The following is a 144179-nucleotide window of genomic DNA, read 5'->3' on the forward strand; positions in this document are numbered from 1 at the left end:
CCAAGCCTCGTGGGCAGACGAGGACATGTTTTTGTACCTTGGAAGATGATGATAATAAACATAGTTTTAACTGGCCCCCAGTCTTTCCCTATGACAGCTCAGGTTTCACTGTATCACAGTAAGAAATCCTCACAGCAGCAATAAAATACTACTATTCTTAGGCTGTTAACAGTTTGTCAAACACACATTGAAATAAAACTCAGTCAAATACTTTAAGATAATAAAGAGATCTCTAGATGGAAAGAATATAAATAAAATAAACTTATTTTTTTTTTTTAAAAAAAAAAAAAAAAGAACTGTAGCTGCATTCCTTCACAGAATTACTCAGAGATGTGGAAGCATATTTCATGTTAGGGACTTTGTGAATCATTAAGTTATAGGTATTTACTATTTTGATTTACACGACCACAGATGGTCAGGTTTTAGGCTTTGAATGGGTTGCTCGGTAGAGCACCCCGACTGAAAGCTTTGGTTCTGAAGGACTATCATGACAATGTAGAGTGTAGAGACTGAAAATTAACCAAATAAGCTAACAAATAAAAGAAGATTTTTTTAATTATAAAAACATTCACAAGTTCAACGTAACCATAAATCTCATTGTACAAGAATGTGGACACAGCAGTTTTCAATATCCTCAAGTAAACATCTACCATATTGTACTTCACATTCTTATGTGAAATCTAGAGATTTCCTGTATGATGTAACCAACAGGAGAAGAAAATTGATTTTTGAATCATGAAGTCTGCCCGATACTCTCATTACACTGGAATGCTATCAAACATCACAAAAAACTGTACCCTTATTATAATCAATGTGTTTTTTTTTCTTTCAAAGCCACTCAGTTCATTAAGAAGAGGGTACACACAGTAGTTTTGTGCTCTATTTACACTACTCCTTCTGTTTTCAAGAGTTAAAAAGTTTTAAAAAAGAAACACACATATTCTTGTCTTCATCAATTCAGTATTCAGAAACACACGGTATATTACAGAATAGCATCTCCACAACACAACTGTCCTCTCATGGTTCAGTCAGTCCCATGACTTCACTTTTTTATCACTACTTCGTAACACTTTGGAAGCTTACAAAACTTATTTGTTAAAATATTCCCAAAGTCACCCTTCCCTTAATGTCATTCAATATGAATAACAGTCTTAATAACCAATTAAATCATCTCTTCACTAAAATATCAACAGGAGAATGTTCCAAACTCTGAAAATTCTACTTCACAGCTCTGGTCCAACATTTAAACCTGTGGGGAAAAATGAAAACACAATTATAAATGCTACCACTGACAACAACATAATACTAATAACAAGACTTACAGCAAAAATATTTATTTCAGAACTAGATACTTCTGGCAGGTTTAACTTCAAAAGAGAAAGTGAAAGTGAACTTATAAATTAAAGCATAGTATTCATTCAGAAAAGTCTAATGTCTTCCAACTGGTTAAGATCTCCTAACCTAAATATGCATCGTGACTGACCACAACAGCAGAACAACACATAACATGTCAACACACATCAATTTTATAATAAAATTATTAAGCCAATAGTCTCAAAAGTTTGAACTGGAAAATTCAACGAACTGGAAAATTCGACCCCCCTCCTCCCTCCAGAATCAGTTTGTTACCTCTTTCCAGACAAAGGATGCAATCAGTCTATCTTCCTCATCCACAATTTGAGGCTGTTTACTAGTATGAGTCATCTCTCTCCTCTCAACAGCTACAGCATTTTCCGACTAGAGATATGAGAGACCTGGTGCAGCAAAACCAGTACAGATTCGGATACTATCTCAAATCTGAAAGTGCCATAGAAGTTGTAGAAACATTCTTCCATGGATTTCTCATTTGATGCAGGTAAAAATGTTGACGGTAAGAGATGTCCTTAGCTCATCAGAAAGAGTTCCATGCTGCACACAATACCACCTTTCTCCAATTTCATAACTTGTACTCTTTAAACACACTCTTCCATTAACAAGATTTTTCTTCAACAGTACTTAATTGCAACATACATCAGTGCATACACTCCAAAAGCCACTGTACAGGCCACAGCAGAGAGTACTTCAGACCAAAATTAACAAATTTTTCCCCTATTCCATTTATTTCTCCCCTACTCCATTTGTGGATTGAGCAAGGGAAAAAACATCTCTCTGTATGCCTCTGTATATGCTGTAATATCTCTTATTGTATTCTCATTGTCCCTGTGCGAGATGTACGATGATGGTGGCGAAATTATCTCACAGTCCTCCTCAAACAACAGTGCACTAAATTTGCCCAGCAATGATTTACAATAACATGGCCATTCTTTCTAATCCAAATTAGTGCTAAAGTTTACTGTTGTTATGCATACATTCTACATGTCCCTTATGCTTTACTTGTATTTCATGCTGGCAATTGTAGTAGACACCTTTAAATTTACAGCACTGTTCACAGTTTTGTTCCCACTTCCCCTGCTATTTTATGTTTTAACTCTTTTTCTTATACTACTTTATCTTTCTCATTTCATCTGCAATAACCAAAGTCTATTTCTAGTTTTAGAAGCCAATCTTCTAACAGATTCAGGAAACCTCTGTTCCACAACTTTGCTATTGCAACTGCCTACTTTCCAAAGGTCTTACTTTTTTCCAACCCCCCACCCCCACCCCACCCCCAATTTTCATATTTTTGTAACACTTTTACCTGGCTGGCACCATTAAACTCTCCCAATGTGCCTCACTCCAGCTGCACTGCAACACTGGAGAAAGAAGTGGCAGTACGAGTATGGGCTGTATTTGTGTGCTCTGATGGAGAATGAACATTTGGTACCTGACTGCAGCCACAAAAGGGCTTGGATGCTGTTAAACAGATATTCTATATAATGAGTGAGAGTATTTCCACATGTCACTGCTTGTCATGTAGATAAACTGAAATGAAATTATACTGTACAATGATAAACTTAACATGTCCATAGTCTGTGGACATCATTTTACAATATAATCTGTGTGTTACCATCAGTGATACCATTTATAAAAGCACCTTAATGTGGCTGTTTTACACACACACACACACACACACACACACACACACACACACACACACACACACACACACACATCAGTTTAAGTTATTTTCTCATTTACAGGTTATTTCATAATGACAGTAGGGAGATCTTTTTTGACTGTTACTGCCTCTTAGCTCACAAAAAATTCTGGCACAAAATTACCAAACAAAAAAATTAAAGACAAAATGGAATAAATATGCTAGTAATTCAAAATAACAACACAGTCACAATCAGTAATTAAATGGCTATGACTAAAAATATAATAAAAATACAGAACTTTAAATTTATAAGAATCAGTAAGTGTAACTTTTTGTTACCTGAAATAAATAAATTAGCATCCTAAAGATTCAGTCCTTATAATTGCTCTCTGTAGAGTGGGTTGACACCTTTTATTGGCAATGGGTGAGCTTCTGTATTGTAGACCCACTCATTAAGTGAAATCAAACTGTCATCACTGAACAGCAAGTACAGGTACTGAAACAAAAACACATCACACTGACAACACCTATGGCAATCATCACCTGGTGTAGTATCTTTTGTTGCAATTGACAGCAGTACACATTTGGAAGAAAATAAGGAACAGCTATGAACAACAGGTATTTCCTAACCAGTCTCTCAATCTGTAAGGCAATGACAATTAATATAGAATGATCAGTGAAAAACAATGACAGTGAAATACACACAACAGGATACATAAGATTATAACAAAGGCAAATTTTTACTTAGCAAAGATAATGTTACCACCATTTTTACACACAAATAGTTGCATTTACAATGAAACTTCTGAATAGAAAAATACTTGGATTGGAGGATGATAGTACCGGTAGTGATGGCATCAAATTACTACAATGTCATTGTGCAATCTTCAATATTGGAAAATGTATCAACAATTTGCTATTCTCAGTAGTTAAATATTATACTCCTAAGCTCTTCAGAAATGGCTAGACAGACAATACATCATGGACTCCTATGATGCCTGCAAAGAATCTGTGATAGTCTACCTTAAGCTCCTTGCAATGACACACACTGTTTCCAAATACTGCATAGGGGAAGGGTAGGCTTCGGGTAAGTCCGAAAGCAGTTTTCCTTTGGGGAGAGAGCTGGTGATTTTGCGGCAACAGGGCGATATCTGTGACTCGCAGGCAAGTCTTCCATGTGGTGATTTAAAGGCTTTGAATTATTGCTGTTGTTGTAATAACATCCCTTCCTTTTGCTTATTAAATGGGCCCTTCAAATCTCTTCCCAAGGCACTTAATTTATGCAAAGGGCCAAACCGACATTATTTCATTAGACCTCAAACTTCTTTCTTCATGTAAACGTTTCTGCTGTTAGCTGGGAGTTCTACTTATAACTCAAAGTTCAATATTTTTATTTTCTTTACTGGTTAAAATTAGGGCCCACACTTCATGACACACTATTTTGGTCACAGCTGCTGGTGCTGCTGCTCATTACATGGTTTCAGTTGTCTGAGACTGCAGTTGTGTGTGTGTGTGTGTGTGTGTGTGTCTTAATGTCTGAAAGCTTGAACTGTGAGAGTCTTTTTGTTGTGCCTATCTGCAACTCAGCGTCTCCGCTGTATGGCAAGTAGCAACTTTCCTTTTCAAAATATTGTTAAATTCCATCCTGGATTTTCCATTGTTTAAATCAGTATTTTGTATTTTCACAGCCTTGGAGAAATTAAGCACAAAGTAGCTACAAACTGAGGAATTACTATGAGCAAAATTTATAATAAGATCTCAAATTATGTAGAATTTGTATAATTTTTAAGTACCTTCAATGTTTCTGCTAGGAAGAAGCTTTGCTGCACATCATCCTTTGGAGGATCATCAAGGTAAACATTTTTAAGGCCTGTATAGCCACCAGGAACTCTGCAGTGTTTCTCCAGTGCCTAAATAAAACAACAAAGACACAAAATTACAACAATAAACCACATAATGCATTTCTTTGATACAAAACAGCATTAACATCTGTACGTGTGGTCGTTATTCTGGTGTCTTCTATTCGCAATATTCACTAATTATGATGATAACAGAAATTCGATTTTGGGATAATTTATTTGGAATCCATACAGAGTCATCACCAGGCAAATCTGGTCAAAATGTTTAAAAACTAATTGCTGATAGAAAAAAAATCACTAAATTACAAACAGGATCATAATACACGCACAATAGAAAAATCACAGTAAGGTGCAATATGTAACATTTATGGCTGGATCATTAGTGAGCAATACATTAATGATCAAGCCTCTTTTCAGCACATTAGAAACTGCCTTACCATCAGTTGAAATGCAGGCAAACCAGGGTAACCCGACAGCTGCATTTTGTCAGAGAATGAAGAGCTCTGTTAGGCAATGGCGTACTGCATTTCACATTTCATTAGTGTCACTAGCTTAACATTTTCCTCACATGGGTAACTGTCCTATATGAAGAATGGTAATGTGACTTCTAGAGTTATCCAGAAAGTGAAGTTATAAATTACAGAAAATATTCTTGAAGCACTATACAGTGCATAGCTATTCATAATGAAGTATATTTTAGGATTTTATTTCTTACTAACAAAACACAGATATACTCCAACATTGTATGTTTGTAGTAAACCGGGGACCTAGAAATGATGGAGAGACTTCGTCCTGCCATAGCCCTCAGTGGTTCACAACCCCACAACAGGCCACAGCAGTCCACCCACCCCACTGCCGCCTCACACCGAACCCAGGGTTACCGTGCGGTTTGGCCCCCAGTGGATCTCATATCCCCCCCGTAATGTCTCATACCAGATGAGTGTAACCCCAAATGTTTGGTAGAATAATTATGGTGTACATGTACATGGAAACTGTGATTGCACAGCAATTGCTGCTACGGTCTTAACTGAGGCGGAATAAGGGGAACCAGCCCACATTTGCCAAGGCAGATTGAAAACCGCCTGAAAAACCATCCACAGTCTGGTCGGCACACCGGACCTCGACTCTAATCCGCCAGACTGATTTGTGTCAGGGACCGGCACACCTTCCCGTTCGGGAAGCAGCACCTTAGACCGCACAACTAGCTGGGCAGGCACCTACTCCAACATTAATGAACAAACAAAGTTTCAAAATTATACTTCATGTAGAATCTCCATAAAAGCTTCAGTGGTGATGTCACTTATCAGTATGAAAACAGCAACACCATTAAAAGAATGGTTAATTTCTGAATTGCAATTTGTAAATTTGAATTACTGATGTGCAACATGTATTCCACTGACAGTTCAACAGATTGAGCTGCATTTGAATCCCTGAGATACAAAAGGACACAATCCTCCTTAAAAAGCCCATCTAACATGTAACAGATGATTTTTAAACTCAAGTGAGCTGCAAAATAGTGCAATTTAGAAGATTTAGCTCTAGAGAGACAAAATTTTCACTACTTCTCTTCACAAAAAAAAGGTGACAGTATCCATGGTGCAGGACAGGAGATGATGTACTTATTTGATGCTTTCAAGAGCACTACATTTATCAGTGCAAATAGGGACATAACTGGGGTTTACAGGACATCTACCAACAAAATAAAGTACCTTCAACCAGTCATCAGTGACTACTTTGAGAAAAAATGGAAAGATAGTTGAGTACATAAGTAACATTGTGACTGCATCAACAACAGCCAGCAACACAATGACCAAAGAATTGTTCTTTAAAACCTGTAAATCTCCTGTGTATGGGTCACACATGCCTGTCACAGTAAAGTAAAACTGATAGCAACAAAAGCAAGAGAGGTAATAAAATGAACACACAGAATACCTACTGCACAGAAGAGGTAGTTTCAGGCTGCTCTATATGGACACCTTTTGCATGTTAGCAGTTACAGCAGGCCAATATTTAACACTGCTTTCCTGATAATTACTACTGCTGGTAATGAAAACCAAATCTTCATGCACATTTTACAGAAAAATAGTGACAAAAGCGACTTCTCTCGAAGCAATGTCAACAGGATTTTAGCTGTTTTGCATGTCTTGTCTTCAGTTATTCAAGATATTGTATCTCAAAAGGAAAAGCACACTTTAGCCGCAAGACACTCTCTCACCACCACCTACTCCAGTCCAGTCACATGCATCAGCTATCCCATCAAAGCCAGGGTTACCTTTGAAACCAGTCGTGTGATATACAAGCTATACTGTGCTGTGTTCTATCTACATGGGCATGACAACTAACAAGCTGTCTGTCAGCATGAATGGCCACTGCTCTCCATCAAATCTCCTGACTGCACCTGTCTGTCCTCCCCTCTCTCCACCCCCTCCTTGTCTACACCCACGAGCAGCACTGTACCGACCCCCACTCCTACCCAATCTCTCCCCGCCCCAAATTGCTCCTTACCCCACCACCCAGATTGCTTCTCCTGTCATGTGCAGCTGCTCACAGTCTGCCTTCAACAGTCAGAGACAGTGTTGTGTGTGTGTGTGTGTGTGTGTGTGTGTGTGTGTGTGTGTGTGTTGGGAGGGGGGGGGGCATTTCGTTTGACAGTCTTTCTGTTGTGCCTATCTGCAACTCACCATCTCTAATATGGTCAGTACTGTTCTATCCTTTTCACAGTATTGACATTATTCCACGCTGTATTTTCAATTGTTTAATATTTACATAGCATTACTAGAAGACTTACTTTATCACTCATCCCTCTCAAACAGAAGGTTCCATTATTGAAATATGTTAGTTTTAGTGACAAGAAAAATCCACGAACAGGAGGGATGTAATCTAAGAGGGACAAAATGTCAGCCACTTTCTTCATTAGTGAGCCTGGGTTGTCATTTTAATTGAAGAGTAAGTATTTTACAAAACTTACTTTGCGTCATATGCCATGACATAACGTGTTACTGATGAATAAAGAAGATGGGTATGGCAAGTTTGGCGACACTCAGTGTCATTCGGCCTATTTCTTCCAGTGTATGGGCTACACCACTGGTCATCATTAAGAAGCAGACAGGTAAGCTTCACCTCTGCAGCAATTTCAGTGACACGATTCATGCACAGTCCATGATCTGTTGCCCCCTCTTTACGAGTTGCTCCCAAAATTATCTGGCAGCCACTACTTTTCCACTTCTCCAAGACCAATTTGTTGGAAGTGTACCACTTCTCCAAGACCAATTTGTTGGAAGTGTACCCCCAGCTCCCTCTGGATGAGGGCACTAGGCACCTTCTCATTGTCAGTACACCTTTTAGCCTATACCAACATCAACACTTGCCTTTGGCATGGCTAGTGCTCCCACAAGTTTTCAGTGTAATTCCCATAACAATATTATTTTTTTGGATTCTTCCACCAAAGACCACCTTAGCAAACTCCAATTGCTATTTTCTGTTTTGGAGTCTGTGGGTTTCAAGTGCAGTCTTCCAAACCTCAATTTTTTTAGCTAGGTTTTGAAGTTTCCAGCACAGAGGTCAAGACGTGTCACCACGTTGATGCAACTGCGGCTTTGTCATGGCTTTACTGGACACATCCACTGTTGCTCAGCCCCTGCACACATTTTTTTTAAAAAATGTGCCTTTTTTTGGTCCCCAGCTTGTGACCGAGCATTCACTACAAATGCCTCTGAGCACAATCTTGGTGTGGTTTTGATGCACAAATGTGTGGACAATTCTAAATGACCCATTGCTTATGCTTCTAGGACTTTAACTCCTGCTCAGCAGTGGTACTCTCAGATTGAAAAGGAGGCTTTAGTAATTGTGTTTGCCCTTGAGAAATTTCACATCTTCTTGTATGGTTCCAAGTTCTATTTAATCATGGATCACATGCCATTTGTTGCTCTTTTTCTTCACCTTCCATGCCAGACAAGGCAGTGCATCATTTGCTGCAGTGGGCTCTCTTCCTCTCCTGTTATTATTATCAAATCCATTACCAGCCGATGGCACAACACATCAATGGCGATGCCATATCTCGCCTTCCTCTCTTTTGTGCGGCCCAAGTGTCCAGAAAAATCCTTAGGCCATGCCTTGGATCCCTAGTGTAATTAATTCTCCATCCAGCACCAACTTTGTGTGTTTGACAGGGTTCTGTTTTTACCTATGAAGGACACTGCTCCCTGGGTTGTGATTCCCACTTTCTTACATCATAATGTACTGCAACTTCTGCTTGTCAGTCACTGGGGGACCTCTCACACTGAAGTTTTGGTCTGTCAGCATGTGTATTGGCCAGGCTTAGATGGGGATGTTACATGGTTTATCACTCCTTGTATTCACCGTGTTCAGCAAATGGCATCCCCACGGGTACCTTTTTACCCTGTTGTCGATGCAGCAGCAGCTGTGAGATGTCTACAAGTCTATTTTGCTGGGCCCTTCCTAAATCAGTATTGGGTCTTGTAGTGGACACCTATTCTGAGTCTCCCTACATGGCACATTGCCCATCCACATCTGTGGCAGCCAGTACTTCAGCCCCCTCTAGGCTTTTAGCAATTGAGGGTCTTCTGTATACCACAGGTACTGACGATGGCCCCCTGTTTGTTTCTCGATAATTTGCATCTTTTTGTCGGGTTAGTGCACAGCTCCCCCCCGTTTCATCCTCAATCTAATGGTGAGGCCAAACTCGTGGTTCGGACATTTAAAACTCTGAAGCGGAAGCATGTATTTGGCAGGACCCCTGAAGCTGCTTTAGACCGATTTTTGAGTTCGTACAGTTTCACGCTGGTGGGGGATAAGAGCCCGGTGGAACTGCTACGTAAAAGCCAACCACAGACCATCCTCTACATTTTGCATCTGACACTGCATCCACTAACATTGCTGGCTCCACAACAGCTCCAACCAGGTGGCGTGTCTGGGCTCACGGTTTCAGCTGCAGGCCGAAATGGGTTTCAGCTGTTATCGAGCATCACTGGGGCTGGCACCCCTCCTGACGGGCAGACATCCCGTTACTTTGACGAGCTGCAGCCATGCACTGTGGGGGAGCCCACTGCCTCTGCCACTACCGATACCTGTTCCTTATCACAGTCAGTCTCATTCGTGCTGCAGCAGGGATCACTGCCCAGCAGATAGCTGTTTGGGATCCTTGCCCCTGCCCTCACTCAATTGCCATTGCTGGTGCAGCCATCGCTGCACCTAACACTGCAGCTGCCACCGCCACTGCCACCGCCTACACGTGCGGCGGTCATTTCCGACGCCTCTGCTGACACCTCCGGCACCAACCACTGACCTTGACAAGGATATCACTATGGAGATGCCGTCCCCAGTCCTGCTCTATGGCCTCTCATGGTAGGGGGGGGGAGGGGGGGGGGGCAGTGCACAATACTGCCCCCTCATCACTTCCACTCCTCCTCGGCGGTGCCCGCCCGCTACATGCTGCAGCAGCCACTGTCGTTGGGCAATGAAATTTTTATCTGCACCATCATTGGTGTTTTCTGTGACTAGTAATCACAGTGTCTTGTGAGACCAGTGCTTTGTTTTTCTTCACTGTACCGGTGTTTTTTTGATACCAGTCTGCTTTTTCAGTACCAGAACAGCTTTTGGTGTACCATATATTTTTCCGTGCTTAGTGTTTTTATATAAGTAAAAGGGAGGAGTAATGTACCTTCACCACGTGATTTGAGGGATCGTACATCCATACAGTTCACAAGCCCACTTATAAAGGCCATCTAAGTCTGTCCCCTGGTGTGCTCTGGTGAGCCGCCAAAGAAACAGTATTATTTGAGTGATCACAAATGAGTGTTCAGCAAGTTCTGTAATCTGTATTACTGTTGTCCATTCAATGTGTTCAGTGCTATGTGCAACCTGTACTTCATTGTATCTTACATTGGCTCTAGAAAGTACTCTGTTCTTTAAATCATGTTTGTTCTTGCTATAACACTATACAATAGTATAATATAATATAATGTGTATAATAAAGCCGAAGGTTAGAGATAACCTCAGAGGCAATGGAAGTGCTGAAAAACAATTACTATGAACTACAAAAACTCCAGACAAAATATGGTGACATTACCAAAGTAGAAAAAATTAAGTACTATGAAAAACAGTTTGGACAAAGAGCCATGAATAAGGAAACTTTAAACAGTCTACCAAACATAATTAATCTGCAACCAAGATCAGCTGCTGAAGAACATCTATGTATGCTGTTACGCAACAGTTCTATAACCAGTAGTTTTGTATGCAGTCAAAACTTTGTACCCTGGGCACATATGACCTCAGTCGTTTTTGCGCCCTAAAACAACAGAAATAAAACCTTGTTCCTAAGTGGTGGTGAACGATCTCTTGGAGAGTTGGAAAAAAAAAGTGGTGCTACATCATTAGAGGACTATTGGAATTATTCAGTTATAAGAATGTTGTTCATCAAAAGAAAGTCATAGACAGAAGTTTATAGAAAAGTAGAGAACCTCACAAGTACAATCCATAAAAGACTAGCACTATTTAATAGGACATTTGATTTTTTTGACACAAAAACCAAAACTGCAGGGCCCTGGTTCACAAGTACCATAGAAGATCTTCAAACATCTGCAGTTACGTCTGAAGACATTTCCGAGAGATATCTTCTCCACAAAAGTGTAGTGACAAGTAGAATAAATTAAGAACAATCAAAAGTAAGATCCAGTCCCCCTGGAAGGAGGAGAGCAAACAAAGCCCCAAGAAAGAATTAAGTAATCTGGGGAGCAGGAGTGAGCAAAGCCCACAGAGTCAGCTCCTGTGAATCACCAATAATAATAATAATAATACAAACATAGCAACAACAAATGTTCTTCAATAATTTTTCACTAATAAAAAACTAAATTATGAGTACTGTAAAAAGTGAAATCTATATACCTGTACAGCTTCCCAGCCCCATTCCCTGTACTTCTGATCCTTGGTCAGTCGCCACATGATGAAGTATGATTCAATGACTTCTGGCCTCAAGATGTAATACTTTTCATTACTCTTCAGTGCTTTTGCTTCAATAGCCTCAGTGAAGCGGAAAGCTTCCGGGCCGAGCTTCGCAGCAGTCCTGTCATAAGACTCGTGACAGGTTCTAGTAACACCCTCGGCAATTTCCATGTATCTTTCTGACATATCATTTTTAAGAGTGTGGGCAGCCAAACCAAACATACCACCTGTAACAGATAGTGGCACATTTAATTGCTTACATATGAGGGCAACAAAAATTAAAACAACTGCCAAGATCTGTCAAGAAAACATAAAAAGATGCACTACTTGGCAATACTGACCTGAGAAGCAACCAAGATGATCCATTTTGTGTTCCAAGCGATCAAATTTTAGGTCCGAGATATATGTAAGGCCACCAGGGGATACACGGACCATGTGCTGGATGATGGCATGCATAGCATCGTCATACATCTGGCGTGCCTCCTGGTCTTCGCGGCCCGACTGCAGCCAAGCCTTCAGCAGATACTCATAAAAGCTGTCACCCAAGCCACCAATGGACATGTGATCTGCAATGGATGTTGTTTTTCCTATTTAGACCTATACATTATTCACACATGAATCACAGTTAAAATTCTTTACATTTTCCTAAGCACATCATTAAACACTTTACTAACGAATTGATCACTGAATCAAATCTTTACTATCACATTAAATGCCTCATACACTGAAAGACTGTGACATAGGTGCAAGATTCTTCACACACCAATGAAACTAATCTAAGGTTGTAATGTATATGGTTGACCTACGAAGTTTTCTGGGGCATATCAATATAGTATCATCATCCTGGGTTTCTTGCCGTATAAGATTGAACTGTCTGTGTGACATTTTGGAAAGGCCACTTCTCTTTCCATTTTCTGACAAAGTGCCAGTCCACCTCATTATATAATATCTGCAGATGGCATTTAATTCTCACAAAGGCCACTCCACAACAGTTTAATAGCACCCTGGTCAACTGTTTACGTAGCTGGCAACTCACTTCCACCATCCACTTCTACTCTACTCATGTGGTCTGCTACAGGCAAATTTCTTACCTCAATTAACAAGATTCATCGGTACTCCTTGGTCAGTGCACTTTTATTTTCCTGCCCAACTCTTTTGTTGCCTTTATGTTCCGTGCAATGTTGGGGTACATACCATTGCGTTTGTCTGATGGATGATCTCCCACATTGGTACAAAATGTAATAGACCCTATGTGTACGAAATCTGTGATTATCTTCCACACTATCCCACAAGTTTCTTATTTTCATGGTGGTAGAAATATGGGGCTTAATATCTTTCTCAGAAAGAGCTTGACTGGTTCTCACAGAAGCTGCAAAAACATAAAGCACGAACACAATCTTCTCTTCTCTTTCATTGTTTCCTCTTTCTTTGTTCTTGTTGTTGCACCTGTGTGCCCTGGTGTCTTCGTAAGTACAGGTACTTCATTTCTGTAGCTGTTAGAAGCAGAAGTGCTTTCAAGTGATCTAGCTCCATTGGTAGGTTGCTCTCATTACATGGTCTTTGCTCTATGTACCTGAATTGTCAGAGAGGAGTATCCCAGTCCTTTATGATGCCAGTTAGTCACTGGAAGGTACAGGTGCATGTGCGTCAGTTTCCTCTATGTCCCAGAGCATGCAGGTTTCTCCTGCACGTGAACATCAAGAAATGGGAGACAGTTCTCCTCAAACTCTATGATAAATTTAATGTATTGATGAATCTTATTGAGGTGGTCAAGGAATTAATTTATGGAGTCCCTCCCATATTGCCAATTCATGAATGTGTTTTGGATGTATATGCAGCAATGCTTAGGTAGCCGAGGCACTGTCTGTGGGGCAATCTCTTCAAATTTTCGATCAGTTATCATGACCAACTTTTACTCAGAAGTAGTTTACTTGATGAGCTGCTGCCATTCACACCATAAGCAAGATATATAACAAATATATGAAAGTCGAACGGTGAAAAGTCCAGAGTTTATGGTGGATGCAGGAGCACCTCTCACCCAAATTTGCAGATTTTTCTTACGAACAGGAGCAGCAGCATGGGGGTGAGCATAGTAATGAAGCAGTTTGACACCGTTAATATTAATGCTGTGGTGTTTGTCATGAAAGGCACAACACAACTTAACTAAAGTTTTAATGTAGGCTGCAGCAGTGACAGTGATCCCATGTTCAGTAAGTCTGCCAACAACACACCATGAATATCCCAGAACACTGTCACAACCACTTTCCTAGCAGACAATCACTTTGAATCTCTTTCGTAGTGTGGAACCAGCATGTTTCCACTCCATAGAGGTCTGCTTGGCTTCAGGCATGCATTGGTAGCCCCCAACTCATCAGTAATGATGATTCCTTTCAGAAAGTGATGCTATTCTGTGGAATAATTCGTTAAGTGATCCAAGCTTGGCATCAGTTGCTCGTCATAGAAGTTTGTCTGTCAGGTTCTTCAGCACCCAGCAAGCACGAACTTTACAAAATTTCCCAGCAAGCACGAACTTTACAAAATTTCAACGTGTCATGAACAATATTGCACACTGCACCATAGGAAATGATGAACTGCTGTGATAAGTTTTGCAGTTGCACACACCAGTTGTTCAAAATTGCTACTTCAATGGCTCCGAGATTCTGCAGGGTTGCAGCTGTTACCAGTCACCTGGAGAGTGGCAAATCACTAAGGTTCACAGGGCCATCTTTGGGATATTCCTGTAGTCCATATACACATCCCCATACACACCACACATGCCCCTGTGAATTTCACTTTTTTATGCCCTTTGGCTCACAAACGTCAAAGTATGCTTTGCTCCTCTTCACAAATTGATGACAGTAACATGTATGTCAAGTTTGTTTCATAGTTCAGGCTTCCCTCATTATAGCTGCAAATGAAAACAAAATACCCTCTGTGGCACAAACTTAAAACTATATCATCATGAAATTTCAACATTTTAGCTGTAATACTGGGGGTGGCGTGCCTCAACGATACAGATACAGATACAGATACAGATAGCCGTACCATAGGTGCAACCACAACGGAGGGGTATCTGTTGAGAGGCCAGACAAACGTGTGGTTCCTGAAGAGGGGCAGCAGCCTTTTCAGTAGTTGCAGGGGCAACAGTCTGGATGATTGACTGATCTGGCCTTGTAACACTAACCAAAATGGCCTTGCTGTGCTGGTACTGCGAACGGCTGAAAGCAAGGGGAAACTACAGCCGTAATTTTTCCCGAGGGTATGCAGCTTTACTGTATGGTTAAATGATGATGGCGTCCTCTTGGGTAAAATATTCCGGAGGTAAAACAGTCTCCCATTCGGATCTCCGGGCGGGGACTACTCAGGACGACGACGTTATCAGGAGAAAGAAAACTGGCATTCTACGGATCGGAGCGTGGAATGTCAGATCCCTTAATCGGGCAGGTAGGTTAGAAAATTTAAAAAGGGAAATGGATAGGTTAAAGTTAGATATAGTGGGAATTAGTGAAGTTCGGTGGCAGGAGGAACAAGACTTTTGGTCAGGTGAATACAGGGTTATAAATACAAAATCAAATAGGGGTAATGCAGGAGTAGGTTTAATAAAGAATAAAAAAATAGGAGTGCGGTTAAGCTACTACCAACAGCATAGTGAACGCATTATTGTGGCCAAGATAGACACGAAACCCACGCCTACTACAGTAGTACAAGTTTATATGCCAACTAGCTCTGCAGATGAAGAAATTGATGAAATGTGTGATGAGATAAAAGAAATTATTCAGGTAGTGAAGGGACACGAAAACTTAATAGTCATGGGTGACTGGAATTCGAGAGTAGGAAAAGGGAGAGAAGGGGCTAAGAAATGAAAGAGGGAGCTGTCTGGTAGAATTTTGCACAGAGCATAACTTAATCATAGCTAACACTTGGTTCAAGAATCATAAAAGAAGGTTGTATACTTGGAAGAACCCTGGAGATACTAAAAGGTATCAGATAGATTATATAACGGTAAGACAGAGATTTAGGAACCAGGTTTTAAATTGTAGGACATTTCCAGGGGCAGATGTGGACTCTGACCACAATCTATTGGTTATGAACTGTAGCTTCAAACTGAAAAAATTGCAAAAATGTGGGAATTTAAGGAGATGGGACCTGGATAAACTGACTAAACCAGAGGTTGTACAGAGTTTCAGGGACAGTATAAGGGAACAATCGACAGGAATGGGGGAAAGAAATACAGTAGACGAAGAATGGGTAGCTCTGAGGGATGAAGTAGTGAAGGCAGCAGACGATCAAGTAGGTAAAAAGACGAGGGCTAGTAGAAATCCTTGGGTAAGAGAAGAAATATTGAATTTAATTGATGAAAGGAGAAAATATAAAAATGCAGTAAATGAAGCAGGCAAAAAGGAATACAAATGTCTCAAAAATGAGATTGACAGGAAGTGCAAAATGGCTAAGCAGGCATGGCTAGAGGACAAATGTAAGGATGTAGAGCCTTATCTCACTAGGGTAAGATAGATACAGCCTACAGGAAAATTAAAGAGATCTTTGGAGAAAAGAGAGCCACTTGTATGAATATCAAGAGCTCAGATGGAAACCCAGTTCTAAGCAAAGAGGGGAAAGCAGAAAGGTGGAAGGAGTATACAGAGGGTCTATACAAGGGCAATGTACTTGAGGACAATATTATGGAAATGGAAGAGGACGTAGATGAAGATGAAATGGGAGATAACATACTGCGTGAAGAGTTTGACAGAGCACTGAAAGACCTGAGTCGAAACAAGGCCCCGGGAGTAGACAACATTCCATTAGAACTACTGACGGCCTTGGGAGAGCCAGTCCTGACAAAACTCTACCATCTGGTCAGCAAGATGTACGAGACAGGTGAAATACCCTCAGACTTCAAGAAGAATATAATAATTCCAATCCCAAAGAAAGCAGGTGTTGACAGATGTGAAAATTACAGAACTATCAGTTTAAAGTCACAGCTGCAAAATACTAACGCGAATTATTTACGGACGAATGGAAAAACTGGTAGAAGCCGACCTCAGGGAAGATCAGTTTGGATTCCGTAGAAATGTTGGAACACGTGAGGCAATACTGACCTTACGACTTATCTTAGAAGAAAGATTAAGGAAAGGCAAACCTAAGTTTTTAGCATTTGTAGACTTAGAGAAAGCTTTTGACAATGTTGACTGGAATACTCTCTTTCAAATTCTAAAGGTGGCAGGGGTAAAATATAGGGAGCGAAAGGCTATTTACAATTTGTACAGAAATCAGATGGCAGTTATAAGAGTCGAGGGACATGAAAGGGAAGCAGTGATTGGGAAGGGAGTGAGACAGGGTTGTAGCCTCTCCCCGATATTATTCAATCTGTATATTGAGCAAGCAGTAAAGGAAACAAAAGAAAAATTCGGAGTAGGTATTAAAATCCAGGCAGAAGAAATAAAAGCTTTGAGGTTTGCTGATGACATTGTAATTCTGTCAGAGACAGCAAAGGACTTGGACGAGCAGTTGAACGGAATGGATAGTGTCTTGAAAGGAGGATATACGATGAACATCAACAAAAGCAAAACGAGGATAATGGAATGTAGTCAAATTAAATCGGGTGATGCTGAGGGAATTAGATGAGGAAATGAGACACTTAAAGTAGTAAAGGAGTTTTGCTATTTGGGGAGCAAAATAACTTATGATGGTCGAATTAGAGAGGATATAAAATGTAGACTGGCAATGGCAAGGAAAGCGTTTCTGAAGAAGAGAAATTTGTTAACATCGAGTATAGATTTAAGTGTCAGGAAGTCGTTTCTGAAAGTATTTGTATGGAGTGTAGCCATGTATGGAAGTGAAACATGGACGATAAATAGTTTGGACAAGAAGAGAATAGAAGCTTTTGAAATGTGGTGCTACAGAAGAATGTTGAAGATTAGGTGGGTAGATCACGTAACTAATGAGGAGGTATTGAATAGGATTGGGGAGAAGAGAAGTTTGTGGCACAACTTGACTAGAAGAAGGGATCGGTTGGCAGGACATGTCCTGAGGCATCAAGGGATCACAAATTTAGCATTGGAGGGCAGTGTGGAGGGTAAAAATCGTAGAGGGAGACCAAGAGATGAATACACTAAGCTGATTCAGAAGGATGTAGGTTGCAGTAGGTACTGGGAGATGAAGGAGCTTGCACAGGATAGATTAGCATGGAGAGCTGCATCAAACCAGTCTCAGGACTGAAGACCATAACAACATCAACAACAACAACAACAACTGGGGGTGAAAAAAATTATTGTGCATTTTGATCCTCCCTCGTATATAGGCAATTAATCTATCCCAGCAATCAAGAATCTCAAAAATTTTTGCCTGTTATCAACACTGACACTGGTAAGATGTCAGTCCCAGAAATTCCAAGACTTTTGAGTAAGTTTTAATTTTAAGTCTGAAGTAGGATAAGAAGCGGGGCAAAAGAGAAAAATAGAAATCAATACTTTTTTCGTTTGTATAATTACAAATTAATACTTTTAGGATTTTTTTCCCTTTACTTGTTCTGTTAAAACTTGTTTCCTAACAAAATTTCACAATTCCAGCTCAACAGGAAATACCCTACAGGGTTTGAGTAAGTTTGCAAGTATCAAAATTTGTGACATAAATGGCCATATCTGTTAATTGCACTAATTTAGAAGTTTAACTGCTTTACACCACTACGAGATCACAAACCTTAGTATGTGACATAAATTTAAAGTAGATGTGCCTACTTATTCCTGAGGAAAGGTATTTTTAACAGTCAACCAGACAACTGAGGTACAGAATCCTAAAAATTGTGAATGTGTTAAAAATACTGTATATGCACACTGCATTCTCATTCTCATTATGTTCCTTCATTCCTCGAATTATTTATCATATCAAAGAAAGAATTAAAACGCCAAGTAACAGCAAGAATTTTCAGATAGTTTATAATGTGCTACATATTCGTGTTCGTATGTGGGACAACAGTTGCTAGAAACAGCAATTGCTCAGATTAATCATAGTAGAGAAACAAACTAGCTGACTTTTAATTCATTCCAGAGATTACCTTTTGCAATAATTTACAAATTATTTTTCACTATTTGTCATGTGCCACCAGATAAAACAATCAACTATAATATCTGCTATTTTTCCTGCTGAATACATATGCGCATTATAATTGGGGGTGTCTGAAAAAGTGAAGTTTACTAAAAAGTGTATTATGCAAATGTCTATTTGCATGATACACTTTTGAATGTTGTTCACTTCTCCAGATTTTTTATGAAGTTCAAATGGCTGGATAGAATTCTAAAAAGATGAGTCTCACCTCTTCCCCCTTCCCTTCCCAGGTTATCAAATACACAATATATTTACATACTGTATTCTGCAAGGAAACTGATAAAATTAGATAAATTAGGGTGCATGCATGTGTGTATGAGTAACTGCTTTTTGTGCACTCCATGCTTCAGAGTAGTGAGAGGCAGGATAAGTGGGTCTGTATTAGTTCAAGTTACATTGTGCAACACACCTTACTGTAGCTTATGTAACAAATGTGGGATTAATGCCTATCTTCCTAATACCGATTTTTATTCAACAATATTATCAAAAGGGAAGTTGCTACTCATTATATAGCGGAGATGCTGGGTTGCAGATAAGCACAACAAAAAGACTGTCACAGTATAAGCAACAAGACTCTTGTTGAAAATAGATGAGTATCTGTTTATATGGGCCAAAGTGGGGAACAATAATTGTAAAATAAAGCCAAAGTGGGCTCTTGCAAGCCCCCCCCCCCCCCCCACACACACACACGCACAGACTGCACAGTCTCTGGCACCTGAAGCGAGAAGCGACACTTACTTGAGTGTGGCTTCAGCTGCCAGAGGTGAGTAACATCTTTCCTTTTTATAATATTTTTATATTCCATCCTGGATTTTCCACTATCACATTTTCATTCAGCAGTCTCTCATTTTTCCTGGATTATTATGAGCAAATTTTGGAATCTTTATTTCAATAATGCTGCAGCCTACTCCTTTCCAAGTGACTCTAGTTGAAGTATTGAGATCATTGCTTGCCACATATTTTGTTGTTTCTTTTCTCCTTGATTTCTCTCTCTCTTAGACAATGTGTGTGTGTGTGTGTGTGTGTGTGTGTGTGTGTGTGTCGCACTATCCACAAATAAAAATTTCACAACCATTATATTTGAAAAATCTGTATCACATAAAACAACAAATGCCTCTTAATTTATCTTACATATTCCTTACATTACAGTAAATTTACTTCTGATTTTTATTTTAACAGTATCATAACGCATCAGAGTATGTTAAGACTTTCCACTTCAAATCTTCTAAATGGATATAAATATTTTGCATAAACATTTTTCTATCAATAAAAATATTTTAGTTTTGCATTAAATCATTCCTCTTATATGTAACTGTGTTTTTGGCAGCTTGATAAACCTATTAAACTACCATATTATATGGCTTCAACATGTAATTTATTTTTTGTTTTATTATCTGTTGAAAGTAGTTGTATTCTGTCATGGTATTGTGATTATGTACAGCACTGCATTTATTTTCCTCAGTTTGCTGACACACAAAACCTGACTCAAAAAGATGCAAAGAATACATTGATAATTATTTTTGCTGCACAAATGCTTCATGACAAATTTCTCTATAGCCTACTCCATGTATTAGTTCCTTTTCTTCTTTTCTGTAACACCAATATTTTGTTTAAGTGTAAAGCTGCTACATAACCACACAATTCAGACCCATAGTTAGAAAAAGAATAAACTGTACCCCAACAAACAATTCTTAACTTTGCTTAGATACACACTTTAACAATCAGTTATTGAGAGAGACGCTACTATTTATTTTCACATATAAAAGTAATGTAGTTTACACAGTAACAGCATTCATTCACAGACAAACTATGAAATTTCCAGGCACCAATTTCTCTTACTATAATAGAACACGTATTGTTTATACTAGTGGAGTGGAACTAATTGTTTCACTTTTAATAACTAAGATTTAATGATATTCCCATTGACTACCTACCTGATCATTGAAATATTTAGTCATTTCAGTTACACATCAGTAGTAGAAGATTCCAGAGCTTTTCATATTCTGCAATATAATACAAGGGCCAATCACATACAAATGGGGTTTTATTTTTTATTTAAATTCATTTATTGAAAAACTCCAGGCAGTTATAATTTATTTTTCCACATAGTCTCCTGCTTTGGAAATGCATTTGTTCCAGCGAATGGGCAGTTTTTTGATGCCCTCATCATAAAAAGAACTGGGTTGCGCATGGAGTCTCCCACACTCTCATCATCTTCAACTCGTCGCTCTACTAGAGCTTCTTTAAGTGGTCCGAATAAATGTAAATCACAGGGCGATAAGTCCGGGCTGTAAGGAGGCTGATCAAGTGTAGTCCAGTACATTTCCTGTAGCTTGGAGACAGTATGGGGTTGCACACTGTCGTGGGGGTGGATGACCTGTTGAATCGAGTGGTCTCGTCTTTTGTAGTGATGTGCAACTCTCACCTTGTTCAACAGTTCACCGTAGTAAGCAGCACTGATTGTGCGCTGCTCATGCAAAAAATCAATCAGCAAAATGCCTCACTGATAAAAAAAAACAGTTGAAAGAACCTTGCCAGCTGACAGTTGAGTCTTGGCTTTCACTGGCGCTGCCTCCCCTTTTCTCCACCACTCCTTACTGACTTGTTTGGGTTCTGGAATGTAGTGGTGAACCCATGTTTCATCGCAGGTGACAATCCGACTCAAAAATCCATCACCTTCTTCTGCAAACCTTGCTGTAAGCCTCCGACAGATCTCCAAACGTCTCAGCTTCAGATTTTCGGGCAAAAGTTTAGGGACCCATCTGGAACTCACTTTACAGAATTGTAGGTCATTTGTGACGATTGCTTGACAGCTCCCATAACTGATTCCCACTTTTTGTGCAATTTCTGATACTCTCACCTGTCGATCATTGTCAATAATGTCTTTAACCGCATGAATGTTTTTGTCTGTAATGCCGGTCCGAGGATGACGATTGTGTTGCTGATTTTCCACTGTTCTTGTCCTTCCTTGAACTTTTTATGCCAGGCAAACACACACGTCCTTGATAATGTTTTATCACCAAACTGTGCAGCCAATCTTTGGCAAATTTCTGCCACTGTAACCCCTTCGCGAGCAAGAAATTTGATAATTATGAATTGTATAATGGAGGGGTGCACCTGTTGCTCAGACATCATGAGCGATACTGACAAAATGGCAGGAAGTATCTAACAACACGCTCTTCTCACTTCTAACTGTCCTGCCTAAGCATTGCAGAAGTGTGGGGTCAGTCCTACCAACTTTTGATGTTCAGGAACAAAAATTTCATTTATATTTGATCCCCCCTCGTAATAGTGAGTTGTCTTCTGTATAGCTTACTGTGCAGGAATTAAGGGGTTGTGACATGTTGTTAATATACACGAGAAAGAGGAAAATCAAAAGAATTGAGCCCAGATGTACAACCTGTTTAACTTTTTCACTGGTGGCTTGAAAATTTATTGCCTTGTCACCTGTGCTGTATGTCAGGTTTGTATTTTGCATATAATTCATCAGGCACGTAGCTAGAAGGTGGACAGGTGAATGATGTTTACAGAATGACTCCACAGAAATAATATACAACATTCACAACTTCACAGCCATTGTTATTGCAATCGTCATCAGAGATAAGTCTAACTCACTGTTGTGTAACTAGTACAAAGGCATCAGTAGAAGGGAAATGGTAGATTACAATAGTAGCACGAATCTAAAAATGAATGATATACTCACGTTGTCCCCATTTGCCAGTCTTGGGATTGAAGTAGTTTGGATAAAGCCCCTTCGGCTTTTCCATAGCCTGGATGACCCTGCGTATGTGGTCCACCTTCATGCGGAACACAGGATTGCCCGTCACATCTGACAGGTATGAGAACTCTAGGTGCAGGGTACCGAACTCTGACAGGATGCTGCAGCCACCACTGGCCCACCCATAGTTCTTGCTTGCCTGTAAGACAGGTTTTTTCCCATTTGATATATTTCTCTCTGTATGTAACAAATTCCTAGACAGGAAGTATGACACAGTGTGACTAAATAAGTTGTGGCAGAGCATGAGCAATAATAGTGTCTTAATATCCTACATTAATGCACTTACAGCCTTATATTGTGGATGCACCAGCTCAGTGAAAATGGGTTATGTATTATCAGAGGAATTTAAAATTAGTAATAGGTTTAACAGGTTTGTTCGTTGGCTGCTCTGTTGCTTAAAATTTATGTGGAAGAAGTATTCAAGGCATGGAGAACTAAATGTAGCAATATGGGAATGTCAGTGTGAGATGATAACTACACACTCTCCTAGAATTGTTGAAGAAGGTGGTGAAACTGTTCAAAGAATCTGAAAAGTGCAGTTTCAAAATAAATACAAAGAAAACAGAGTATGTTAATGAGTAGTGACTAGCAGCAGCATGCTGTGAATTTACTATTAAGTTTTATTCTTTTAAATATCTAGGTGCAACTATATCTTCAAATGGAAAGGGTCTAAAAGATATTAAAAATATCATTGGGCAAGGATGAGGTGTTATTTGATAATTAAACTCGATCCATTCGAGAAGTAAGCTCATACATTACACTAAAATTGTTTAAAGCATATGTTTATATGGGGTCATAAAGTCAGGGAAATAAGTAATAGACAAGATGACCAAATTCTATCCATAGAAATACCTTGCTGGAGGTGAAGTGCTCGAAATGTCAAGATTATACCATATCAGTAATGAATAAATCAGAATAATTATGGAAATGGAAATAATGAACACTATTGAAACAATGGAAAATCCAGGATTGAATGTAAAAGTGTTATGAAAAGGATAGTTGCTACTCACCATATAGCGGAGATGCTGAGTCACAGATAGACGCAACAAAAAGACTGTCAGAAAATGAGCTTTCAGCCAACAAGGCCCTTGTCAAAAACAGACAAAACACGCATGCATGCACGCACACACGTAACTCACACTCACACACAACCACTGTCTCTAGCTGCTGAAGCCAGACTACAAGCAGCAGTGCATGATGGGAGAGACAATTGGGTGGTTGTAAGGAGGAGGCTGGGGCAGGGAGGGGGAGGGATAGCAGGATAGAGGTGGGGAAGGGCAAAGTGTTGCTAGTCGGAGTGTGTAGGAATGACGTGGAGAGAGGGTAGAGCAGTCAAGAGGTTAGATAGAGGACGGTGGAGAGAGGAGAGGTAGCAGAAAAGGAACGAAGTAAGGAGACAGGATACACTGGTGGAACAGAGGACTGTGTGGTGCTGAAATGGGAACAGGTAAGGGGCTGGATTGTATAATAAAACTGGTTATGTAGAGATAAATGTCCTACTCATTCTTGGATCATATGAAATGACTGATTCCCAAGTTGAAGACTCAAAAACCAGAAATCTACCACCATATAGCAATACGAAAATGTATGAACATCAACATATAAACACATTCAATGTAGTTACAATGATGATTATGGGCTTCTTAAAAAGAAAAGCAATGATAAACAATTATTTGTGCTTTATTTTTGAAATTTATGTTTCAACGACAATTTGGCACAAATAGATCGATATATGATAGTATTTTCTGTGCTACTTGTTAGATGTAAATCTTTGTCTTTGGGCAGTTAGCAGTACGAGTTTGAAGTGGAGTACAAGTTGTGTATGTTGTGTTAGCATTGTGGTTGATGTTGATTTGTACTGTAAAGTGAAATGACTGAAAATATATGTGTTCAACACCAAGAAGTCCATCAGTGTTCATATTATTTAACAAAATTAAGTCAAGCATCCTCTAGACCAGTATAAAAATTAACATTTCAGAATGGACTATGATCATACAACTTACAACAAAGAAGAAGAATACAACATGAGCATTATGAAAACTGTTTATTCAAACTCTATCACTGCTACCTCTCTCTGCAGTGTGTCACTATCACAGCAAGCCTAGTGCTCTGAAAATGTGACCAACTGCACAAATTATTACCTTATTTCAAAATTAATAAATCATCTTTAGGCTAAAGAGGGTGGTGATGGTCAGAATATGATGGCATCGTCCAGGATTTTCTGAAAGTGAAATGTGAATACTGTGTTGGGCTATTTTTCTTGTTGCAGATTAAAAGTATATATACTGTGAAAATTTTGTGTGAATGATTGGATAATATGAACCACAACTATGAAACAAAAACAATAGCACCAAAAGTAGTTCACAAACAAGAAGAATAAAAAGCATGAAAAATAAAAAGTGAGTGGAACAATTAACAACATCGACATACAACAACAAAGTTAAGTAATGGGATTTTTTTCTTTATTTTTTCCTTTTTTCGGTGAAGTGTTTTGTTGACTAATCATTAACAATGACAGTCATTGTAAAAAATCTGAAACGGTGGGGAAAAATACAGAATGGGAGACAAGTAGTGCTGTGAAACAAGAACAGGAAAGTTTAATTGATGAAGGAATACAACATGAAAAACATACTGATGAATCATGTGAGTTATTAAAAGAGATGATGATAATTATGTAAGAACTATGTTGGCACTGTTAATGAAAGTGAGTAATGATAACAAGGGTCAATTAACAAAAAGGAGTGATGAGCAGTTTGCAAAAATTAATGGACAAAGTGAAAATCAGAAACTAGAAAGTAAGGATCACTTCACAAAACTTGGTCATTCAATAGCAGCATTATTTGATTGTATTGGTAAAAATACAGCTCAAATAAATGATTTCAGTCAAAAAATTGAGAGATTAGATGGTCGAGTAGAGTCTGTTGAATCCAAAATGAAAGAAATTGAACTTAAATTTAACACTGAAGTCAAAACTGAAGATGAGATCACTGAAGACGGGGAAAAAACAAAATTGCTTTCAATTAAGTGCCTGAGGAAGTAAGAACTATTGACAAAAAAATGCAAATAGCCAGTTTCGACTTTGGAGACTAATGTCTATACCAAACTGACACTTGAAAGCAGTTTTGTTGCACAGATGAAGAGTCTAGGTAATAAATTCATAGAAAATGTAAAATTAATTAACAACAAAACCAGCATCCTAGAAAGTAGTGTGTCTGTCCTGCGTAAAAAAGGTTGAAGAATTGTCCTGTGACGTAGTTAATAGAAATCTTATAAACAATGTTAGCACCGTGTTCTGCAACATTCCATTGAAAAACTTTTCAGGTGAAAGTAGTTTATATCCTGTAGATTTTCTGCAGCACTGCAGAGATAATTTTGTGTCTAATATGACTGATATTATGAAAATTAAGTTTGTCAAGAAGTTTCTTGAAAGTGAGGCATTAAGTTGGGCTAATCAGTATACTAATAATGACACAACCTATACAGATTTCGAGAAAGGAATTTTAGATAGATTTTCGTCAGAAACAGAACAAGCTATAATAAAAAGTGAATTTCTCAATGGACCAAATCACATGGAAGGGCATATTAGCATGAAGCAGTTTTGAAAAAATCAATTTGAAAAATTAGCTCATTTGAGCAAACTTTTTGATGAACTCAACTCATATTGATGCTTTAAAAGGTGGTTACCTGCTGGGGTGCAGAGGGACCTAGTCTATGGGCCAGGTGACACAACAGACCAGTTTTTGAAATATGTAGATAAATTAGATAGAGTTTTGGAAACGACAGGGAAATACAACCACAATAGGCACACACATTTTGAAAGATTGGCAAAGTAATAGCCACAACAGGAGGGAACACAGTAACCACAATGGTAACCATTATCATCAAAAGGAACGTAATAGAGCAAATGGTAACAATTTCATTCTGGAATGCAACATGGTAGCAGTTGCAACAACAACAACAACGACAAAAGAAAAAAAAAAAGAAAGAAAAAAGTTATATGTATCTATTCCATGAGAGAGAGAGAGAGAGAGAGAGAGAGAGAGAGAGAGAGAGAGAGAGAGAGAGAGAGAGAGAGGAAAAAAGAAGAAAAACAAAAAAAAGAATAAGGTTGTAGAGACCAAATGTTTTCTACCATATGTAAAGATCTGTGCAGTTACAGTTTTCATACGTTTTTGCCCAAATAATTTCAAATGTGGCAACTTATCATTTGATGAGATGGAGAGTGGGTAGGGCAAATAGGCATAGTTGAGGGATTAGAGAGAGGGTGGGGAGGAGGAGAGGTAGTGGAAAAGGAGAGAAGTAAAGAGACAGCAGGCGAGTTGTTGGAACAGAGAGCTGTGTAGTGCTGGAATGTGAACAGGTAACGGAACTGAGGGGTGATAGACAATGACTAATGAGGGTTGAGGCCGGAAGGGTTACAGGCGCGCGCGCGCGCGCGCGCGTATGCGTGTGTGTGTGTGTGTGTGTGTGTGTGTGTGTGTGTGTGTGTGTGTGTGTGTGTGTAGTCTAATTTGGAACAAGATGTCTTGGCCAAAAACTTACTTGTTTCATATTCTTTTTGTTATGCCTATCTGCGACCATCTCCACTGTGTGGTGAGTAGCAATCTAACCTTTTCATAATATTGTCATTACTCCATCCTGGAGTTTCCATTGTTTTATTTCACTATACATGTTTGTTATAACACAGACCTCTTTTCTATGCGTATGTGTCCCAACCAATCGGCAGATACCAAAAACATCGATCATGTGAAACACAACTCACATTTGTCTCACACGACATCCTGAAAGCCATTGATCAAAATGAACACTCACATAGATGAACATTTCTTGATTTTCAAAAAAACATATGACTCAGTAACACACATTTATTATCAGAAGTAAAAGCCTATCAAAAAAAGTTTTGACTAGACTGAGGATTTCCTGATAGAGAAAACACACTGTGTTATCTTTGATGGAAAGTCATTGACGGATGTAGAAATAACGTCACATGTGCCCTCCCCCCAAAGAAATGTGTTTGAACCCATGCTGCAGATGTTGCATATTAAGGAACGTGCAGGCAACATTAGCAGTAACTTCAGACTTTTCACAGATGATGCAGTTATCTACAATGAAGAACTGCACAAATATTTGATCAGATATTAATAAGATCACAAAAATTGTGCAAGAATTGGCAACTTGCTTTAAAGGTCCAAAATTTAAAATTTCACTCCACAAGATGAAAAAAAGTGTAGATCTCCATGGTCACAAAATCTGTCAGTCACTATTAAAACTGGTCTACCCACACAAATACCTGGGTGTTAAAATTTGTAGGATTATAAAATGTAATGATCACACAGGCTCAGTCATAGGTAAATCAGGTGGTAAATTTTTGTTCATTGGTACAAATGCAATTGTAGGAGATTGTTTCATAACACTCGTGTGGCCCATTCTAGAATATTGTTGAAGTGTATGGGACTCATATCACACAGGATAACAGGGAATACTGAACATATACTTAGAAGGGCTGCAAGAAAGGTCACATGTTTGTTTGACCCATGAGACACAGCATCACAGAGGTGCTGAAAGAACTAAATTGGCACACTCTTCAAGATAGACACAAACTATCCTAAAAAGCCTACTTACGAAGTATCAATAATCACCTTTATGTGCTGAATCTACGAATCTACACTAATACCCTGCATTTCACACCTGCAGGGATGATGAAGACAAGATGAGAATAATTGCAGCACACACAGGAATGTAAGTAACCATTCTTCCCACACACTGTCTGTGAATGGAATGGGAAGAAGCCCTAATAACTAGTATAATGAGGATACTCTCACGTGCTTCACAGTGGATTGCAGAGTATGGATGCAGACGTAAATTTAGTGTTTCCTACCAGCATATTTACTTCATTGCACTATTTTGAATTGTGGTATTGTGACTTATCACTCACTTATATGTTTCACGTTCTTTTTGTGTGCTTATTAGCTCTTATGTAGGTACTAGGCAACTACAATTAATTGCGAGGAGCAGTTAATTGGAAACTTATATTGTGCTTATCTACTGTCTATTGAAGATCTGATGGGGACACGAAATGGATTAGGAAACATGATAGTAGCTGAGGATCTTAAAATTTTTCCAGCTTACTGAATACTCATTGTTTTGGGAGTGCAGTCTATCATTGTTTACTACCACCCAAGATATTTAATGTTACTAGCTGCAGCTTTAGTGTATGATTAAATGATGATGGCGACCTCTTGGGTAAAATATTCCGGAGGTAAAATAGTCCCCCATTCGGATCTCCGGGTGGGGACTACTCAAGAGGACGTCGTTATAAGAAGAAAGAAAACAGGCGTTCTACGGATCGGAGCGTGGAATTTCAGATCCCTTAATCGGGCAGGTAGGTTAGAAAATTTAAAAAGGGAAATGGAAAGGTTAAAGTTAGATATAGTGGGAATTAGTGAAGTTCAGTGGCAGGAGGAACAAGACTTTTGGTCAGGTGATTACAGGGTTATAAATACAAAATCAAATAGGGGTAATGCAGGAGTAGGTTTAATAATGAATAAAAAAATAGGAGTGCGGGTTAGCTACTACAAACAGCATAGTGAACGCATTATTGTGGCGAAGATAGACACAAAGCCCATGCCTACTACAGTGGTACAAGTTTATATGCCAACTACCTCTGCAGATGATGAAGAAATAGATGAAATGTATGACGAGATAAAAGAAATTATTCAGGTAGTGAAGGGAGAGGAAAATTTAATAGTCATGGGTGACTGGAATTCGTCAGTAGGAAAAGGGAGAGAAAGAAACATAGTAGGTGAATATGGATTGGGGCTAAGAAATGAAAGAGGAAGCCGCCTTGTAGAATTTTGCACAGAGCATAACTTAATCATAGCTGACACTTGGTTCAAGAATCATAAAAGAAGGTTGTATACCTGAAAAAATCCTGGAGATACTAAAAGGTATCAGATAGATTATATAATGGTAAGACAGAGATTTAGGAACCAGGTTTTAAATTTTAAGACATTTCCAGGGGCAGATGTGGATTCTGACAACAATCTATTGGTTATGAACTGCAGATTGAAACTGAAGAAACTGCAAAAAAGTGGGAATTTAAGGAGATGGGACCTGGATAAACTGAAAGAACCAGAGGTTGCAGAGAGTTTCAGGGAGAGCATAAGGGAACAATTGACAGGAATGGGGGAAGGAAATACAGTAGAAGAAGAATGGGTAGCTCTGAGGGATGAAGTAGAGAAGGCAGCAGACGATCAAGTAGGTAAAAAGACGAGGGCTAATAGAAATCCTTGGGTAACAGAAGAAATATTTAATTTAATTCATGAAAGGAGAAAATATAAAAATGCAGTAAATGAAGCAGGCAAAAAGGAATACAAACGTCTCAAAAATGAGATCGACAGGAAGTGCAAAATGGCTAAGCAGGGATGGCTAGAGGACAAATGTGTAGAGGCTTATCTCACTATGGGCGAGATAGATACTGCCTACAGGAAAATTAAAGAGACCTTTGGAGAGAAGAGAACCACTTGTATGAATATCAAGAGCTCAGATGGCAACCCAGTTCTAAGCAAAGAAGGGAAGGCAGAAAGGTGGAAGGAGTATATAGAGGGTTTATACAAGGGCGATGTACTTGAGGACAATATTATGGAAATGGAAGAGGATGTAGATGAAGACGAAATGGGAGATAAGATACTGCGTGAAGAGTTTGACAGAGCACTGAAAGACCTGAGTCGAAACAAGGCCCCAGGAGTAGACAACATTCCATTAGAACTACTGATGGCCTTGGGAGAGCCAGTCATGACAAAACTCTACCATTTGGTGAGCAAGATGTATGAGACAGGCGAAATACCCTCAGACTTCAAGAAGAGTATAATAATTCCAATCCCAAAGAAAGTACGTGTTGACAGATGTGAAAATTACCGAACTATCAGTTTAATAAGTCACAGCTGCAAAATACTAACGCGAATTCTTTACAGACAAATGGAAAAACTGGTAGAAGCGGACCTTGGGGAAGACCAGTTTGGATTCCGTAGAAATGTTGGAACACCTGAGGCAATAGTAACCTTACGACTTATCTTAGAAGAACGATTAAGAAAAGGCAAACCTACGTTTCTAGCATTTGTAGACTTAGAGAAAGCTTTTGACAATGTTAACTGGAATACTCTCTTTCAAATTCTGAAGATGGCAGGGGTAAAATACAGGGAGCGAAAGGCTTTTTACAATTTGTACAGAAACCAGATGGCAGTTATAAAAGTTGAGGGGCATGAAAGGGAAGCAATGGTTGGGAAAGGAGTGAGACAGGGTTGTAGCCTCTCCCCGATGTTATTCAATCTGTATATTGAGCAAGCAGTAAAGGAAACAAAAGAAAAATTCGGAGTAGGTATTAAAATTCACGGAGAAGAAGTAAAAACTTTGAGGTTTGCCGATGACATTGTAATTCTGTCAGAGACAGCAAAGGACTTGGAAGAGCAGTTGAACGGAATGGACAGTGTCTTGAAAGGAGGATATAAGATGAACATCAACAAAAGCAAAACGAGGATAATGGAATGTAGTCAAATTAAATCGGGTGATCCTGAGGGAATTAGATTAGGAAATGAGACACTTAAAGTAGTAAAGGAGTTTTGTTATTTAGGGAGTAAAATAACTGATGATGGTCGAAGTAGGGAGGATATAAAATGTAGACTGGCAATAGCAAGGAAATAGTTTCTGAAGAAGAGAAATTTGTTAACATCGAGTATAGATTTCAGTGTCAGGAAGTCGTTTCTGAGAGTATTTGTATGGAGTGTATCCATGTATGGAAGTGAAACATGGACGATAAATAGTTTGGACAAGAAGAGAATAGAAGCTTTCGAAATGTGGTGCTACAGAAGAATGCTGAAGATAAGGTGGGTAGATCATGTAACTAATGAGGAGGTATTGAATAGGATTGGGGAGAAGAGAAGTTTGTGGCACAACTTGACTAGAAGAAGGGATCGGTTGGTAGGACATGTTTTGAGGCATCAAGGGATCACAAATTTAGCATTGGAGGGCAGCGTGGAGGGTAAAAATCGTAGAGGGAGACCAAGAGGTGAATACACTAAGCAGATTCAGAAGGATGTAGGTTTCAGTAGGTACTGGGAGATGAAGAAGCTTGCACAGGATAGAGTAGCATGGAGAGCTGCATCAAACCAGTCTCAGGACTGAAGACCACAACAACAACAACAACAAGCTGCCAGAAATTTTCATGTGACCCATCAAAGACTGACACTGATATCCACACCAAGCAGTTGTATTAATGATAACTGCAATAGTCAGTTTTACTACTGATGATGTGCAAGATGCATTAGAGTGATTTAATAAATTGTGCAAATTGGGCCAGTCTTTCATGGCTCACCTGAAGCTGTCTAGCATGTGACAGGACAAAGTACACGGTGTATGAAAAAGAATCATCCAATTTGGCATGTCAATATTCTGAAACTAATAAACATATACAATGAATGTTATTTTTTGATGAACAGGAAACTCAAGAAGTTTTTTTTCATATGTTTTCATAGGTATTCAAAATGCTCCACTTGAGATGCTTGGCGTATGTCACTGCAGTATTGAAATCGTTCCCACACTGTAGTGAACATGCCTTGAGTTACAGCTTGCACAGCTGCTTTTATGTGATGTCTCAGTTCATTCACTGTTGTTGGTAACAGAGGCACATAAACAGAGTCTTTTATAAACAACAAAGAAATAATTACATACAGTCAGGTCGAATGATCTTGGGAGCCAGTAATGTAAGGCTGAATCATTTGGTCCAGTGTAACAGATCCATCATTCAGTAATCCTTTGATTTAAAAATTTCCATACTTCCAGATGCCAGTGAGGCAGTGCCCCATCCTATTGGTAAATCAGATTGTTTGAATCGGTCTACAACTGTGGGAAAAGGAAGTTCTCAAGCATATCGAGATATGTGCTTCCCGTAACAGTGTTCTCGGCAAAGAAAAATGTACCCTACACCTTTCACTGCGAAACTGCACAAAAAACATCAAAGTATGGAGAGTCACTCTCATGTGGTTGTTCCATACTCCATGTTCTCACGTTATGGTGGTTCACTTTTTCATTTAAATGGAATGTTGTCTCATCACTGAACACTAAGCATGGAAGAAAACAGTCATCCTCCATCTGGCCCATAACGAAATTACAGGCCTCCACACATGTTGTTTGTCACCGTCATGAAGAACTTACGGTAGCCAAATTTTGTATGGTTTCATGTGTAAACTTCAATGCAACACATGCCAGATGGACATCGGGGGCATATTGAGCTTTTGAGCTGCATGGCAAACTGATTTCTGCGGACTCCTTGTGAAACTATGGCAGATGTGTTCTATGTCTGTGTCAGACACTTGGGGATGGTCCATAATTTACCTTTACATAAACAACATGTTTCTGGAAATTGTTCATGCCATCGTCTATTGTGTCTGTAATGTAGAATGATTCACACCATCCCTAGTGCGAAAGTCACACTGAACAACCATTACTGATCTGCACTGTGCAAAACATAGGACATAAAATGCTTTCTCTTGTTGTGACACCATTTTTACTAGAACTGAAGTGTGTGCACACTGCTGCCAACTAGCAGGAAACATGTAAAACTTGAGAGTTTGCTCTTTCCAACAATACATTGTTCATGCAAATATATCAAATAACATAATAGTTAAGATTTTTTAAAATCAGATGATTCTTTTTGATACACCCTTTACTGTGAGTGGAAGTAAACAATGACTTGTTACACTCATCAAACACCGAGTGCAAAAGTAAGTGATAAATCACAATAGTAGAAGTTTAAGTAGTAAGGTATCCTAAATTTGCTGCCAGTGAACACTGCACGTCTCATAGAAAACGTTTGATATGATTCTTATAGACCACTGATGGACCCTAATACAAAGTATGTGAAACATATGATTAAAAACGGGTGAATGAACAAAAATTTAAAGTTAAGTAGTATGAAATGGGAGAGAGAGGGGGAGGGGGAAACCTGTGAGACAATGTTACCAACACAATGGCCATTTTGGATGCTGCTGTCTTGGACTGAAGTCATAATTTTCAATTGAAAGGGGTCACATAACGTATCAGACACACAGAAAATTACACAAGAAAAACACTGGTGCCTTTCACTTGAGCATATCTTTAATGATTCTTGAGTTATAACAAGGCGTTGTTTTTTCCTGAGGTGTAAGGTGAATGCTGATTGTCTTAATAGGTGATGGTGGTTAATGGTGAGGTCATCCTGATATAAGGAGAAAAGAGCACTTGTTCTTGTAGAGGATTTCATCAGAATGAAGAAAGATCAACCATTGTCCCCAGTGCATTGGTGAAACTTCTTGTAAAATTTTGTGAAACTAGCTCTGTTGCATACCAAGTGAAAGATGGGCAAATGAAAAAGATTACTGGTGAAGGAAATTACTCAACTGATGTTCTGGGATCATCAGAGTGCAGTACTCACTCCATCTCTCAAGAAACTGGTGTCAGCCTTATATGAATAAAGATAATTTTGGTCATTTGTAAATGGCAACTCTGCAGAATGAAAATTTTACACCATCTCATTAAGGACAATCTAGACTGTTGGGGTCAGTTTTCAGAATGGTTAACATGCAAGCTGGGTAAAAAACCACTTTTTCTCCTATTATATATGCTTACAAATGTAGCCATTTGCTGTGTGAACAGAGAGGCAAAGAAACAGAGTCACAGGTACTGGTCAGATGTCAACCCTCACTGGATGGATGCATTGAAGGTAGCTGGCTCATCAAAAGTGATGATTTGGTGTGGAATATAAGGTTCCTGTATTGTTGGGCACTAGCAATAGTCAAGTTATATACAGTTTTTCAATGAAGATGTGCCTGCTGCTGCTGTCCAGAGATGGATATTTCCAACTTTCTTTCAGCAGGATGGTGCCACACCTGTATTACTGGCTAACAGTCTTGATACACCTGGATATCCAGTCTCCCTCAATATGGATATCTCATGCAGGTCTGGGTGAGTGACAACCACATTCCCCAGATTTAAGTACATTAGACTTGTAGAGATCTGTGGGAACACGTGAAGGCAACTGTGTATGTATTGAAGACAAGAAACCTCACATACATCAGAGGGAGTATTCTTGAAGAACTGGACATAAGACGCCTAAAGGTCACGGGGACAATGAAGTCAGGTCCTCATAAGAGATCAATCCTAATCTGATAACTGGGCACCGTCCAAGGGGGAGTGCACAAAAAAACACAGTGAGCACAGTCCAGAGAGGAAAGATAGATACCTTGGCAGAAGGAAGCAAGTGGCATTCCAACTGGAAATCCCATCAGAGGGCGGGTATCTCAAGGATGACACCCATCATGTGCAAATAGAATGGGATATGTGGGATGTTCATGGAACTGTTGAATGGCGTTTACATACGAGACCAAGAGCTGGTACCACCAAATCTGAAGAGGGAAGATCCCTGCTTTGGTGAGGAGACTGTCTACGGCAGTAGTCCAAAAGACATCAGTGGCCAGATACATGCCACGATGGTGGGCTGTGTGTAACAGTTCCAAAGCTGATGGAGCCACTGTGCCCTAAACCTGACAACCACAGTCTGGTCAGGACAAAACCAGGGCCCAGTCAATGTGGATAGGAGTAGCGCAATCCACACCCCAAGATGCATTGGCAAGGAAGCAGAGAGTCTGATGTAGCTTGTCTTCAGGTCACAAATATGGAACAGCCAAGTAAGCTTCTTATCGAAAAGTAGGACCAGGAAATAGAACTGTGCTACAATGTCCAGGTTCTGGGTTCCTAAGTAGAGTTATGGGTAAGAATGGACAGTGGTGCAATGGCAAAAGTGGATGATCCACGTTTTTGTAGGAGACAACTGGAAACCATGGGAAAGAGCCCATGCAGAGGCCTGCCAGATGGCACTTTGGAACTGGCGTTCAGGAGATTCTACCAAGTGGGAGCTGCACCAAATGTAAAAATCGTCAACGTACAACGGAGTGGAACCAGCTGCCCATCAGAGATCACCAGCCCTAAGGTGGTGGGAAGGAAGTGAGTATCATTACACACAGAGCCCTGTGGGATTCCATTCTGTTGGACCCATGGGGAGCTGAGTAAGGCGCTGACTCTAATCTGCAACAACCGGTTGGATAAAAACTGGCAAGCAAAAATCAGTGGGAGGCTTCAAATGCCCCAGTCATGGAGTGTGAGTAAAATGTGATGACACCAAGCTTTGTCATACACCTTATACAGATAAAAAAGACTGTGATAAGGTGTTAGCGTTTAGAGAAAGCTTGTTGGATTTTTGCTTCCAATCTCAGCAGATGGTCGTTTGTTGATCATCCCTCCCAGAAACCACATTGATAGGTGGAGAAAAAGCATTGAGATTCGGGAACCCAGCATAATCTGTGGGCAACCATTGTTTCAAGCAGCTTACAGAGTATGTTGGTTAGGCTAATCAGCTGGTAACTGTCGAGAGACGCTGGGTTCTTCCCTGGACTAAGGATTGGGACAGCTATGCTATCTCGCCATTGTGTGTAGAAGGCAGCTTGAAGCTAAATATGATTGAAGTTCCTGATAAGAAGTTACCTGTGGGGAACTTTCAGGTGTTGGGTCATCTGAATATGAATGGAATCAGACTCTGGGGCTGTGTCATGGGACAAAGCGAGAGCCTGAAGTAGTTCCCAGTCAATGAAGGGCTCATTATAAGTTTCAGCTTATTAGGGAGTGAAACACTAGGAGATGTCCTCAACTTGCCACTCCTGCAGCAGAGGGGTAGCCAGATAAGAAAAGGATGCTGACGCTGTTCCATAATGGGCCGCAAGGTGTTCCACAAAAATCAGTGCATCAGTGCAAAGATCACCCTGTAGGGCAAGCCAAAAAACAGCTGTCGATCGCTGGCAGCCCATAAGACAACAGAGGTTGGCCTATGCCTGGGACGAAGAGGCATATCTCCCCAGAAAGGAAACATAGCATTCCCAGCATTCATTCTTACTGCATTTGATCAGGCAGCGAGCCTTCGCAAAAAGTCGCTTAAAAGTGATAAGTTTGGTCTGTGAAGGATGTAACCAAGACACCGGCCACAGGTGGGAGGGATCTGTAGAAAGGGGAATAGCCGCTCCAGCAGAGTGAATAACTGCGTCTGAGATGGCTTGCAGCACAGCCTTATCAATACAATCCAACAGATAGATAGGCGGCGAATGTAACAGCAGAGCCATACAAATGACTTGACTCTGAACTGCCCAACGTGGCAGTCAGTCAGACTGGCGGTGGTAAGGGAACGACACGACTGCTCGAAAGTGGTCGCTGTCACAAAGGTTGCCATGCAGTGTCCAATGTAGTACAATCAAAGATTAGCAGAAGAGATTGTTAGATCAATAGCTGAAAAGGTGCCGTGTGTTGCATTAAAGGGGACACAGATCATAGTCTGTGAGAAACTGGTCAATTAGGAGTCCCCTATCAGACGAAATGGCACACCCCCACAGGGAGTTGTGTGCACCGACGTTCCCAAGCAGGAGAAAAGGGGGAAAGTTTTTGGATTAATGTAGTGGCCTGCCTGAAGGCGGGTAAACATAGCAAATGGTAATTGCTGAGGTCGTCTGCACCCACGCCAGTACTCCTTCCCATGAAGCACAAAGGGGAATCCAAAACGAGTACAGTTGCCCTCTCAGGACCGGCACGGTTCTAGCAGAATACACTGGAGAATGGTCGTCAGTGAAGTGCATTGCTTGTGAGGAAGTAAGGTAATGGTGTTCCGGCAGCTGACAGTAGTAACCATTACAATTCTACTGAATGATCACGTGCCTTGTAGCCACGAGAATTGGCAGTGCTGCAGGATCGGTGCCTGTAACAAGTGGGGATGGAACCACATCCACGAACATCGGCTCAGAATCAGACTACGTGGAGGGATGTGGCGCCTCAGAGGCTACTGGAGAAGCCTTGTCCTAATTCTTACTCTTCTTCTTCCTTTGTAACCTTCGGTAGGCATGGTTCGTTCAAGGGGCTATTCACAAAAAGTGCGGGGACAGATGAAGAGCAGACAGCCCTGTGGCCCACAGGCCGTGGCTCCTTCTGCCACTGTTTGGTACCGAGCCTTCAGTGCGAGGGTTGCTGGGGAGAGGGATCCTGAGAGGAAGCCCTGTCACTGATAGATGATGAAGAAGGAGACTGTTTTCTTTTCCCACGGCATTGCCAAAGAAGGAAATGTCGTGGAGTCGTATACCTCTGCATTACAATAATATTTCACATCTCAAGAGCCTCTGGGACATAGTGACCAGCAGCAGAAGAAAGTTTAATTCACCTCGTGTGTAAATCTTGAACCATGGTACCATGCAGTCTACATGGGGACTCTCCCCACGGGCACCATCCAGCTGCAGCAATGGTGATGTGGCCAGTAAACTGTTGCCTGGAGTTCCTGTTCCCCAGCTGTGACAGGAACGTACCCCTTGTCTTGTGTAGGAAGTTTACAGCTGAGGCACCAACAGTACGGTATCTGCGTGGTCGGGGGCTTACCACCGTGCAGGTACTTGACGTACTCCCCCTCTCCCCTCTCCTCAGCAACAGAATGGCTACCATGCCGTCTTTTGGGCACAGAGCCTTTACAAGAAAGAAAGGGCGCAAGAAGACAAATGCACAGAAGGTTATATATATGCCACGCTGGGCGACCTTCCCTAGGCAAAAAAAATGGTTCAAATGGCTCTGAGCACTATGGAACTCAACTTCTGAGGTCATTAGTCCCCTAGAACTTAGAACTAGTTAAACCTAACTAACCTAAGGACATCACAAACATCCATGCCCGAGGCAGGATTCGAACCTGCGACCGTAGCGGTCTTGCGGTTCCAGACTGCAGCGCCTTTAACTGCACGGCCACTTTTCCTTTGGAAAAGGAGTAGCAAGTCGAAACCCAATAAAGGGGACAATATACTTAAGAATGAAAAGTTTTAGGATGCCAGAAGGGAAGAAAACGAGTGTCGAAAATAACAAACCACCTTCCAATGGAAAGGCAAAAGGGGAAAAAAGAACAGCAGAAGGATAGTGTTGCAGCACGGAACGTCAAGTAGCATTGTAGGGGCAGGGGCCTCGTGGTTGGCCAAGCACGTACTCACAAAAAGAGATGTGCCCTCTGGGGGGGGGGGGGAGGGGGGGGGGGTATGTCGGTGAAGTCAATTTCTTTGATGCAAATAACAAGGACCTTACAACGTTCCAGACAACACGTCCAACACACCTGCAGCCTTTGTGTATTACATCAGCAATTGCCATGTTGTATACAAAAAGTGACAGAACAGGAATAAGAATAAATCTATGCTCAAATAAAAGGGACCATTGTTTTTCTCGTGTAATCCTATCTGCCAGATATGAGCCGGCACAGTAACTTAGCATGTTCTGTCAGAGAGCCGGTTGATCTCTGTAATCAAAAAAACTGAATAAAAGGATCAACAACGAACTCCAACCGAGGTCATGTGACATCCGCTACGACCAAATACGACGAACAATAACGAACAAAATGCGAAAGATGTCAGATAATCTCCTCTGCATTCGAAAATAAAGAGTTCTGTCCAAGATGGCAGCTTCCAAAACGGCAGCCATATTCGTAACAATCTCACATGTTCCCCTCTTCCATCTCACATTACTTTACTTTAAATTTCTGTTTATCCAGCTGTTTTTCTTTCAGAATTGTGGTTCCTCACAAACCGGTATAATAAACGTTCAGCAGCAAATGACGGGTAAAATTTATTCTTAAGTACATAACGAAATCAACTGAAGTGAAAATAACTGAGGAATTGCTACAAATATTACCGGTAAAACCTCTGTGAGATTTCATCCAAATGTACAGTCAACAACTGTCAACCTCGACTTGGTCGCAAGAACGACGAATGCAGCTGGGAGCGTATACTCACCCCAGTCTTGAAGTTGACGAGCGAGTTGGGCACGCCCGTCTGCGTCTGGAAGGCGGGCAGGAGGCGCTCTGCGATCTGCGCCGCCTTGTCGCGGAACATGACGTCGCCCGTGAGCGCGAAGCACGTCAGCAGCCCGCCCACGAAGCGGATGTTCGTCTCGAACACCGACAGGTCGCTCGTCTGCAACAAACGTATCACTCTTGTCACACTACACACACTCAGTACCACACCTACGGTTATTGTCAAAAGTACGATCATATGGAGTATCGAGTGAAATTTGTCACTGGATTGAGGACTTTTGGTAGGAGGACGCAGCATGTTATCTCAATTGGAGAGTCATTGTCAGGTGTGCCACAGGGAAGTGTGTTGGGACCTTTGCCGTTCATGTTGTACATTAATGACTTTTCATACACCAAAAAAAGTTTTGTATCACACCGGTCACCAGAACTCCTAAAGAAAGACGTTGACAGTGGATATTATATCACAGACACAGTCCCTTTGACTGTTCAGAGATGTCACTAAACGCGCCCAAAGATGTAAACAACCATGCGTGAGCATTGCCTATTAAGGGTTCGACAGCCGATCATTTCCAGTCATGCCAAAAGGAAGGAGGTACAGGGCTCGTGTTGTCTGTAGTTCAACCATGCCTCGACGGTCAATACCGCGGCTCGATCGCGTCCGTATTGTTACTTTGTGCCAGGAAGGGTTCTCAACAAGGCAAGTGTCCAGGCGTCTCGGAGTGAACCAAAGCAATGTTGGTCGGACATGGAGGAGATACAGAGAGACAGGCACTGTCGATGACATACCTCGCTCAGGCCGCCCAAGGCTACTACGGCAGTGGATGACCGCTACCTGCGGATTATGGCTCGGAGGAACCCTGACAGCAACACCACCATGTAATAACGCTTTTCATGCAGTCACAGGAAGTCGTGTTACGACTCAAACTGTGCGCAGTACACTGCATTATGCACAACTTCACTCCCGACGTCCATGGCGAGGTCCATCTGTGCGACCACGACATCATGCAGCGCCATACAGATAGGCCCAACATGTCAAGTGGGTCGCTCAGGATTGCCATCACGTTCTCTTCACCGATGAGTGTCGCATATGCCTTCAACCAGACTATCATCGGAGATGTGTTTGGAGGCAACCCGGTCAGGCTGAACACCTTAGACACACTGTCCAGCGAGTGCAGCAAAGTGGAGGTTCCTTGCTGTTTTGGGGTGGCATTATTTGGGGCTAGGAATATACAACAACCCCCTACGTATCGCTCACATAGAGATCGAGAGGATAAGATCAGAATAATTACTGCACACACACACACAGAGGCATTCAAAACATTCATTCTTCCCACGTTCCATACGTGTATGGAACAGGATGAAACCATAATAATTGGTACAATGGGACGTACCCTCTGTCATGCACCTCACGGAGGTTTGCAGAGTGTAGATGTAGTGTAGATGTAGGCACAAGAGACAGAAATAAGTTCATTTCTTGTAGACTTGGAACGTTAAAAAAGATCTGGTAAAGAGGGTAGCGGACAGGCCTGTCCGCTGTTATGCGTGATTGCCTGCAACCTTTTTTATTAACAATAATAAATAAATAAATCACTACCAGAGTTTAAGTCACTGATGTACAGACCGCGGTGTGCGGGCCACAAGGGGGCCGGCCCTCACCGTTCGTTCTTGTATTACTATATTTATTTATTTATTTATTTATTACAAACTTTCATTGTCCCTCGAAATGGAGAGATCGGGCCGTTGGAGACCTTAGACCTTTTCAACCCAGTCCAAAGTACGGCCTTTACGCAGACACCGTGAGGGGTTTGCGGTCCCTGGTACTAACAAGCCTGTACATCCATGGTTTATGCGTTTACAAACATCAGTTATCAACTTTGTCAGTGGCTTTTGTAAAATGAAGTGCCATGAAATCTATAAGTCTCGAAAATGGCAAGGAATTCTAGACAGATATAATCTGTGTTTAACACTCGGCTACCAATATGGATGGGCTTCCAGTCCGAGCGACTGCTGAGAACAGAGAAAGGCGGCCAATCATGGCTGCTGCCATCAAGTCTGACAGGGATAGCGAGACCACAGCGAGCTGAGGAAAGCGAGGCAGAAACGAAAAGGCCCTGTACCAAAGGGAATAAAAAACGCTACAGGAAGCGAACTACTGAAAGAAGGAAGCAAAACCGACTGAAAGAAACAGCATTCGCCCCATTTACAGGCTCACGTATTCATATTCTGCAGACCTGTGTTCATAATCGTAGCGCTACATGAAATACTGTTTATAATCAATGTGTACCTCGATAATTATGACGTTATCAATGTTGCAGGGGATTTTTGTTTTTGCAGCTTTTAAACGAATTACAAGACGCGAACTTCTTAAATTTCCGGACGAAAGCTTTTAAAATGATACCTTTATCTGAAGTCTTGCAAGTTATGCTAAAGCAATGTGCCACGCACTGATGCAAACAAATGTTTTAATATAGTAAACATTTTATATTTTATTGTGTTACAACCCCACAACGATATTATTGCACTTGGCTTCCCATGGCCGTTACCGGAAACACGTGGTGACAGGAAAACGCATCGCACTTTGAATGATTTCAGGACAACTGTGCATATACTATCACGTGTTTCAGTGTGTCCTCGTGAAATATCATGACAAAAACTATCGATAAGCTAACCGAAACGCCCTCATTCACAGGTGCAATATTATAAACCTTAAAACTGTAAGCGAGAGGAGAGAGAGAAACACTGAGGTCCCCCTCCCGAACCCACCACAGAAGACGCTGTTGGTAGCGGGTGACATTATCGCGTGGCCGACACAACGCAGAAGTCTAACAGCGTACAAACAACGCATACAGTTGCCAGTAAAACTCGTTATCACAAAACAACAACAAGAGCGTAGTCGAACTTATCGAATTCTTGTCTGAAAAATAAATGAAAGGCTAGAGAGAGAGAGAGAGAGAGAGAGAGAGAGAGAGAGAGAGAGAGAGGTGGGTGGAGTGGGAGAGGGGGGAGAGCGAGTACAGAAACGGGTAGGAGTGGGAGAGGGGTGGGGAGAAAGGGGAAGCGAAAGGGGATGAAAGGGAGAGAGACTGAACACAGCTGAGAATAAATAACTGAAAAACTGTATCTTATAATCATTACCTTTACATTTGAAACTCCCTGGCATCTTCAAACTGTGTGCTGGGCGGGGACGCGAACATGGAACCTTTGCCTTTCGTGAGCTAGTCAACGACTGCCAAGTCCTAGGTTCGAGTTCCGGGTGGACTCACAGTTTTAATTTTCAAGGAAGTTTCAAATCACCGCACACTTCGCAGCAGAAAGAAAAGTGTTTTTGAAAGTCATCTAAATAGCCAACATGTTGCCATTTGTGTTACTGAGAAAGTATACTGTAACTGTAAATCTGACTCATTCCATATCATTGCGGGAGACTGCACTTATTGTCAACGGAACATGTAACTAAACTCAACAATGAAACGCGAAACTTCGTTTACTCTGTTTTCACTGTATTGCGTCCTAAGGTAAAAGTGTCCTTAGCATGAAGCTAGGGTCTGACTACAGCACGCATGGTCATATTGTAGGTAGTTTTCCTTTGCCTTCCTCTTACATTCGAACGGACTTCCTCAGCCAGTTAGAGGCTGACCTACAATTCAACGTCAATTATTTGTCAGGGAGGGAAGACGCGTTTCATTACCACACACACACACACACACACACACACACACAAAATTACATCCTACGGATGTCGTATTTTCACGAAAAAAATATTCTCCGTCCATAGAAGTCAGTCAGAACCATATGTGGTGTCAGTTCGTGAACTTTGTGCAGAGCGCCGTTCAGTACTCCCATAATTCTGAGTGTGCCATTGGAGTACGGTCTTGAAAGCTGTCCGAGAGCTTATAACACGGATGTCAGGCGCTTCTAGGCCGACCATTTTTAAATAAAAGCTAATGGTGGAAACAGGCATTTAGACTTATTCACAAAATCGACAACAGCTTATAACAACAACATACTCTCATAGTAACTAACCAAAATGACATTCGGCAGTTTCAATTCATCCATTACAACTGTGCAAAAAATATCACGCTTTCTGCCAAACATTCCTGTTGTCTCTTGTAGAATGAGACGAGCAACTATGACCCTACACATCAGTTCCTCTTCAGTTAATACTGGTGTCTTGTACAAAAACGACTTCATGTTAATTTCACAAGAAAATCCAGAACATTAAGGCACTCACACTGTATTCAAGGTAACACCGGCAATGTCGACGCAGAAACGTATACAATTTGCTTGCATGTTCCTCAAAATCCTCAATGGTACAAGAAGACGGTAAGTACAGTACTGCACTGTCCACAGGGATAATAGACTGACAGTAGAACTTGAACGGTTGGAGCGGACGTCATAAACGGACATTTTTGACGGCTTGAATTCTGCTGGAGATACTTTTAACGAGATGTCTGAATGCCCGCGAAGGAATGGCATCCCACTGTTCCTCAAGTGTCGAAACCTGAGAAGACAGCGATGTCGGACGCTGGGGTCTGCAGGAAAGTCGATGTTCCGATTCATTCCACAGGTTTTCCATCGCATTCACGTCGGGACTCTGGGCAGGCCAATCTATTTCAGGGATGTTACTGTTAACACACCACTGCCTCACAAATGCTGCTGGGAGACAGGCTGTATTGTCGTGCTGATACAATAGTCTCCAAACTGTTTCTCTACTGCACGCAGTACACAATGCTGTGAAATATGGCTTTAGCATTTCCTTTAACCGCAATAAGGAGACCGTACCCCAACCACGAAAATCACCCTCATACCATAAAACCAGCACCTCTGTGATTCACTGTTGACTGTTGGCACAGGTACCGTTCTACAGACTTTCGCCAAACCTAAGTCCTTCCATCCGATTGCTACATCACTCGTTTACAGAAATGCATGACACCACCTCAAGTGTCGCTCAACATTGACTACAGAAATGCGTGGCTTATGATGGGCTGCTAGACCGCTGTTCCCCGTCCTCTTTTACTCCTTACGCAGAGTCATTGTGCTAACTGGACTGCTGGTAGCGCTGTGGAACTCACGAGTGATTCCTTCTGCTGATTTCACGCGATTTGCTACAGCCGCTCTCTGCAGTGGTCGATGGTTCCTTTTCGTCAGTACGTGAGGTCTGTCTGGCCTTAGTTAAGCTGTGGTCGTTCCTTCGCGTTTCCACTTCACAACTTCACTAAACAGTCGACCTGGGCAGCTTTAAGGGTTGATACGTCCCTGACGGTTGTTGCTCAGGTGACATCCAATGACGAGTCCACGTTAGAAGAAACTGAGCTCTCTTGACAGACCTGTTCTGCTGGCGCGTCCGCCTCTTGCGACATCTGTTGGTCAGTTCCGCATGTGCGTGGATAGTTTTGATCAGACAGCGTATGTGCGCAGCCCTATCGCTACGGGCTGCTCCCATCTTGGACGCCAGGAGTGTCCAACGGCATACCCACCACGAAGATGTACAAGAAAGGGCTAACTTCGTCACCGATATTGTTAAAATAAACATCCCGGTTCATGAAATTACAATTAAATGAATACTCCTAGCTGCCTACAGGCGTTGATGTAAGTCAACGGGGATAGTTGTAAATGTGTGCCCCGACCGGGACTCGAACCCAGGATCTCCTGCTTACATGGTAAACGTTCTAACCATCTGAGCCACAGAGGACACAGAGGATAGTACGACTGCAGGGACTTATGTCTGGCACGCCTCCCGTGAGACCCACATTCCCAACTTATTGTCCCGCACTATATTCATAGTGCCCCTCCCCATCATACTCATTACTCGCGGCTTTTTGCCGATTCCCGTAAGAGTTCGGGCACTGTTTGTGCACCCGCACAGAAGATGGTCAAATGTCGGGTGAGCCTTATATATGAAGATGGTAATCTGTTCTTTCGGACATGTCTTGCTGTAACACTGCGAGAGGTACATGTCTGGGAACATGATTCCAGGACTGTACTTCGTCACTAAATTTACTTCCGATGTGCCCAGTACGGTTCACGCGTAGTAGGAGGTATGTAAGTAACACCTGTCCTGCCCACGTTTGGAAGATTCTTGTTATTGATGCCCAGGTACGTTTTTGTGGCGATAATTTTTTAACTACTGCAGTGCTTTACGTATCCAACATCTGTCTTTGGAATTCTGTGGGCCAGTCGAAATTATGTTCATAGCGATGGCCATACTCAACACTGTAAGATTCATTTGGTTTAGATATCGTGTCTTCATTCCACCTAGGTCTGTAGCTGGCTGAAAATTGATCGCCCACAGGATGATTGAGGAGGAAGGGAAGCATGTCTCTGGTGGTCTAGAGAGTCTAGAGAGTACAGGGGAGGGGAGTGTTTGGCTCTTAAACGGTTAGCAACGTTTATCTGCAACGGTGTCTGCGAGTTACGAGAGGTAGGCTGTGGCGAGATGTCTCCGGCCTGAATCATTGAGTGCCATTTACGCTAGCTACTAGGTCACTCGTGTCGGAGATGGTTACACATAAATATTATTTAAATAATGCAAATTTCTCTACCACGCCATGGGAGATGGTCTGGCGTAATATTGCATCTCTCCTGTCCACAACCCGCTGGCCACGACTCTACTAGGATCTCACTTCACTCGTTTAACACGCGATTGTGGGGAGAGAGTCTCGCAGTCTAGGTGTCTCTTTGTCGCCGTCTTTGACAGTTCTAGCGGTGTCTTGGGTCTGTTTGCCACTTGTACCAAGTGTGGGAAATCCTTCGGCTGTAACTGATACAACAGCAGTGTCTTTAGTGTCATCCAACGGACCGGAGAGTATCATACTGCAACTTTCTCGCTTATTCCTGGGTAGTGTATTCGCGATAATGCTCCAGGCACTGATGTTCGCGGTTACACACCCATACGTCGGAGCTCGTGGGGTGGTCTACCCTGTAGGCGACATGATTTCAACAGGGGTGGTTTCAGTTACTAGTCGACTCTTAACTCTAGGTGCGTATTTTGTAGCGCTGTGTTACACACGTACAGCATCTTTAGTTGGTAGCGTCAGAATTTTACTATGATATCACACAATCTAGTAATGTAGTGTTAGCTTGCCAGGAGGTTTATCTTTAGCGGTGTGGTATTTCTTTTGTATACAGTGTCTTCAGTTAGAAATCGTTAGTGTTTATAAAAAAAAATTTAAAAAATGTTCAAATGCGTGTGAAATCTTATGGGACTTAACTGCTAAGGTCATCAGTCCCTAAGCTTACACACTATTTAACCTACATTATCCTAATGGCAAACACACAAACCCATGGCCGAGGGAGGACTCGAACCTCCGCCGGGACCAGCCGCACAGTCCATGACTGCAGCGCCATAGACCGCTAGGCTAATCCAGCGGCGTTAGTGCTTATAGAATTTACTATGAAATCATTTATATTTTTATCACTCTTTCTTAGAGCCTGAGGGACGTAATTTGTTATTAACAAATAGACACTGTCTACAACCTACCCCTATGGTGCCCACTCAGATGTCCCAGTTATGAAAGATGGGTAGGGGAGGTATGTTCAATAGCAGCGGTAATTAATTTGGGCACACACCGCATTGTTACTGTCTGAGAGCATCATGACGTCAATTCAATGTCGGGAACAGTGACGAGCGGGTCTTGCGTAATTGGACAAAAACGTAAAATTGTGTAAAACCCAGTAACGATACAAAAATGGGTGGCGAACCTATAAAATTGGGGAAACACAAAAAAAATCGAAGAACGCGTAAAAATGAGAGTAATTACATATCTGCTTGGGTGTGGTTCCTGCTAGTACCTTGAATGACGTAATATTACATTGGAATTCACAAACAGCATTCAAGTGATGTCACTTAACGTAATTTGATATGTGTATGCGATGCAGCTATTCGTTTGCACATTTTTGACATCGTTTTGCCTTTTCGGAAATACGATTTTTTGACTCTGTTGTGACGATTTGAAAATTGGTTCCGGCCCGAAACTAGTCATCGAGTGAATAAAAAAAGTTAAATTTTCAGCTTTGGACTCGTTTTTCATTGTACAAATACACTCAATCTGATCCTCACCCTATGGTGTCCCGCTCAGGAGTAACCCCTCCCACTCAAGTGTCTCAGCAACCAAAAATGAAGGTGTAGAAGGGGTTCTTATCGTCACCGGTCCAGAGGGCATAGGGATAGTGGGAGGGGGGGGGGGGGGGCTGAGGTCCTCGTAGGTGACCTTGAATACAAGAATCACAGCCGTTGGAGAGGGAATGGGGGCACCAAGGAGCCCATGTGTTTAACCTGAAACCATAAGTCTTTCATATCTAGCGACAACAAACAGATTATAATCGGTAGTTGTGTAGTTCCTATGAGACCAAACTGCTGAGGTCATCGGTCCCTAATCGTACACACTACTTAAAGTAACTTACACTAAGGACAACACACACACTCATGGCCGAGGCAGGATTCGAACATCCGAAGGACAGCCGGCACGGTAGCTCAGCGTGTTCGGTCAGAGGGTTACGTGCCCTCCATAATAAAAAAACTGAGTCAATCGATCAACAACGAACATAAATGGATGTCTTACGGCGTCCGCCCCGAGCAGACACAACGAACAAAAGCGAACAAAATGAGATAAAAAAAGGGAGAGCCACGTGAACCGTGATAAGGCGCCCAAGGCCGCGCGGCTACCCCGCGCTACGGTAATAATCAGATTGCGGGTTACGCCCGCAGTGCTACAGTACTTTAGCCGTCCACTATCATGATCATCATCTCCAGTTTCGGCTCTTGCGGTATAATGGGCTGCTAGACACCTCACCGAAAGTGTCCTCAGCAGAGCTGCCGTCATAAAGGCGAATGGTGGACAAACCCCATATTAATATCCGCTAATAGGTATCGAGATGCTTTTGATCAGACATTACAGTTCAGAGATATTTTGTATTTTGGTGTAAGGGATCCGTGTTCTACTGTGGCTTGTTACACTAATCATTATTTACCTCTACTGCCTTTATTTCGATGGAAATATGTCTACCACAGGAACCACCGAAATGTAAAAAACAAAACAAAAGAGTGTAATCCAACAGCGTCGTTTGCAAAAGTATTGTAATGTATTTGTAGTCACTTTGGTAGGTGCACATCGGTCAATTCGTCATCAGCAAACCTATCCGTACTGCTATGTATCAGTGTTAATATACAGTCAACACTTATGTTAGAGAACGAACCCGAGACGCAAGTAGAATGGCACTGAATTCAAGCTTGGGGCTAAACAGTAAAGAAAGCTGTTAGTGTTATCAATCAACAGGAAGTACCGTTCGTGAACAGTGCAAGTTTGGAAACAGACACAGACACAGACACAGACACACACACACACACACACACACACACACACACACACACACACACACACAGTCTACAGTCGACATCTGTACTGTTGTGTAGGTTCGCACAATATAGATACAAAGGTGTCACATGGGTCACAGGTACCTTACTCTAAAACATTCTGAAAGTATCCCTGAATTACCTACAAAATTCCGACTGTGGAGTCTGGATTCACTCTGTATTACCCTTATTATTATTATTAGTATTAGTTTTCCTTCCTACTTTCAAAGTAGTAAATTCTCCCATTCTTTGTTGCAACACATCTGCACTGGAGGCAGCTAACACAGTTTCTTCAGCAAGATGAAGGTGGTACCAGTAAGACGTTCTCCTTCTACGTTCTGTCGTTTTAAAGATCTGAAAGACTTGGTCGAGGGTTGCTGAGAACAGAACCCATTGCTCTGTTCACGATTTTTAAATGGTCCAATACACTTTGCCTGATTAAAATCCAGTAGTCTTTATCAGCGCTTGGTATACACACTTCTACATCTACATCTACATCTATACTCCGCGAGCCACCTTACGGTGTGTGGCGGAGGGTACTTATTGTACCACTATCTGATCCCCCCTTCCCTGTTCCATTCACGAATTGTGCGTGGGAAGAACGACTGCTTGTAAGTCTCCGTATTTGCTCTAATTTCTCGGATCTTTTCGTTGTGATCATTACGCGAGATATATGTGGGCGGTAGTAATATGTTGCCCATCTCTTCCCGGAATGTGCTCTCTCGTAATTTCGATAATAAACCTCTCCGTATTGCGTAACGCCTTTCTTGAAGTGTCCGCCACTGGAGCTTGTTCAGCATCTCCGTAACGCTCTCGCGCTGACTAAATGTCCCCATGACGAATCGCGCTGCTTTTCGCTGGATCATGTCTATCTCTTCTATTAATCCAACCTGGTAAGGGTCCCATACTGATGAGCAATACTCAAGAATCGGACGAACAAGCGTTTTGTAAGCTACTTCTTTCGTCGATGAGTCACATTTTCTTACAATTCTTCCTATGAATCTCAACCTGGCGCCTGCTTTTCCCACTATTTGTTTTATGTGATCATTCCACTTCAGATCGCTCCGGATAGTAACTCCTAAGTATTTTACTGTCGTTACCGCTTCCAATGATTTACCACCTATGGCATAATCGTACTGGAATGGATTTCTGCCCCTATGTATGCGCATTATATTACATTTATCTACGTTTAGGGAAAGCTGCCAGCTGTCGCACCATGCATTAATCCTCTGCAGGTCCTCCTGGAGTACGTACGAGTCTTCTGATGTTGCTACTTTCTTGTAGACAACCGTGTCATCTGCAAATAGCCTCACGGAGCTACCGATGTTGTCAACTAAGTCATTTATGTATATTGTAAACAATAAAGGTCCTATCACGCTTCCCTGCGGTACTCCCGAAATTACCTCTACATCTGCAGATTTTGAACCGTTAAGAATGACATGTTGTGTTCTTTCTTCTAGGAAATCCTGAATCCAATCACAAACCTGGTCCGATATTCCGTAAGCTCGTATTTTTTTCACTAAACGTAAGTGCGGAACCGTATCAAATGCCTTCCTGAAGTCCAGGAATACGGCATCAATCTGCTCGCCAGTGTCTACGGCACTGTGAATTTCTTGGGCAAATAGGGCGAGCTGAGTTTCACATGATCTCTGTTTGCGGAATCCATGTTGGTTATGATGAAGGAGATTTGTATTATCTAAGAACGTCATAATACGAGAACACAAAACATGTTCCATTATTCTACAACAGATTGACGTAAGCGAAATAGGCCTATAATTATTCGCATCTGATTTATGACCCTTCTTGAAAATGGGAACGACCTGCGCTTTCTTCCAGTCGCTAGGTACTTTACGTTCTTCCAGCGATCTACGATAAATTGCTGATAGAAAGGGGGCAAGTTCTTTAGCATAATCACTGTAGAATCTTAAGGGTATCTCGTCTGGTCCGGATGCTTTTCCGCTACTAAGTGATAGCAGTTGTTTTTCAATTCCGATATCGTTTATTTCAATATTTTCCATTTTGGCGTCCGTGCGACGGCTGAAGTCAGGGACCGTGTTACGATTTTCCGCAGTGAAACAGTTTCGGAACACTGAATTCAGTATTTCTGCCTTTCTTCGGTCGTCCTCTGTTTCGGTGCCATCGTGGTCAACGAGTGACTGAATAGGGGATTTAGATCCGCTTACCGATTTTACATATGACCAAAACTTTTTAGGGTTCTTGTTTAGATTGTTTGCCAATGTTTTATGTTCGAATTCGTTGAATGCTTCTCTCATTGCTCTCTTTACGCTCTTTTTCGCTTCGTTCAGCTTTTCCTTATCAGCTATGATTCGACTACTCTTAAACCTATGATGAAGCTTTCTTTGTTTCCGTAGTACCTTTCGTACATGATTGTTATACCACGGTGGATCTTTCCCCTCGCTTTGGACCTTAGTCGGTACGAACTTATCTAAGGCGTACTGGACGATGTTTCTGAATTTTTTCCATTTTTGTTCCACATCCTCTTCCTCAGAAATGAACGTTTGATGGTGGTCACTCAGATATTCTGCGATTTGTGCCCTATCACTCTTGTTAAGCAAATATATTTTCCTTCCTTTCTTGGCATTTCTTATTACACTTGTAGTCATTGATGCAACCACTGACTTATGATCACTGATACCCTCTTCTACATTCACGGAGTCGAAAAGTTCCGGTCTATTTGTTGCTATGAGGTCTAAAACGTTAGCTTCACGAGTTGGTTCTCTAACTATCTGCTCGAAGTAATTCTCGGACAAGGCAGTCAGGATAATGTCACAAGAGTCTCTGTCCCTGGCTCCAGTTCTGATTGTGTGACTATCCCATTCTATACCTGGTAGATTGAAGTCTCCCCCTATTACAATAGTATGATCTCGAAACTTCTTCACGACGTTCTGCAGGTTCTCTCTGAGTTGACCGAAGTCATGGAATGCCTCCTAATATCGTGTGCCGGCTGCTGTGACCGAACGGCCCCCAGGCGCTTCAGTCCGGAACCGCACTGCTGCTACGGTCGCAGGTTTGAATCCTGGCTCGGGCATGGATGTGTGTGATGTCCTTAGGTTAGTTAGGTTTAAGTAGTTTTAAGTCTAAGGGACTGATGACCCCAGATGTTGAGTCCCATAGTCCTTAGAGCCATTTGAAACCTACTATCGTGTAGGTCTTCCTTTCGCCCGGCGTAGTGCAACAACTAGACGTGGCATGAACTCAACAAGTCTTTGGAAGTCCCCTGCAGAAATACCGAGCCATGCTGCCTCTATAGCCGTCCATAATTGCGAAAGTGTTGCGGTACAGGATGTTAGGCACGAACTGATCTCTCGATTATGTCCAGTAAGTCTTCAATGAGCTTCATGTCGGGCGATCTGGGTGGCCAAATCATTCACTTGTACTGTCCAGAATGTGCTTCAAACAAATCGCGAGCAATTGCGGCCTGGTAACGGGGCGCATTGTCATCACAGAAATGAAGTCCATGAATCGCTGCAAATGGTCTCCAAGCTGCCGAACATAACTATTTCCAGTCAATGATCGATTGAGTTGGACAGGACCCAGTCCATTCCATGTAACACAATCGACACGATTATGGAGCCACCACCAATTTGAACAGTACCTTGTTGCAACTTGGGTACATGACTTCAGGATGCCTGCGCCACGCTCGAACCCTACCGTCAGCTCTTACCAACTGAAATCGGGACCCGTATGACAGGTCACGGTTTTCCAGTCGTCAAGGGTCCAACCGATATGGTCACGAGAACCGGAGAGAAGCTGCAGGCGATGTAGTCTTTCGCCGCACTGTCCTAACGGATAAGTCCGTCGTACGTCCCACACTAATTTCTGCAGTTCTTTCACCCAGTGTTGCTAGTCTGTTAGCACTGAGAACTCTACGCAAACGACGCCGCTCCCGGTCGTTAAGCGAAGGCTACCGTCCACTGTGCTGTCCGTGGTAAGAGGTAATGCCTGAAACCTGATATCCTCGGCACACTCTTGACAATGTGGATTCGGAATATTGAATTCCCTAAAGATTTCCGAAATGAAATGCCACTAGCGTCTCGCTCGAACTACTTTAACGCGTTCGAAGTCTATTAATTCCTGATGTGCGGTCACAGTCGCGTAGGAAACCTTTTCAAACGAATCACTTGAGTACAAATGACGGCTCCGCCAATGCAGTGCCCTTTTACACACAGTGTACGGTATATTAACGGCTTCTGTATATGTGTATATCTCCATCCCATGACTTTTGTCACCTCAGTGTTTTTGCTAAAATTACCACCAATCGCATGGAAAAAAAAACAACGGATATTAATAGGCACAGCAACAAGATTTAGATGTATAGGACAACGAATTATTTCCTAAGCACGAGTCAAGTAACAGAACGTAGAAATGAATATCAGTTACTACTTCGTCTGAAAATCATGGAGCCTGAAAAAGCTTTAGCTTCTGTTTTGGCAAAATTTGTAATAACAACCGCAGACTGTTGGCGACAATTATAGAGTGTATCTTGTACATTACGGAGAAGATGCCGATGTCAATACTACCGCTTCCATTAGAATTCATCAGGATAATAAGATACACAGAACTGTGAAGAACCAGAGTATGAGAACCTCCATCACCAAAATTATTCCCAGTAATCACGACGGAAGTTTTCAGAGTCTTAAATTTCGAAAATGAAATAAGAACACGAGTTAACAGAACATATGCAAACCTAACATTTTACTGTTTGCCACTAGCGTAGATAACATACAAATAGCCAGAAGAGAAATTTTGAAAATAGGCCTGTAAGTAACCATCAAAGAGAAAATAGTTAAGTAAATTATAAATTAAATGATCAGGTTTTTTACGTAGTAAAGATGAAGATAACGGCTGTGAGGACAAGAAAAGAAATAAATTTTGCTTCAAATGGTTCAAATGGCTCGGAGCACTATGGAACTCAACTGCTGAGGTCATAAGTCCCCTAGAACTTAGAACTACTTAAACCTAGAAAACCTAAGGACATCACACACATCCATGACCGAGGCAGGATTCGAACCTACGCCTAGACTGTAGCGCCTAGAACCGCTCGGCCACACCGGCCGGCAATAAATTTTGGAGTAAAAGAAAGGCATGACGTACATTTGGTCAGCTAAACATTATTTTCAAAATTAAACTTAGTATTTGTGTGAAATAGTGTTCCTAGTTTTGACATGGCCTTTTAATGCGAAAACCATTTTCAAAAAAAGGAAATTGGTCAGACCATGGAGAAATGCATGATGGGAATTACTGGGAAACGCAGGAAAACTAACATACTGACCAGGAAATTCACTTGAGTAGAAGATATAAGTATAATGGAAATGAAATTAAAGAGGGCCGAATGTTTAGCGAGACGAATGGATGAAAAATTTGTCAATGAAGTTATTTGCTGGAATCCAACAAGTAAGAAGTGACCAAGACTAGTGGAAAGTGTGTTAATGAGATTAGAAAATATATATACAAGGAAATGCAAAATGGCTAAGCAGGGATGGCTAGAGTACAAATGTAAGGATGTAGAGGCTTGTCTCACTAGGGGTAAGATAGATACTGCCTACAGGAAAATTAAAGAGACCTTTGGAGAAAGGAGAACCACTTGTATGAATATCAAGAGCTCAGATGGAAACCCAGTTCTAAGCAAAGAAAGGAAGGCAGAAAGGTGGAAGGAGTATATAGAGGGTTTATACAAGGGCGATGTACTTGAGGACAATATTATGGAAATGGAAGAGGATGTAGATGAAGATGAAATGGGAGATAAGATACTGCGTGAAGAGTTTGACAGAGCACTGAAAGACCTGAGTCGAAACAAGGCCCCGGGAGTAGACAACATTCCATTAGAACTACTGACAGCCTTGGGAGAGCCAGTCATGACAAAACTCTACCATCTGGTGAGCAAGATGTATGAGACAGGCGAAATACCCACAGACTTCAGGAAGAATATAGTAATTCCAATCCCAAAGAAAGCAGGTGTTGACAGATGTGAAAATTACCGAACTATCAGTTTAATAAGTCACAGCTGCAAAATACTAACGCGAATTCTTTACAGACAAATGGAAAAACTGGTAGAAGCGGACCTCGGGGAGGATCAGTTTGGATTCCGTAGAAATGTTGGAACACGTGAGGCAAAACTAACCTTACGACTTATCTTAGAAGAAAGATTAAGAAAAGGCAAACCTACGTTTCTAGCATTTGTAGACTTAGAGAAACCTTTTGACAACGTTAACTGGAATACTCTCTTTCAAATTCTGAAGGTGGCAGGGGTAAAATACAGGGAGCGAAAGGCTATTTACAATTTGTACAGAAACCAGATGGCAGTTATAAAAGTTGAGGGGCATGAAAGGGAAGCAATGGTTGGGAAAGGAGTGAGACAGGGTTGTAGCCTCTCCCCGATGTTATTCAATCTGTATATTGAGCAAGCAGCAAAGGAAACAAAAGAAAAATTCGGAGTAGGTATTAAAATTCATGGAGAAGAAGTAAAAACTTTGAGGTTTGCCGATGACATTGTAATTCTGTCAGAGACAGCAAAGGACTTGGAAGAGCAGTTGAACGGAATGGACAGTGTCTTGAAAGGAGGATATAAGATGAACATCAACAAAAGCAAAACGAGGATAATGGAATGTAGTCAAATTAAATCGGGTGATGCTGAGGGAATTAGATTAGGAAATGAGACACTTAAAGTAGTAAAGGAGTTTTGCTATTTAGGGAGTAAAATAACTGATGATGGTCGAAGTAGAGAGGATATAAAATGTAGACTGGCAATGGCAAGGAAATCGTTTCTGAAGAAGAGAAATTTGTTAACATCGAGTATAGATTTAAGTGTCAGGAAGTCGTTTCTGAAAGTATTTGTATGGAGTGTAGCCATGTATGGATGTGAAACATGGACGATAACCAGTTTGGACAAGAAGAGAATAGAAGCTTTCGAAATGTGGTGCTACAGAAGAATGCTGAAGATAAGGTGGGTAGATCACGTAACTAATGAGGAGGTATTGAATAGGATTGGGGAGAAGAGAAGTTTGTGGCACAACTTGACTAGAAGAAGGGATCGGTTGGTAGGACATGTTTTGAGGCATCAATGGATCACAAATTTAGCATTGGAGGGCAGCGTGGAGGGTAAAAATCGTAGAGGGAGACCAAGAAATCAATACACTAAGCAGATTCAGAAGGATGTAGGTTGCAGTAGGTACTGGGAGATGAAGAAGCTTGCACAGGATAGAGTAGCATGGAGAGCTGCATCAAACCAGTCTCAGGACTGAAGACCACAACAACAACAACAACAACAACAATATACAAGGCCAGCGTGGATGTATATCGCTGTAAAACGTAGTGAAAGGGTAAATCTAAAAGAGATTTTTATTCAGTAGTGCTTGTGAAATGACCCATAGATGGGGGGGGGGGGGGGGGGAATTATATATAGTGAATAAACAGTAGTGTGTGCTGCTGCTGCAGGAACAACAGCGGCGGAGGAACGACGGGTGGTTGTTTAACGATGGTGCTGGTTTTGACCTAATAGACCATCTCCGTTGTCACAATTAGACGAAGCATCAAGCTGTGATTTGTTAATATAAATCCGACCCAGAAACTAAAAAGCTGCTTCTCCACGACCGATATTAAAGCCGTTTTGTTGTGGAGCCTGAAACTGATATTGTAAATAATCGATATATTGAATATACTTCACACGAGAGGAATGCAGACATTTCAACAACAAAAACTTCAGGTTTGTGCAAGTACAGAAGAGAAAAAAGAGAAAAGAATATAGCTTTTATTGTGCTGTTGTGAAGCAACGTCTAGTGACTACGAAAGTAAAACCGGATAGATTTGAAAGTGATGTGCCCAATGATCTCGTAAAATATTGTGCATTTAGATACGCTAAAAGTATTGGCTTGCTTAAGCAATGAACTGAGTAATATTTTGCTTGTTCGAAGTTTTAACTTGCTTGATTCACCAACGAAAAACTAAAAGTTGCAACGCATAAAGGCTGGCCACATTGAGGCGTTGCGTCAGTTCATGTTACGCGTTCATGGCTGTTATTCTTCTTTTTTTGTTGAAAATGGGGCGGTAACAGGAATTTATTTTAGTCCGCGTTACGAATTTTGTAACTTCATTCAAACCAGCTCTTTCATACACTACTGGCCATTAAAATTGCAACACCAAGAAGAAATGCAGATGATAAACGGGTATTCAACGGAAAAATATATTATACTAGAACTGACATGTGATTACATTTTCACACAATTTGGGTGCATAGATCCTGAGAAATCAGTACCCAGAACAACCACGTCTGGCCGTAATAACGTCCTTGATACGCCTGGGCATTGAGTCAAACAGAGCTTGGATGGCGTGTACAAGTACAGCTGCCCATGCAGCTTCAACACGATACCACAGTTCATCAAGAGTAGTGACTGGTGTATTGTGACGAGCCAGTTGCTCGGCCACCATTGACCAGACGTTTTCAATTGGTGAGAGATCTGGAGAATGTGCTGGCCAGGGCAGCAGTCGAACATTTTCTCTATCCAGAAAGGCCCGTACAAGACCTGCAACATGCGGTCGTGCATTATCCTGCTGAAATGTAGGGTTCTGCAGGGATCGAATGAAGGGTAGAGCCACGGGTCGTAACACATCTGAAATGTAACGCCCACTGTTCAAAGTGACGTCAATGGGAACAAGAGGTGACCGAGACGTGTAACCAATGGCACCCCATACCATCACGCCGGGTGATACACCAGTATGGCGATGACGAATACACGTTTCCAATGTGCGTTCACCGCGATGTCGCCAAACACGGATGCGACCATCATGATGCTGTAAACAGAACGTGGATTCATCCGAAAAAATGACGTTTTGTCATTCGTGCACCCAGGTTCGTCGTTGAGCACACCATCGCAGGCGCTCCTGTCTGCGATGCAGCGTCAAGGGTAACCGCAGCCATAGTCTCCGAGTTGATATTCCGTGCTGCTGCAAACGTCGTCCAACTGTTCGTGCAGACGATGGATGTCTTGCAAACGACCCCATTTGTTGACTCAGGGATCGAGACGTGGCTGCACGATCCGTTACAGCCGTGCGGATAAGATGCCTGTCATCTCGGCTGCTAGTGATACGAAGCCGTTGGGACCCAGCACGGCGTTCCGTATTACCCTCCTGAAGCCACCGATTCCATTTCTGCTAACAGTCATCGGATCCCAACCAACGGGAGCAGCAATGTCGCGATACGATAAACCGCAAATCGCGATAGTCTACAATCCGACCTTTATCAAAGTCGGGAACGTGATGGTACGCATTTCTGTTCCTTACACGAGGCATCACAACAACGTTTCACCAGGCAACACCGTTCAACTGCTGTTTGTGTATGAGAAATCGATTGGAAACTTTCCTCATGTCAGCACGTTGTAGGTGTCGCCACCAGCGCCAACCTTGTGTGAATGCTCTGAAAAGCTTATCATTTGCATATCACAGCATCTTCTTCCTGTCGGTTAAATTTCGCGTCTGTAGCAAGTCATCTTCGTGTTGTAGCAATTTTAATGGCCAGTAGTGTATACAGGTCGTCCGAGCTAGAGGTATACACAAAAAACTCCTTATAACGAAATAACTCGATATTTAATATTGTTGGACAAATATGCAAGCTACAGATACACTCGCCCAGATGTGATCCTCCCCAAAGCACTGCCTCGAAGTGATAGGGCACACCTATTTCGAGATGTTGGCGAACTACGCAGTTCCAGACAAGCCTCACCACGACATTTTCTAGTAGGCTGGAGCCCCACCCCATCATCATGGGGATGTTACCACATTTCTCCACGAGACGTTTCCTGAGCACTGGATCGGAAGGTTCGGGGAGGGGGGAGGGGTATGGAAGGGGGTTGCCATTGCCTGGTCTCTCAATCTGAATCCTCTGAACATTGTTTACAGAACAAGGGGTCGAGATCTGAAAGATACGAGGTAACGGATCCATAACCACAGTAGAGGCCATAACACCTGCCATGCTGAACTTGTGGCGAGAAGTCGATATCTGTCGAGCTACAATTGGTGCCCACACGGAACTGTACCAACATGCGTATGTTTCAGTTTCTGTGTACAATTTTGGACAAATAAAGTTGTAAACCTTATAGATACTGAAATATAAGCAAATGTTTCTGAATACCTTTAACCAGGACGCATTGTATAGATACGAGGGCAGTTCAATAAGTAATGCAACACATTTTTTTCTCAGCCCATTTTTGGTTGAAAAAACCGGAAATTTCTTGTGGAATATTTTCAAACATTCCCGCTTCGTCTCGTATAGTTTCATTGACTTCCGACAGGTGGCAGCGCTGTACGGAGCTCTTAAAATGGCGTCTGTAACGGATGTGCGTTGCAAACAACGGGCAGTGATCGAGTTTCTTTTGGCGGAAAACCAGGGCATCTCAGATATTCATAGGCGCTTGCAGAATGTCTATGGTGATCTGGCAGTGGACAAAAGCACGGTGAGTCGTTGGGCAAAGTGTGTGTCATCATCGCCGCAAGGTCAAGCAAGACTGTCTGATCTCCCGCGTGCGGGCCGGCCGTGCACAGCTGTGACTCCTGCAATGGCGGAGCGTGCGAACACACTCGTTCGAGATGATCGACGGATCACCATCAAACAACTCAGTGCTCAACTTGACATCTCTGTTGGTAGTGCTGTCACAATTGTTCACCAGTTGGGATATTCAAAGGTTTGTTCCCGCTTGGTCCCTCGTTGCCTAACCGAACACCATAAAGAGCAAAGGAGAACCATCTGTGCGGAATTGCTTGCTCGTCATGTGGCTGAGGGTGACAATTTCTTGTCAAAGATTGTTACAGGCGATGAAACATGGGTTCATCACTTCGAACCTGAAACAAAACGGCAATCAATGGAGTGGCGCCACACCCACTCCCCTACCATGAAAAAGTTTAAAGCCATACCCTCAGCCGGTAAAGTCATGGTTAGTCTTCTGGGACGCTGAAGGGGTTATTCTGTTCGATGTCCTTCCCCATGGTCAAACGATCAACTCTGAAGTGTATTGCGCTACTCTTCAGAAATTGAAGAAACGACTTCAGTGTGTTCGTAGGCACAAAAATCTGAACGAACTTCTCCTTCTTCATGACAACGCAAGACCTCACACAAGTCTTCGCACCCGAGAGGAGCTCACACAACTTCAGTGGACTGTTCTTCCTCATGCACCCTACAGCCCCGATCTCGCACCGTCGGATTTCCATATGTTTGGCCCAATGAAGGACGCAATCCGTGGGAGGCACTACGCGGATGATGAAGAAGTTATTGATGCAGTACGACGTTGGCTCCGACATCGACCAGTGGAATGGTACCGTGCAGGCATACAGGCCCTCATTTCAAGGTGGCGTAAGGCCGTAGCATTGAATGGAGATTACGTTGAAAAATAGTGTTGTGTAGCTAAAAGATTGGGGTATTTCAATGCTGAATAAAACAACCCCTGTTTCAGAAAAAAAATGTGTTGCATTACTTATTGAACTGCCCTCGTATTAGCTTTTACTCCGTGTAAGATAATGTTTGCAACTGTTGTTTATTTTTGGCTATAATAGTATGATATTCGATTTCGTTCTTGTTCTTATATTCTGAAACTTATGATTGCTAAAAGCAACTAAATTGAAATTCATTTACGTTAATTGTATCTAAAGCAAAAATATTATGAAGAAGTGGCAAAATACAGGTTCTGTTATTCTGCGTGATGTACAAGGAATCAAAAATTGTCGTAAAGCACAATCGTACATGTTATAGACGAAATTCAAGAATTATCAAAGTATAGCATTATACCACCAAACGATGGAAATCGCCGATACGTGTGGTGAGGACTTGTTTCGTTTCTTTGTTACCTCCGCGTGCATGTGTACTAATATTTGCACACAGATCAAGAGACACTTAGGCAGCAAGATAGTTGTTTAGACGTACTGAAATAGTAATTTTTGTAATCATGGCACGGCCTTTTTTCCTACGATAGTATTGGGTCTCTCCTCTCTTTAGTGTTCAACCCTGAGGTTGGTTTGCAATAGTAGTCTCTTCCGCGTATGTACCGCAATCCACATCATTCACATCTGCTGCATGTATGACATCCTTGGTCGTCCCCGGCGAATATTTCCCTCAATAGCTTCTTCTGCTATAGTTGCAATGATGTTATTGTGTCTCAAGTTGTCTTACGAGTTTCTGTCTTGTTGTTTGGGGGTGCCTCCACAGAAATATGGTTTCTTGTACTCCTCTCAGTGTCATTCATTCATAATTGTGTCTTTCCAGCTGAACATCATCTCCAGGACTTCTAGTCGCCTTCTCTCTTGCTTTCCTACTATTCAAGTTTCACACCAGTACAGGGCCACACTCCACAGAAATGCTTTCGTGACTCTTTTCCTTATTCCCAGACTGATGTTCTTGTTGGTGAGTAGGTTCTTTCTCAAATTAAGTGCAATTTCTTCCGGCTTTTACCATCTCTCGTGATCCTGTTTCCCAAATAGGTAAATTCCTCTATCACTTCTAGCTCCCATCCTTCCAATTCTTATGTTTAAAGGTTCATATTATTCTTCAGTACTGCGTATCATTACTTTAGTATTTCATACCACACTGACTGCAGAAAATCCTTCCCAATGTGCTGAGGACCTGCTCCAGATCATCTTTCGTATCCGTGATCACAGCAATATCATCTGCGTAACGTAGCATGTCTTTCTTCTGCCCATTAATTCTGGTCCCCACCCCAATATTTTCACGAACATGGTCATTACCTTCCTGGATGTAAGCATTGAATATACTAGGAGAAAGGGCACACCCTTGTCTCACGCTTTTTCCAATTTTTTCTTCTTGTTCAAAATAAAAATTCCTGATCGCAACAACTTCGTTCTTATAGAAGCTATGTATCACCCACATGTCTTATGTATTTTAGACCTGCTTTCTTCAACACTCTGGGTATCTCTTGCCAGATAACATCACCGGGCTCCGATCGATATGAAATACTTATCATCCGATTTTTCGAAAACTCGTCGTCGTCGTGGTCTTCAGTGCTGAGACTGGTTTGATGCAGCTCTCCATGCTACTCTATCCTGTGCAAGCTCCTTCATCTCCCAGTACCTACTGCAGCCTACATCCTTCTGAATCTGCTTAGTGTATTCATCTCTTGGTCTCCTTCTACGATTTTTACCCTCCACGATGCCCTCCAATACTAAATTGGTGATCCCTCGATGCCTCAGAACATGTCCTACCAATCGATCCCTTCTTCTAGTCAAGTTGTGCCACAAGCGCCTCTTCTCCCCAATTCTATTCAATACCACCTCATTAGTTATGTGATCTACCCATCTAATCTTCAGTATTCTTCTGTAGCACCACATTTCCAAAGCTTCTATTCTCTTCTTGTCTAAACTATTTATCGTCCACGTTTCACTTCCATACATGGCTACACTCCATACAAATACTTTCAGAAATGACTTCCTGACATTTAAATCTATGCTCGATGTTAACAAATTTTTCTCCTTCAGAAACGCTTTCCTTGCCATTGCCAGTCTACATTTTATATCCTCTCTAATTCGACCATCATCAGTTATTTTGCTCCCCAAATAGCAAAACTCCTTTACTACTGTAAGTGTCTCATTCCCTAATCTAATTCCCTCAGCATTACATTCCATTATCCTCGTTTTGCTTTTGTTGATATACATCTTATATCCTCCTTTCAAGACATTGTCCATTCCATTCAACTGCTCTTCCAAGTCCTTTGCTGTCTCTGACAGAATTACAATGTCTCCATGGATTTTAATTCCTACTCCAAACTTTTCTTTTGTTTCCTTTACTGCTTGCTCAATATACAGATTGAATAACATCGGGGATAGGCTACAACCCTGTCTCACTCCCTTCCCAACCACTGCTTCCCTTTCGTGCCCCTCGACTATTATAACTGCCGTCTGGTTTCTGAACGAATTGCAAAAAGCCTTTCGCTCCCTGTATTATACCCCTGCCACCTTCAGAATTTGAAAGAGACTATTCCAATCAATATTGTGAAAAGCTTTCTCTAAGTCTGCAAATGCTAGAAACGTAGGTTTGTCTTTCCTTAATATTTCTTCTAAGACAAGTCGTAGGGTCAGTATTGCCTCCCGTGTTCCAACATTTCTACGGAATCCGAACTGATCTTCGCCGAGGTTGGTTTCTATCAGTTTTTCCATTCGTCTGTAAAGAATTCGCGTTAGTATTTTGCAGCTGGGACTTATTAAACTGATAGTTCGGTAATTTTCACATCTAACTATTAGGTGAAAATATTTGATTTTTGCGCATCTCACAGTCCGATATCTTCACTCGATAAAGAACTGACTTGTTTCGTTATCCGTCATAATAATTGAGCTGCATCAAATCAAGTACAACATTGCACGGGATTTTGAAGAGTTTGGACAGATCAAACACATGTCGTCAGCTTTCCGTATGGTTGCTTTTAGCTCATATATTGCAGAGAATTAAATGTCGATAATATATCAAAATTTTATTTGTTTGTTTTGTGTGAATTCGTATGGGGCCAAACTGCTGAGGTCATCGGTCCCTAGACTTACACACTACTTAAACTAACTTATGCTAAGAGCAACATACACACCCATGCCCGAGGGAGGACTCGAACCTCCGGCGGGAGGGGGCGCCTGGTCTGTGACTTAGTGTTCCAGACCACGCGGCCACTCCGTGCGGCGAAATTTTATTTAAAATTGAGAGCAGAAGGATATCTCATTTCGTTCTCGAGTTATTGGGTTTTATATCCGAAGGACGGTCGCCCGCGGCGCGCCATTTCACGTCCGAGCGATAGCGAGTCATGTTGTCATAACAATCATATCTCAAACGATTCAAGACATCGAAACTAATTTTCTGCAAATTATAGCACGCTATGAGGCACATACGTGGTATGATAGACAATCGAAACTTTTGTATTCATCGCGATATGCAAGTAACTTCTTCGCAGGAGCGAGAGATCGGCAGCTCAGGGCGCTCTGCGTGCGTGTACACTAGCATAAAAACTGGTGAACGGCGAAGCAGGACGTGTGAACACACCCACACCAGCGAAAGGGTTAAATCTACCGGACTGCAAGTTTTTCCCGTATTTGCAACGTCAGTTTCAGATTACACAGAGAAAAGGGCTTCGATACAAATCTAAAACCGGTCGTGGAGTGATAGAAAAAACTTTTTAGCAACTGGAGCGGATATTCGTTAATTCAGTAACCATTTGCTGCGCAGCAGCGCTCTCCATACAAGGATCGAGTAAGAATTAAAATTTGCAACAGTTTCACGCGTCAGTGCACAAGTGGACGTATTCTGTATGTAAGGTGTCAGGCAAATTCAACACCTTCCATGAAAACCCCGACATGATAGCAAATCCGGCAGTATGTCACATAGCTCCGAATAAATCCTGACATTAAATTAACCAAAATAATATGATCAACGAGTGAGCAAATGGAATATCACAGACTAATACAAGAACGCTTAAATGCATGTAATACCTTCCCACCGTGAAACAGACGCAGTTCAGAGGGGAGAAACGAGAACAGAAGCCGAGAGCAGAACCGTGTTAAGCTAGAAGGCCCTACGATAAGGGACGGTCACCCACATCGCCGGCCGACAGCCAAGACCACCCCCCAGCCCATGTTAAAAGATCGAGCCCTCCCGAAGAACAGTATAGATCTTGCGATAACACTAAAAGGGCCACACCAGGTGCAAGTTTTAGCGTGAGACTATACGCGTCTCTGTTACGTAGCAAACATTAAAAACATTGCCCCACCACGAAAAGTATAACGTTTCTCATTGGATGGACAGAATTTTTGTAGGCGGAGCTTAAGGTTAACATTGAGACCCTGATTGGTCAGTTGAAAACACAGCCAGATACCTTTTTCTTAAACCAGCTTCGGTAAATTGTAGTAAGGAGAAGTTCGAGAGAGAGTTGCTTCCGAGACGGCGAGGTGTGTGGAGCTGCGCCGCCCGCCGCCCCCTGACGCTTCCTAACCAACGACAAGGTAGTGAACGCACGCGATGCCGCATAAGGCTTCACTCAGAACTGCAGAAGTCTCATCTATTACACCCGCTTTTTGCATAATACTAATGTCGATCATCAATTAAAGCTCACGGTATTCACATTTGCTACTAGAAGTTAAAATCTGAAACGCGATGATTTTTCTGTTCTATAATTATTGAGAAGCCACATCAACCACTGTAATTTACGACAAGTTAAATAAGTAATTAAAGATAATTGAGAGTATCTGTAGACCATTTCTGATAGTTTTCTCTCTTATGAAACTTAATTTAAACCTAGATTATAGATGTGATATGGCATAGGTCATCCTTCGATCCATAGTAGAACTTGGTAACCCATTCAGGGAATATTCGTTTACATTTTTGTTGAACACAGTTTGTTTTTATCATCCTGTATTAAAATATTTCCTTTTATCAATAGTGCAATTTATAAACAATGTTTAGTGAGTAGAATAAAAATTCCAATGGTAAACTTAACTGCTTTTTCGACGTTATTTTACCAGCTAGCTACAAATAGGAAAGCCTTGAACCCCTTCCACTAAATTTAGTTAGTATTGAGATTCTTTTACAGGGAGTGCAGTGGAGCTGACGCTGAAATCATTAAGTATTTGATTATATCAGCGCTAGTCTCACTGAACTCTTTTGAACTCTGTCATGTGTGGTCTGGCGTCTCCTTACCAGCAACAGGTCCCAGGTTCAAACTAGTCAATTCCCTAAAAAACACGCTCAGAGCGTCGTTGCGCGAAAGTGGTAGGGAGACACGACTTAGAACAGACAGACACCCCGCAGAATGTTAGATGCAGTCTAGGCTACTGACCAGGTCGGAGACGTCGAGGTTGTCGGCGACCCAGTCGCGGCCCTGGCGGAACTCGTCGTGCAGGCCCATGATGTAGAGCGTGTCCAGCCCGTCGACGATGGTGGCGCCCATGGAGGCGGCGCCGAACACGCTGTTGCTGTGGCTGCGCTTGCTCACCGGCCGCAGCTCGTTCTTGCCCCAGGCGTAGCGCACGTAGTTGTCCCAGGCGTGCCGCATCATCTGCAACACACGGCCCGCGGCGTCAACCACCTGTGCCTACTGTCACCGGCTGCGAGCAGCGGCCGCTTGCGCAGTCGGGTACCTCCTTGATCTTGAGGCGGCGCGCCAGCGCGACGGAGTCGTTGCGGTCCTGCGCGGGCAGCTCGTAGCGCACGGGGGCGGGCGTGGGGGCGGCGGGGGCGGGCCGGCCCGGCGGCGAGCGCACCACCAGCAGCGTGCTGAGCGCGCCCGCCAGCAGCAGCAGCGCCAGCACCAGCGACGACAGCGGCCGCTGCATCGCCTGCGCCTGCACGTGCACGTGCGCCACCCACACGTCATTCCTACCACCCCCGACATCGGGACTTAACGTTCCGTCGACGAACAGATCGCAAGGTACGGAGCGCAAGCTAGGATTGGCAACGGAAACATGTGTCGAGCCGAGTTACTGCAAGTCCCGAGGGCTTGGCAGAAAGACCCATTACCGTTGATTGTATTAGGCTGGTGCACAAGGTCGTAGACCTTTTGTTTAGCATGTTGGTATTCCGGTTGCTATGACTTTACGATTGTCATATTTTATTTGTAGCTCACTGCTGCTGTTCGAGTTTACATATTGTCATGTGAACATAATGAATTGAGCCGTGGACGCTAGAAAATGGGAGTGTCGAGTGGAAAAATCGGAACACTTCCTAAGTATTCTTAGGCAGCCAGAAAGATATACGCCGGTCATGGGGATATTGCAGTTGGACAGAGAACGGCAAGAAAATAGTTTTCTCGTTTTAAGGAGGATCGTTCTCAAAGCGACACTCCACGTTCGTGAAGACATTCGGGGTTTGATGAAGATCGTTTAAATGCTTTAAGCCACAGACATCCTCGTTAGTGTACTCGAGAAATGGCAAATGTGATGAACTGTGATTATTCCACGATCGTGCGACACTTACAGATAATTGGTAAAGTTCAAAAATCGGCTATATGGGTTTCGCATGTTCAATGCCAAATTCACAAAAATCAGCCGGTGGTCATACGTGCTTGCTCGTCATCAATTGGCTCGTTAACAGTACCTACCATTCCTATCCTGCATAACTACTTGTGATGAGGAATGGTGTCTCTACGCTAACGTAAGGAAAAGGAAGTAATAGTTGAGTCTAAACAAAGCACAACTTCCTGTACAAAGACCTGCGCGCATCCACAAAGGGTAATATTATGCATCTGGTGGAATAGCAAAAAATGGCTCTGAGCACTATGCGACTTAACTTCTGAGGTCATCAGTCGCCTAGAACTTAGAACTAATTAAATCTAACTAACCTAAGGACATCACACACATCCATGCCCGAGGCAGGATTCGAACCTGCGATCGTAGCGGTCACGCGGTTCCAGACTGAAGCGCCTTTAACCGCACGGCCACACCGGCCGGCGTGGAATAGCAACGGCGTGGTGTACTACGAAGGAGTAACCATCACAGCTGACATGTATTGCAACAACGGGAACGTCTTGCAGATGCAATCCAAGAAGGACGGCCAAGATGACTGCGAGAAGTAATGTTACTCCACGATGACGCCCGTCCGCATTCTGCTAGACTGACAAAAAATCACTATACAGGAGTTCGGTTGGGAAGTCATTCCGCACCCACCTCATTCCCCTGATCTTCCGCCCTCAGATTTTCTTTTTCGCTCTCTGTCGAACAACCTTCAAGGAACTTCCTTTGCGGATGAAAAAATGGTCCGAATATGGCTCGACGAATTCTTCGCCTCAAAACCACGTGATTTCTACAGTCAGGGAATCGAAAATTTACCCTAGCATTGACAGACTTGTAAATAGTGAAGGGGAATGTATTATTGATGACTAAAGTTTCTTTATGCGTATCTGGTGTGTTTATTAAACTTATGGAAAAGCTCTAATAACTCACGCACCAATCTAATACGATTATCTCTGGAAGCAGTGACACCCATCGAAGCGATTTAAAATGGAACGTCCACATAAGACCAATCGCAGGTAAGGCATATTCCAAACTGAGATTAACGGGAGAATCCTCAGGAAATTTAGTCCAAGCATAGAGGAGGTAAATTACAAAACCCTACTTCGACCAATACTTTAATATTGCTCATCACTATGGAACCGGTACCAAAAACGATTTATATAGACGAAACAGAAGATCCAAAGAGAAGCAGCCTGTTTCGTTACTGATTCATTTAGTAAACGAAGAAATGTCACAGAGATGCTCATCCAACTTCAGTGATAGACGTTCTGCATCACGGTGGCGTTTACTGCTAAAATTGCAAGACATTACGTTCCTGGAAGAATCACCCCACACACTACTCCCTCCTGCGTTTGTCACGCGAAAAACAACGAACGTGAAGTCGGACAGATCCTTCCCGCGAACACTTTGGGACTGGAACGGAGAAGTGTGGAGGGATGACAGCGGCACACAAAGTACCCTCCGCCATACACAGTAAGGTGGCTTGCGGTGTACAGCTGTAGATTTAGTACTTTGGCTTCGCGTACCAGCCTGCAGCTCGTGAATTTGCTCCCCTAATACGCACTACGCGAGTTTTAGTGGAGGTACACAGGACCTTCTGGGTGTTCTGGTCGGAGACTAATAGGCTTGATTCAGGGCTGGAGATACTCCAAAGTATTTCCCTGCGTTAATTGGATCGGAAATAGGCTCGCGAAAAGTCGGTGCAGGAATCAGTACTTGCAAGCGGAGTGCTACTAGCGGGTAAAGTCAGTGACCAAATGACAATGTCCGCAGTCTATTCCTGAGCCTCTCTGACTAAAAGATTTGAACGTGCATGAAAAGCGAGCCAATTCTGGGTCCTCTTAAGTGCGAGGTATGACCATAAGACCTCTTCGATGTAAGAGGCAAATCGTAAGCTGTCAGGGGGGGGAGGTGGTGTTTCGATGCAGTTTTCGGTTTCGAAGATATGAATCCATAGTAGTGGACACAGTAACTCTACCAGTATAGAGACTTACAAGAATTTGCAATTGAAACTTTCTGGTAGATTAAAACCGTGTGCCGGATCGGAACTCGATAGCGATACCTTTGTCTTTCGCGGAAAAATTCTCTAGCGACTGAGCTATCCAGGCACGATTCGCGATCTGTCTTCATCGCTTTACTTCCGCCGACACTTCCCTCCCGCTGCCCGGAGTTAACAGTTTTGCATACGTTGTGCCACTAGCACTCCTGGCAGACGCGGAGATTTTCACTCTGCAGCGGAGTGTGCGTCCCAGAGTGAAAATTCATTCGGCGTTTGCACGGGACTGGAATCCTGGTAAGTGCTTCCAGATTTTGTAGGCGAGTGCAGTGGCTCACCTCTTTGGCAGCTTTTGTTTTTCGTCTCGGAGTTAAATTTTGGATGTTATCGGACATCTCTTTTTAAAGAAATCTCGTTTTCCTTGTGAAATCCTTGCTATTATCTTTTTCTTGCATTTCCCTTCTGTATCTGCCCTATTCCCTAGGCAGGAATATTCATCCGCCTCGTCAATTCTTTAGTTCTAGTGTAGCATTTAGTCATTTAGTGTGACCACCTGCTGCGCACACCAGTATCTTTAGTTTTCACTTTACAGCCATTAGTTAGAAAACGCTCCCTTTCATTAAGACCGACTCAATTTACGTTTCCTTACGGCGACTCCTGGTACGCCGTTAGCGAATCATATCTTGTTGATTTTCTGTCCATGACAAACAACTGGCACACCGGGCTCTTCTATGCGCAAATTAAACATCAGACGTGAAAATGAACAAGCCTGTCTTTCACTTGTCCTGATCCTAGCCTTTTTGTGCCATTCCGTTATCGGTGCCTATTTCAGTGACGAGAATGACTTACCCTTCTATCCCTCGTATTAATTACACACTGCTTAAGAATATAAAATCATTTCTTTCGCGAAGTCGTGACTGTAAAGCTCCCATGGCTGAACAAAGATTGAGAAAGCTGATGATTCAGCGAACCGCGTTGGCCGGGAGCAGAAATCACCAGAGAGTGCAACAAAGAATGCGTTCGTCAGGTCCGTGAAGGGGAAGCTGGCCGTTTCTCTCGAGTCAGCTCAACGATAATGGTAAGGACGCGACTGCTAGAGGAGGAAGAGAGAAAGTGGAGGTGGAGGTGGAGGGAGAGAGGAAGTGGAGGTGGAGGGAGGGAGGGAGGGAGGGAGGGAGGGGGAGGAGGAATGCGTCTCGGCATCCGGAGCTGCCACAAAAATTCGTGAGGTTTGGAAGCGAGCACGGCAAGACAAGGCCGCTGCGGAGACTGCAAGAAGGTGGCACCTCCAGCCAGGGTCAATACCTCAGCCAGCGGGGCAGCGGCGCGCGCCTTGTCGGAACCCGAAGGCCCACGCTAGATTTACTGCATATTCCGCAAACCACATTACAGTACCCCTGCAATTCCCCTCCTTTCCTGTTCCAGTTGACAAAGATCCGCAAGAACAACAATTAGCCCCGTGTGATCTCTCTCTAATTTCACTCTCTGCTCTTTTCGCGAGATGTACGTACGAGGTAACAATGTACTGATGACTGTTCTGGGAACGTACGCTCTCAGAAAACTTAAAGGAAATCACACGGCCATGGACACCGCCTCTCTTCTAGCGCCTGCCCCTGGCATTGGAAGAGCATCTACCTCACGCTTTCGCTTTTAGTAACTGAACATGTGACGAAACGTGGCGCTCTTCTGTAGATCTTCCTCTTTTCCTCCTTCACTCGCATCTGGTACGTGTCCATCAATGATGACTAATATTGAAGTATCGATTGAACCAAAACTACCTCCACATTTCTTGTGGTGTCTTCCAATGAATCTCACAAGGGAATGGTCCAATCCGACATGCCGAAACCTACTTTGAAATCTTTCACACAGGAAGAATACACCGAAAGAAATGCAGTGTAAAAATTTTACGCGCTAAGGATCACTTTTTTTTCTTTTTAAATGTTAAAGCTCCTCATTTTTGCCGCAAGAAGAGCCGCTTATATTAGGCTGGTGCATCTGTTCGTAGCGATTTTGTTTTGCATGTCAGTATTCCGGTTGCTATGGGTTTATTTATCGACTGTCTTTTTTATTTGTAGTTCACTGTTGCTATTTAAGTTTACATAGTATCATTTTGTCGTTTGGAGATAGTGAGTGGAACTGTGGACGCTAGAAAATGGAGCGGCAAGTGGAGATATCTGAACATTTCTGACATATCCTTCTGTCTGAGTTCAACAGAGGGGAGATATCAGCGGAGGCAACCAGAAAGATTTACGCCGCTTGTGGGGATAATGCCACTGGAGAGAGCACGGCAAGGAGGATCGTTTTGTCATTAGTGACCCTCCACGTTCGGGAAGACCTTCGGGGTTTGATGGAGATCGTTTAAACGCATTAATCCACAACGGTCCACGTCAGTTTACTCGAAAACTCGCAAATGTGATGAACTATCATTCCACCATCGTGCGAAATTGGCGTGAAATGGGGAAGGTTCGAAAATTGGACGTGTGGGTACCGCATGCTCCACGCCAAAATCACAAATATCGGCAGGTGGGCATATGCGCATCTCTGCTTGCTCATTATTAATTGGCTCGTGAAGAACACCAACGGTTCCTAATAAATAAATAAAAAACACACTGTGTACTTGGAAAGTCATTCCGCATCCACCTTATTCACCTGATCTTGCGCCCTCAGACGATCACCTTTTGCACTCTCTATCGAACAACTTTAAAGGAAATTCCTTTCCGAATGAAAATGAGGTCCTAAAATGGCTCGATGAGTTCTTCGCTTCAAAACCACGTGATTTCTACTGTCGCGGAATCGAGAAGTTACGCCAAGGTTGGCAGGTTGTTGTACACAGTGGAGCAGAATGTATCATTGACGAGTACAGTCTCTGATGTGGATTTGTCGTGTTTATTAAACTTATGCAAAAACGTTACGAACTTCGGCACTAATCCTATACCAGCGATTTGTGTGGCTCTTCCCGCCTCGCGCGCGAAGCGGCGAATAAGCAGCTGTGACAACAGAACGTAGCGCTGTTTAGCGCCAAGTCCAAAGCGCACACACGCCGATTTTAAGCACTTAAACCATACCAAAAGAGCCTCGAGTCATTAATTTTTTAGATAAAAACAATCTGACTGCTTTTTTTTTTACGTCCGTGAATGCGCTGAATTTCTAAGAAGTTATATATTACTGTAATAATGCCAACTCATCTTAGATGACTTTTGGAAACAGAGATGTGAATAAAAAATGTGTGTTGAGATGCTGCCTTGGCACTGCCTTGTATTGCACACAACACACAAACATTCAATCAGATGTGGTTCAAATGGCTCTGAGCACTATGGGACTTAACATCTGTGGTCATCAGTCCCCTAGAACTACTTAAACCTAGCTACCTAAGGACATCACACACATCCATGCCCGAGGCAGGATTCGAACCTGCGACCGTAGCAGTCGCGCGGTTCCGGACTGAAGCGCCTAGAACCGCTCGGCCACCACGGCCGGCAGTCAGAAGAGGATATGTTTTATCATCAAGATCCGATAACCTGAATAATGTATGCAGGAGATAATTCCAGATGACGAGTTCGACGCAACAGATGCTACACAGAAGCAAGCAAGATGATGTTCATGGAAGTGATGACTTTCGAAATACAACAACGACGTCACCATTATAACTAAACAGCCGCCACACTACAAGATCATGGAGCCATTATCTAGCTGCAGTTGGTGGTTAATGCAAGTCGGACTTAACATGGTCTAACCGAAGCTTTAAGTGTGATTTTTGTGCAACTTTTGACCTATTGACTTTGAACTGTTCTCCTCTTTCGTCTTTGTGAAGATTATCGGTAGGAGTTGTTAGTAGTCTGCTAGAGACAATGTTTGAAATGTTAACTGTGCAAATTTTCAAGTTCAGTGATCGGACCTCAGGCTACTTCTGAATGCACTCTGAAAACTACCGGACATCAATCATTGGCTTCACAGCGGTCACAAGCTTAATCCTGTCTCGGCTGCCGACCCTTATTAAAACTATTTTCGAAGTGTATCAGAGTGTAGTAAGTTGTTCCAGGTCAACCTATCTGCAGAGCTGTACGTCTCGGGTGCCCCACATAGTGGATTGTAGCCACGACCACACGTGAGACTCCGCAAGACGCTACGGAAGTTCCGAGAAGACGACATAAGGGAAGCTTAGAAGTACAGCTTAGTGGTGTATCTATAGAATTCAGAGGAGGAAAGATTACGGTGTAAAGTTTCATGGATGACATCATTAGAGACGGAACAAAAGCTCGACGTGGGGAATGCCCCTACTTTTCAAAGGAACCGTCTCCGCCTGTGCCTGAAGTAAAGGACGGAAACCACACTGAAGACCTAAACGTGGATGTCGGAAGGGGATGTGAACTGCTGTCCTGACTGCTAGTTCAGGGCGCCACGTCGTTCGGGACATCGTAACAAGACGCTGTTGCGTAGTTCCTTAGCATTCCGTGAGTACTGCGTCCTACCGTCGGTCCCCTTTGCTATGAGGAGCATCGAGAAGCTGCTTTAGCAATAAAACAAAACCTGCCTAATCGCTTCCCTCTTAGACGACCGGAGGCGCCAGCACGCGCCTCTGAGACGGAGGCCAGCCAGCTTGACCTTACTTCCTGCCACCGCCCACTGGCCGGGCTGGCCTACTTAACAGCAACGCACTGCCGCCTGCCTAATCTCACGAGATGACACTGCACTTGCAACGGGTCGACGAACCATTCCCATCTACACAGATCCTCACCGTGTGCTAGTCTCGGATCTATCTTCACCGAAAAGAATTCTCTCTCTACAAACACATCACCAACTTTTACGAAGTGACCTACCACCAGCTGTTCCGAACAAAATAATCAAAACTCCAATCACCAGTTATTGGAGTACAATTGCGTATCTGCCTTCTGTAGGTGATAGTCGTGCACCAGACAAAAAGCAGCGTTATTGTAAATGGACGCCCTTTAATGGTCGGATACTTAAGCGAGCTACAGAATTTGCATATGATCTAGAGTTCACCACAGTAAATCGGTTGAGAATCAGCCAACGCAAGCCTGCCTGGTCACTGATTCGAGGCAGTGACGTACTATTTTCACAAGTATTCGACGGAAATATCAAATAGTGACGTATGGTCCTCCTTGCCGGTGTAGTGGGCATGAGCACTGAAGCAGGGGAGTACATAGTAGTATTATATTATTATTATTATTATTATTCAGAGCAAGCTTCAGAGATGTCTGAAACGGGAAGTTAACATAAGGAAGTTAACATAAGGAAACAAACTTTAAACCATAGTATAAAATGTCTGAAGAACACAGGCAGTGGTGAGTGGTCAGTCATTTCGTTGGGGAGATTGTGGTGCCCTGGCAGAAGAGAGGGACAGCTGTAGCTGCCAGTACGAGTGGCCGTCGTCAAAAGTATAATATGAACATGGAAGACGCCTATACCATCGCTGGAGGACGTCCAAGATGACTAAGCGAGTGGGGAGTTGGAGGCGAGGCCGGCATAACTTCCTAAGATACAATTACAGTAGTATGTCGGCGGACTGCATTAGTTCAATTAACATCGGTTCAGTTTGTAAATCGACCACACGGTAACATCAAACACGCTTCGACTCAGAACGTTGTGACTGCAGTCAACATTAACTTTGTGCTTCCGTGTGAGTTACTTTGTCCCTAAGAGAAAACTACTCCTATGTTCTGGATAATAGTGAAAACAATGAATTATTTTTGTTTTCATTTAAAGTAATTATCTCAACAATCAGACATTCGAAACCTGCTTCCACAGTTAAGGGCTTAAAAATATTAACCGGAATCATGCTGGCATCTGACAATTCGTGTTTGAAATTAAGATTTATTATGCACCACTACATTGCACTTACGTACACTGATCAGCCAGAACACAGTGACTACCTATCTAATAGCCGGTATGTCCACCTATGACACAAATAACAGCGGCGACGCATCGTGAGTTGGAAGCAATGAGGCCTTGTAGATCGCTGGAGAGAATTGGCACATCTGCACACACAAGTCACCTAAATCCCCTAAATGCCGGGGAAAGAGACGGGGTGGTGGTGGGGGGGGGGGGGGGGTGAGCTCTGACGCCAAGTTCAATCGCGTCCCACAAGTATACGATTGGGTTCAGATCTGGCGAGCTGGGGGGGAAAGGTCACCACGTCAGTTGAAACTCGCCACTCTGTTCCTCCAACCATTCCCTCACACCCCTGGCCTTGTGACATGGCACATTATCTTGCTCAAAAAAAGCCACTGTCGTCAGGAAACGAAAGCGTCTTGAAGGGGTGACCGTGGTCTGCAATCAGTGTACGAAACTCCTTGTCTGTCACGGTGCCTTGCACGGGCTCCACTGGACCCATGGATGTCCACGTGAATGTTCGCCACAGCATAATGGAGCCTTCGCCAGCTTGTCTCCGTCCAGTACAGGTTGCAAGGAGCTGTTGCCCTGGAAGACGATGAACTCGCGCCCTCCCATTGGCTTGATGAAGAAGGTATCTTGATTCATCAGACCATGCAACGCTCTGCCACTGGGCCAACGTCCAGTGCTGCTGGTCACGTGCTTATTTATGTCGTAATGTCGTGGCGTTAACAGTGGCACATGCATGGATCGTTGGCTGCGGAGGCCCATCGTTAGGAGTGTTTGGTGCACTGTTTGTTCACACACACTCTGCCCTGCATTAAAATCTGATGTTAGTTCCGCCACAGTTCGCCGCCCGTCCTATTGTACCTGTCTGCCCAGCCTATGACGTCCGACATCTGTAATAAGGGGTGGCCGCCCACCTCCCGACATCTGGTCGTGGTTTCACCTTGATTTCCCCACGTGTTGAAGACGCCACAGCATTCCTCAAACACCCGACAAGTCAAGCAGTTTCAGAAATGCTGGTGCCGAGCCTCTGGACCATCACAATTTGCCCTCGGTCAAACTCAGTCAGACCGCGCGCCTTCCCCATTCTACACTTGGAGGGCACGCTCACTGATCCTACATGCACCGTGCATGAGTCTGACTAGCGGTCATTCCTCGCCACGTGACGCTGCTATGGCCTGGACGGGTTTATACACATAGTAGGTTGGCGGCCATAATGTTCTAGCTGATCAATATATTTGGCGTTGTTCATTCTTATTCCCATTTTATGATTTCAATGGTGTATTATGGTATGTGAATAAAGTGAGTTTGGGCTGACAAGAATGCACGATTAAACGCCTTTCGGTCTCGTGCCCTAACTGCTACGTTTCTTTCGCCGAGATGATGCTGCTGCTTCTTCTTCTTGTGCGAATCGGCGTTGTGGACTAATGTTGCAAATACCACATGCGCTTACTGAATACTGTTTATATCCTACGACCAGACCTAGTAATAGTTAACTAAAAAAAACCACACACAGTTAGCTTATAAGAGGGAAATAGAATCCAAAATGGGTCGCTTCGCTGCAGTAAACCAAGGGGTGGCAACAGCTCGTAATATTTCCGATTATGGCAGTGTAACGTGGCATTAACACGGTTACTCCTTTGTTACGCAAACCGTAGGTAGCATCAGATTCTGGCCAAAGTTCCGCAATAAAATTGGATAGCAGTTGAAATTACTTAAAAGATCTATTTCGCTACAAAGAGAACAAACTAATGGATCAGAGAACAGGCTGTAGTTGAAAAAGTCGTTACGAATGTTATGAAAATCAAATAAACCAACGAATCGTCTTACCGATTTCCAGGAAGTAAAACAGTACCGAAGCGTCGATATAATAAGTGGAAAGCTGACATCAGATGAAAACATTTTTAAAAGTCAAATGTCTTGTGAAATGAATTGTTTAAAATTAAGAAATAAAACAGATAACGAAAACATTTGACGCACCTTTGTACCTGGAAATCATGCACACCAAATGAGGCACGTCAAATATTTCTCTATTTTATTTCCTGCTTTTAGAGAAATAATTTCACACAACATTTGACAGTTTATTTTAAATTTTTTTATTCATTTTTTTCAGAAATCATGAAATATAACATACTTAAATATAAATCGGTATTCAACTATTATTAAACGTAGGCCTATATACATCACGAGAAAGCAGCGAAGTTTCTCTTCATGCACTTATTTGATATTTATTTTATTTTTTCAACTGAAAGAAATAATTCCACAGTTTCAACACCAATGTAACTCCCCATGCCCAAAATCGGTAGGCCCTGAACACAGGAACTTTTCGACACTTCATTTACACGGTTAGCAGCAACTGTTCGTAAAATATTTCAATTTTCCCTGAAATCACTAACTCAGTTCTCCTTAATTACCTTGACTTCCACGCAACTAAATCTTTCATGCAGTATTAGACATCACGCTGCTCTAGTTGTTATCCCATTTGTCGATTCTCCACTCTTTTCTAGCGTATAAACATTCAGACAAAAATCCGTGGTGCATTTTCTAGGATGTCTTGCTTTCACTCTGCTAACGCATTTGACAAGAAACAATCAGGCAAGACATAGACTAGTTCAAAAATGGTTCAAATGGCTCTGGGCACTAAACGACTGAACTTCTAAGGTCATCAGTCGCCTAGAACTTAGAACTAATTAAACCTAACTAACCTAAGGACATCACACACATTCATGCCCGAGGCAGGATTCGAACCTGCGACCGTTTTTCGGTTCCAGACTGCTCGGTTCCAGACTGCTGCGCCTAGAACCGCACGGCCACTCCGGCCGGCCATAGACTAGTACAGAAGAAGGCATGGCATGGCATGGCCTAACTGGGGCTTTATCCAGCAGTGGGAGCCTGATAGGTGGTCATGGTGATGATTTCGGGTTGGAGCGCCTCTGCATTAGCGGTTCCCGCTAACAAGGGGACCATCAGACACATTGATCACGGGCTTTGGTGAGTCCCATTTACGTTGTAGCGGGGCTGTCCTGAATACCAGACTAGCGGCTTTTCATGCGACAGCGACAAGTTTGCGAGAAAACCGATGTTGAAGTTTTATGCGTACCTCGTATACCGGTAGCGTTAATGCCGTTTCGATCAAGCTAGCGTAGCGCAGTGGCTACAGCTCAACGCCACCAAGTTGGCGGTACGGTTCCATATTTTTCCCGTGTACTTTTTTCAGTTTCACGGTACATAATATCATTAAATAGGAAATACCGTGCAAAATTCCTCAAAATAGTCAGTTTCGCCGTAGTGAATTCATTAATCAATTAACCATTACAGTAAACTATCTTCAAATGTGTATTCCGTTTGTAAACAATACTGTCGTTTGCTGTGCCGGAAGATATTTGTCGCAGATGAAAAATCGCGAAAACTGCTACCTTGCAGGCTCGAGCATTATGCAGAAGCAAAGCCTGGAAACGCAATTACATTAAATTCAAAACTATTGTTCTTCGAGCAAGTTCCATGTGAACCGCGCGTACTTAATCATCCTTGTGAAAACACTTGCACTAAATTGATGAGAATTACGGAATGTATTTCCTCGAGGAGGTTTCTCTATCAGCCATTAGCAAGTCGGGAGTATTTTGAATTTTATTCATAAATTTTAACCTGGACATGAAAACTAAACATGCTGCCTGGTGCCTTTGCTGTAAAGGACTGAGTAATCTTGTTCAAATAGCTTTCAGTCCTTGTCCCATAAGGTATCTATTGTGCGCCGATTCCTGCTGGTAGCCGGTTTGATTGGTATTAATATTACATAATGGAGGTCAAAATTAGGAATGAGTACTTTTAACTGTATCTAGAATCCGTCCGCATCTGCTAACGCTTCGTCCATTTACGTCTACATTCATACTCCGCAAGCCACCTGACTGTGTGTAGCGGAAGGTAACTTGAATACCTCTATCGGTTCTCCCTTCTATTCCAGTCTCGTATTGTTCGTGGAAAGTAAGAGTATGCCTCTGGGTGGGCTCTAATCTCTCTGATTTTATCCTCATGGTCTGCAGCCGTCCAGATATTTGTAATTTTAACTACGAACCACAAACGGAGTACACATTTGAAGAAAGTGTGTTGTAATGATTGATTGTTGACAGATGTGAAAATTACCGAACAATCAGTTTAATACGCCACAGCTGCAAAATACTAACGCGAATTCTTTACAGACGAATGGAAAAACTAGTAGGAGCCAATCTTGGGGAAGATCAGTTTGGATTCTGTAGAAATATTGGAACACGTGAGGCAATACTGACCTTACTACTTATCTTAGAAGAAAGATTAAGGAAAGGCAAAACAACGTTTTTAGCATTTGTAGACTTAGAGAAAGCTTTTGACAATGTTGACTGAAATACTCTCTTTCAAATTCTGAAGGTGGCAGGGTTAAAATACAGGGAGCGAAAGGCTATTTACAATTTGTACAGAAAGCAGGTGGCAGTTATAATAGTCGAGGGGCATGAAAGGGAAGCAGCGGTTAGGAAGGGAGTGAGACAGGGTTGTAGCCTCTCCTCGATGTTATTCAACCTGTATATTGAGCAAGCAGTAAAGGAAACAAAAGAAAAATTCGTAGTAGGTATTAAAATCCATGGAGAAGAAATAAAAACTTTGAGGTTCGCCGATGACATTGTAATTCTGACAGAAACAGCAAAGGACTTGGAAGAGCAGTTGAATGGAATGGACAGTGTCTTGAAAGGAGGACATAAGATGAACATCAACAAAAACAAAACGAGGATAATGGAATGTAGTCGAATTAAGTCGGGTGATGCTGAGGGAATTAGATTAGTAAAGGAGTTTTGCTATTTGGGGAGTAAAATAACTGATGATGGTCGAAGTAGAGAGGGTATAAAATGTAGACTGGCAATGGCAAGGAAAGCGTTTCTGAAGAGAGAAATTTGTTAACATCGAGTATAGATTTACGTGTCAGGAAGTCATTTCTGAAAGTATTTGTATGGAGTGTAGCCATGTATGGAAGTGAAACATGGACGATAAATAGTTTAGACAAGAAGAGAATAGAAGCTTTCGAAACGTGGTGCTACAGAAGAATGCTGAAGATTAGATGAGTAGATCACATAACTAATGAGGAGGTATTGAATAGAATTGTGGAGAAGAGGAGTTCGTGGCACAACTTGACAAGAAGAAGGGACCGGTTGGTAGGACATGTTCTGAGGCATCAAGGGATCACAAATTTAGCATTGGAGGGCAGTGTGGATGGTAAAAATCATAGAGGGAGACCAAGAGATGAATACACTAAGCAGATTCAGAAGGACGTAGGTTGCAGTAAGTACTGGGAGATGAAGAAGCTTGCACAGGATAGAGTAGCATGGAGAGCTGCATCAAACCAGTCTCAGGACTGAAGACCACAACAACAACAACGATTGATTTATTAATGAAATTACTATGGCGAAAATGACGGTTTTTCAATACATTTGCTTGCTACATACTACATAATGATGCCCCACACGAAATGATTGAAAAAATAAGTCTACACGTGCGGGATTCTAAACTCCGTATCATCTGCATGGTGGCCGTGAGCTTTAGCCGCTACGCTCTGCTGCGCGTAACAGGATTAACGTTATCGGTTTAAGAGGTACGGGTAAAACTTCAGCATCGATTTTCTCAGAAACTAGGGGCCGTCGCATGTACATCCGCTAGCCACATACTGAGGGCAGGTACAGCAAAGCTAACGTAAGACTCTTCAAAATCCGAGAGTAACAGGTCTGACGATCCCGTTGCCTGTACTCGTGCTGGATGCGGAACCGCGAGCTGTATTTACGAGCCGAGGCTGAGCTTTCTACCAGAGGCGGACGTCCTGATTAGGGCTTCCAGCTAACGATGCTTGACTTCACTTGACTCCGCGTCTTGAGATCTCCGCGGCGAGCACACGGCAGCCTGCGAGGAGCTGGCTTATCACAGCAGATCACGTGACAAACCACTCGTACCCTCTGCCACATGAAACTGCTACGAAACTGTCCTGACATACTGACTTCTGACAACTAACAGCAGCGAAAAACGGAAGCATTACAGGATGGCGCCTACATCACAGGCGTCTAATTAAGAACTTTATTCGTCGTCGTCCTCTTCCTCCTTCAGCTGAAACACTGCTTTGATGCAGCTCTCTATGCTTGCCTATACTGAGCAAGCATCTTTATCTCAAGTCTTGGTCCGCCCCTACAATCTTTACCCCTCTACTATTCTCCATTACCAAATCGATTATTCTTTTGTGCCTATCAATCCATCCTGTCTTTTAGCCAAGATGTGCTATAAAATATGTTCTCTCCAATTAGATTCTGCACGTCTTCAGCATTTATCCAGTCTTCCCATCTAATCTTCAGCATTCACCTGTAATATCATATTTCAAAAGCTTGTATTCTCTTCTTCTCTGAACTGTTTACCATCCACTTTTAATTTTCGTGCAGAACTGCACTTCAACAAGTGTCTCCAGAAAAGACTACCTGTCATTTAAATGTATATTCGATGCTAACAGATTTCTCGTTTTCAGAAACTCTTTCTTGCTATTGCTAGTATGCAATTCACATCCTCTTAACTTCCGCTTCCGTCTATTAGTTTGCTGTCAAAATAACAAAACTCGTCCACTACATCAGTGTCTCATTATCTAATCCACTTCCCTCATTAACACCTGATTTAATTCAACCGTCCGCAGCTCGTGGTCTTGCGGTAGCGTTCTCGCTTCCCGCGCCCGGGTTCGATTCCCGGCGGGGTCAGGGATTTTCTCTGCCTCGTGATGACTGGGTGTTGTATGCTGTCCTTAGGTTGGTTAGGTTTAAGTAGTTCTAAGCTCTAGGGGACTGATGACCATAGCTGTTAAGTCCCATAGTGCTCAGAGCCATTTAATTCAACTGCACTCCTTTAGCCTCGTCTTGTTGGTGTTCTTGCCTAATGCTTCGTCTCGTAATTTTTACTTAGTCACAGTTTTAGCAGAACCAGACGACTTGGGAGAGGCATTGGAAGGATGTCCGAGATAATTGTTGCACCGTTCACAATTTCAGCGGAATCAGCTCACTAACTCAAACCGAAACCTTACAACTTAACGGCAGCTTACCGACGGAATAATTCAGTTATTGTTGCTAGACGTCGGTACTGCGACTGGCTATTGTACTCTGCGCTTAATGGAGAGGTTTATAGCAGTTGATATTGCTGCTACTGCTGCTGCTGTGATGGTGGTGGTATTCAGTCCGAAGACTGGTTTGACGCAGCTCTCCACGCTACTGTATCCTGAGAGCGCTCTTCATCTCTGAACAACTACTGCAACCTACATCCTTCTGAATCCGCTAACTGCTCGTCTCCTATTCTCCCTCTACAATACACCCCCCCCCCCCCACACACACACACACACACACAATTTCCCTCTGATACTATGTTGGCGATTCCTTTATGTCTCAGAATGTGTGTACCGATCCCTTGTTTTGGTCAAGTTGTGCCACAAACTACTTTTCTTCCCGTTACTATTCAGTACCTCCTCATTGGTTACGTGATCTACCCATCTACCCTCAGTATTCTTCTGTAGCACCATATTTCAAATGCTTCTGTTCTTGTCTGAACTGTTTATCGCCCATGTATCAATTCCATACATGGCTACACTCCAGACAAATACTTTCAGAAAAGACTTTCTAACACTTAAATCTGTATCCGATGTTAACGAACTTGGTTTCTTCAAAAAATGCTTTTCTTACCATTGCCAGATTACATTTTATATGCTCTCTACTGTGGCCATCATAAATTATTTTGCTATCCAAATAGCAAAACTCATCCACTACTTTAACTGTCCCATTTCCTAATCTAATTCCGTCAGCGTCACCTTCAAGACTGTCCAATTCACGCAATTGCTCTTCCCACTCCGACAGAATTACAATGTTCTCGGCACATCTCACAGATTTTATTTCTTCTCCCTGGATTTTAATTCCTGCTCCAAATTTGACTTGGTTTCCTTTACTGCTTGCTTAATGCACATATTGAATAACATGGACGATAGGCTACATGCTTGTCTCGCTCCCTTCTCAACCACTGCTTCCCTTTTATGCAACTCCACTTTTATAACTGCCGACTGGTTTCTACACAAGTTGTGAATAGTCTTTCACTTCCTGTGTTTTATCCCTGATACCTTCAGAATTTCAGCGAGTGTATTCCAGTCAACACTGTCTGAAGCTTTCTCTAAGTCTATAAATGCTTTAACCCTGGGTTTGCCTTTCCTTAACCTATCTTGTAAGTTAAGTCGAAGGTTCAATATAGCCTCTCATGTTTCTACATTTCTCCGGAATCCAAACTGATCTTCTCCTAGGTCGATTTTAACCAGTTTTTCGATTCTTCTGCAAAGAATGTGTGTTAGTATTTTGCGACCATCACTTATTAAACTGATAGTTCGGTAGTACTCACACTATACAGCAGACCGTAAAATAGTCTTTCTCTTGTGATGACATGAGCTCACAAAAGAAATACGTTGGAGCTCTAAAAATACAAATCAGACAAATCAAGACCCTCCGCACGATGTAAAAAAGAGAATTATGTAATTAATGTAACGCGAATAATTAGACCGGTCTTTTTCAATCCAACAATAACTTCTGATGGATATGTGAACTATATACACCAACCTTTTTTCAGTGGCCGACGGTTGGTTTTACGCACAGGACTTCGTACACGTCGTATGCTTGTGTGACAGTATTACGAGGTGCACCACTGTTACGTTGCAAGGCATCAGTTCCAGTTTGCGTACAGGAGACTCTACCGACACGCTGGGATAAAAGTGCTGAATGTCACATCGATTTTGTCGGACTTCCTTCCAAGATTCATCCCATCTGGTGTAGTACTGCAAAATCCGATACGGCTCACGCCAGAGTCTGCGGAGCGGGCCGAACTGTATGCAGCCATCGGGGCCTGCGCCTCTGGCACTGGTTCCCCCGCAACTCCGGACACAGCGCTTGCGTAGCTCGTCAAACATCCTTTACTTACAGTCTCAACCGTGATAAAGAAACAGGGGAAAAAAACAAGAGTTCCCGCTCTGTACGGAGTTGGGGGCTCTGGAACTTTCGCGCATGCCCACGCACGCACGCACGCACGCACGCGTTTTCCAGTCTCGCTCTCAAAAGAGAGGAATTGACACAGCAGATTCCGCTGTTGGCAACGGCGGAACCCATTAACACGGGAGCGGACGTGGAGCAGCCGAGACAGGCCGCCGGCTGGTGTAACTTCCGCAGCCGCCGGCTCCACCCCCAGAGGTCACCGCCCGCCCACTGTACGAGGCCGGAAGTCACATCACAACACCTTTTGTGTACACGTCGTTCAACTCCCGTTTATATCTAGTCCTTTTCACCTTGTTCCTCAACCCGTCTACTGACGCAACATACGAGGTGTGTCATCTACCAGTTTTTATTTTCTTCAAATAACTCTATTATCCCCTTGAAGGCAGTTCCCCTCGGCAGCTATAACCCGCGGAGTCTACGTTCCCAACCTTGGCAGCAGCGCTGAAGGCCTCAGCTGGTAGGTTAGATTAGATTAGATTAGATTAATACTAGTTCCATGGATCATGAATACGATATTTCGTAATGATGTGGAACGAGTCGAATTTTCCAATGCATGACATAATTAGGTTAATTTAACAACATACTTAAGTTAATATAACAACTTTATTTTTTGTGTTTTTTTGTTTTTTTATTTTTATTTTTTTATTTTATTTTTTTATTTTTTTAATATTTTTGTTTTTTTTTCTTAATTTAGTAGGGCCTTTAACATGACGGTCACAGTCTTCTGACTGTTCGTCGGAGTCCCAAAAGAGGTCCCTTTAAGACATTTTTCAATTTTTCAAGAAAAGAGTTCCAAGGACTCAGATGAGGTGAACACGGAACTGTAGAACAATAGGAATGCCTTTTCCTGAATTCGGTATCCAGATACTGATGGCTCCAGTATCCCAATATCAGTACATACACTGTGACCAAAAGTATCCGGACACCCCCCAAAAATATACGTATTTCATATTAGGTGCATTGTGCTGCCATCCACTGCCAGGTACTCCATATCAGCGACGTCAGTAGTCATTACACATCGTGAGAGAGCAGAATGGGGTGCTCCGCGGAACTCGTTGACTTCGAACGCGGTCAGGTGGCTGTGTGTCACTTGAGTCGTACGTCTGTGCGCGAGATTTCCACACTCCTAAACATCCCTAGGTCCACTGTTTCCGATGTGATAGTGAAGCGGAAACGTGAAGGGGCACGTACAACACAAAAGCGTACAGGCCGTCCTCGTCTGTTGACTGACAAGAGACCGCAGACCGTTGAAGAGGGTCGTAATGTGCAATACGCAGACATCTATCCAGACCATCACATAGCAATTCCAAACTGCATCATGATCCACTGCAAGTATTATCAGTTAGGCGGGAGGTGAGAAAACTCTGATTTCATGGTCGAGCGACTGCTCATAAGCCACACATCACGCCGGTAAATGCCAAACTACGCAGTTCGGTTACTTTTGATCGCATAGTATATGAATGTCTATACATGAAGTGGATATGGGGCCTGAAAATGGCGTATTGAAATGCCGAAACTGGTTCTCAAAATAAAATAAAATTATTTCTCAAAATATACGACTGTTTGGCGATCTTCCTTTGTAAATATTTGACCAGCCCCTAATCTGCGTCCACAATGGATCACCAGAGATTGAAATGAGCGCTGGTGACATACGAGTACGCCATTCCATGCCAGACTTCATCAACCGCGGCAGTGGCTGGCGAGTTGTGGCGTGTGTCAGTCTATCGGCAAAACGTGACCAGATGTTTTCAATGGGTGAGACACCAGGAGAACACGCTGGCCAGCGCAGCAGTCCAACAGCCTTTGTATCGGGGAAGATCCTAATAGCAGGTGCAACGTGCAAGCTGTGTCTTGTTTAAAGACCTCCAAAGCACTAGCCTTAACACGCCAGGAATGCTGAAAATCAGCAATTTTGGGAGCCAGAAGCGATCATTTTGTATGCCCATTGACACTAGGGATCAGAAACAGAGCGAGTACGAGTCTAATGTTCGGCTTACTTCCTTCACACGTCAAGGCGCCGCTCTTACATCATTGCTACCGGTCTCCCTTTGTTCCGGCAGTAGTTCCTCGAGTTTGACGAGTCTGAGAATTGTGACGCTGCCGTCGCTTCATACTCTTCGACTCGTTCTGTATTACTGAAGCACGCAGCAGTGTAAGGCTAACAGTGATTTTTTGGTAGTACTGAAGATGAGTACACGGTCTTGCTGCTGTAAACTAGCAATGACGAGGCGAAATGACTGATGGCAGGGATCAGATGGTTAACGGTCTTGCCGCAGTGGTAACACCGGTTACAGTCAGGTCACCGAAGTTAAGCTTTGCCGGGCTAGGCTAGCACGTGGATGGGTGACCATCCGGTCTGCCGAGCGCGGTTGGCAGGCGGGGTGAACTCAGCCCTTGTGAGGCAAACTGAGGAGCTCCTTGACTGAGAAGTAGCGGCTCCGGTCTCAGAAACTGACATACGGCTGGGAGAGCGGTATTCTCACCACGTGCCTCTCCATATAAGCATCTAGTGACCCCAGTGAACTGAGGATGACACGGCGGGCGGGCGGTTCTGTCGGGTTTTCATGGCCTGTTCGGGCGGAGTTTACTTTTAGGAATCAGATGGACTTTAACGAAGCTGTGTTTTGTGAGAAAGTGGAGGGAATAAGACGAAAATTAATAACACCAAGTGCGAATTTGCCCTATTAGAGGAGGAGTGATATATGGAATAAGTTTCATGGTATAGTCCACGCTCCAGGCGAGAAACGTACGAATTTGGGCCAACGCAAACAGAATGGTTGTATTCTTTTACGTAATTTCCACCTCCACAATGAGAAAACACATATGCTGCGTCAAACGGATACTGGGCACATAGCACCGTCACTGTTATACCCCTGCGACAAAAAAGCGCGCTATTTCTATGTTTATTTGGCCATGGCAACTTGCGTTTATGGGCTAACAGCCAGTTGTTTAGCTTATCATTCATTTCTACAATTTATTTTTATAATTAATAACCATTTAGAGACTGCACTTCATCCTGATGTCATGTTTTCTGGTACGGCCTGCTGTCGTTACAGACTCGGCAACGCCTCAAAAGTGTGTTTATGTCAATGTAATTGCTAGACATCCTCTGTATAGACATTAAATATTAAAATAAAAATTTACGGCAGTCTTCGAAAAAGTGTTATCTATGTAAACCTATGTATAAACAGAACAATATTCATTGCTAACCGATCATTATATTGGTAAATAACTTGTTCTGTCATTTAGGCAGGTCGGACGTTTTGTAACATTTCCGCCCGCACTGAGAATGGCTATAAAGGCGAAATCATGATTGTGCGAAATAAATGACTAGTATTTCACAGTTTAATGGCGGAAATTGCTTTCAGAACGTTTGCGTAAATAGCGGAAATGCCGCGGGTCTACTACTGTACTTGCAAGCTCGTTTACTCGTTCTCCATTCTGAGCGAGTCGAGCCCACTTGTAGCCGACTCTCGGGCGATGACTGGGCAGTAGCGGAGGCTCACGAGTCGAGTCTAAAGGCACACGGGGACGGCGAGTTGGGAGATGACGTGACAGGACTCAGAGGAGAGTTTAAAGCAAGTACACGGAGCTCATTTCTGAGCTCTAATCGACACCCTATGCCGTCACGCCGGTATGACGATGACGAATGTCATATGGCAACATTCGATCTCGTCGGAGGCTGTATGCAGAACCGGGAAAAAAACGAAGCGTCCCCACTGTTGAACCCGGTGTCGTCGTTGGACGCACCACTGCCGGCGCGTCAGCGTTAGTCGCAACAATGGTCGCCACGCTGACAGCCATGAATGTGTGTGAATATTTAACTTCAAATAAGCCCATTTCCTGGCTATAGATGCACGACGTGGTTCCTCTGTCCTACACGGCCGAGAGAACAATATGTCTGCGCTTTTGGTCGCTAGACGCGTGGGGCTGTTGAGAGGCTGCACGGTGTTGAGTACAGCCCTCCTGAACCGATCGATTCCATATTCTTACGACAGGCGCAGGATCCCGATCAATGCGACCAGCAACATCGCGGAAAGATACACCAGAGTCCCGAAAGGCAACGATCCTGCCGATGTCGTATTCGGACACGTGCTAGGAGATATTTTTCCTTATCCCACGAGACATAACACGATCTTGTCACAAAGAAACAACATGCAAATACGATTTCTGAATGACAAACTCGCTGTGTAATCTTTACTTACGTACAGGATGTAGATGGCTTTACTCCAACTTGCTTTGTGTGGTTGTGCTGAAATCCTTATTTACATATGCAAGCAAGTAGCACATTTAACGCCAATTTGAAGTTATAACGTTAAATGAAAAGCACTCTTAGTTGCGAATATGGACAAACATTAGCTGTTTAATGGAATGACGGCAATGAAAATTTGCGTCGGACCGGAACTCGAGTCCGGATTTCTCGCTTAATTGTCAGTGGTCGTCCTACCATTACGCTACCCGAGCACGACTCACGGCCATGCATGCATGTCCGAAGGAACATTGCATCGTACTTCTGAACAACACAGGCACTGCAATATCGAATCGGAAGTCACTTGCATGCCGCCTTCATGCTGTCCCAGTTTTAACAGCCAGCACTGTATAGGCGCCGAACTCCATTTCTTTCTGCCCTGTGGCAAACACTTCGCATCTACACACCACCTAACATAACGTACCCGACAATGCGAGTTCTATACAGGGTGACCCAGGAGGAATGGTCAATAGTCAGGGGTATGACAGCAACGACCATTTGAAGCAACAAAGCTTCATGTTGATGTGTGCCCTATTCCGATCGGTTTCCGAGATAAAACACGTCTAACGTACACTTTATTTTCTTTATTATTCAAATACATAGTCATTGTTTACAATGTAGGACAGTAATGTAGAGGAAGTCGTGACGAGCAATTTCAATTTCATATAGGACATTTGTGGTCTATCATGTCGGAAACTATCTCAAATTCGCCTACAAAAACCACCTACCCTAAAGAGTATGCACATCACACAAGATTTTCAATAGTCTCTCTCTTTTCACGCGCACTATTATACATAGAGAAAAAATGAACAGGACCATTTTTGTGGAAAATTTGATGTAGTTCAATTTTGGCTGCGGCATGTTTTCGCTAGAAGTCGCGGTTTAGACGGGTGTCACTACATCCTAAACTGAGAACCTGGATATCAGGAAATAATGGTCGACAGTGAGCATGTACTATGATTTAAATTTTTCAGCTTAAAGAATCTAGCGCATTAGACGAACAACTTTGATCATACAGCTTCCGCTCCGAAATACGCATACGAAGCAAGATCCGAAACACAGACGCTTCAAGGACTCGTATTCACAAAATTAATGTCATGTCCTTAACTGTTCCTATGTGTCACGTAAAATCATTAAGGATTACTTTAAAAAGTTAACATAAAGCTGCTGCCTCTGTGTGTGTTCACATTTCTGACATACAAATGCTGGTAGCGATGTCCCGCAGGTAACTACGAAACGGCCACCATTAAGCTCGGAAGGCGTGTGCGGCGTCCGTAGCGGTGCGTGCGCTTGCTGAGCTGCTGGGGCTTCCCGGCTCCGTATCGGCTTAGCTGCGAACACGATCTGCGAAGCCCGAGACCAAGTGCCGTCCTGCCCAGGCTGGCACGGACGGGTACCCATACTCAATTAGGTTTGCCCTGTCTTCCTCAAAATACTGTCACGCTTCTATTCAGCCATTCCCTGGGTAGTTCCATTCTCCATCCCTTATCACGTCAGCATTATCTCTAAGCAACTGTATAGCGCACGTCTGAAGGTGATTCGATCCAATACTCCTTGTTCCCTTCGAGTATGGAGCGCGTGTAAATGATTGTTGTTGTAGCACTCGGTCCAGTCTCAGTGGGCCGGCTCAGATGTTTCGCGCGCCTAACCTCAACCTGTGACGTAACGCGGTTTTTTATCGTCTCTACGGCAACGCCTCCGTAATGTCGCAGCTACGTAGACAACTATGTTTTCTCTTCATCTGTGCACCACCACCACCTCCTTCATCCCTAACAACCTATTTCAATCTAGTTGGGCAACATACTCCTTTTCTCTCCAATTCGATTCAGTACATCCTCAATAGTTATTTAACTTATCCATCTAATCTTTCAGCACTCTTCAAAAGACTACATTTCCGAAGTTTCTAGTCTCTCTTTGCCTTTCCACTTTATCGTCGAAGTTTCATTTCTGCACAGGACTACACTCCTGTCAAATACTTTCAGAAAAGACTTGCTGTCATTTAAATTTATTTTCAACGACAATGTATTTATCGTTTTCAGAAATCCCTTTCTTCATATTGTCAGTCTACACTTTACATGCTGTCTACATCAGCCATCGTGTTATTTTGATGCCCAAATAGCAAAACTCTCTGAACAACTTAACTGTCTTATTTCCTAATATAAATTCCATCAACAGTGCCTGATTTAATTATACTACTCTCAATCACAATTGTTGTTGATACTGATTTCATAAAGTCTTTTGAAGACCCTATCCATTCCGTTCAAATCATTCTTTAAGTCCTTTGCGGTCACTGACAGAATTACAATGCCATCGGCAAACCTGAAAGTTTCTATTTCTACGCCCTCAGATTTAATTCCATCTTTCTTCTCGCTTTTCTTCACAGCTTGCTCTACGTAAAAATTGAAAAAAAAAATGTGGGATAGGCTGCAACCCTAACTCACTTTTAACAATTTTCATACGACTTCCCTCAGCATCACTCGTAGTTTTCTAGACTAATCTGTTAATATTCTTTCAGTGCGTATCTCAAATTCGTTTGATTTCTGCTGTCAAGTCTTCATGTTAAGAACTCTAAATAATGGACCAATACTGTAGAATAGAGCGTAACAAGTTTTAAGAGCTTATCTTACCACAGGCTCGCCTTTTCTCAAAATTATCTCATTAAATATATCGTCCACTCTACCGCCCTACTGCTGATATCTCATGGAACTGGAATTACAGTTCAGGAAGAAAAGCTAAATTTTAAGGTTGGTTCGCGGCAGTAAGAGAGTAAAGGAATTGGATAACCATTAAAACGGAGTAGACAGTGTCTTGAAAACAGGGTGTAAGATGAAATACAACAAAAGGAAAACAAGAATACTGGAGATTAGCCTAATTAAATGAGGTGATGCTGAGGGAATCAGATCAGTAAATGACACACTAAAAAGGGTATAAGAGTTCTATTGTTTGGGAAGAAGAATAACTGACAGTGGCGGTAGCAGAGAGAATATAAAATGCAGACTGGTAAGAACTGGGAAAGCTTTCCTAGAAAAAAATATTTTTAATAACAAGAAGTGAACAAAACGATGGAATCAACTGAAATGTAGTGTTACAGAAAAGTGCCATGGATTCGATGGGGAGATCGAGTAATCGGGGAAAAGAGAAATTTGTGGCAAAACCTTACTAACAGAAGCGATCAATTTGGTTACAGAGGAAAGTGTGTATAGCTCTGAGCACTATGGGACTTAACATCTATGGTCATCAGTCCCCTAGAACTTAGAACTACTTAAACCTAACTAACCTAAGGACAGCACACAACACCCAGTCATCACGAGGCAGAGATAGAAAGTGTGTATGGGTGTGGGAGAGAGGGAAGGGGGGCGGGGGGGGGGGGGCAAAGATTGTAATGAAGTCTACGAGTTGACTATTCCAAGCGGATTCAGGTGAGATACCTTTCAGTAGAAGAGACATGAAGACACTTGCGCAGGGCAGACTAATATTAAGAACTGGGCCACATCTATCTTTGGACTAAGGATAACAACAACATGTCAGAGGATGTCAATGGCCAACTACGAACACCACAGCCTTGCCACGGAAATGTTACGGAGCATGTAACGCCATAACGCGGTCCGCGAGTTACACACGTCTTATCGACTTGACAAAAGCCGCTCCGGGCAACCTTCTTGTTGCCTTTATACGCTGTAAATAGCTTATATTTTCACTATCCGTATGTATGCAGATAATCCTAGAAATAATCAACTATACCCGCTCGAATGCCAAAACAGACCAAAATTGTTCACGGAAAAAATCTACAGTGACGTTTGTGTATCTTTTGGTTTCAGCACACAATTTTCTAGACAGATTGCTCCGAATACTGTATCTAAAAAGTTTCTTCAAGAAAAAGAAAAACCTTTCTCTCAAGTTGAAGATCATTAGTAGTTGTTAGATATGAGTTTATTACAGATGATGATCAGCTTTTACAAGAGGTAAAGGTATCATTACAAGGTAAGTGGAATGGAAAAACTTTTCATTTAGCTCATTGCGTATTTAATTTTCATAAAAAACGAACCATTTCGTACGTAATATGAGCCTGAAACATTCGGTAATTTCAAATGTCTGAAGAATAAATGAGGATATATACCAAAGATCCCGAATATCGATTCAAATTCGATCACAAGAAACTGAACATTTCAAGGAGCCCCATGCAGCGAATGCTGAAGTACCCGTATGGTCGTGTCTGGAAATAACTTCCCTTGTAGTTGTAATACTTTTGACGAAGACAAGGCGGCGTTCGATGGTAAATGAATTCACATTCACTAACCGGAATGGCTTTAGACGACAACTGAGTAGAGTTATAAAAATACCTTAGGCTACCATACACTACCACAAGCAAGCACAAATTACAGTAGTTTTCCTGGTAGGTATTGTCAGTTACGGTCGTGCCCACGTTACCTGTACATTTGGTTTGTTGCATACCTACCAGGCGTACCCTCGTAACGATAGCTTTCTTTACATATGCGATCAGTGTCTTAGTAAATTCTCCTAAAAACCGGAAGATGCAGACCGTCTTAAAAACTGAATGAGGGTGTATAAACGTCCCTGTAACCTACGGAACATTTTTTGGTCTATATGGTTATCCTCTTGTCTGTCGCTTAGAAATAACGAGTACTTAAAGCAAAATTGATCAATGCTTAATTCAGGTTCTACTCGAAAATTGATGATTTGTAACGAGAAATAGAGGGCTGTTGTAGTAAAAATAAATAATACCATACGGATTTACCATATAGCGCTAGAAAACGAAACTTCCTCGACAAAAAGGTAAAATTAAAAAAAAAAAACTCAATACAAAAATATGTCGAAGATCTATACCTGCATGATCAGTCTGCAATTCACAATTAAGTGCTTCGCAGAGGGTTCATCGAACCACCTCCAAGCTTCTCAACCATTCCACTCTCGACTGGCGAGCGGGAAAACTGAGCACTCACATCTTTCTGTACGAGCTCTGATTTCTTATTTTATCACGATGACCATTTCACTCTATATAAGTGGACACCAACAGAATATTTTAGCAATCTAACGTTCTGCTGAGCACAAAATAAGAACAATAGTTGTTTGTTGTGTGTTTTTTATGTATGTGCATGTAAACTGTACTTGCATTAAAAGTAATTGCTGTGGTTACATAAAAGCGATGAAGTTACGCTACCAAGTAATTTTTATTATTTATATAATGCAACTTATATCCTGGAATGATGTAAAAACACAATGGTCTAACATTCAGATGATGTGCGGTTCTGATTATGTGTTGAACAGGTAACCAAACAAACTAAAAAACAAAGGGAAATTTCTGGTTTCCAATTTCTCTCTTACATATCAATTTATGTTCGTTCCCTTACCAATGCTACCAGTACTACCGGTAATCCTACCATTTATCCATTAATCATTCATGTACCGCACCAAAACTACCCAACCGTAGTTTTGGTAGAGCTCAATTCTACAAAAAGAGCAACCGCAAGCACTACTCAAGAAATCTAATCGTCTAATCTTCCCGCACTCTTCTGCAGCACTGCATTTCCTAAGTTTCTATTCTCTACTTGCTTTTCCAGTTTATCGTCCAAGTTCCATTTCTGCACACAACTACAGTCCAGATAAATACTTTCAGAAAAGACTTGCTCACAAATTTATTTTCAACGTTAATATATTTATTATTTTCGGAAATTCTTTTCAGGCTATTGCCAGTCAACATTAATATCCTGCCTACATCATCCATTATGTTATTTTGATGCCCAAATAGAAAAACTCATCGAATAATTTCACTGTCTCATTTTATAATATAAATTCCATCAACATCACCTGATGTAATTAGACAACTCGGAATTACAATTGTTATAGCTGTTGTTGATACTGATATCATTTTGAAGACCCTATCCATGACGTTCAAATAATCCTGGAAGTCCTTTGCCGTCTCTAACAGAATTACAATGTCGTCGGCAAACTTCAAAGCTTCTATTTCGACGCCCTCAGCTTTAATTCCATTTCCGTATTTCACCTTGCTTTTCTTCACAGCCTGCTCTACGTAAAAACTGAAAAAAAAAAGGTGGGATAGGCTACACATATAACAATTTCCATATGAGTTCCCTCACATCGCTCGTAGTTTGCGACACTAACCAGGTTAATATTGTTTCAGTGTGTATTTCAAATTCTTTAGATTTCTGCTGTCAAGTTTTCGTGTTAAGAAAAAAGTGGAAATTTGTGGTAAGATCTTATGGGACCAAACTGCTGGCGTCATCGGTGCCTAAGCTTACACACTAAGTAATCTAACTTACGCTAAGGACAATACACACACCCATGCCCGAGGGAGGATTCGAACCTCCGGCGGGGGTAACCGCATGAACCGTGACAAGACGCTTACACCGCGCGGCTCGTGTTAAGAACTCTAACCGATGTATCGATACTGTACAATAGGGTATATCAAGTTATACAAGGTTATCTTACCACAGGCTCTGCCTTTTTCAAAACTATTTCACTAAATACATCGCCCGCTCTACTGCCGTCACCAGCGTAATTTGATTAGTGAATTCTTATTAGCACCTTCTACATTAGTACCTTCACAATGCAGATCTATTCGAATAATTTCAGTAAGTAGGCGGCTTCCAAAGGTACGTTTAGTGGACAACCCTGCTACGTAAGACTGCCGGAGTACGGCAGAATGAGCGGGTTCTTGGACCCGGAAGATGGGCGCGGAGGACAGAGCGGAAAGCGCCGAGCTGTGACGCTTTTGCGAGCTTTCCGCGGACGTGGCCGACCTATCTGCGCGTGCGCGGTCCCACGCGCCGGCGTCGTCGCCTTCCGCAGATAGCTCCGCCAGCCGGATGTGCCCACTGCCCTCTAACGACGCTATCGCTGTCGTTTTCAAAAATTGCCGCCCGGATGGGCCACATCCGCGACCAGAGCAGCGCACTCGCCCAACAGCGAAAACTAAGCCGGAAAGAAACAACGCGGATTCGCCACAAACTGGCACAGCGCCCACACGTCACTTCGCCCGCCGCCTCTGCAGCCGAAGTCGCCGTGCAGCGGTGCCCAACTTGGAGGCAGCGGGTTCAAATCTTGGCGGTGGAAGAAAATTTCACCGCCAGTTTGGGCAGCACAGGGAGCAGGGTAGGTGATGTAGTATTTGGCCAGCACAGGGAGGAGGGGAGGTGAAATAAGGTTGTCGATCGCCAGACTTTGCTTCGATGCCCAAACGTTCGCGTAGTGCAGTGGTCGGCAAACCGCGGCCTGCGAACCACATGCGGCTCTTTGGCCCCTTGAGAGCGGCTCTTCCAGAAAATAAACGTGCGAGCGCTCACGGACAGTGCAAATGAAACATGGACGCAAGTCGGTTTCCGACCGGCGCGCTAGACAGGGATGTAGGTGACTTAGACCACGTGCATCCGCTGTCACTCCCATCGCTTTTGCTGACTGTGGCAGTATCTTCGGAACAGGTGGCGACTGATAATTTTTAACGTGCTGAAGTTGACACTAAATAAAGCACCTGAAAGGATATGTATTCCGCTGGAGGATGTCAGCAGTTTCTCTTGAAATGTGGAAAAAAAAGCGAGCGATTTAGCGAAGAAAGATAATTATGTTTTAATGAACTAACAAGGGACCATTTGGAAAGCGATTTAATAATAATTCTGAGTCGGAAATAAGTGAACAGACGATGACACTGACAAAGAAATACAACCTTGTGTAATAACAAATAAAAGTACTTTTAGACAGGACTGGTTTTCTTATTTCTATTTTTACAAACATGGTTGGTGTGGCGTTATCTTCGGGCGAGTGCTTTGAAGCGAAGTTAGCGTTTGCCATTCATTACTTATTCGCGCCTATTTATTTTCAAGAATGAACCTTACACCAAGAGTAAATTAAGAACCTGTCTTGTCGATGAGAACCTGGAATCGCGCGTAAAATTAAAAACAATATACAAACCTGACTAACTTAAACCTTCCAAGAAAATGCAAAACCATTGTTCACGCTAAGTTTTGGCAGTCATTATCATTATTTAATTTTATGAATACGTTACAATTTAATTTTATCAATAAAGAATATCGTTATTATGTATTATGTCACGTTTTTGATTCAACGAACCTGAAGTTTAACTAAGACTTAAAACTTTACATGACGTTAGGGAGCATTGTGGAGTGAAAGATGATGTAGTGTCGAGTACTGAGACAGGTGTATTGAGATGGCTTGGACATACAAACAGGGTAAGCGAAAGGAGATAGACGGAACAAGTATAGGAGACGTGGGTTGGTAGGAGAGTTCAAATAGGTCGACCGCAATAAACGTATCTCCGTAAGGTTGAGGGCTTTTGTACCGACGGCCAGCATAGAATGACCCTAGTTAAGTAAATAATGATGTACCTACCAACATAGTTGAAATTTTAAAAAAACTGGCTTTAAAACGAAATTTCAGTCGTTGTGCTGTTGATATCTGGCTGTTTTGACTACTGAGTTTGTCGACGACTGGCGTCACCCGTTCATCTGGATCTATGTACTCCGCAGTCTACCTTGCACTGTCTACCGCAGGGTACAGTTGTCATTACAGCCCTTTCCTGTTGCAGTCACGAATGGTGCTCGTGAGAAACGACTGTCGGAAGACCTTCCAGTGAGCTCGAATTTCATTTTAGTTCCACCGTCTTTTCGTGATAGGTTTAGTGTGACCCATTTATCCTCAACACCCTACATAATTTTTTTCTCCGGGGACGTTAACGAGCATAACTGCATTCTTCTAAAATAGTTCGTTACGAAGATATGAAAAGCCGTAAGCATCTTTTTATTCGGTGATACATTTCCTCTGATCAAGACCAGCTCAAAACCCTATCAAAAAAGACAGCAGAAAATGTACTCTACTGTACTAGCACACAACCCGAAATAACCTAATTCGTCCACTTGTTCGACTGGACACCCAACACAAGGAAAACACACAGTCATTCAGCCAACCATCTTCAACTCGAGCATTGTGCGAATACAATATATATTACGGAAGAGAAGGTAGAAATGCTACTTATCTATGGAGAATGTAAGTCAGCAGAACAATAATTGCAGTAATGGGCTTCCATTTGTTTACTGTCAACTCCAGCAAGTGGACGAGTTACGTTACTCCAGATACCTGCACTGTGTGCTGGTATAGAAGAGGCTAATCAATAATGTGACACGTTTTTAGTAACGTCCTGTTGGCGTGAGTGGCACACTATGGTAAGTTTTTAAACAGGTCTCGAGGAGAGGAACTGGCTCACTGACTAACAGTAAAGGCTACTGTTTAAAAAAGACGTAGTGCTTTTCGTATCTTCGTGTTTACGAAGTTTCAAGAAAGGCAGTCATGTTAGTCGTGTCCCGTAGTAGCTAAATAACGTCTACGTGAGCAAAAAGTTATTTAAGTGGAGATAAATGAGACACCCTGTACGTAGGAGAAAGCAATTTATTTGTTGACTCTTCTGCGATCTTGCGCTCTCTGAATTTTAACCGTACACCTCAGCATAATCTAGCACAGCACTCTTTTAGTGTCTGCCACCGGAGATGGACGAGCATCTCCGTGATGTTTAGCGCCTATTAAACGAACCAATAATTAAACGCGCTGTTCTTCGTTGGATTCTGTCTGTTTCCTGCATCACTCCTATGTCATAAGGGTCTGAGACTCAGAAGCGGTACTCGGGAATTTGGCGAATCAGGCTTCGTAAGCTACCTCCTTCGCCGTTGAACTTCGTGTCCTGAGGATTCTACTAATTAGGCTCAGTCTGGTATTCGCCAATCCTACGATTTGTTTTGAGTAATCGTTGCACTTTAAATCGCTCCGTATCGTACTCTCAGATATTCAGTGAACCTGACTGCTTCCAATGATTGATTTACGTACAATTAAACAATAATGGGTCTATTCGGCTATTTAAACGCACTGCAAGTTGTTTACGATTAAGGTGAACTGTCAGTCATCGAACCAATACTCGATACTTCGAACGTATTCCTGCCTTTTGCTACACAGTTTTCTAACGCTGCTACTTCCCTGTATGCAACAGCATCATCGGTCAACAGCCTCAAGGAATTTAAGATGTCATATACTACGCCATTCACATACATTGGGAACAGCTGTGGTCCAATGACTAGAGGTTTGCACGGGTAGGATAAATGCTTTCCGCATCAGAAAGTGCCCCGTTCTCTTCCGCAGATTTTAAGGTTTTGTTAAACAATTTACCCCTTCGGTAAGCAGCACCTCTGATTACCCAGGGTGATTCTATGATTACGTTACAATTTCAGGAATTATGGAAAAGGGTAAATATCTCAGTTTGCGCTAAGAGACTGGTCCGCAAACGACCGAGTCTCAATTTACAACCGAAAATCATCCTGATACCTCTGACAGTACACCTCTTCGACTGCATTCTGCTTGCTTTCCATACTGTGGGATGTGGTCGGCTGGCAGAATGGACCAAAACTAGAAAAAAAGTAAACATGGGCTCTAAAGTGGATACCGTAAGAGCTATGAGAACTTGTTCGTCTTTGCCACTAAACAAATCTCTTTTGCTGAACGAGTGATCTTAGCTCTTAAAGTAGGTCTATGTGGTTTAGAGGTACCGGAACGATTTTGGCTTATAACTATTGACTCGTCTTTGCCGAATCAGGGGCCCTTACTCAAAATTGATACATTTATCCTTCTCCATCATACCTGGAAGTCCGATCATCAATACGGAATCAACCTGTATTTGAGTGTCATTCATATAAAATTCCCACACATTTCTATCTATATCTAAGAGCGAGGCCAAACATTATTGTTCCATTTTTGCGTTCAAGGCTTATGCTGAGAAGAAATTTTATACCCGCTTTTCTATCTTTCTTCGAGTGGACCTTGTAATTTACGTTTCGGATGATAACAACATAGAGGCCGATCTTTCTAGTCATCTCTACACACAAAACAAGATAAAAGTCTAAAGTTACAAAGGAGATGGACACACACAAATTACACCGAAATCAACAAAATTTATTATCTTCTACAAGACCTCGCCAAGTCTACCTTGTTGTTATCGAACAGTACCTCCCGCTAGCTGATGTCTCCACGCTGTGATAGGAAACCTCCGCCCATGTAGCAAGACTCTCTCATCAAGTCGCATTTTTTCTCACAAAAACCGAAAAAGCGCCGAGTGCTTCACAAGCTGCATGCCAGCTCCTCCAATTTTACGTAGCAGAAGAACAATTTCTTTGATCTCTGGGGATCATTCGCTCCCGACTTCATGCACGCAACACTTTTGAAACACAGCGCCGCCCCATAAGGACCGCGACTTATGTCCTACCATCGCGAGGGCTCCCAGTTGGCTCTCGATTTCACCAACACCAAAACCGCTGTACAAAATTATTTCAACGTAAAAGCCTTGCGGCCTATTAGCCTCCAGGACAGAATATCGCCGCTTCAATTAGCCAATCCCTACTACCGCTCATAGTATTTGCTGTAAGGTACAGTTTCCTGCCAACATTTCCAGGAAATTTCTTTCCAAGCGAGTGTTAAGAAACACCTGCCATCCTTTGGAAATCACTCGTCTTTGAAAGCATCACGTTCAGCCCGGACTATCGCCTATTTAATCAGATTAACTGGAGACCAGTGCACTGCTTCCAGGCTAAAGAACAGTCCTCGTGCCCAGGAAACTGGAAAACCTGTACTGGCGTTCAAAATACTGACCACAACTAACTGATGAATGCGATCAGATGATAAATTATATACTGAAATAGACTTTATGAAATTCCCTGTGGAAAAGTTCTATGACATTAGGATGTCAAATGAAATTGTGATACAGGCCATCACATGTTGCATATCATACACGTACACGTATAAAAATGGACATATGTTCTTGGGTGTATGTTCCACATCTCCTCCTAGGCGACAGAATCAATTTCCAATGGAATTTGGTACACAAATTACATATTGTTTGGGAAGAAGTACTGTGATGGCAAGAACCACCTTACTCTCATACAGGTGGGGTGGTGCTGAGAAGGCTCAATAATCCCTGACATCTAGATTGCACTGCATGACAGGTGAGCTCTGTGCGAAGTATTGGAATGCGTTCTAAGGACTATAGGTGCGGTTTGGCATGGCTGAGAAGAGAGGGAGGGAGGAGTTGGATAGTGAGGAGGGGGAGGAGGTGGTGGACTGAGAAAGAGGTGATGGACAGAAGAGAAAGGGCAGAATGAGGTGGAGGAGATGGACAGAAATAGAAGAAAGAGGAGTTGGAAAACGAGAATGAGGAGGAGGAGGAGGAGGAGGAGGATAAGGACATACAGATGGGAGAGGAAAATATATATATGAGAGAGAGAGAGAGAGAGAGAGAGAGAGAGAGAGAGAGAGAGAGAGAGAGAGAGAGATGGGAGATGTGAGCAATATATGTACTACATGTGAAATGGGGCCGACACTGTAGGTAAAAATCTAGTAATTAAATGTTAGTCTCACAGATCCTTTACCTTTTACCATGTACACACTAATACATGATATTACTGAATGATGTCATAAGGTCACACTTCTCACAGTAACAAGCACTGCTTCATGCATTCACGTTCAACGGTCGCAAGCAACACATTCTGATGTATGTTGTTTAACAATATTGACTGTAGCCTGTACGTTTTAGCCATAAAGTTATTATTATTGGGGATTTCCGCACGTGTAAACATGAAAATGCGCATCTGAGCAAGTTTTTACAACTATTACTGCGTGTATCTGGGGATATCCTTACCCGTGCCTATCTGGAAATATAACACACCTTTGGGATGCCCAAAGTTACCCCAGCATTTGAAAACTTCAGTGTGTTACGAGTGACATGCTATGTTCCACTTACTAGGGACTCCTCGGTCCAGTAACAAAGATGGCCTCATTTCTGTACGCTCACTTTTGTTCGTTAAGCGACAGTGCTCACATAATCTTCGGCACTTAACACAGGACGAGACGACGCAGGAGGCGTTGGGTTTGTCGCGGCAATTGTTCTCCCACATCATCTCGAAAGTAAACACGCGTGTGGAAGCAACGGCGCTGTGAGATAAGCTGGCGGATACAGGTGAGTCAGCGGGAGCGCACAGCCGCCACCAAGGTCTCCGGCGAGCACTTGAAGTGCTGCCCAATCCTCCGGGTCGCGTGTTTTGGACCTGCTGAGGAGTCTCGGGACGGCTTGGACGCCTTGCGTAAGAGTGTGACGGCATCCACCAAGAGAGAGCTCCGGGCACTGGGCTAAGTGGAAGCAGATCTTCGCAGAACAGTGAAGGTCTCCTAAACCTCAGCGGAGCAGTGCCTATACTTCGTGACTAGTAGAAAGCTGCAGCAGAAACAATTAAATAGCCACTCGTATGAGAACGCACTGCCACGAAAAAGGGGCAGTACACGCATCAGCAATAATCGTCGATGGCCTCATCCAGCGCTCTTTCTGGAACGTGAGAGTTTTTGATGTACAAATTCTGTTTCGCTCTCATTCACGCCAGCACATCACACCTGACATTCCTTGCCATGGTTACCCCATCCCGATTCTACAGGTGCCTTATCCCCGCACTACTTTTCCTACCGGCTGTCAATACATGTGTACCCAGTCTGGCGCAGGGGCGCAGTAATTGAGAAGGGACTAAAAGAGGGATGCAGCCTATACCTCACGTTGCTCACTCTGTACATTGAGCAAGTTGTAAAAACTTTGACGTTAGCTGATGACATCGTAATTCCGTCAGAGAAGAAAAATCACTTAGAAGAAATGTTGAATGGAATGGTAATGAGATGATGATCAACAAAAGTAAAACAAAGGTAATGGAATGTTGCCGAGTTAAATCAGATGAAGCTGAAAGAATTAAATTGGGAACCGAGGTAATGAAAACAGGACATGAGTTTTGCTATTTGCACAGCAATAGTAGACAGGATCTAAAATGCAGACTGTCAATAGCTAGCACAGTATTCCTGAAAGGAGAAACCTTTCAACATCGAATATAAATTTAACTGTTCGGATGTCTCTACTGAGAATATTTGTCTTTATCGTAGCCACGGAAATGAAATGAAGGCAATAAGCAACATACAAGAGCAGTATAGACGCTTTTGGTGTTAGAGAAGTGTTGAAAATTAGATGCGTATACCAAGTAGCTAATGACGATGTACTAAATCGAACAGGCTAGAGAAGAAATGCTTTGCGCAAGTCGACTAAAAGAAGGGGTAGGTTGATAGGACACATCCAGTCACATCTAAGAATAGTTCTGTCATGATGAAGAGAACTGTGAAATAGTGGGGTAGAAATTGCAGATTGAGATCAAATTACAATAAGCGGTATGAAGTACATGCAGAATGAGGTGACAAAAGTAATGTGATAACTTCAAATGGTTCAGATGGCTCTGATCACTATGGGACTTAACTTCTGAGGTCATCAATCCCCTAGAACTTAGAACTACTTAAACCTAAGGACATCACACACATACATGCCCGAGGCAGGATTCGAACCTGCGATCGTAGCGGTCGCGCGGTTCCAGACTGTAGCGCCTAGAACCGGCCGGCAATGCGATAACTCCTAATATCGTGTCGGACCTCTTTCAGCCCGGCATAATCCAGCAACTCGACGTGGTATGGACTTAAAAAGTCAAGTCTCCTGCAGAAATATTGAGCCATGCTCCCCCTATAGCGATCCAAAGTGCGGAAGTGTTGCAGGTGGGAGAACTTGTGCACGAACTAACCTCTCGATTATGTTCGATGGGATTCTTGTCGGGTGTTCCGGGTGGCCAAATCATTCACTCAAGTTATCCAGAATGTTGTTCAAACCAGTCGTGAATAAATGCGGCCCGGTGACACGGAGCATCATCATCTATAAAAATTCCATTATTGTTTGGGAACATGAAGTCCACGAATGGCTGCAAATGGTCTCCAAGTAGCCGAACATAAACATTCCTAGTCAATGAGCGGTTCAGTTGGGCCGGAGGACCCAGTCCATTAAATGTAAACTCAGCTCACATCATTATGGAACCACCAACAGCATACACGGCTCATTGTTGAGAACTTGGGTACATGGCTTCGTAGGGTCTATGCTGCACTCGATCCCTATCATCAGCTCTTACCAACTGAAATCGGGATTCATCTGACCAGGTCATGATGTTCCAGTCGTCTATGGACCAACCAATACGGTCACGAGCCCAGGAGAGGCGCTGCAGGCGATGTCGCGCTATTCGCAAAAGCACTCGTGTCGGACGTCTGCTACCATAGTCCATTAACGCCAGATTTCACGCACTGTCCTAAAGGATACGTTCGTCGTACGTCCGACATTAATTTCTGCAGGTATTTCACGCGGTGTTGTTTGTCTGTTAGCACTGACAGCAAACGCCGCTGCTCTCGGGCGTCACGTGAAGGCCGTCGGCCACTGCGTTGTCCGTTCAAACATGTGTGTGAAATCTTAAGGGACTGAACTGCTAAGGTCATCAGTCCCTAAGTTTACACACTACTTGACCTAAATTATCCTACGGACAAACACACACACACACCCATTCCCGAGGGAGGACTCGAACCTCCGCCGGGATCAGCCGCACATTCCATGACGGCAGCGACGTTGTCCGTGGTGAGACGTAATGCCTAAAATTTGGTATTATCTGCACACTCTTCAGACTGTGGTTCGCGTAATACTGAATCCCAACCGAGTTCACAAATGGATTGTCCCATGCGTCTAGTTGCAACAAGCATTCAGCGTTCAAAGTCTGCTAATTCCCGTCGTGTGGCCAGAATAACATCGGAAACCTTTTCACATGAACCACCTGGATACGAACATCTCCGGCAATGCATCTCCCTTTTATACCCTGCGTACGCGATGCTACTGCCATCTGAATAAGTGCATATCGCTATGGAATGACTTGTCATCTCAGTGTAGGTTACAGTGGTAGAGATAAAAAGCCACGCATCGGATGGACTAGCGTAGACACTAGCATGAAATCAATTTACTTTTAAAATTACATCTATACTCTGCATGGCAGACGGTGCTTCCAAATAATACGGCCAATGTGTGGATCGCGGGAAGAATGATTGCCTAAAGTGTCTTGTAGCGCTATAATTAATTTAATCTTGTCTTTGTGGTGCCTACGGGAGCGATATGAAGAATGTTGCAGTATATTCCTAGATTTCTTTCTTAATGGTGGCTTATAAAAATTTGAGTAGGCTCGCGCAGTGTAGCCGGCATCTGTTCTACCAGAGTTCTGCTGGAACACTCACAAAGACCGTATATGGGAAAGATGAAGCACTATAGTCCGATGAAAATTACTTGGTAGTCGACGACTATCACTTGGCGCTACAGTGTTGCCATATCGGCTGCCGCCTACTACTCGGTTACGGGCGACATACTAACACGTGGGTCACTTCACAAATGCTGTTTACGCTTAACGCGGAGCAATGTTGGAAGCGGCCAGCGCCACGTATGACGGAAATTCTGGACGCTCTGAAGACAGCTAATTTTACGTGACCAGTGACTGAAGTACAGCAGACGACGCGTTTTGTAACCCTGAGTTTCCTGTCCCAGACTAACTACAACCTCACGATGTGTAATGTAGCCGAGAAAATGGTGGTAAACAATCTGCAGCGGAAACTGCAATCATAATCGCTTTTTCACGGCGATTAAAGCTCCAATCTCTACGAACAAACTCAAGAAAGAAAATTTTGAATTTCAGTGTTAAGACTAGATTAGATTTACTTTCGTTCTAATTGATCCGTAATGAGGTGGTCCTCCAGGATGTAGAACATGTCGGAAAAATAATAATATATGACATACACTTAAAGGGAAAACAAATAAGCTAATGTACCTTCCACAGGTCCCAACTGGAATGATCATCTTTTCCTTTTGTTTTACATAAAGAGTAATTTCTCGCTATAATTGGTTACCTGAAACTGTCCTCATATTGGTTACACAAGCTGCCACGTTACTGGTTAGTTCATGGCTCCAGATTACAGGTGATACAAAACGAAACAACAATGACTGGAAGAAAAATAAGATCTAATAAATTGAATACGATACTGAAAATGACGCAGCAAAGTATTACACTACTGGCCATTAAAATTGCTACACCAAGAAGAAATGCAGATGATTTCAATGGACAAATATACTAGAACTGACATGTGATTACATTTTCATGCAATTTGGGTGCATGGACCCCTGAAAAATCAGTACCCAGAACAACCACCTCTCGCCGTAATAACGGCCTTGATACGCTTGGGCACTGAGTCAAACAGAGCTTGGATGGCGTGTACAGGTACAGCTGCCCATGCAGCTTCAACACGATACCACAGTTCATCAAGAGTAGTGACTGGTGTATTGTGACGAGCCAGTTGCTAGGCCAACATTGACCAGACGATTTCAATTGGTGAGAGATCTGGAGAATGTGCTGGCCAGGGCACAGTCGAACATTTTCTGTATTCAGAAAGGCCCGTACAGGACCCGCAACATGCAGCTGTGCATTATCCTGCTGAAATGTAGGGTTTCGCAGGGATCGAATGAAGGGTCAGCCACGGGTCGTAATACATCTGAAATGTAACGTCCACTGTTCAAAGTGACGTCAATGCGAACAAGAGGTGACCGAGACGTGTAACCAATGGCACCCCAATACATCGCGCCGGGTGATAGGCCAGTATGGCGATGACGAATACACGCTTCCAATGTGCGTTCACCGCGATGTCGCCAAACACGGATGCGACCATCATGATGCTGTAAACAGAACCTGCATTCATCCGAAAAAATGGCGTTTTGCCATTCGTGCACCCAGGTACGTCGTTGACTACACCATCGCAGGCGCTCCTGTCTGTGATGCAGCGTCAAGGGTAACCGCAGCCACGGATTCCGAGCTGATAGTCCGTGCTGCTGCGAACGTCGTCGAACTGTTCGTGCAGATGGTGGTTGTTGTCTTGCAAACGTCCCCATGTGTTGACTCGGGGATCGAGACGTGGCTGCACGATCCGTTACAGCCATGCGGATAAGATGCCTGTCATCTCGACTGCTAGTGATACGAGGCCGTTGGGATCCAACACGGCGTTCCGTAGTACCGTCCTGAACCCACCGATTGCATATTCTGCTAACAGTCACTGGATCTCGACCAACGCGAGCAGCAATGTCGCGATACGATGAACTGTAATCGCGACAGTCTACAATCCGACCTTTATCAAAGTCGGAAACGTGATGGTACGCATTCCTCCTCCTTACACGAGGCATCACAACGTTTCACCAGGCAACGTCGGTCAATTGCTGTTTCTGTGTGAGAAATCGGTTGGAAACTTTCCTCATGTCAGCACGTTGTAGGTGTCGCCACCGGCGCCAACCTTGTGTAAATGCTTTGAAAAGCTAATCATTTGCATATCACAGCATTTTCTTCCTGTCTTCTTCGCGTCTGTAGCACGTCATCTTCGTGATGTAGCAATTTTAATGGCCAGTAGTGTAGAAATAAAAGTAATTTAAACCAAATAACTGAACAGAAATAATAAAGTATTTTTATTAAATTTAGAAATTAAAAAAGCTTTCGCTACATCTGACGAGATTCGAACCCTGCTATCTTTTACATATCACGTTTATTGTCTAATCGCTGCGCTACAACACTACACTGTGTTATGTTTCTGTATTTATGACTTCGATGGCGCAGTCGAAACGATGAACAGCAGTATTCAAGAATTTAACTTCACGCTTACCTAATACAAGCCGATCTCTTTGGTTATAATAAATGTGTGTGTGGGACGGTGAATCGCGACGAGTGCGGAAGGTTCCAGTAGTGTTCGTTTACTGCAGCGTACGAAACGTGTGTATTTCATTAGCATCACTGTGTGTGGGGGGGTGGGGTTATCATGTGTGATGAAATAAGAAATAAAAGAGCCAGATCCGGGATTTTAGACCCTAACACATCAAGAAAGAAAGTCGGACAAGGAAATATTGTGGCAGTCTGGGAACAGCGAACGGTTCGGGAGTGACTTGAGTGCTCTGATTGGAAGGAACCAACACCAAAGCGTGAAGTGTCAACTTGCAAAAAATTTTTATTCAGACTATAGCTGTGTGCTGACAAGAGAAGTCGGGTAATTGGTGCGTGGTCCAGAGGTGCTTGATTAGAAGCGGACCTCCACACCCCGAGGGCAGTCCAGCTGTTTGGTACCCCGACAACACGAGTGGAATGCTGGTACGGAGCAGAGGCCTAGCGGCACAGAGAGGAAAAGTCCCAGGCACCGCAGACAGCACAGCCTGACATCAGCAGGCCGGCAAAAAGGAGGCGCAGCAGAAGCAAACAGGGGAGCGGCCGCCACGCTTCCACAGTCTGAAAAATGAGACAGTCCAGAACTTTATCCACGACGCGGTGCCGCTCTACTTCAGTCCACCACTGCCCTTCTTTTAACAGCATATCTTCCAAAGTTCGCTATCGGCGTATTATTAATTCGTAAACTGCTCTACCACAGGAATTATAATCAAAATCACCAATACGTTTCTTCTAGCGTTCTTCATTTATATGGGGGAAACTGAACTCCAGCAACAAAATTTCCCAGGTTGTTCAGGAATATCTTCCAAGTATTTCGGTTTAAAGGCTCCAGGGTCCCCAACGGCTCGTTACAGAGAAAGAAAAACGTAAGTCCGTCATCGATTCGTTGCTCTAATTACGTTTGTTTCTTCGAAAACATCTGTTACGATATAACCAGTACTTTCCACTCTGGCACCGAAAAATCGTGTTACAAGCAGGCGTCCATGTGCAAATGCAAAAGTACTGTGCGGTGGCTGAGTCGCTGCGGGAAACGCAACTTAGCGTCGTCGTACTGTTCTTCATTACATTTACGAACCCATACACAACGTGCGTATCGGACAACTCTTCGTCAGTGCACCTATCTATACTGCTGTGTATCACTGGTAACGTACAACTAGCACTGCCGCAAAAACAAACCCGAGATAGGACTGAGCAATACTAAGCGCAACACTGAGGGCGAAGAGTGAAATGAGCATTTATTGTTACCAACAGCGTTTATCTTCAATGAATGGAAGACGTTTGTTTACAAACAAGGCAAACAGCGCAAACCGTCCACAATTACGCTGTTGCGCAGGTATTTTCAGTGTAACAGAGATTCAAAGACAAATGTGGGTAAGAAACTCTGACGAGGCACCAGAAACCACTGCTCATTTACACCTAATACGCAGAAAGTATCCCTGATCGGCTTCTAAAATTTTGTCAGTAACTTCTGGTTCACCCAGTCAGTACAAATGACGGCTTCTCCATGCATATTGAGCGCCGCCTACAAAACGTATCGGTAATTTGTTAACAAAAATTTCTCTGTCGGTTTTTTGTTTGACATTAATTGTTGATTACACTGTTGGTCAAAGTTATACGTATGAGCTGTGGACACTACCTGTGGCCAGATGTGGGAACAAACAGACTTTCTGGTTCGTGTTGACAGCGTGCAGCGCATACACACAAGGGAAAGTATTTCCCGGCCACGATAGTATTGCATTTGGCCTCCTTTGGCCGTTATCACAAACAGGCGGTGACGTTAAAGTAAACAAGTACAGAGGAGACTAAGGAAAGCACATCGCACTGTGAATGATTTCAAGACAGTTGTTCATTTATTATCAAGTGGTTCAGCGAGTCCTCGTGAATATCACGATAAGCCGACCGAAGAACCTTCACTGACAGGTGCTATAATATTGTGATTGAATAATGTGACACATTAAATTCTTCATTTGTGTGGCCGCAGTGTCCGTACTTACCATACAGTTATTAAACATATTTAAGAACGTACGTATTTATACCGCAGAGACACGTTTAGGGAGACCATGCAAACTGTTTTGTTCACATCAAGATACGTGAAGTGCTGCAAACATGAGGTTAGAAAAACAGTAAAACAAATAGAAATAAAATACGAGGAACAGCACTGCTAAGAGGAGGAATGCCCAAGAAAAATGTGCGAGCAGACGATGTAAGTGAAAATCTGACATAAAATACCACTACTGGCGATGTATTATGTTAATAAAAAGAACCGTGTCTGGTGATATACGAGTAAATACGTAATAGTTTATCATACATATTTCAGATACATTACATTTAATAATACGTTGCTCACGCTCAAAGACACTCGCCAAATAGGGGTACCAGCCAAGCCCGGAGAAAGTTCATGTTTGTGTTTCCAAAGTTACTCCCCTTTTTCACTTGGTTCACAGTTGAAATTTTTCGTGCATTTTGGGACGAAAGTGCTTCGTTCAGCTGATGCATTTCTATGAAATATTTGATACTGATCATTTTTCGATGAGTTAGTAAATTTTTGTTCTTACGACTTTCTTTTGTAAGAGACAGAAATTTAGCGGCAAGTTAGCAAATATTGGTCTGCGCCAAAAATGGTATATATCTTTCCGATTCCTTTAAGCGTTACCTATAGCCCTTGCGTGTTTTACAGCTGGGAATTCACTTTTATTATTTACACGAACATACCTTCCTTGAAAATTTTATTTGTAACACTGTTCATATGAGTATTTGCAGTGACTGTTCGGCAATCGCTTAGTCATACATTAATGCATGTTTCCACCTCCTTACGCGCAATACGTTACATTTGATGTTCTTACCTGAAATTTTTACAGTGTTTCTCTGTATGCAACTGAACTGTCGGTGAGAAGTCTCACAGAGATTTCTAAGTTATCCAGTAAATTCCGTTCTTGCCGCTATCTATTGGAGGAAAGACAGGGGCGATGGGAACGAGAGAGGTTCCCTATGCACCCTCCGCCACACACCCTGCAGTTAGAACTGTAGCCGCAGACACTTCTGCGCCGCTGTAGTCCGGTCGGCTGAGGGCCTGGGGCGACCTTAAGATGCGTGCGATGCCGTAAATCAGTCAGCTCAACCGCGGCAGAGTCTGCACGCGCGCTACGCCCGCGTCGCTTCTTTCTACGGCCAGCGCTACGGGGCACTGCCTGGCCGCCAAACTCTAACAGTGACTACCATCCAAAACAAACTCGCTGGAATGCAATTAATGCCACTGTTGGTTGATTTGGGGAGGGGACCAAACAGCGAGGCCATCGGTCCCATCAGATTAGGGAATTCGGCCCGTGCCCTTTCAAAGGAACCATCCCGGCATTTGCCTGAAGCGATTTAGGGAAATCACGGAAAACCGAAATCAGCACGGCCGGACGCGGGTTTGAACCGTCGTCCTCCCGAATGCGAGTCCCGTGTGTTGTTGTTGTTGTTGTTGTTGTTTTTCCTTCTTCTTCTTCTTCTTCTTCTTCGGTTCGAAGATTGGTTTGATGCAGCTCTCCACAATAGTCAACTGTCTGCAAGCCCCTTCATCTCTGTGTAAGGCATGCACACTACATTATTTTGAACTTGCTTATTGTAGTCATACCTTTGTTTCCCCTCTATCAATTTTAACCCCCCCCCCGACCTCCCCCCCTCCCTCACACACATTTTCCTTCTCAGAAAATGACGTTTCCATATTGCGTAAGAAAGTATCCTGCAAGGCCATCATTTCTTTAATTAAACTGTACCGCAAGTTAATTATCAGATGTATCATCTTCAGCATCCTTGTCTAACGCTAAATTTCAGAAGCCCCTATTGTCTTCTTGTCTGAACTGTTTATCGTACCGATTTCATTCCATGCAGGGTTACGCTACAGACATATCTCCAGAGAAGACAAATTTATCTTAGATGTGAAAAATATCCTGTTTTTCACAACTACTTTTTTTTTGTTATAGTCAGTTCGCACTCTGTATCCACTCTGCTTCGGCCATCATCAGTTACTCTGCTGCCCAGACAGATAAACTCATCCACTACTTTAAGTGTCTCATTTCCTAATCTAATTGCCCATTACCTTTCTTTTGCTTTTGTTAATGCTCACCTTATATCGTCTCTTCAAGACAGTGACCATTTCGTTCAATTGATCTTCCAAGTCCTTTGCCGCTCTGATAGGCTTACATTGTCGTCAGCGAACAATGAAATTTTTATTTCTTCTCCCTGAACTTTAATTTACTTTCCAAATTTCTCCTTTGTTTCCTTTACTGCTTGCTCACTCTGCAGACAGAACAACATCTGGGACAGGCTACAGCTCTCCCTCATTTGCTTCTCAGCCAAGGTTTCCCTTTTATGTCCTCTGGACTCTTGTGACTGCACACTTCCTATATTTTGTACTTGCTATGGTCAGAATATTACAGATTGTATGGCAGTCATCATTCTCAAACGCTTTTTCTAAATCCACAAAAGCTATAAATGTAGGTCTGTCTTTCTACAGGTTAGTTCTAACACAAGTCGTAGAATCTCCCTGGCGTGTTCCTAATTTTTTTCAGAATATAAACTGATCTTACCCGAGGTTGGCTTCTACCAATTTTTCCATTCTTGTGTAAATAATTCGTGCGAGTGTTTTAAAGTAACGAATGAAAATTTGTGCGCCAGATGTGGAATGTAGCCGGATCACCTGGTTTTCGAGAACAGTCGCCTGTAGCAACAGACAATCCCATCAACGCCTGAGTGAAAATCTCATTATCAGAGATTTTTCCACCTACGATTTCAGAACACTGCAAGCAAAGATTGTTCTACGTGGCTGCTGGGGAAAGCAGCATTATGGAAAAGATTTGTTGGAGGAGCTTCGCTTAATATGTCAAGAGATACGTACGAATCGAATTAAGGTTGCTTAAAGGAAAATTAGTCAGTGGGAACAGAATCAATGGAGATACAGTACCATGAAGTGATATCAGCGTATAGAGTTCAGAAATGCCTAACGTACAATATAACGAGTGTGACGTGGCAAGTGCTACACTGTCACTCAAGTTCATCTTTTATCACGTTGACTTTTAGGGACTCGACACCTTACTTATCAGCGCCGAACCAATACTGAATCGTCATATACATTAAAAATAACTAAGGACGTGGATAAACGTAAGGTTTAAGTAGGAAACACGCAGACGGTTGATCACTGTCTAAATGTAACATATCATCCATGACTAACCCGTTGGAATCGCCCTTTTGGCTCGTAAGGACGCTACAACGGGTTGCCGTTACTTGGATAAGAGGGCTTTGTTACGTCTGAAGATTCAAGGATGCTGTTATCACACCTCGTCCGAAAGTTGATGTGTGCATACGACTCTAGCGGGCAATAGCGTTGGCGAGTTGTGAAAATAAATAAAAGATGCATCTCTGCCCCTGTTGAGAGCAGCGGGGAGAGCAGTCGGTCGACCAAGTCGATGGCGGGCTGTGGTGGTAATTTGTCGCGCGGGTCGGTCGCAAGACCGAGACTTCGAAATGATTCGTCTGCAGATGATGATGATTTCTGAAATAGTAGTTGGTCGCGTAAAATGGTCCAAGATTTCATTTAATTCCTGATCAGGTAGATCAGTTGTAGGTAGTGCATATTCGTATATTGTCTTCTGTCGGCCTACATAGCTGAGTGGTCGGCGCGGGTGACTGGCACGCGGAGGACCCGGGTTCGACAACCTGTACTGCCACGGATATTCCCTTCGTGAGAGGACCGCAGCGGGTGCAGTCAGCCTCGCGATGCCAATTGAGGATCTACTTGACCGAGTAGTAGCGGCTCCAAAGCCGACAAGCCGTACAACGACCGGGAGAGCTGCGTGCTACTTTCGTGATACTTTCCACACTGCATCCAATGACGCCATTCGGAAGAGGATGACACGCCGGTGTGTCGGGCTCGATTGGTCCGTCTAGGGTCAGAACGGAGAACTTCACTTTTATCAGTGTTCTCTGAAGCTCGATTATTGAGGAGAAGACGGTCGGTAACAATATATAATTATCACAATCTGAACTCCGTTCTGAGAAATTTAAATTGAATTTCTCGATCCACACCACATCCCGCTTTACGACAACAGAGGAAGAGGAAATACACAAGACAGTTAACAACGAGAGTATAAAGGCTGGAACATTGTGCGATGATAGGTCGGTCTTTTCCGTAGCCCCCCTAAATGATAGTGGCGTGACCTATGATGCTGCATTACAGGATAGTAACTTTCCCAGGATGCTGATTGATTGTCCAGCACCTGTCTGAAACAAATTTTGAAGTACGAGCACGAAGCAGCAATCTACATTTACATCGACATCCATACTACACAAATCACGAAGTGCATGGCAGAATGTACTTTCCATTGTACGGGTTATTAGGGTTCCCTCCCTTTCCCTTCACGTACGGAGCGCGGGAAGAATGATTGACTGAATTCCTCTGTGTGTGTTGTAATTATTCGAATCTTATTCTCACGATTGGGGTGCACTCAGCCTCGTGATGCCAACTGAGGAGCTACTCTATCGAACAGTAGCGGCTCCGGTCAAAGAAAACCATCATAACGACCGGGAGAACGGTGTGCTGACCACACGCCCCTCCTATCCGCATCCTCAGCTCAGGATGACACGACGGTCGGATGGTCCTGATAGGCCACTTGTGGCCGGACGACGGAGTGCTTTTATCCTCACGATGCCTATGTGAGCAATACGTAGTGGTTGTAGTATGTCCCTAGAGTAATCATTTAATGCCAGTTCTTGAAACTTTGGTAATAGACTTTCTCAGGATAGTTTATGTCTGCCTTCAAGGATCCCTCTCTGTACAGGTCAATATCCCCTGTTAGTCCTATCTGGTACAGGTCCCCCACACTTGAGCAGCAGTCTAGGATGGGTCACACGAGTGATTCAGCGATCTGTACGCATTTTATTTATTTATTTTACTTATTGCACTTCTCCAGTATTCTACCAATAAACCGAGAGCTACTACCTGCTTTACTCACAACCGAACCTATGTGATCATTCCATTTCAATCCCTAAAAACTGTTACACCCGGATACTTGTATGAGTTGACCCTATCCAACAGTGACTCATTGATATTATAGTCATTTTTCATTTTGTGAAGAGCAAAATTTTACATTTCTGAACATTTAAAGCAAGTTGCCAATCTCTGCACCACATTGAAATCTTGTCAAGATCTGACTGAATATTTATGCACCTTCTTTCCGACAATACTTCATTATAGATAACTGCGCCATCTGAAAAAAGTCTGAGGTTACTATTAATTTTGACCGTGAGATCATTAGCACACAGCATGAAGAGCAAGGATATCAACACACTTGCCTGGGGCACACCCGAAGCTACTTCTACATCGGACAATGACTCTCCCTCCAAGATAACATGCTGCATCGTCCTTATCAAAAATTTCTCAGTCTAGTCACAAATTTCGCTTGGTACTCCATATGACCGAACTTTTGACAATAAGCGTTGCTGTGGTACTGAGTCAAATGCTTTTCGGAAATCAAGAAATACTGCCTCTACCTGCGTACCTTGATCCACAGCTTTCAGTATGTCATGTGAAAGCAGTGCGAGTTGGGTTTCACAAGAAAGGTTTTCAGAATCCATACTCGCTGGTACGGAGTTTTTTCTGTTCAAGATGCCCCATTATGTTTGAGCTCAGAATATGTTTTAAGGTTCTACAACAAATTGATGTCAAGGATATTGGTTGGTGTTCTTGTGGATCATTTCTATTCCCCTTCTTGTACACGGGTGTGTGACTTGTGCTTTCTTTCTGCTACTGGGCACGGTTTTACGTTCGAGGAATCTACGATAGATTATAGTTTGAAGAATGGCTGACTCAGCCGCAAAATCAATATAGAGTTTGATAGTGATTCCATACATCGTTCACTTTTAACAACTTCAGCTGTTTCTCAACACCACTGAAGCTAATACTGATTTTTTTACAGTGTACGAGGATTAAATTGGGGCAATTCTCTTGGGTTTTCCTTGGTAAAGGAACATTTGAAAGAGTTAAGCATTTCAGGTTTCGCTTTGCTACCCTCAGTGTCAGTTCCTGCTTCATCTGCGACTGACTGGACATTAACTTGGGTGGCACAAATAGCCTTTACGCAAGATCAGAATTTATTCGCGTTCTGTGAAATTTCATTAGAATATTCTGCTATGGTAGTCATTGAAGGCTTCAGGCATTGCTCTCTTGACAGCGAAACGCTTTTCATTCAGCATCTGTCTATCTGTAGTTCTATGCTTTGTTTTAAAACTGTTATGCAATAGTCTCTGTTTCTTTAGTTTTACAGGCAATTCGTGAAGGAGCACGAAATGGTTAATCAAGTTGCCTGCATTTTGCTTCTGGGGCTGCTAGGAGTCGGCCGCAAGACCTTCTCGGCGTGTCCTCTGGGGTGAAGGCTAACAGTGTACAAGAATTCGAAAGCGCGTTCCTGTGCGCGGGCGCAGAATTCTGCTTACTCATCTTCCTGTTTTTCTGGGCAAGACTGGCTGTTTAGAGAGCGTGGTCGTGCTCGCTAGGCAGCGGCCTCATATCAAAGCGTGCAGTCTTCAGCTGGACTGAGTTGGCGTTTGTGGCGGTGAGGTCTAATTCGAGGCAATAAAGTGGAAACGCAGACTGTGGCGTTTGGTTGTCAGCCGAAGTTGCTAGGAGCCAGCTAGAGGCGGTGTATGAACTACTGTACTTATTCCAGTCCAGTGGCCGGATCTCGGAACCGTTCTGAAACTAATTATTATACACTGCTAGAGGACATTTTCATTAGTGTTACAGGTGTATTGACAATTCTTACACAGTATCGCTGGTCATTATTTGGACTGATTTCGTAAGTGCAGCAGCGACGCCAATTTTTACGGTCGGCCATATACTTTACGCACTTGATCTTCGGACCAATGAGTTTGTCTCGCACATCTAGAGTGCGTAAATTCCGGCCGCAACCGCCCCCCCCCCCCCCCAAGCTCCTAGCGAAGATTGATTCACATTAGACGTCAGCGGAAACAGATAGCAGTCAAACATCTGAGTGTTCACACTAGCGAAACGTCACCGCGACGTAATTTGTCTTAGCCCAGTACCGAACAGTGAAAGTCAGCTTATGAGACACCACCCGCAATACAAAAAGTCGGAATATAATACCAGCACTGAAGGACAAGCAATGTTAAAGTTTATTACATGAAACTATACGGTTCCAGAGACATTTCCCGTCTCAAACATCTATGATGTATATATGGAGACTGAAGCGACGAATGAAAATTTCTACCAAAACCAGGATTCGTCCGCTAACTATTGCGCCAACTTGGTACAGCGGCTTTTAACACATATCTCTTTCACATCTCTCTTTCACTAAAAAAGATTTTTTTTCTTGTTTTGGTCCATACTACCACCTCTGAAGGTTTGTCGATGGAGTTCTGGTTCAGCCGGTATACACTCAAACACGTTAAACAATACATTATCCACTGTAGATGAGTAACTGCAACTGTGATTTAAACTGTAGGTTTATGTAGGTGTGAAATACAACCAGATGCTTTTCAAATTTCATATGTCTTTATTGTACCATTAAGTAGTTTTTGAGCCGCTGCAGGCTTATCAGACGGAGGTCTTACCCGGATATTATATCTGGGACCAAATGCTGCTCGACGTCGAGTTGGCGTAAATAGTGGAAATTTAGTTAACGATATGTTTACGGAAAGGAAAAATCGTTCCCTGTTACGAGTGCTCTGTAAGTATCCTAACATATAACTTTTTTCGGTTCGGTGACATTAAGTTGGCTAAATTTCCGTTAGTTCCGCTAGAACCACGACCGTACGTTTAGCTGCACATGGTGCGGAATATACAATTCCTCTAACACCTGCACCTGATGATGAGTCTGCAGTGGCTCGGAAACTAATGGTACAATAAATACGAATCAAATTCAAAAAGTGACTGGCTGCATTAAGAAAATTCTCTTGTGATTGGAAACACATTGTTTGAACAGCACAGAAGACGACGATATACAAGGATATCTAGGTTGAACGATGACAGATACGAAGTAGATTATATCGTAATTCAGAATAGGTACAATCACTGCCTAAAGACTGCCAGAGCGTACCTTGGCAGACTTGCAAATAAGGTTGAAGAGAGCGATAGGAAGAAAACCAAAAGAGAATTTGACATAGAGAGACTAGAGGAAAAAGGTAAGGACGCTGAGTTAGAAAACACATTTATGTCAACTTGGGATAGAGAGCCCAATGAAGAAAGTGCAAACGAGAAATGGAAGAGGATGAGACAAAACCTTAATGAATCTGCAGAAGAAGTTGTAGGGATGAGGAAGTTCTAGTAAATAAGGAAAGAATATGAAACAAAGACAATGCTGGGTAAGATGGAAGAAAGAAGAAAATGGAAGACAGCAGGAAGAGATGAAGGAAAAAGAATGCACAGGAAGCTGAATACCCAATTATGAAGAGAAACAGAACAGGCAAGGAAAATGCGGATGGAAGAGAATGGCTCTGAGTACTATGGGACTTAACTTCTGAGGTCATCAGTCTCCTAGAACTTAGAACTACTTAAACCTAACTTAACCTAAGGACATCACACACATCCCTGCCCGAGGCAGGATTCGAACCTGCGACCGTAGCGGTAGCGCGGTTCCAGACTGAAGCGCCTAGAATCGCTCGGCCACTGCGGCCGGCACGGATGGAAAGAGATGTAAAGAAATAGACAAACTAGAGAAAGATGGAAAATATTAAATGATCCATAGATTAGCTGCTGATATAGTCTTTGAAGCAAAGAAAAGCAAGAGAAGTACGGGAATGGAAAGAAGGGATGGCACTACGGTTCATAAACTGGAGGAAGTGTTGGGAAGGTGGCAAGAATATGCAGTGTGCCTGCCGATATGAGGCTGATCAAAAGCCAAAGGATACTGAATTAGAAGAGAAGACGAGAGTTATAGAAGACGACAAAGGGTGCTCCCTCTTGGAAGGAGAAGTATAAAGGGATGAAGCATCATTAAGCAAGTGAAGTTGATGCAATACGAGCAGAGTTGTTTAAGAGCCTTGGGACTAGTCGCGAGAAAGGATTAACATATCTGTGTAATAAGTGGTATGAGAAAAATTAATAGGCGGATAACTTTCTGTCGGCAGTAATAATACCGACTGAGAAGAAAACGAATGCCAAGACATGCGGCGATTTTAGAACTATGAGTTTGGTTTATCATGCAGAAAAAGTTTTATTAAGAGTGATAAATAGAAGACTTTACGGTAGACTGGAAAAAAGTATGGCAGAGGAGCACTATGTGTTTAGAAGAAGGAAAGGTACAAGACATGCAATTGAACTGCTGAGAATTATAGATGAGAGATACGCTGAAAAAGGACGATATATTTACACTTTTTTCATTGACTTCGAGGAAGCTTTGACAAAGTAGAGTGGAATACATTAATGGACATTCTAAGGAAGAATGGTATCGACTGGAGGGATAGAAACTTGATTAAAAACCTATACCTACAACACAAAATACGAGTACAGATTTGGACTGAGATGACACAGGAAAGTACAACTGGAAGGGGAGGGAGGCAAGGTTGCTATCTTTCCCCAATATTGCTTGACATATATTTGGAACCTATTATTCAGAAACGTTTGAAACAAAATAGAGGAGTGCGGGTTGGTAGTAGGAGGTTAGTATGTACTCGTTTTGCGGGTGATATGGTGTTACTGGCAGAGAGCGAAAGAAGTATGACTGGAATTTATTAAATACGACCTGTGAGGAATTCGGAATGAGAATTAATAAGAAAAATACAAAATATTTTGAGATAAGTGCAAGACAAGTAAGAACATCTATAAAGTTAGGAAGAAAGATGTAGAACAAGTTAGTGTTTTTAAATGTCTGGGAGACGAGATGTAATAAGGAGATGAAAATGCCTACGGCAACTGCCAAGTAGGTATTTAATAACAGGCGGCGGCCTCTACGTGAATGTATGGGCAGCGACCTGAGGAAGATACTGACGAAGCGTTTCATGTGGAGCTTGGCGTTATACGGAGCTGAGAGATGGACACTGAGGAAAGAGGAAGAAGGAAGAATACAAACATTTGAGAAGTGGATTTGGAGGATGATGGAACGGATAGAATGGGTAAACAAAGTAAAAAATGAGGTGGTGTTGAGAAGAGTGGAGGCAGAGAGAAATTTTAAAGATAATACGGAAGATGAAACATTACTGGCTTGGACTCTGGATGAGAAAGTTGTTTACTGATGGATGCTATGGACGGAACGGTGAATGAAAGAAGAACAGGACGCAGAAGATACCAGATAGTGCATAGTATAAGGAAAGGAAACAAGAGGGTAGCAAATGACAGGATTGCATGGAGAGCTACATGTGGATACCTCTCCTAGGGCAGATCACTGGTGGTGATGATGATGATGATGAAAGAGATGAAGATGGTTGCATTTTATACCTACATAAATCGCCAACATCAAACAGTATTAAGAAAGCCGTACAAAGAGCCTTTCTACTGTATCAAAGAGCTCATGAAACCACTGCAACGTGTCTCGAAAACAAGTTACGAAATCAAATTAAGCCCGAGAAGAGACAAAAGCACGGAATCCATAACTATAACCTGAGTGAGCGTGGCGAGAACACGTTAACTTCCGATGTTAGCAGATGGCACCACCATTATTCCATCAAAGTCAACGTGTAAACATTCTTTTGAAGAACGTCGACGTTCCGTTCCGTTGATAGTCTGTGTGAAATGACCGTGACAGAAGCAAGGATATTCCTAAATAACGGTATACTCACTCCGGGCGCCGTAAACTGTCCGTGCAAGTAGTTTTCATCGTTTCCACAGGCCGTGCTGCAAGTGAGGGCGGTGGCCGGAGCCTTAGCAGACAATGTAGACGGCTCCGTGCCACAAGAAGCGTGACGAGACGTGACGTAGCTCACCCCTGGCGGGGCGAGGCGAGGCCCTGTCTGAGACGCAGTCCACAAACATTTCTCTCTCCTGCCCAGCTCAAACCGTTACAGGGCAAAATCATACAGATCGTAGGAGACAAGCATAGTACTTTGTGATAAGGAATTAATGGTCGGTAATGACTATTCCATTTTTATAGACACATACATTGCTTTGGAATTCAGGATGAAGTAGCGAGAAAATACAGGGAGCGAAAGGTTTTCTACGACTTGTAAAGAAACGAGACTGCAGTTACAAGAATCGAAAGAGAATAAAAGTGGCCTATCCTATATGTTAGTCGATTTGCGCAAACATTAAAGAAAACTGAAGAAAAGTAGATGTTAGTCGATTTGCGCAAGCAGTAAAGGAAACTGAAGAAAAGTTTTGGAAGAGGGTTCAGACAGCAACAACAACTTCGAGGTTCGCTGACGACACCAAGTCTGTCAGGTAAGGAAAATTACCCGGACAAGTTGTTGAACGGAATGGACAGTATCTTGAAAAAGATGTTATAACATGAACAACAACAAAACATGGGTAAACGATTGTAGTCGAGTTAGGTGAGGAGATACTAAGGGAAACAAATTAGGAAGTGAGACAGTAAAATTAATAGATGAAAAAAATGGCTGAGCACTATGGGACTTAACTGCTGAGGTCATCAGTCCTCTAGAACTTAGAACTACTTAAACCTAACCTAAGGATATCACACACATCCATGCCCAAGGCAGGATTCGAACCTGCGACCATAGCAGTCACGCGGTTCCAGACTGTAGTGCCTAGAACCGCTCGGCCACTCCGGCCGGCAATTAATAGAAGAGTTTTGCTATATGGGCAACAAAATAACTGACAGCCGAAGCAGAGAGGACATAAAAAAGCAGACTGGCAATAGCAAGAAAAGCATTTCTGGAAAAGAGGAATTTGTTAACATCGAATATAAATTTACCTGTTAGAAAGTCTTTTCTGTAGGTATTCATTTGGGGTGTGAAATGTGAACAGTAAACAGCCCTGACACGAAGAGAATAGAAGCTTTTGAAATGTGGTGCTGCAGAAGAATGATGAACATTAGTTGAATAAAACGGATAACTAATGTGGAGGTACTGAACCGAATTAGGAACAAATTCGTAGCACAACTTGACTAAAAGGAGGGATGGATTGTGTGTGTGTGTGTGTGTGTGTGTGTGTGTGTGTAACAGATTCAAATGGATGGATGTTGCGATAGTTATCCAGAGATGAAGAGGCCTGCACAGGATAGACTAGCGTGGAGAGCTGCATCAAACCAGTGTACGGACCGAAGACCACAACAACAGTAACTTGGCAAATAATGAATTGTATGGCGGAGGTCGCAAGTCAAATAACGCGCCTCGTTGCAAAAAATTTGACACGAGTACGTCTGCTCGTGTCGTGGGAGCCTTGAGACTCAGTTCGCCTGTCGCTGGAGCCCACGTTGCGAAATTTAATGCGGAGGCGCAGCTTGTCGGGTTTCGCCGAAGTGCAATAAGCTGGTATGTGGGTCGCGAGCTGCACCGCCAGCCACCACGCACCAGGCTCGCTTTCGTCAAGTATCGGCCCCACCCGTGTCCCGGTCCAGCCCAGCATCCAGACCGCACCAGTGCCCGGCGATGGCATTTATCTATTTAAACATTTATTTTTTGTTGCTTACAATCTCGACTCCCGCCACCTGCAGTCTAATGCGGGTCGTATACAAATAGCAACTAAGATTAAACAGTCGCTTCCTGATTTGTAATGTAGGCTCTGAGCACTATGGGACTCAACTGCTGAGGTCATTAGTCCCCTAGAACTTAGAACTAGTTAAACCTAACTAACCTAAGGACATCACAAACATCCATGCCCGATGCAGGATTCGAACCTGCGACCGTAGCGGTCTTGCGGTTCCAGACTGCAGCGCCTTTAACCGCACGGCCACTTCGGCCGGCTGATTTGTAATGTAGTTTAAGCATTTACAGTACCTGATGGCAATACATATAAAATAAGAATAGACCACCCAAATTCTTAAAGCATGCTGGTACATTCGTTGATCATTAATACCATCGCAGCTGATGGCTCACTACCAGTTCCGAATCTTAAACAATGGGACACATCATACTCTTCAAGAAGCTCCCGTTGCGGATTTCTACAGCTGTGACCTACGCTAACATTATTTACATCTACGTGAGTCCTCGAAAGCTGGGTGGCAACATGCTAAATCTCTAGAAGCAGAGTTCCACGAAAGATATACCGTCTCCAAATCATCCCCAACACAACGCGCGCCATGCCTAAAATGGTGCAACCGGTTATCTAATACCGTCGTCAGCAGAACCGTGATACAGTGATGACCTTCACGCTGGGAAACAAGCGACTAGTTCTTGATTGTCGTCGCTCCGCTTCGAAAGTAGAGGCGGGGCCATCATCCGGAAACCGTCCACATTTCAGGGTCCATGGATGGCTCTCAACACGGAAATAAATGGCGTCATCCTTCCCCTCGAGAAGTCCTCGGTCCAGCTACACGCCCGATAGACATATTTTCTTTGCCAGGCGTCGGTGTCGTGCGCAGTCGTAATCTGCTCACTGGGTTGCGCATCATAGGCGTTTTAGGAGTCCCTGCTTATCTTCCTTGTGGACCATTTTTGCCTTTGATTTCAGTACGGTTGAACTCAAAATGTGTACTAAATATAAAAATGGTTCAGATGGCTCTAAGTACTATGGGACTTAACATTTGAGGTCATCAGTCCCCTAGACTTAGAACTACTTAAACCTGACTAACCTAGGGACATCACACCCATCCATGCCCGAGGCAGGATTCGAACCTGCGACCGTAGCAGCAGCGCGGTGCCGGACTGAAGCGCCTTGTACTAAATTTAAGCTACTTATAGAAATGGGAGATATTAGTAATGTGAAACGCGTTCCCAATAGGATACTGAGATCTGTACGAGGGAACATAACCGCATCGACAGACAGAACTAAGTAGGAGGGCAACCGTTCTTGCAACAGTTTACGATGCCCACCTGACACGGACCTTCGGTTCCGCACGAGGCTATAACAGTCGGGCCAGGTGAGAGTATGTTTGGTTCCGCGCGGAATTAAGTGCAAAGATAAAGGGCGCTATGAGGCACAAAAGCGATAGGCGCGGGAATAAAAGTCTTATCAGTAGAAGGGGACGGACTATATAGTGTGGCACCTCTTAAGACTACATGGAAAAGTAGACTTCGACAACAGAAGTATCAGATGCGTGTAAAAATGACTGGGATTGATAAAGTTTAGCATACGAAAAACAGATTTTGCCACGACGTTGGAGGAGGTAGATTTGCAAGCAAAAAGGAAAGAAAGATAGTTATGGTCTAACGACTAACTAAACAAATAATGTCCTACTGTTGTCTTTGCCCCACAACATTTGTCTCCTGTTAGCAAATGCTGAAAAGAATTGAGAAAGTTATGTAAGAACCAGTTTTTACTCAATCATGCAATGCACGTTTTTACTGCTGATGATTTTACTTTTATGGACATTAGCAACGTTTCTCTGCGTGCCGTTTCCTCCCCTACTGCTGGAGACTTCCCCAGAGGCTATAAAGACTTCGTTGGTCCGTTTTATGACTCGACGAAGATCAGCAAGCCAAACTGTTTAAGTCTAAAACAAACTGTGAGATACAGTACTTGGAGGAAGAGTTCGACCACTTAAGAATTTCTTACAAGGGAACCTCCCCATCGCACCCCCCTCAGATTTAGTTATAAGTTGGCACAGTGGATAGGCCTTGAAAAACGGAACACAGATCAATCGAGAAAACAGGAAGAAGTTGTGTGTAACTATGAAAAAAATAAGCAAAATATACAAACTGAGTTGCCCGTGCGTAAGATAGGCAACAGTAAGGACAGTCTGAGCACAGGAACGCCGTGGTCCCGTGGTTAGCGTGAGCAGCTGCGGAACAAGAAGTCCTTGGTTCAAGTCTTCCCTATAGTGACATCTTTACTTCATTTATTTCCGCAAAGTTATGATCTGTCCGTTCGTTCATTGACGTCTCTGTTCACTGTAATAAGTTTAGTGTCTGTGTTTTGCGACCCCACCGCAAAACCGTGCGATTAGTAGACGAAAGGACGTGCCTCTCCAATGGGAACCGGAAACATTTGATCGCAACGTCATAGGTCAACCGATTCCTCCACAGGAAAACACGTCTGCTATATTCTACATGACACTGCTGATGGCATGTGCGTCACATGACAGGAATATGTTGTCGATGGGTAGAAAGATTCTTCTACCTTCTCCGATTTAAGATTTCTTGTGGATGTGATAATCACTTCCAAAAAAGTGATGAAAACATAACGGACGGACAGATAATAATTCTCTGAAAATAAAAAATTAAAATTTTTCGCTCGAGGGCAGACTTGAGCCAAGGACCTCTGGTTCCACAGCTGCTCACGCTAACCACGGGGCCACGGCTGCCGTGAGCTCAGAGTCTCCTTAATGTTACCTATCTTGCTCATGGACTACTCAGTTTGTATATTTTGCTTATTTTTTCATAGTTCCACACAACTTCTTCCTGTTTTCTTGATTGATCTGTGTTCAGTTTTTCAAGGCCTATCCACTGTGCAACTTATAACTAAATCTGAGGGGGGGGGGGTGCGATGGGGAGGTTCCCTTGTTAGAGAATAAATGGCTATTCTGATGCACAGATAAATAGGTTCAAATGGCTCTGAGCACATGCGACTTAACTTCTGAGGTCATCAGTCGCCTAGAACTTAGAACTAATGAAACGTAACTAACCTAAGGACATCACACACATCCATGCCCGAGGCAGGATTCGAACCTGCGACCGTAGTGGTCGCTCGGTTCCAGACTGTAGCGCCCAGAACCGCACGGCCACTCCGGCGGCCAGATAAATAGGGCACAATACCTTAAAGAACCTGGATCTTCTATTTAAAAAGAACCAGACAAAGGAAAAGTTTTCCTCCCATTTGTATTGACACAGTGTTGAATGCTGTCTATGCCCACCGCTTGTCAAGTCTACAGTACAGAAACTTCCCTAAAATAAACATTAATACCCGGCTTTAAAACACAAGAGCAATCGCCGTCTGGGCAACATGGATAAATCGGCAGTACACGGACCAGGGAACCACAAAATGCAATCACTATTATGTCAGAATGTACAAGGACAAAAATTCAGAAATACAAAAACAATTTTAACAGAAAGAAGAACTGAAATTTAACGAGTTGTGTGCCTTAGCGATAAATAAATCAAAAGAGTCAACTCCTCTCCAATACAGTGCCCGAACTCTTACGGGAATCGGCAGTAAAGCCGCGAGTAATGAGTATGACGGGGAGGGGCACTATGAATTTAGTGCGGGACAATAAGTTGCGAATGCGGGTCTCACGGGAGGCGTGCCAGAGATAAGCTCCTGCAGTCGCACTATCCTCTGTGTCCTTGGTGGCTCAGATGGATAGAGCATCTGCCATGTAAGCAGGAGATCCCGGGTTCGAGTCCCGGTCGGGGCACACATTTTCAACTGCCCCCGTTGACATATCAACGCCTGTATGCAGCTAAGGGTATTCATTTCATTGTAATTTCATTCTAACGAGCTGCATGGTCACCGATGGTATCTGTTCTTTCAGACATGTCCGAAAGAACAGATACCATCTGCATGTAAATCCGTACGTATTTAGCCCGTAAGGAATTTCCGTCACGAGAGTAGCACATGCGCAAAAGCTCCTTAAAACATGCACAACGGAAGGTGTGCTCGCGACCCTGCAGCCAAGTTTCACGGAATCTAGAGGAGCAGTAGTGAGATAGATTCAAGTGGTGTATCTTTCAGACTGCAGCATTTATTTTACATTTAACAGCTTTCAAAGAAAAATAACTAATAAATCTGCAAGGTGTCAAAAGTTCGGGTGTTCACACGCTCTTGAGCTCTAACACAGCAGCCGCCATTGGCGATATCGTCAACCTTCACAGTAGTGGACCACGGAGAATCGCGATGGTGTTGTGGCAACGAACCGTCAGCACTGGTCATCTTAAGAATATTTTCCTGCAGTATGTCCCCATTTAGTAAAATCACCCTGTATACATATACACACATACCTAGAGAGAGGCTGTTTCAGGAGGAATAGTAAACACTTTCGGACGTAGTAGTGCAGACTAAATCAATAAAAAATTCCATACAATTTGCGCCCAATTTTTGTCAGATTTGTAGCTGTTAGAATGTAACAAAACCAAATACTCTCAGAAGGGATGAAGCAAAATCAAACAACAGAATTCAAATCTAATTTCCATAAATTCTACCCCCGACTTCAGTACACTTTCGAATTCTGTTGACAACACTGCGTGCAAGTCTTCTGATGTCTTATTGGCGTTCTTTTATGGAGGCAGCACTATTCGTAACACGAACTGTCAAGTCTTCTCTTGTGTTTACTTTTTCTTTGAAGATTTAGCCTTTCAACCATCATCATAGGCAACATTCTAAAGGGGTATGGTCCGAGGACATCGGTGGCCAAGAAAGTTGACCATTTCCGTCGACCTATCTTCTGGTTACCGTTACCTGTAGATGTATCACCGGACGACAAGAATCTGCAGAGTCCCGTCGCGCTGGAAGAACATACCTATCTTTGCACTTTTCCAATAGTGCTGGAAATTCGTTTTCAAGAAACTACAGGTAATAGTGTCCTACAAGACGATGCGGTAACACCGGAGGACCAATCAATTGACTGTCTATCATGTCAACCACTCACAGGGAAACAATTATGTAAACTCAGGATCAACTTAAAAACTTTAACTTCAGAACAGCTACAAAAATGACAGTCGATAAATATACCATAGCACCTGGAGCAGCAGGAAGCGGGAACACAAGTGTGAGTGTGTGTGTGCGCGTGCGTGTGCAAGTTTGGTACTCTTACGGCTTTAAGTTGGCATCACTGGGATGAGCCCTGATCAGCTGATGTATCAACGATGTTTTGTTTATAACCTCCAAAAAACGTTTCAAGATGGCGAGTCCGCTTGAAACGTCCATATTAGTTGAAAAACGTTTTTTTATTCGTTTTTTACTTGCTGAAGCCGAGAAACCAGTGAATATACACTGTAGAATGTCTACAATTTATGGTGAAGGTGGTATGAATCGTGCAAATTTTTACAAGAGGGTACAGCAGTTCAAAAATGGATGCGACTCAGTGACTGACGAACGCCGTTCTGGGCGACCAGTTGCAGCTTCAACTCCCTCACTTGAAAGTCGAATTGATGACGTGATTCGTGCCACCCGCCGTGGGACTGTGGAAATGATAGTTGATAAGGTTGAAGTTAGTGTTGGTACAGTTCCTAATATTATCTGTAACAATCTGAAGTACCGCAAAACATGTGCAAAATGTGTCCCAAAGGAGTTGACGTGGCTACTCAAGCAAAACAAGGTTGACAGTGTGCACAGAGCTAAAGGAACGTTATGAAAGAGAAGGTGAGCACTTCCTCAACAAAATTTTAACTAATGATGAAACTTGGGTTCGCTCTTATCAGCCAGAATCAAAAAGACAAAGCACGGAATGGAAGCACACGGACTCATCTGTTACGAAAAAAATTCAAAATCGCAGCATCAGCAGGAAAAGTCATGTTGACGCGGTTTTGGGATGCTGAATGTCCAGTTTTTTGTGATTATCTCGAAGAGCAGGGTACAATGAACAGCCAGTACTACTGGGTTTTGCTTTTTAAACAAGGTGAAGCCAGCCATGAGAGAGAGGTGTCATGGATCTCAGAGGAGAGATTTAATTCTCCAGCTAGACAACGCATGTCCTCATTGCTAAACTAACCTCTGAAACCATCGACAAAATGGGCTCGGTAGTACTACCTCGTCCCCGTTGCAGTCCTGATTTAGCACCTAGTGACTTCCATTTGTTTGGTGCACTGAAGGAGGCATTACGTGGGAAGGAGTTCCAGGACAACGAGGACGGGAAAAAGTTCGTGGGAAATTGGTTCAAACACCAAGCTAAAGAGTTCATTGCAGCCGGAATAAAAAAGCTTGTAGCCCGTTGAAACAAGCACATAAATGTTCAAGGGGACTACGCTGAAAATAGAAAAAGCATTGTTTTGTAAAAATAAACGCTTTTTTCTCCAGACCAATTTGTCTCTTTAATTATCGAATGACCCTCGCATTAAAACATACGATGCGAAGGAATAGCGCTGGAAAACGTATTGTCGCCGTTTTGGCGTGCCAGTACCCACGGTACGAACCAGTGGAACGATACGCGCGTAGAGTAGGCCACGGGCGGCTGCTGACATTAGCGTCGTTTAACACAGCTGGGAATTACTGACGCCTGGCGGCCACTCTTGCGAAAAACTCCATATGGTGCTGGCACGTCACAGCTCTGTGCGAATTATTCGTCATTCGTCCCTCTCGTGTAACACATACCACATGAAACTTCCCTCTCATATATCTGCACGTCGTGCAATCACGCTTACCATTTCGCAAATAATTCTGAGTATCTAAACAAGGATGTCGCTTTGCGCTGTGCAACAGGAGATAAGAAAGTACGGCTGCCCTCTACTAGGGATGGTTCTACTGGTGGTGATTTTCTTTCCTTGTACTGAATTATATGGCCAATAACAGGGGACCTACTGTTCAACTTCCACTCCGAATCGTCGTGCAACTTATTCACATATTACTGACAGAAATGAAAGAAAAAAATCGGAGTGGCTTAGAGGTATAACACGTGTTTTCCCATTCTGTCCACTAGGTTCGACATGGTCAGGTGCACAAGCGACCAAAATATTAAGCTTATTCGAGAAAGGAAGGAAATGGAAAGATGAGAACTGAGCACTCACGGCAAATGAGATTCCTCAAAGTCCCTGGTAAAAAAAAATTAAGCAAAGTCTTGTGTTACATATAGTGATCATTACGCTAATATATAATCAAGACCTCGTCTGCATAGGATTCATGTAAATGTAATTTTATTTATTATTAAATTTTCCTATGTAATTCCTTGTACTGACTAGTCCAGTGACAACGACAATGGCTCTACGAAATTACACGTGTCAATAAATAAATAAGACTGTCGCAACTCATCAGTCAGTCAGTCAGTCGAGGGGTGGGGGCAAGGTTCAAATGGCTATAAGCACTATGGGACTTAACATCAGAGGTCATTAGTCCCCTAGACTTAGAACTACTTAAACGTAAATAACCTAAGGACATTGCACCCATCCATGCCCGAGGCAGGATTCGAACCTGCGACCATAGCAGCAGCGCGGTTCCGGACTGAAGCGCCTAGAAACGCTCGGCCACAGCGGCCGACTGGAGGCAAGGCTACTATGGCTTGTCACCTTCATTGTTTGACCTACACACGAGCACGATTGAGTTAATACTGACAGAGCTTGGGTACATATTTGCCCAAAACGTGTTACCTAATGTGACTCAGTATTTTATGATCGTTTAACATTCGAAATCGATAGTCTGAGTTCTAATTTGGCACCAACACATATAAAACTTTTATTGAACAATTAGACTGCGAACTCTAGATCTTGACTGGGTCAACCACTGTAAGAGAGACTCTACACGAGTTGCAAGAGACATACGCAAAAGGAGTATGGGTGGGGACGGACTGTGACATTATCACTATACTTTTCGCACACGACCAGTTGCTAATAGCACATTCAGAAGAGACAGTAATTCAACAAAACTAAATGAGGTACTAGCGACACACAACCGTAAAATATCTACCAGCACTCCGCAAACAATGGCTACTCACGGGAAGTATTTATATAGCGCTAAAATAATGGTTAATGACGAATTAATGTAAAAGGTAACTTCATCTGAACATAGAACTTGCAACATATCTGTCAATAGATTTAACGCTAACATAAAATCCAAACTGAACGGACGTCGTAATGGGCACTTTGGGGAAACATAATTGTAAAGATCTTCAAATCTGAATGCGTTTAACCTTGTCTGTGTTACCGTAAATGAGACCTGGACAGCAAGGTAACAAGATATGAGATGCACAGAAACATCAAGAATAATATTTTTAGGGCATTCCCGAGGTAAATGATAGCCGTAGGGAACTTAATAAAATCAATAATTACGCACACAGTGACCAAACGCAACGGCGTTCACATTTACAACGTATGAAGCAAGATTGTTTCCCGTGAATAGCAAACTTCTATTAACCCGAAGGTTGATAAGCCGTCGGGAGACCGCAAGCAAGATGGACTCAGGAGTTCTATCAGTTTCGGAATAGGATTTTTTAACCAACCTTTTCGGGAAGAAATGTTTCCTTCGCAAGTCGGAAATGTGCTCTCTGAACAAGAAAGGACCTTTTCCTCTTTCCAGTAGGGATGGGACTGAAGCAAATCGTAAAGTGGTGCATTATACTCACAACGCCTTGTTCATGTCTAATAAATTCTGTTTCTACAACAGAGCAACGTTTGGAAGCGTTAACATCTTCCGGTATTTTCACACAGGTGCAAAGAGATGTCCGTTAATTACGGAGTCGGCGGTGTAGTTGTCGAAAAAAGAAAGGTAGATTCGGTTTGACTTCTCGTCGATGACATAAAAAAACTGAGCATAGATTCGTATTCTGGAAGGAAATCTCATGGTAGCCATCCCAGTACTTTAATCAAGCGGTTTAGGGAAATCATAGAAAACCTAACCTGGTTTACCAGACGGGGATTTGAACCGGCAGTCTACCGCTCCGGTGCTTCGATATTAAGCTTTGAAAGGAGGAATGCTCTCTCCACAGAAACATGAAAGGATCCCGAAACAGTTTCCAGAATAATTCTGGTTGGACATTCGTGTGAGGGGAGGGTGGTGGGAGGAAGGTCTGGCGGAGAAACACCAGGAACATCGTGGAGGGGGCAGTTGTTAATTGGCTGGGTCTCTGAGTGGGAAGGCATCATGCTGGATGAACGCATGGAGCTTCACATATTCATACTCACTCGTGTTCAGAGGAACATTTTGTCAACTCCCAGAGGTAGAGAGAAGTGGTACTGCAACCACTTGCGCGACGTTTCAGCGGTGCAGTTGATCCCGACTTCGTTTACGGTACAGTAATGTCCGGTCACACCAAGCTTTTTGTGAATGACTTTCTAGCTCGTGAAGGTATACGCCGTATGACTGACTCGTAAGTCTTGTAATATGAACCTTGAGTACAGAAGTCATTTCAGAGCGATAAGGAGGACAAATTACAACCTATCATCCAATGTTGAGGACTGCTACAGACCTTGAAACAGTTCTTTCTCGGCAATAGGATCAATTACCATTAAAGTTCTTCAAACATGTAGTAGAGGGCGTACAATGTTGCTGCCAGCAGATCTAGTAGTTAGGACTACTCATATCCCCTATTGACTGATGCCGTTACGAACTAATCTTTACGGTTTTTGAAATGATTATTTCAGAGTTTGAACACTATTGTGTGCTAAATATGTTACTACAATTGTTAATCTGGTTCTGAAACCATTCAAATTTCCTGTTTACGGCTGTTCACTCACTTCTTGATTGTGATTAATATTACGGCATCACCGCAACTTCCTCAGGCAGTTAAATAGAATAGGGTCAGTCTCCTCAACTTGGCAGAAGGTGATTTAAAATGACGTTTTCGCTTCAGTGACTCGTCATCAGTAAGTCACTATGTGCAAGAGACCATATAAGCTGCAACACTAATTTTATCACTTGTGACCATCCTAGAGAGATAGAGAACAAGAACTTATAGAATAATCACGGACATGTTGAAAGACTGTAACCAGCACATAAAATTGAGCCTATTCCAGTGGAGGGTTTCGGTACATGTGCACTAAAAGTCTGTTCAGAATTTTTCTTGTCAAGTTGTGCCACAAATTTCTTGTCCATATCTATTCTCCCCAATTCTGCTCAGGACCTCCTAATTAGTTACATGGGCTACCCAGCAAATCTTCAGCATCCTTCTGTAGCACCACGTTTCAAAGTTTCTATTCTCTCCCTGTGTAAACTGTTAATCGTTCACGTTTCACTTCCAAATACTTTCAGAAAAGACTTCCTAACTCTTAAATCTATATTCGATATTAACAAACTTCTTTTCATCAGAAACAATTTCCTCTCCATTGCCAGTCTACATTTTATGTTCTCTCTACTTCGGCCATCGTCAGTTATTTTGCTGCGCAAGTAACAAAACTTCTCTACTACTATTAGTGTCCGTTTCATAATCCAACTCCCTCAGCATCTCCTCATTTAATTCGACTACATTAGATTACTTTTGTTTTGATTTTGTTGATATTCATCTTATATCCTCCTTTCAAGACACTGTTCACTCCGTTCAATTGCTTTTCCAAGTCCTTTGGTGTGTTTGACAGAATTGCATGTCGTTGGCAAACATCAAAGGTTTTAATGTCTTCTCCCTGAACTTTAATTCCTGCTCCTAATTTTTCCTTGGTTTCCTTTACTGCTTGCTTAGTGTACAGATTAAATAACATTAGTGACAGGCAACAACTTGTCCCACTCCCTTCTCAGCCACTGCTTCCCTTTTATGCCTCTCGACTCTTAGCTGCCATCTGGTTTCGTACAAATTGTAAATACCCTTTCGCTCCCTGTGTATTACACATACTACCTTCAGAATTTCGAAGAGTGTATTCCAGTCAACACTGTCAAAAGCTTTCTCTAAGTCTACAAATGCTATAAATGTGGGCTTGTTTTTCTTCAACTTATGTTGTAAGGTAAGTTATAGGTTCATATTGCCTCGCATGTTCCTTCATTTCTCCGGAATCCGAACTGACCTTTCCCGAGGTCGACTCCTACCAGTTTTTTCTATTCTTCGGTACAGAATCCGTAAAACTATTTCCCAACCAAGATTTATTAAGTTAACAGTTCGATAATATTCACATCTGTCAGCATCTGCTTTCTTTGGAATTTTAATTATTATATACTTCTTGAAGTCTGGGGGTACTCGCCTCTCTCATACATCTTGCACAGCAGATGGAAGACTTTTGTCATGGCTAGCTCTCTCAAAGCTGCCAGTAGTTCTGAGCGAAAATCGTCTACTTCCGGGGGCTTGTTTCTACTCAAGGGTTTTTTAAAAACCATCGTATTCGCCGCTAATTGTAGAAGTTGTGAAATAAACTTCTACAGTCAACGGCGAATATGATGTTTTAAAAAAGGTCAATGAAGTTGTCCGATTTGCGTCGGAACGCGGACTGCCTTGATCTGTCCACACGGAATGGTGAACCACTCGCAACTACATAATATTGCATAAGAAAGTAAATAAATTCTAATTGACAGCGACTGCAGAGAATAACACTCCTTCTCAATGTCAATCGGTTTCAAGCCCGACAAGAATTGCCGCTGTAATCGAATGTGGGTCCATCTCAATCTGTTTCCTAGCGAATACTGCTAAGGGAACTGCTTGCAAGTCGGGTATTTCGCGAAGGACCATTGCCCACAGGGCCACGCGAAGCTACACGTTTTCAATGCGCCAAACAACGCATATAATGGGCAGTGTCTGACAGGAAGCGTGTAGTGTGGTCCGACGAGTCGCGATTTTGTCTCTCTTCCTGTTATTCGGGGCGTCGAGTGCACCGGCGTTTAACCCGCAGTTCAAATGGCTCTGAAAACTATGGGACTTAACATCTATGGTCATCAGTCCCCTATAACTTAGAACTACTTAAACCTAACTAACCTAAGGACATCACACAACACCCAGTCATCACGTAACCCGCAGTGTGTAGAAGCTTCAGTCCTGGCCGGAGGTGGCTCTGTCATTTTTGTGAGGTGTTTTTCGTACCGTAATTTGGACTAACTCATTCAAGTTATCGTGAACGTGGACCGGGATGTTTACTTCAGCACTCTGTGACCGAATGTGCCCTTTTTCCTACATCTTCGTCTTCCAAGGTGACACTGGGCTACACGAGTACTTTTCTGGCTTGACGAACATCGACTGGCTCGTTAAATCAGCCGGTCTTACTCGGGTATAAACTGTCTGAAACTATGGGACAGCGGGTGAAACGTTTGAAGTCAACATCTCCGCAATTTGGTAGTTCCACAGGACTACTCTTGAGTGAGTAGCTTCTTCTACATCTACACTCCTGGAAATGGAAAAAAGAACACATTGACACCGGTGTGTCAGACCCACCATACTTGCTCCGGACACTGCGAGAGGGCTGTACAAGCAATGATCACACGCACGGCACAGCGGACACACCAGGAACCGCGGTGTTGGCCGTCGAATGGCGCTAGCTGCGCAGCATTTGTGCACCGCCGCCGTCAGTGTCAGCCAGTTTGCCGTGGCATACGGAGCTCCATCGCAGTCTTTAACACTGGTAGCATGCCGCGACAGCGTGGACGTGAACCGTATGTGCAGTTGACGGACTTTGAGCGAGGGCGTATAGTGGGCATGCGGGAGGCCGGGTGGACGTACCGCCGAATTGCTCAACACGTGAGGCGTGAGGTCTCCACTGTACATCGATGTTGTCGCCAGTAGTCGGCGGAAGGTGCACGTGCCCGTCGACCTGGGACCGGACCGCAGCGACGCACGGATGCACGCCAAGACCGTAGGATCCTACGCAGTGCCGTAGGGGACCGCACCGCCACTTCCCAGCAAATTAGGGACACTGTTGCTCCTGGGGTATCGGCGAGGACCATTCGCAACCGTCTCCATGAAGCTGGGCTACGGTCCCACACACCGTTAGGCCGTCTTCCGCTCACGCCCCAACATCGTGCAGCCCGCCTCCAGTGGTGTCGCGACAGGCGTGAATGGAGGGACGAATGGAGACGTGTCGTCTTCAGCGATGAGAGTCGCTTCTGCCTTGGTGCCAATGATGGTCGTATGCGTGTTGGCGCCGTGCAGGTGAGCGCCACAATCAGGACTGCATACGACCGAGGCACACAGGGCCAACACCCGGCATCATGGTGTGGGGAGCGATCTCCTACACTGGCCGTACACCACTGGTGATCGTCGAGGGGACACTGAATAGTGCACGGTACATCCAAACCGTCATCGAACCCATCGTTCTACCATTCCTAGACCGGCAAGGGAACTTGCTGTTCCAACAGGACAATGCACGTCCGCATGTATCCCGTGCCACCCAACGTGCTCTAGAAGGTGTAAGTCAACTACCCTGGCCAGCAAGATCTCCGGATCTGTCCCCCATTGAGCATGTTTGGTACTGGATGAAGCGTCGTCTCACGCGGTCTGCACGTCCAGCACGAACGCTGGTCCAACTGAGGCGCCAGTTGGAAATGGTATGGCAAGCCGTTCCACAGGACTACATCCAGCATCTCTACGATCGTCTCCATGGGAGAATAGCAGCCTGAATTGTTGCGAAAGGTGGATATACACTGTACTAGTGCCGACATTGTGCATGCTCTGTTGCCTGTGTCTATGTGCCTGTGGTTCTGTCAGTGTGATCATGTGATGTATCTGACCCCAGGAATGTGTCAATAAAGTTTCCCCTTCCTGGGACAATGAATTCACGGTGTTCTTATTTCAATTTCCAGGAGTGTAGATCGATAGTCCGCAAGCGCGGCGGAGGGTACCATGTACCATTACTACCCATTTACTTTCCTGTTCCACTCGCAAACAGAGCGAGGGAGAAATGACTGTCTACATGCCTCCATGTTGGCCCTTATTTCTCGTTTCTTATCTTCGTGGTCCTTACGCGCAATCTGTGTTGGCGGCAGCAGAATCGTTTGGCAGTCAGCTTCAAAATCCGGTTCTCTAAATTTTCTCAATAGTATTTCTCGAAGAGAACGTCACATTCCTTCCAGGGATTCCCATTTGATTTCCCGAAGTATCTCCGTAACACTTGCCTGTTGTTCGAACCTATCGGTAACAAATCTGGCAGCCCGCCTTTGAATTGCTTCGATGTCTTCCTTCAATCCGACCTGCTACGGATACCAAACACTCGAGTGATACTCAAGAATAGGTGGCACCAGCGTCCTAAATGCCTTTACAGGTGAACCACCTTTTCCTAAAATTTTCTGAATAAACCGAAGTCGATCATTCGCCATATCTACCACAGTTCTCACATGCTTGTTTCATTTCATACCACTTTGCAACGTTACGCCCAGGTATTTGAAAGACTTGACTGCGTCAAGCAGGACACTAGTAATACTGTAACCGAACATTACAGGTTTGTTGTTCCTACTCAACGCGCATTAACCTACACTTTTTTTTACATTTAGAGCTAGCTGCCATTCATCACATCAACTAGAAATGTTCCTGGAGTTATTTAACTTCCCGTCGTCAAAGAGGTCATTAGAGACGCAGCACAAGCTGGGATTGTTTCAATGATGGGGAAGGAAATCGGTCGAACTGTTTCAAAGGAACTAATCCCAGCAATTGCCTGGAAAGTCTAAATTAGGATGGTCCGAGGGGGATTTGAATCGCCGTCCTCCCGAATGCTAATCCAGTCTGCGCACATTGCTAGAAATGGTAGCGTAACAGGACTTAACAACACACAAAATATGATCCGTAGATAACGACGGAAGCTCCGAAACACTGATCGCAGATGATACGTTTCTCTGTAAGAGGATTTGCAGAAGGACCTAGAGAGGATTGTTGAATGTTATAGGGACTAGCACATTGACGCTCACTGTAAATAAATTAACATACTGCGATTATATACGAATAGAAATCGACTACTTTAGTATTACGCTGCTGATTACAAATTGCCTCAAACAGTAACTACGGTAAAATAAGCAATCTTACGTGGAATGACCGTATGAAACAAATAGTAGGAAAAGCAGACACCAGACACAGATTCATTCGCAGAATCTTACGCATATGTAATTCGTCCACTAGAGAAGTGGCTTATTAGGCGCTTGTTCGACCCATTAATCAGTACTGTTTATCAATATGGGATCGTTACCACTTGGGGCTGATAGAAAAAAGGAGAAGATCCAACGAAAAGCGGCGCTTCACGGGATCGTTTAATACGCGCGAGAGAGTTACAGAGAATGGTTCAAATGGCTCTGAGCACTATGGGACTTAACTTCTGAGGTCATCAGTTCCCTAGAACTTAGAACTACTTAAACCTAACTAACCTAGGGACATCACACACATCCATGCCCGAGGCAGGATTCGAACCTGCGACCGTAGCGGTCGCGCGGTTCCAGACTGTAGCGTGTAGAACCGCTCGGCCACGTTACAGAGATGCTCAACGAACTCCAATGGCAGACGCCACAGGGGAGGCGTTATGCATCATGAAATAAAACAGCCATTTTTTGTTTTACATTTCTGTTTTGAAAGTTCTGTAATTCCAATGGTATCTAATAAATGATTTCGTGTAATATATTAAATCTCATAAAATTTATGATTCCATTTGTGTACTGGTAGGTCAAGCTTGTCCAATATATGTTCGCAATATTTTGCATTTACAAATGAAGCCATAATTTAAAAAATTTAGGCTAGCATAATTGTCTTTCAGTATTTTTTATAATATGATGTATATCCTATGTAAAAGTCTTTTTTTATTGTATACGCCAGTGTCAGTATAAAATAAGGAACGTTTTGTGGATAGTTACTCATAAAATTGTTAAACTTTTAGTTGTAAATTTAATAAATTTGCACTGTAGCTTTGTTGACTTGATTGTTGAGAAACATATAAGTAGTAGTGCACAAGGCTCAAAAAAGGTCAGATGGACACAGTTATGGGACGCAACCACTGTATTGTACGTCTGTGCAATAATCTAATTGTTGTAATACAGTATTGTGACTATGTAGCCTGTTATGTAGAGTGGGCTCCCACTAAGAAGAAGTGGTGCAGTTTGTCATAAATAAACGAATTTAAAACGATTTGGTACCTAGATTATTTCATGGAATCCACACAACTTGATCCAGTTAGCAGATGAAATGGACTGAGGCAACGACTATTTCAGCAGCAACAACAGCAGCGGCAGCGGCAGGAAGCAGATTACTCCGAGTTACATCGAACTAAGATACTTATAAGAAATGTAATGAACTATATTTGTGTCACTGCAGAACTAATTACTAAAGTGTAATGTTTTGGAAACTGTTCTAGCAGTGAACATTTACATTTGTCTCAAAGTAAGTCTTTGAGTGATGGAGGCCAATGTGATCAGTAAGGAACACCCCCATGATCACACATTTCTGGAATGTGTATGGAACACAAGAATAATTTTTGAGGTTTTTGTGGTTAAATCAAATAATCTCTTTTCGATGGTAAAAATTTTGCCCCAGCAAAATTTCACTGCCTCCCCACATAACGTAACAAAGAAGTTTCGTTACAATCACGGAGAGGTTTAGTATTGAAATTACGAGAGGGTACGTCCCAGGAGGTGTCTGACAACATACCACTTCCTCCCACACACGTACTCGAGAAATCACGGCTAACATAATCATTCCTCTTCACGCGCCATTCGCGAATGGAACAGAAAAGAGATAATCAGTCAGTTGTACCAGAAGTAGTCTCCGCCGCACACCGTCAGGTGGTTTTGCCGAGTGTAGATGTAGAGGTAGATGTCTCTAGGATGTGACTAATTTTTTCTCCAGGTTACTGTGTTAGTTTTTTCTGCATAAGGTATTTGTGTCACTCAGGTTTTCCCGCTGTTCATTTCCCATTAGTGGGCTAACCTCGCTATTACGCGACTACTAAGTGGAAACTGAGAAGTAGCGAGAAAGCAGCAGGTGGTTGCGTAACGCGGTTTTTGCATAGCAGTGAGGCAGTCGCTGTGTCCACCGAGTCATGGCTCCCGCTCTCCTATCTGTCGCGGCACGCGCCGAGCTGACGCCGCTGTCCCCACAGGCTCACTGCCTTTGCGCCGCCTACAGCACCTCACCTCCCACTCGCCCACTCAGTTTAATAAGCCACGGCTGCAAAATACTAACACGAATTCTTTACAGGCGAATGGAAAAACTGGTAGAAGCCGACCTCTGGGAAGATCAGTTTGGATTCCGTAGAAATGTTGCAACACGTGAACAATACTGATCCTAAGATTTATCTTAGAAAATAAATTAAAGAAATATACTAAGATGGTATCTGTTCTTTCGGACATTTCATTGTAATTTCATTATAACGAGCTGCATGGTCATCTGTCCGAAAGAACAGATACCATCTTAGTTAAGGCTCACCGGCCACTTGACCATCTTCTTCTTCTGTGAGAATGCACAAACAGTGCCCAAACTCTTACGGGAATCAGCAACGCGCCGCGAGTAATGAGTATAATGGGCGGGGGCACTACGAATGTCGTGCGGGACAATACATTGAGAATGTGGGTTTCGCGGGAGGCGTGCCAGAGATAAATCCCTGCAGTCGCGCTATCCTCTGTGTCCTCGGTGGCTCAGATGGAAAGAGCGTCTGCCATGTAAGCAGGAGATCCCGGGTTCGAGGCCCGGTCGGGGCACACATTTTCATCTGTCCCCGTTGGCGTGTGTCAACGCCTCTAAACAGCTAAGGGTGTTCATTTCATTGTAAATTAAAGAAAGGCAAACCTACGTTTCTAGCATTTGTAGACTTAGAGAAAGCTTTTGACAATGTTGATTGGAATACTCTTTCAAATTCTGAAGGTGGCAGGGGTAAAATAGAGGGAGCGAAAGGCTATTTACCATTTGTACAGAAAACAAATAGCAGTTATAAGACTCGATGGGCATGAAAGGGAAGCAGTGGTTGGGAAGGGAGTGAGACAGGGTTGTAGCCTATTCCCGATGTTATTCAATCTGTATATTGAGCAAGCAGTAAAGGAAACAAAAGAAAAGTTCGGAGTACGAATTAAAATCCATGGAGAAGAAATAAAAACTTTGAGGTTCGCCGATGACATTGTAATTCTGTCAGAGACAGCAAAGGACTTGGAAAAGCAGTTGAACGGAATGGATAGTGTCTTTAAAGGAGGATATAACATGAACATCAACAAAAACAAAACGAGGATAATGGAATGTAGTTGAATTAAGTCGTGTGATGCTGAGGGAATTAGATTAGACAATGAGACACTTAAAGTAGTAGATGAGTTTTGCTATTTGGGGAGCAAAATAACTGATGATGGTCGAAATAGAGAGGATATACGAGGGTTATTCCAAAAGTAAGGTCCGATTCGCCGTAACTATTGAAATTTGGCGCCAATGACAAAACACACATGCGCGCCGACTCCCGGCAAGCCTTGCGCGTCATACGCCGCCATTCGCTTTGTTACTGTTGCTGAGTGTAGTTCACAGTGTCACTTTACAATGTTTAAGACAATTGATCAGCCCGCCGATTGTGAAGCAAGGGCAGTGATACGGTTTTTGTCTGCAAGAAACAATTCAGCGGCGGAAATCCATCGGCAGATTACTGAAGTGTACGGTCCTAACATAATGAGCGACAGTAAAGTGCGCAAGTGGGTGCGAGCTTTTAATGAAGGACGGGATAATGTGCACGATGAACCACGGTGTGGCCGACCATCAGTGATTTCAGACGATTTGGTCAATGCGGTTGACAAAAAAATTCGTGAAGATCGCCGATTCACTATTACAGACGTAGACATGCATTTTCCGAATGTGAGTAGAACTTTGTACAGAATTGTGTCTGAACATTTGAAGTTTCACAAATTGTGTGCCCGTTGGGTTCCCAGGCTGCTTACTGAGCCCCAACGAATGAAAAGAATGGCTTTTGCTCTTGATTTTTTGGAGCGATATCATAAGGAAGGTGACAGTCTTTTAGACAATGTTGTCACAGGGGATGAGACATGGGTTTCTCACATCACTCCAGAGTCTAAACGTCAGTCAATGCAATGGCGTCACACGTCATCGCCAGTCAAGGTCAAGGCAAAGCAGACAATCTCAACACGTAAGGTTATGGCGACTGTGTTCTGGGATAGACGTGGAGTATTGTTAGTCGACTTTATGGAGAGAGGAACAACGATTAATAAAGCCGCCTACTGCGCTACCCTGACTAAACTTCGACGTGCAATCCAGAATAAGCGACGTGGTCTTTTGTCGTCTGGAATCTTGTTGTTGCATGACAATGCCAGACCCCACACTGCAAATGAAACGCAAGCTCTGATCAAGAAATTTGGATGGGAACAGATGGACCATCCTCCTTACAGTCCGGACCTGGCGCCAAGTGATTTCCACCTGTTCCGTTACTTAAAGGAGTTTCTCGGCGGCAAGCGCTTCGACACAGATGATGAAGTGAAAGAAGCAGTTAAGGACTGGTTATCGTCACAGGCGGCCGATTTCTATACCATGGGCATTCAAAAGCTTGTTGAACGATGTGACAAATGTTTAAATAAGTATGGAAGTTATGTAGAAAAATAGATAAAGATGTAAGGAATGTAAATAAAACAATTGTTTTGAAAAAACATTTTAGTTTTGATTTTTTTTTTATAACCGGACCTTACTTTTGGAATAACCCTCGTAAAATGAAGACCGGCAATGGCAAGGAAAGCGTTTCCGAAGAAGAGAAATTTGTTAACATCGAGTATAGATTTAAGTGTCAGGAAGTCGTTTCTCAAAGTATTTGTATGGAGTGTAGCCATGTATGGAAGTGAAACGTGGACGATAAATAGTTTAGACAAGAAGAGAATAGAAGCTTTCGAAATGTGGTGCTACAGAAGAATGCTGAAGATTAGATGGGTAGATCACATAACTAATGAGGAGGTATTTAATAGAATTGGAGAGAAGAGAAATTTGTGGCACAACTTGACTAGAAGAAGGGATCGGTTGGGAGGGCATATTCTGAGGCATCAAGGGATCACCAATTTAGTATTGGAGGGCAGCGTGGAGGGTAAAAATCGTAGAGGGAGACTAAGAGATGAATACACTGAACAGATTCAGGATGTAGGTTGCAGTAGGTACTGGGAGATAAAGAAGCTTGCACAGGATAGAGTAGCATGGAGAGCTCCATCAAACCAGTCCCAGGGCTGAAGACCACAACAACAACCACCCTGCTTTACCATACATTAAATGCATAACTGCCAGTCCCTGGGTAAGGAGTAATGCTCCGTCTCCGAAAGCCATTCGCAAATTATCGACAGTGGAAAACACTTAAGACACATCACAGACAACTACGTACTGTCATTCACGGTAGCGTCAACCGCGTCCGTGGGGGAGGCAGCTGTTTTTTCCGAAAAACAGACCCGCCACGAAGGGCACGTCGGTACTGCACAGGCAGACAGCAAGTCGAGTGACGAAAGAATTCTTGGTTTCGCTGCAGCCGCTGCATTATACGCTACGGCAGTGAACGATATGGAAAGAAGAAAACGTTCGTTATGGTTCACAAAACTGGACAAGCAGACAGGGGGAGAGGTGAATCGTGATCTTTTACCGAAAATAACACCTTTCAGAGGAGGAATACTCGTTTTGCAATTAATTGAGATTTAACAAGGATAATGACCGATTCCTACTGGACGTTCTGAAACAGAAATTAACGAAGCAGAACATCCTCGCTGCCGTCACCACTTCTCTCTCTCTCTCTCTCTCTCTCTCTCTCTCTCTCTCTCTCTCAGGAGGATTAAGAACACAGTTCTTTTTTTCCATTTCCTCCACCGTCGTCTGCATCCTACACTCTAACGTACAGTGTATTTCGTTAAATGGTGTATTGTTCTCGTTCTGATAATTACTTCTGACGTAAAACAGATACAGCTTCAGTTTTTACTGTTCAGTTAGAACACACTGACGTTATTTCCAGCCAGTTATCGTATTGTTTCTTTTTTATTCTGGAAATTATTTTGTCAGCACGCAACGGGAGTTGCGAAGTGGCAGCTGTGGAGGTCTTCTACTTGAAAGCACACACTTTAGTGGACGCTTCAACTTCTATCGGCAGCGTTCGTGTACCATGGTATGCGCTTTCACGCAGAGTGTTGCCTTCCGTTCCGTGCAACATGCAGCAGGAACACGGGGGGTAGTGAGTATAAGCAACCCGCGCAATCCGCGGGATCTTGTGTGAATAGGCGCTTCCAAAGATTTGCCTCACGTTGCTCGTCCGAGAACTCTAAGCGCCTGGTATATTCAATTCTGCCCTCTGCTTTACTGTCTGAAAATACCCAGTCACGATCCTCGAACCTCCAACGTCTGTCATTATTTTACCCCTTTAAAATCGCAATGACCATCACAACAACAACCTCAACCACACTCACCAACACAACCACCACTACCACCCAAAGGCCCCAAATGCCATGTACAATGTGTTTATAATACCTTCTTTTAGTTGGTGTTTACAAACGTGAAAACGAGGCTACCCAAGACAACTGAATAAACAGATTCAAGAATCCTGTTACGGGAATAGTCATAGGCACGCCTTTCGTTAGATAGGCGTATAGCAGTTGGGGGATGGGGAGGGGAAGACAGTTGTGAGACGGTGGGTGTGCTGGGAGGGATTCAGTTTGTCTTCGTAGTTATTTCAGATCTACTTACAAGGGAACCTCCCCATCGCACCCCCCTCAGATTTAGTTATAAGTTGGCACAGTGGATAGGCCTTGAAAAACTGAACACAGATCAATCAAGAAAACAGGAAGAAGTTGTGTGGAACTATGAAAAAAATAAGCAAAATATACAAACTGAGTAATCTATGTGCAACATATGCAACATCAAGGACACTCTGAGATCAGGAGCGCCGTGGTCCCGTGGTTAGCGTGAGCAGCAGTGGAACGAGAGATCCTTGGTTCAAGTCTCCCTCGAGTGACAAATTTAATTTCTTTATTTTCGCAGTTATGATCTGTCCGTTTGTTCATTGACGTCTTTGTTCCCTGTAATAAGTTTAGTGTGTGTTTTGCGACCGCACCGCAAAACCGTGCGATTAGTAGACGAAAGGACGTGCGTCTCCAATGGGAACCGAAAACATTTGATCGCAAGGTCATAAGTCAACCGATTCCTCCACAGGAAAACACGTCTGATATATTCTATACGACACTGGTGACGGCATGTGCGTCACATGACAGGAATATGTTGTGCACCCACCTAGCTTGTACGCTTGTCGAATGGGTAAAAAGATTCTTCTACCTTGCCCGATTTAGATTTTCTTGTGAATGTGACAATCACTCCCAAAAAAGTTATGAAAACATAAGAGTTTGTCACATAAACTGCAACAAATGACTGCAACAGTCGCACAGTTTTCCCTGTGCTCTGTCAAAACATATGTTTTTAACGTTTTCAAATTTTTCCGTGTGTAGACCGTCAAATTCTGCATATGGCCAAGCAAATCTGAACATGTCCTGGAATTTTGAAGAACGAAGTTGATTGTGTGTATGTGTGTGTGTGTGTGTGTGTGTGTGTGTGTGTGTGTGTGTGTGTGTGTGCCTGAACTTCGATAATTGTCTGAAAATAAAAAATTAAAACTTTTGGGTCGGGGGAAGATTCGAACCAAGGACCTCTGGTTCCACAGTTGCTCACGCTAACCACAGGACCACGGCGCTACTGAGGTAGTACTATCCTTAATGTTACATATCTTGAGCATGGACTACTCAGTTTGTATATTTTGCTTATATTTTTCATAGTTCCACACAACTTCTTCCTGTTTTCTCGATTGATCTGTGTTCAGTTTTTCAAGGCCTATCCACTGTGCCAACTTATAACTAAATCTGAGGGGGG

General features: G+C 43.0%; 1 protein-coding gene across 1 annotated transcript; it reads right to left on the reverse strand.

The window, feature by feature from the left end:
• Positions 1–282: 282 nt before the first annotated feature.
• LOC126417204 (mannosyl-oligosaccharide alpha-1,2-mannosidase IA-like) lies at positions 283–66297 on the reverse strand. The gene is made up of 9 exons (XM_050085102.1): positions 66088–66297; positions 65787–66005; positions 39595–39774; positions 22640–22853; positions 12177–12401; positions 11779–12062; positions 4810–4926; positions 3356–3512; positions 283–1249 (listed from the first exon to the last, which is right to left on the reverse strand). Exons 1-8 carry the CDS (start codon positions 66280–66282, stop codon positions 3393–3395), a joined length of 1554 nt encoding a protein of 517 aa, XP_049941059.1. The 5' UTR covers positions 66283–66297; the 3' UTR covers positions 283–1249; positions 3356–3392.
• Between the last annotated feature and the right edge of the window lie 77882 nt (positions 66298–144179).

This window comes from Schistocerca serialis, chromosome 1 (assembly GCF_023864345.2).
Source record: "Schistocerca serialis cubense isolate TAMUIC-IGC-003099 chromosome 1, iqSchSeri2.2, whole genome shotgun sequence".
In the NCBI taxonomy this organism is placed as follows: Eukaryota; Metazoa; Arthropoda; class Insecta; order Orthoptera; family Acrididae; genus Schistocerca; species Schistocerca serialis.

Bases quoted from the DNA above. Each gene is read 5' to 3' on its own strand.
- LOC126417204 (XM_050085102.1), bottom strand. From the start codon at position 66,282: ATGCAGCGGCCGCTGTCGTCGCTGGTGCTGGCGCTGCTGCTGCTGGCG. The intron at 66,006-66,087 runs GTACCCGACTGC...CGTGTGTTGCAG, and splicing joins GCCGCCTCAAGATCAAGGAG to ATGATGCGGCACGCCTGGGA. The intron at 3,513-4,809 runs GTACTTAAAAAT...TTTTTGTTTCAG, and splicing joins TCCTAGCAGAAACATTGAAG to TACCTGTACTTGCTGTTCAG.